The sequence below is a fragment of the Nicotiana tabacum genome, chromosome 4 (genome assembly GCF_000715075.1).
Source record: "Nicotiana tabacum cultivar K326 chromosome 4, ASM71507v2, whole genome shotgun sequence".
NCBI classification, from domain to species: domain Eukaryota; kingdom Viridiplantae; phylum Streptophyta; class Magnoliopsida; order Solanales; family Solanaceae; genus Nicotiana; species Nicotiana tabacum.
The window spans coordinates 2,450,682-2,594,860 of NC_134083.1; the positions used below are offsets into that span (position 1 = coordinate 2,450,682).

Consider the following 144,179-nt stretch of genomic DNA (forward strand, 5'->3'; position numbering starts at 1 on the left):
CTCTTCTTAGACAGCCTCTAGTATAATGGTCATAACTTTTTGTACAAAACTCCAAATGATGAATGGTTTGACTTTCTGAAAACTAGACTCCAAGGACTATAATTATAGTGTAGCAACAGAGATTTCCAAACTCTTCCCGAACAGCTTATAGTGTATCCACCATAACATTTTGTACACAACTCCAAATGACAAATGGTTTACATTTATAGACACAAAGGACTACAACTTTCATTTTTGGATCATCTCCAAATTTCTTATAGATTGCGAGATATGAGCCTCTAAAGTCAGACGGCGAACAATAAAATTCCCTTCTTCGCGAACGCGAGAACCTCTTCGCGAACGCAAAGAACAAAGTCCTAACAGCAAAATCCTTCTTCGCGAACACGAGAGGCTCCTCGCGAATGCGAAGAACAACACCAGAACCAGCAACCAGCAGCATCAAAACACCCAAACTTGGTCCGGAACCACCCCGAATCAAACCCGAGGCCCCCGGGACCCCGTCCAATCGTACCAACCAGTCCCAATACATAACACGAACCTGCCCGAAGCCTCAAATCACATCAAACAACATCAAAGCCACGAATCATACCCCAATTCAAGCCTAATAAATTTTGAAATTTCAAATTCTATATCTTGTGCTGAAACACATCAAATCAATCTGGAATGACTTCAAATTTTGCACAGAAGTCATAGTTGACATAACGAAGCTATTCAAATTTCCAGAATTGGATTTCGGCCCCGATATCAAAAAGTCAACCCCCCGGTCAAACTTTCCAAAAATTCATTTTCGCCATTTCAAGCCAAATTCCTCTACGGACCTCCAAATAATTTTCCGGACACGCTCCTAAGTCCATAATCACCATATTGAGCTATTGACATCATAAAAATTCCATTCCGGAGTCGTCTTCATATAGTTCCGACTACGGTAAAAAATCTAAGACTTAAGCTTCTGTTTTGGGGACCAAGTGTCCCAAATCACTCCAAATCATCCGGTAACTGAATTCAACTACGCACGTAAGTCAATACACATAATAAGAAGCTGCTCAGGGCCTTATGCCGCCAGGCGGGGCTTAATTTCTTAAAACGACAAATCAGATCGTTACAATATTCTTATTCCTGAATTAAACTTTCATCTTCCGAAACTAAGGAATATCCTTTTAAATTTGTGTGAAAATAATTGTTAGTATGTTTATGTTTTACAGATATAATAATTAAAGCACAAGGACAAACATCCTAAATATTAGACTATTTTATATTTTGCAATTATAATAAATAAAGTACAAGGACAAACATCCTAAATATTAGACTATATTTATCGCAATATGTTTTCTTACACAAACAACTATATGTTGCACTTTCAAGAGGGATATCAATATCGACAACAAGTATGAAACCTAATGCAGAGCAACCAAGCATTAGGAGGAAACATACACAAAAACATATTGTCCACAAAGAAGTGTTCATTAAGATACCATCACATTAAATATTTTTAAACTATAATACATAATTATCCAACTAACATGACAAAATTGATCATTAGTGTAAGTTTTGATGATGTCTTTTTATTTTAAATTTATGTATTATGCTAATGTAATAATACTTTTTGGCATTTAGACGATTGTTGTATTATTATACATAAAATTTTTCTCATTAATTAAATTGTATTATTCCTTCATTTAAATAAATATTTAAATCATCACGTGTCATTATTAACGTGCAACGCACGTTTATAGATACTAGTTATATTAAAATCACGAAGGCCCTTAGCGAAATGTCGTTCACCTTTTTTACCCTTTTAAAATGGAGTTCACGCTGGACAATATAGTAATTTAAATATTTTCCTAATATGTAGAAATTTCAAATAAAATAAAATATTATTTATTAAATCTTTCCTTATTTGAAATATTAAGACTCATAACTAAAATTTTGGTTATGAAATCTTTCTTTTTAAAATTAGCAGAAAGTTTAATATTTAGAATTTCAAAATAAATATAGTCTGGGAGAACTAGGAATATGTTTTCTTTTCTGTCACGACCCCAAATTCCCTCCGTAGGATGTCGTGATGGCACCTAATCTCTAAGACTAGGTAAGCCTATCAATGCGGAATAATAATAAATATCTGAAATAAATAAACTACAATTCAAACAATTTCAACTCCCAAAAATCGGTAGAAATAAGTCACAAGCTTCTAAGAATTTATTCTCAATGTCTCTAAATGTCAAAGTCTAAATAAAATATAAGGAAGCAACATAAAATGATAGAAGGGGACTCCGGAGTCTGCGGACGCTGACAGATATACCTCGAAGTCTCCGTGCGCAGGTAACTCACTGACGTCTAGGCTGGTAAAAATATACCTAGATCTGTACAAAAAGATGTGCAGAAGTGTAGTATGAGTACACCACAGCAGTACCCAGTAAGTGCCAAGCCTAACCTCGGTAGAGTAGTGACGAGGTCAGGTGAGGCCCTACTGGAAAATAATAATGGCATGGTAAAATATTTATCAATGTAGTAAAATAAAATGACATTGAAAATGAATCAAATAGTATGTCACATTTAATGACACCAAATAATTGCAAATAATATCTCGTGGAATCAAAACAGAATTTCCTTCAACTTTATGAAAATCACAACAATTAATCGAAAGCAACTATGGCCATAAATCAATATCAACAAGGGCACTACTGAGGTACCGCCTCATAGTCCCAAATTATAAATAATTTCACAATATCTCATTTCTTTATATCACAGCGGGAGCCTTCACAATTTATTTGAAGAAAACATTTTGAGAAAACGACCTGAACACTTGGTTCCTTAAGTTGGCCTTAAAGTGCTAAGTTTGACTTCGGTCAACATTTTGAGAAACCAACCTCGGAATAGAATTTTGATGATTCCAACAGCTCCGTATGGTGATTTTGGACTTAGGAGCGTGTTCGGAATTTTATTTGGAAGTCCGTAGTTAAATTAGGCTTGAAATGGCTAAAAATAAGAATTTAAATTTGGAAGTTTGACCGATGAGTTGACTTTTTGATACCGGAGTCGGAATCCAGTTCCGAAAATTTTTATAGCTCCGTTATGTAATTTATGACTTGTGTGTAAAAATTTGAGGTCAATCGGAGTTGATTTGATAGGTTCCGACATCGAATGTAGAAGTTGAAAACTCTTAGTTTTATTAAGCTTGAATTGGGGTATGATTCATGGTTTTAGCGTTGTTTGATGTGATTTAGAGGTTCGACTAAATTCGTATGATGTTTTAGGACTTGTTGGTATATTTGGTAGAGGTCCCGAGGGCCTCGGGTGAGTTTCGGATGGTTAACGGATCAAAAGTTGGACTTAAAAAGCTGCTGCAATTTTCCCTTCTGCTGTATATTCTGGGCTATGATCGAGCCCCAGATCGAACCCAGATATCGAGCCTATGATCGAGTCCTGAGTCGAAGTCAGGGACGAGGCTCAGTATTGAAGCTACGATCGAAGGCAAGGCTCGAGGGCCAGGATCAAGACCCAAGATCGAACTTGATCGAGGCCATGACCATGTCCCAGGCTCGAGGCCTGATCGAGGCCATGACCAGCTCCCATGATCGAGCTCCCAAGATCGAGCTCCCAATATCGAGCTCCCAGAGATCGAGCTCCCGAGATCGAGCTGTGAGACCCCAGGTGTTTCTCTCTTCTCTTACGTAATATACGTAATGTGGCGTGGTTATATTAGGTATATATGATTGGGTATAGCACATTGGGAGAATAAGACTGAAAATGTGTGGTAATATCAAGGAACTAAACTAAAGCTTTAAGTCAAAGGAATCCCTTAAACAAAGGTTCATGATTAAAGAAATGGCTCGGGTAGCACCCCGCGCGTTCGGAAGGTTTAATATGCTAAGAATAATGTGTTATGAGGTATTATAATATCACACTGGTCACATGTTAAGTTTTGGAGTCAAGCAAGTTGTGAAATAAAGGTCGGCAAAAGTTATCGTAAATTTCTCTAATAAATTTTCTAAACTTTGGGTCAAATGTATCAGATCATTTCTCCCAATATATAAAGAGTTATGGGACCCACAACCTACCAAATCGAAGGTCTACGAGTCTAGTTTGCAACCAAAGAAATCTCACATCAAACCGATATTGGAGTACAACGTTATGACTATTTTACCGCGGACTGTCCGGGTTGAAATCGGGTCGCGAACCGGGTCGGGTCAAACAAGTGGTATAAGTCGGAAAATCCGACTTTTAAGACCCCAAAACATTTCATCTTCATCCCAAAACAGTGAAAAATCTGAAGAGAGGGTTTCATGGTGTTCTTGAGTGATTAAGGTGCGTTTTTAACGATTTCTATCGTTAAAGTTTGCCCCCACGCCTAGAAGCACAATCTCTACACTTTGCAATCGTTTTCCCCTTCTATTAGCTGTGTTTGGAACTATTTTTGGAAGATAGGAAATTGTTGTTCTTTCTTGTTCTTCAGGATTTATATTTGGTTTGCCAAGGTAATCATCTTGGGACTCTTTTATGATCGTTTTTACAAAGTTCTACGGGCGTTTAGTCAAGTTAGGGTCATATGGCAAATCTGCCGATTTAAACTTATTTATGAACTGTTTATAGGTGCGTATAAGCTGCATATATATAGTGGTTTCGAAGCTTAGGACATAAGGAACAACTTTCGTGAAGGAACTATAGGCATTCGGACGTTCGTTGGAGAGGTATGTTAAGGCTAAGCTTCGTCCTTCCTTTTAGCATGAATTTTGGGAAATTCCTAAGACGCCAAATGTGATATTTTACTATTCTGTTGCTAGAAAGACCTTCTGTGAAAGGCATTGGTATCGTAGCTGAAGTATTTTCATGATGCTATTAGGTTGATATTCCACTCGTTCGGTTAAAAAGGGTATTCAACATCTATATATGTCATTTTGTCGGCTTTCTTAAATATATGTCCATATATATGAATTCTTATTCGTCTTTGGGTTGTGTGACTTAAAAATAAAGGCATTTAGTATTTGCGATCAGTCCTTCTTCCTTGTTAAAGTGTATTTTAAAATCTCTAAAGTGACACATCCATTTCAAAATTTTTAAATATAATGTTTTATGTTTAAACTACTAAAACATTTGATTTTTTTTGAAATACTTTCTTTTACTAATTATCAAGAAATCAGGTATAAGGACTAAGTGAAGCACCTTAAGCTTTTTATGAACATATTCAGAGTTAAGTTATCTTTCTAAAAGTCGAGTTAAGTTTTCAAACTTATTAAAAAAAATATGAGGTTCCACGAGACATTTGTATGCGATACGAAGGTGATTATGAGATTATGAGAATAAGAGTACCAATGAGCCAAGGTTGGCTAAGTTCTTGTTATGGCCTATTATGTGCATTCAAAGTTCATATCATACATGACATATTATGTATGGACTTCGAGCTATAATCGGAGGTAAGGGGCCTATTTGCCCGAAAGACTATATATATTGTACAGATGGCCACAGGTTGGCAATATGATACCGGTTAGCTACCGGGAGAGACCGCCATTGCTAGCATTTGGTTGGGTATGTCATGAATTTACATCAATATATATGTATTCACGACATACGATAACACGAGCATACCATGCATATTTTATTACTATGAGGTCGGATGTCGGCCATGGAGGCTATCAGAGTTTCAGTGTCAGGTGGTATCTTTATTACCTTTTTACATCAACTATGTATGATTCTACTTTCTACCTTACATACCAGTACATTTTTATTCGTACTGATGTCCCGTTACCTGGGGACACTGCATTTTTGTTTCGTGCGTGCAGGTCCAGGTAGGGACTCTGATCGACCCCTCCGCTAGGATTTCGGGGTTCAGCTGTGAGTTAGTAAGCTCCACCTCTTCCTGGAGCTTTCATAGGATGGTTACTTTTGTTGTACAGTTTGGGTATAGTTGGGGCCTTATCCCGACAGTGCTTATGACACTCTTAGAGGCTATTGTGGACACAATATTCTGGGTTTCTTTTTGCTGCTTTCAGTCTCCAGCCCATAGGCTTGGCATGTATATATAGGTGTGTAGGCATGTATGTCTTCAGTCGCGGCCTCGTCAGCCAGCTAGTATTTTATTATTTTGGCTTGTCTACCTATGTTTATATGGCTTATTGTTATTCATGTCATAACCTTACGGTCCAGGCTTAGTATTTCAGATGTTGTGCTGCCCGATCTGTTGGGCCCCCAGTCTAGTTAGCTAGTATGTTTAGTGGCTAACTCGATCGAATACAGTATCGAGTGCCAGTCGTGCCTCCCCTAGTTTGGGGCATGACAAACTTGGTATCAGAGCAGGTCGTATCCCAAGGAGTCCACAAGCCGTGTCTAGTAGAGTCTTGCTTATGGGTGTGTTGTGCACCACATTTATAATCAGGAGGCTATGAGGCATTTAGGAATGGTTACATTTCTTTCAATTAATAGATCGTGCTATAGAGCGAAGTTATAAGAACATATGAAATCTAAATCGTGCTTTATGTTTCCTATCTAACAGGCTACCTATGCTCAGGAGATGGCACAGCGAGAGATAGGTATGGATCTGGGAGAAGGTACCAGTCGTTCCCCACCGGGTCAGAGGGATAGATTTCCCTTAGAGGCTCACAGTGAGTCTCCAGTACCCCTAGTTTCAGCTTCCCCAGCACTTGTTGGAGCCCAGGGAGATGCAGTACCCCCAGCCTCACCAGTTCCATTGTTACTTGAGACAGCTAGAGACACAGGACCTCCAGCACCTATTGTTCCCCCATCAGAGACTGGGGAGCAGGGGATGAGGGAGGTTGTCCAGTTGCTGACTAGGATAGTTTCTATTCATGAGCGACAGCTAGAGTCAGGAGCAGATGCCCGGAGAGATCAGATAGGAAGCTCGACGGTACGAGAGATTCTTCACTTGGCCCCTCCATTATTTACAGGATCCAGTTCCACTGAGGATCCCCAGGACTTTATAGACCATATGTATAGAGTATTGAGGGTGATGCATGCCTCCGTCACCGAGGCTGTGGAGTTGGCTTCTTTTCGACTACGTGATGTAGCCGTCCTATGGTATGAGGCATGGGAGAGATCTAGAGGACTTGATGCTCCGCCAGCAGAGTGGGAGGACTTCTCTGAAGCTTTTTTAGCCCATTATTTGCCACGGGAGGTTTCGGGAGGCCCGTCTTGACCAGTTTCTTAGCCTAAAGCAGGGGGATATGAGTGTGAGGGATTATAGCCATAAGTTTAATTCTTTGGCAAGGTATGCACCAGATATAGTACGTACCATGAGGGCTAGAGTTCATCATTATGTGGATGGTTTGGGGGATCATCTGATTAGAGACTGTAGGGTTGCATCCCTATCGGATGATGTAGATATTTCCCGCATACAGGCTTTCGCTCAAACTACAGAGGACCTTTCCCGTCGGATTCGTGATACTCGCAGGGATAGGGAGCAGAGTAAGAGGGCTCATACTATGGGGTCTTATAGGGAGCCACGAGTTGATTTTAGGCCCCCACTCCATCGATATCCACCTCGGTCAGCAGGTAGTTTCCCACCACAGATGCAGGGCCAGCGGTTTGATCGTTATATTCATTCAGGACGGGGGCAGAGCTCAGGCCAACCTGAGGGCCGTCGACAGGAATGTTCTGCACAGATGAGACAGCTTACTCCTCCATGTACTCAGTGCGGTAAGCTGCACACCGGGCAATGTAGATAGGGTTCGAGTGCATGTTTTCATTGTGGGCAGACAGGACATTATATTAGCCGGTGCCCGGGGTTAGGCAGAGGTACACCAGCTCAGCCTTCAGGATTCACAGCAGCCTCTTCGCCCTCAGTCCGTGCTCCCCGACCAGGTCCACAGTCTACTCAGGGCCGTGGTAGGGGAAGAGGTGGAGGAGACACCTCAGGTTCTAGTGGTGGCCAGAACCGCTTTTATGCACTCACAGGTCGACAGGATTCAGAGGCATCCCCAGATGTTGTTACAGGTATATTGACAATACATTCTCATGCCATTTATGCATTGATGGATCCCGGCTCTACATTTTCATATATTACTCCATTTATTGCTGGTAAGCTTGACATGAGATCTGAGTTGTTGCCACAGCCAGTTGAGGTGTCTACTCAAGTTGGCGACTCTATTGTAGCTAATCATGTCTATCGAGATTGTACAGTGTTAATTAATGACCGTCCAACCTCTATTGATTTAGTTGAATTGGTTATGCTAGACTTCGATGTCATTATGGGTATGGATTGGTTGGCAGCTTGTTATGCTAATATTGATTGTCGTGCAAAGTTGGTCCGATTTCATTTTCCTGTGAGCCTATCCTTGAATGGAAAGGTAATGCAGCCACGCCCAAGGGTAAGTTTATTTCATACCTTAGGACTCGGAGGTTTATTGCTAAAGGTTGTATATACCATCTGGTTCATGTTAGGGATATAGATAAGGAGCCAGCGACTCTTCAGTCGGTTCCTATTGTGAATGAATTCCCGATGGTATTCCCTGACGAGCTTCCAGGAATTCCCCCCGAAAGAGAAATCGATTTCGCTATAGATTTGCTTTCTGATGCGCAGCCTATATCCATTCCTCCCTACAGAATGGCTCCTGCAGAGCTAAGGGAATTGAAGGAACAACTGAAGGACTTGCTCGATAAAGGCTTTATTAGGCCAAGTACATCCCCATGGGGTGCTCCGGTGCTCTTTGTTCGAAAGAAAGATGGGTCCTTGAGGATGTGCATTGACTACAGGCAACTAAATAGAGTCACTATCAAGAATAAGTATCCTCTTCCACGGATTGATGACTTGTTCGACCAGTTACAAGGTGCCAAATGCTTTTCGAAGATCGACTTGCAATCCGGTTATCATCAGCTACGAGTCAGGGATATTGATATCCCAAAAAACAGCATTTAGGATGAGGTATGGCCATTTTGAATTCCTTGTCATGTCTTTCGGGCTTACAAATGCCCCAGCAGCCTTTATGGATCTTATGAACCGGGTATTCAAACCATTCTTGGATGAATTTGTGATTGTGTTTATTGACGATATCCTGATATATTCATGATCGGAAGCCGAGCATGCGGACCACTTGCGAGCTGTATTGCAGACTCTCCAGGACTACAGGTTATATGCTAAATTCTCTAAATGTAAATTGTGGCTAACTTCTGTAGCTTTTCTTGGTCATGTTATTACCGGCGATGGTATCAAGGTTGATGGCCAAAAGATTGAAGCTGTGATGACTTGGCCGAGGCCCTTGAATCCGACAAAGGTTCGTAGCTTTTTAGGCTTGGCAGGGTATTACCGAAGGTTTGTGGAGGGATTTTCCTCTATCTCTGCACCATTGACGAAACTGACACATAAGGGAGCTAAGTTTCAGTGGACTGAGGCATGTGAACAAAGTTTTCAGGAACTAAAGAAAAGGCTTACTACGGTACATGTCTTGACTCTTCCGGATGGCACCGAGGGTTATGTTGTATATTGTGATGCCTCGAGAATTGGCCTAGGTTGTGTTCTTATGCAGCATGGTAAGGTTATCGCGTACGCCTCCAGGCAGTTGTGAAAACATGAACAGAACTATCCTACGCATGATCTTGAGTTAGCCGCAGTTGTATTTGCCCTAAAGATTTGGCGGCATTATCTATATGGGGTTCATATTGATGTTTTCACCGACCACCAGAGCCTTCAGTATTTATTTAAACAGAGGGAGTTGAACCTACGACAAAGAAGATGGCTAGAATTACTAAAGGACTATGATGTTGATATTTTATATCATCCCGGCAAAGCTAATATTGTTGCTGATGCCCTTAGCCGGAAGTCCATGGGCAGTCTAAGCCATGTTGAAGCTGATAAGGTCAAGATGACCAAATATCTATGCCAGCTAGCTAGTTTGCAGGTGCGTTTGGTAGATACAGAGGGTGGACGCATTCTCGTTCAGAATACGGCAAAATCTTCTTTTGTTACTGAAGTGAAAGAGCGACAACACGAGGATCCTGAGCTTATAAAACTGAGGGAAAGTATTCCACAGCAGCGACAACCTTTATTTGAGCTAACTAGAGATGGAGTCCTTAGATACCAGGGCCGCTTATGTGTATCGTCAGTAGGAGAGCTCCGTGCCAAGATTCTTTCGGAGGCCCATTATTCTAGATATGCAGTTCATCCCGGAGCGACAAAGATATATCGGGACCTTCGACAGATCTATTGGTGGAATGGAATGAAAAACGATATCGCGGAGATGGTAGCCCAATGTCCCAACTGCCAGCAAGTTAAAGCCGAACATCAGAGGCCTGGAGGCCTAACTCAGTGTATTGAGCTTCCATTATGGAAATGGGACATGATAAATATGGACTTCATCACTGGTTTGCCTCGCACTCCACGGAGGTATGATTCTATTTGGGTAATTATTGATAGGCTTACAAAATTTGCTCATTTCCTACCAGTCAGGACGACATATTCAGCCGAGGATTATGCCAAGCTTTACATTCGAGAGATTGTTCGCCTTCACGGAGTGCCATTATCTATTATCTCTGATCGAGGGGCTCAATTTACAGCATATTTTTGGAAATCTTTTCAGAAGGGTCTAGGCACGCAGGTAAATCTTAGCACCGCTTTTCATCCGCAAACTGATGGACAGGCAGAGCATTCTATTCAGACAGTTGAGGATATGTTACGTTCCTGCATGCTAGATTTTAAAGGAAGTTGGGATGATCATCTACCTCTTATTGAGTTCGCTTATAATAACAGCTTCCAAGCTAGTATTCAGATGGCTCCTTACGAAGCACTATACGGGCGGAAGTGTAGGTCGCCGATTGGTTGGTTCAGAAGCAGAGTTGCTAGGTCCTAACTTAGTCCAGCAAGCAATGGAAAAGGTAAAACTTATTAGAGACCGGCTGCGTACAGCACAAAGTCGGCAAAAGTCTTATGCAGATGTTCGACGACGAGACTTAGAGTTTGATGTAGAAGATTGGGTTTTCCTGAAAGTATCGCCTATGAAGGGCGTCATGTGATTTGGAAAGAAGGGGAAGCTCAGCCCCAGGTATGTTGGACCGTATAAGATTATTCGGAGGATTGGTAGGGTGGCGTACGAGCTTGATTTGCCTTTAGAATTGGAAGCAGTCCATCCTGTGTTTCATGTATCTATGTTGCGAAAGTGCATTGGAGATCCTTCACGTATTACGCCCATTGAGGATATTCACATTGCTGAAGACTTATCTTATGCAGAGGTACCAGTAGTTATTTTAGATCGGCAGGTAAGGAAGCTTCGAACTAAAGAAGTGGCTTCCGTGAAAGTGTTATGGCGAAATAACAACATCGAGGAAATGACCTGGGAAGCTGAGGAGGAAATGAGGAAGAGGTACCCCCACCTATTTACGACCTAAGGTGAGTCGCATTTAAATAATTGCCAATTATTTCTTTACAGCAACTTAATTGGATTTTAAATGACTTGAAAGTGCAATTTAAATTTCTTATTGCGAGATAGCTATACGAAGCCTAGTAGTTGGAATCTTCAGAATTTGATTTATGCTTTGCAAATGTAACAAATATAGCCTCGCAAATAACGTATTAGCGGACAAGAAATGAAACCAAAGAATTGACTTGACCCATTCGCGGACGAATGTTCTTAAGGGGGGAGACTGTGAGACCCCAGGTGTTTCTCTCTTCTCTTACATAATATACGTAACGTGGCATGGTTATATTAGGTATATATGATTGGGTATAGCACATTGGGAGAATAAGACTGAAAATGTGTGGTAATATCAAGGAACTAAACTAAAGCTTTAAGTCAAAGGAATCCCTTAAACAAAGGTTCATGGTTAAAGAAATGGCTCGGGTAGCACCCCGCGCGTTCGGAAGGTTTAAGTTAACTTGCACTTGTAGGATAAGACTAAGAGTGAATAATATGATAAGAATAATGTGTTATGAGGTATTATAATATCACACTAGTCACATGTTAAGTTTTGGAGTCAAGCAAGTTGCGAAATAAAGGTCGGCAAAAGTTATCGTAAATTTCTCTAATAAATTTTCTAAACTTTGGGTCCAATGTATCAGATCATTTCTCCCAATATATAAAGGGTTATGGTACCCACAACCTAACAAATCGAAGTTCTACGAGTCTAGTTTGCAATCAAAGAAATCTCACATCAAACCGACATTGGAGTAAAACGTTATGACTGTTTTACCGCGGACTATCTGGGCTGAAATCGGGTCGCGAACCGGGTCGGGTCAAACAAGTGGTATAAGTCGGAAAATCCGACTTTTAAGACCCCAAAACATTTCATCTTCATCCCAAAACAGTGAGAAAGCTTAAGAGAGGGTTTCATGGTGTTCTTGAGTGATTAAGGTGCGTTTTTAACGATTTCTATCGTTAAAGTTTGCCCCCGTGCCTAGAAGCGCAATCTCTACACTTTGCAATCATTTTCCCCTTCTATTAGCTGTGTTTGGAGCTATTTTTGGAAGATAGGAAATTGTTGTTCTTTCTTGTTCTTCAAGATTTATATTTGGTTTGCCAAGGTAATCATCTTGGGACTCTTTTATGATCGTTTTTACAAAGTTCTACGGGCGTTTAGTCAAGTTAAGGTCATATGGCAAATCTGCCGATTTAAACTCATTTATGAACTGTTTATAGGTGCGTATAAGCTACATATATATAGTCGTTTCGAAGCTTAGGACGTAAGGAACAACTTTCGTGAAGGAACTACAGGCATTCGGACGTTCGTTGGAGAGGTATGTTAAGGCTAAGCTTCGTCCTTCCTTTTAGCACGAATTTTGGGAAATTCCTAAGACGCCAAATGTGATATTTTACTATTCTGTTGCTAGAAAGACCTTCTTTGAAAGGAATTGGTATCGTAGCTGAAGTATTTTCATGATACTATTAGGTTGATATTCCACTCATTCGGTTAAAAAGGGTATTCAACATCTATATATGTCATTTTGTCGGCTTTCTTAAATATATGTCCATATATATGAATTCTTATTCGTCTTTGGGTTGTGTGACTTAAAAATAAAGGCATTTAGTATTTGCGATCAGTCCTTCTTCCTTGTTAAAGTGTATTTTAAAATCTCTAAAGTGACACGTCGATTTCAAAATTTTTAAATATAATTTTTTATGTTTAAACTACTAAAACATTTGATTTTTTTTGAAATACTTTCTTTTACTAATTATCAAGAAATCAGGTATAAGGACTAAGTGAAGCACCTTAAGCTTTTTATGAACATATTCAGAGTTAAGTTATCTTTTTAAAAGTCGAGTTAAGTTTTCAAACTTAATAAAAAAAAATGAGCTTCCACGAGACATTTGTATGCGATACGAAGGTGATTATGAGATTATGAGAATAAGAGTGCCAATGAGCCAAGGTTGGCTAAGTTCTTGTTATGGCCTATTATGTGCATTCAAAGTTCATATCATATATGACATATTATGCATGGACTTCGAGCTATAATCGGAGGTAAGGGGCCTATTTGCCCGAAAGACTATATATATTGTACAGATGGCCACAGGTTGGCAATATGATACCGGTTAGCTACCGGGAGAGACAGCCATTGCTAGCATTTGGTTGGGTATGTCATGTATTTACATCAATATATATGTATTCACGACATACGATTACACGAGCATACCATGCATATTTTATTACTATGAGGTCGGATGTCGGCCATGGAGGCTATCAGAGTTTCAGTATCAGGTGGTATCTTTATTACCTTTTTACATCAACTATATATGATTCTACTTTGTACCTTACATACCAGTACATTTTTATTCGTACTGATGTCCCGTTACCTGGGGACACTGCATTTTTGTTTCGTGCGTGCAGGTCCAGGTAGGGACTCTAATCGATCCCTCCGCTAGGATTTCGGGGTTCAGCTGTGAGTTAGTAAGCTCCACCTCTTCCTGGAGCTTTCATAGGATGGTTACTTTTGTTGTACAGTTTGGGTATAGTTGGGGCCTTATGCCGACAGTGCTTATGACACTCTTAGAGACTATTGTGGACACAATATTCTGGGTTTCTTTTTGCTGCTTTCAGTCTCCAGCCCATAGGCTTGGCATGTATATATAGGTATGTAGGCATGTATGTCTTCAGTCGCGGTCTCGTCAGCCAGCTAGTATTTTATTATTTTGGCTTGTCATCTTATAATAAATATACTCTCCTTCCGGAGGCACATAAGAAAATGTCCTCCTTTCTTGTGGAGCGGGTCGAACGCCTCGGCATGATAGATGCATCTATGGATTGCGCCGCACGTCCCTCGGCAATGTACACGACACTCTGGATCGGGTCGTACGTCCTCGGCAAAAATCGTACTGAATAATAATAATTACACGATACTTTAATAATTTATTTCAGCTTGTGAAGCTAATTAATAAATTGAAAAATCCTTGGAATTTAATGAATTATTATTCTTGCTTGTTAAGGAATTAATTGTTACTCCTATAAATGAGGTTTAATTGATAAATTGGAAATTATTTGAATTGAAGGAATTTAATTAATATATTGAGAATTGTTACATTTGAAGGAATTTGATTATTTCTGCTGATTAAATAAATTATTGTAAATTCTGTAAATCATGCTGATTTAAATATCCTAGTTTTATTTCAGTTATTATTATTGACCCATAGTGAGTGTCAAAGTCGGCCATCTCGTCTCTACCACTTCGAGATTAGGCTTGATACTTACTGGGTACACGTTGTTTACGTACTCATACTACACTTGCTGCACTTTTTGTGCAGGATCTGAGACAGGTACTAGTGGAGGACCTATCATCACATACCCACGTTATCCCGAGGCATAGTGGTGAGCTGCCTTTCTGAGCCGCTCTGCAGCTACCAGTGTCTCTTCTTATATTTATATTCTGTCTATTTCATTTCAGACAGTATTTGGAGTTTTGTATAATCTACTAGATGCTCATGCACTTGTGACATCGGGTCTTGGCACACACACATTGGTAGAAGTTGGTATTTTATTATTTTCTTGGAATAAAAGTTTAATTATGTACGTTTGACTTATTGGTTGGCTTGCCTAGCTGTAGTGTTGGGCGCCATCACGACCTATAGGTGAAATTAGGTCGTGACAATATGATATCAGAGCACTAGGTTCACGTAGGTCTCACAAGTTATGAGCAGACCTAATCGAGTCTTGCGGATCGGTATGGAGACGTCTGTACTTATCTTCGAGAGGCTATATGGTGTTAGGAAACTACCTTTCTTCATATTCCATCGTGCAATTGATGTAGTACTAAATATCCTTCTCTTATTCTCTCACAGATGGTGAGAACACGCTCTAATGAGATTCCAGACCAGGGAAGAGCTACTCCCCTAGTTGCTAGAGGCCGAGGCAGAGGCAGAGGGAAGGCTCCAGGCCGTGGTAGAGGGCGAGGACATCCCAGGACTGTTCCAGTTATGCCGCCAGTGAATCCAGCAGAGAATCCCATTATTGAGGAGCAGGGTGAGGTGCCTGTGGTAGAGCCAGCTCTGGTGGACTTCATATCTGCACAGGGATTTCCGGATGTTATGGGTCGTATGATGCGATTCATGGACAATATGACTCAGGCCGGTTTATTTCCGGCAGACCCAGCCACATCTCAGGCTGGCGGGGGGGGCACAGACCCCTACCGCGCAGGCTCATGGACAGGCAACTGCTGTATATCAGACCCAGGGTGCACTACCCGTGGGTGGAGTCCAGCCAGTGGCAGCAGCTACACCTGAGCCCAGGCCAGCTGTAGCCGCCGATCCTCAGAAACTATTGGACAGATGGACTAGACTACATCCTCCTGTCTTCGGGGGTGAGCGACATGAGGATCCACAGGATTTCATTGATCGTTGCAAGGATAGACTGTACAATATGAGGATATTGGAATCCTATGGGGTTGATTTCGCTACTTTTCAGCTAGAGGGTAGAGCCCGTAGATGGTGGCAATCTTATGCTCTTGGCAGACCAGCAGATTCTCCTCCCATGACTTGGGACAGGTTCACCCGTATCTTCTTGGACAGGTATATTCCACCCTCCTAGAGGGAAGAATTGCGGTTTCAGTTTGAGCAGCTCCAGCAGGGTTAGATGTCAGTGACTGATTATGAGGCGAGGTTTTCTGAATTATCTCGCCATGCACTAATGATACTCCCTACTGAGGTGGAGAGAGTGCGAAGGTTTGTAGCCGGTTTACATACTGCTATTCAGGCCACTATGGCTCGAGAGGTTGAGATGGGTACTTTTTATGAGTAAGTTGTGGAGATAGCCCGGAGGATTAAGGGTGTACGTCAGCGGAGCTGAGAGCAGATTATGAGAGATAAGTGGTTCAGGTACTCTGGAGAGTTCAGAGGTGCTCCGTCCGGGGGCAGAGGTCAGTTCGTGAGGGGGCAGTCCAGCAGACCCCCATATCCAGCACCACCACCTCCTCGAGGTGCTCCAGTATGACCTTATTTCAGTGCTATACCAGAGAGTTCTTATCACCCACCAGCTATTTAGGGTTCTTTCCGTGGGTATTCAGGTCCCCAGGGCCAGACACTTAGTCAGCAGCCCATCGCACTGAAGAGTTGTTACGAGTGCGGGGATCCCAGTCACATGCGGAGGTTTTGCCCCAGGCTTCGAGGTAGACCAGTACAGCAAGGTCAGTAGCCTATGCTTACCGGACCAGTTGCTCCACCAGTAGTCCGACCACTGAGAGGCGGAGGACAGGTGGGTAGGGGCCGTCCTAGAGGTGGAGGTCAGCCAGGCGGAGTCCAGACAGTTGGCGCTCCAGCTCGGTTCTATGCTTTTCCGGCTAGACCAGATGCAGAGGCCTCAGATGTCGTGATTACAGGTATTATTTCTATTTGTGACAAAGATGCCTCGGTATTATTTGATCCAGGATCTACGTATTCATATGTGTCATCTCTATTTGCTCCATTCCTGGGTGTTTCTCGTGAGTCCTTGAGTACTCATGTTTATGTGTCCACTCCTATGGGCGATTCTGTTGTTGTGAACTGGATCTACCGGTCCTGTATTATTACATTTTGTGGTTATGAAACTAGAGAAGATCTCCTATTGCTTGAGATGACCGATTTTGAAATTATTCTAGGCATGGACTGGTTATCTCCATATCATGCTATTCTAGATTGTCATGCCAAGACTGTTACCTTGGCTATTCCAGCATTGCCTAAGCTGGAGTGGAAGGGTTCGCCTGTTAATTCATTTAATCGAGTTATTTCTTTTATAAAGGCTCAACACATGGTTGAGAAGGGTTGTTTGGCTTATCTAGCCTATGTTCGGGATACTACTGCAGAGACTCCGGCTATTGATTCAGTGCCTGTAGTTCGGGAGTTCCCCGATGTATTTCCGTCAGATCTTCCAGGTATGCCACCTGATCGTGATATTGATTTTTGTATTGACTTGGCTTCAGATACCCAGCTTATATCTATCCCACCGTATCGCATGGCTCCGAAAGAATTGAAAGAATTGAAAAAACGACTTGAAGAGTTACTAGCCAAAGGGTTTGTCAGACCGAGTGTAACGCCTTGGGGTGCACCAGTATTATTTGTGAAAAAGAAGGATGGAACAATGCGGATGTGTATTGATTATCGCCAATTGAACAAAGTCGCTATTAAGAACAAGTACCTGTTGTCGTGTATTGATGATTTATTTGACCAGTTGCATGGTGCTAGGGTATTCTCTAAGATCGACTTGAGGTCGGGGTACCATCAGTTGAAGATTCGGGATTCGGATGTTCCGAAGACTGCTTTCCGGACTAGATATGGTCATTATGAGTTTCTGGTGATGTCCTTCGGTTTAACTAATGCCCCGGCAGCGTTTATGGATCTGATGAACATGGTATTCATGCCATATATTGATTCGTTTGTCATTGTCTTCATTGATGACATATTAATCTATTCGCGCAGTAAGGAGGAACATGAGCAACATATAAGAGTAGTGCTTCAGACATTGCGGGAACAAAAGCTATATGCTAAGTTCTCTAAATGTGAGTTTTGGCTAGAGTCTGTTGCATTTTTGGGACATATTGTATCGGGCGAAGGTATTAAAGTTGATCCCAAAAAGATTGAGGCAGTTCAGAATTGGCATCGTCCCACTTCGGCGACTGAGATCAGGAGTTTTCTGGGTTTAGCAGGTTATTATCGTCGATTCGTGGAAGGTTTTTCATCTATTGCAGCACCTTTGACCAAATTAACCCAGAAGGGTGTTCAGTTCCGATGGTCCGATGATTGTGAGTCAAGCTTTCAGAAGCTCAAGACAGCACTGACTACAGCACCCGTGTTAGTGTTACCATCTGGTTCGGGAATATATATAGTGTATTGCGACGCGTCACGCGTTGGCTTGGGTTATGTATTGATGCAGGAAAGGTGAGTTATTGCATATGCTTCACGTCAGCTGAATCCCCATGAGAAGAATTATCCAGTACATGATTTGGAGTTAGCTGCGATTGTTCACGCTCTAAAGATTTGGAGGCATTATCTTTATGGGGTGTCTTGTGAAGTTTACACTGATCATCACAGTTTGCAGCATTTGTTCAAGCAGAGGGATCTAAATTTGAGGCAGCGCAGATGGCTAGAGTTACTAAAAGATTATGATATTACTATCTTGTATCATCCGGGCAAAGCAAATGTGGTTGCAGATGCCTTGAGCAGGAAGGCGGAGAGTATGAGTAGTTTGGCTTTCATTTCAGCAGAGGAAAGGCCATTAGCCTCAGATATTCAATCCTTGGCTAACAAACTTGTGAGGTTGGATATTTCAGAGCCCAGCCGAGTTCTTGCATGTGTGGTGGCCCAATCTTCACTATTTGAGCAGATCAAGGCTCGCCAGTATGATGACCCATACTTGATGGTTCTTCGTGAAACGGTACTACGAGGTGGTGCCAAGGAAGTTACTATTAGAGCGGATAGTGTTCTGCGACTCCAGGATCATCTATGTGTTCCTAATGTGAATGGACTGAGGAAAAAGATCCTGGAAGAGGCACACAGTTCTCGGTATTCTATTCATCCAGGTGCTAATAAGATGTATCGTGACTTGAGGCAACATTATTGGTGGCGACGAATGAAAAAGAACATAGTTGAGTATGTATCTAGGTGTCTAAATTGCCAGCAAGTTAAATATGAGCACCAGAGGCCAGGTGGCCTACTTCAGCAGATGACTATACCAGAGTGGAAATGGGAACGAATTACTATGGACTTTGTAGTTGGGTTGCCGCGAACCTTGAGGAAGTTTGATGCAGTTTGGGTGATTGTTGACAGGTTGAATAAGTCGGCACATTTTATTCCTGTTGTGACTACGTATACTTCAGAGTGGTTGGCCCAGATTTATATTCAGGAGATAGTTCGGTTGCACGGTGTGCCAATTTTCATCATATCAGATAGAGGCCCTCAGTTTACTTCACATTTCTGGAGAGCAGTACAAAGTGAGTTGGGGACCCGTGTAGAGCTCAGCACAGCCTTTCATCCGCTGACCGATGGACAGTCAGAGAGGACAATTCAGATTTTGGAGGATATGCTTAGGGCATGTGTGATCGACTTTGGAGGTCAGTGGGATCATTTCCTGCCTTTGGCCGAGTGTGCTTATAATAACAGTTACCAATCCAGCATCGAGATGGCTCCATTTGAGGCTTTATATGGTCGGCGATGTCGTTCACCTATCGGATGGTTTGAGCCAGGTGAGGCTAAGTTATATGGTACAGATTTGGTAAGGGATGCCTTGGAAAAGGTAAAGTTGATTCAGGAGCGACTTCGTACAGCACAGTCCAGACAAAAGAGTTAAGCGGATCAGAAAGCGCGTGATATATCATTTATGGTAGGTGAAAAAGTTCTCTTGAAGGTTTCGCCGATGAAGGGAATTTTGAGATTCGGGAAGAAGGGCAAGTTGAGCCCAAGGTATATAGGACCATTTGAGGTGTTGAAACGAGTTGGGGAGGTTACTTATGAGCTTGCATTGCCTCCCAGCCTATCCGGAGTTCATCCGATTTTTCACGTATCTATGCTCCGGAAGTATCATGCCGACCTATCACATGTGTTAGACTTCAGCACTGTTCAACTAGATAATAGCTTGGGTTATGAAGAGGAGCCAATTGTCATTGTTGATAAACAGGTTCGCCAGTTGAGGTCCAAGAGCATTTCTGCAGTAAAAGTCCAATGGAGGGGCCAACCAGTCGAGGAAGCGACTTGGGAGGCTGAGGAAGACATGCGGAGCAGATATCCAAACTTATTCAACACTCCAGGTACAATTCTAAACCCGTTCGAGGACGAACGTTTGTTTAAGAGGTGGAGAATGTAATGACTCAACCGGTCATTTTAACTTTTAGAACCCCGTTCCCTAAAATAAAACCTCTCGTAGGTGCTTGTAATGATTTATGACTTGCGGAGATGGTTGGTTCGGGATTTGGAAGTGTTTGGGGTGAAACCGGAACACTTGGTTCCTTAAGTTGGCCTTAAAGTGCTAAGTTTGACTTCGGTCAATATTTTGAGAAAACGACCCCGGAATAGAATTTTGATGATTCCAACAACTCCGTATGGTGATTTTGGACTTAGGAGCGTGTTCAAAATTTTATTTGAAAGTCCGTAGTTAAATTAGGCTTGAAATGGCTAAAAATAAGAATTTAAGTTTAGAAGTTTGACCGATGAGTTGACTTTTTGATACCGGAGTCGGAATCTAGTTCCAAAAATTTTCATAGATCCGTTATGTAAAATTTGAGGTTAATCGGAGTTGATTTGATAGGTTCCGACATCGAATGTAGAAGTTGAAAACTCTTAGTTTCGTTAAGCTTGAATTGGGGTATGATTCATGGTTTTAGCGTTGTTTGATGTGATTTAGAGATTCGACTAAGTTCGTATGATGTTTTAGGACTTGTTGGTATATTTGGTTGAGGTCCCGAGGGCCTCGGGTGAGTTTCAGATGGTTAACGGATCAAAAGTTGGACTTAAAAAGCTGCTGCAATTTTCCCTTCTGCTGTATATTCTGGGCTATGATCGAGCCCCAGATCAAACCCAGATATCGAGCCCACGATCGAGGCCTGAGTCGAAGTTAGGGATGAGGATCAGTATCGAAGCCACGATCGAAGGCAAGGCTCGAGGGCCAGGATCAAGACCCAAGATTGAACTTGATCGAGGCCATGACCATGTCCCAGGCTTGAGGCCTGATCAAGGCCATGACCAGCTCCCAAGATCGAGCTCCTTGATCGAGCTCCCAAGATCGAGCTCCCTGAGATCGAGCTCCCTGAGATCGAGCTCCCCTGATCGAGCTCCTTGATCGAACTGGACAGAGCTGTAAGTTATAAAAACAGAGGACATTCGTCCCATTTGCCATTTTTGACGAACTTGAGCTTGAGCAGAGGCTACTTTTGTCAGATTTTCAAGGGAAAAATATTGGGGTAAGTGATTCTAACTCGGATTAGGTCTACATATACAATTATATCATTGTTTTCACCATAAATTAGTGTTTTGAGATTTAAATTTGGAAAATTTTTAGAAATCTCATAGAAATTAATTTTTGAGATTCCGGTATCGATTCGGAGTCGTATTTGAGTGAAAATAGTATGGTTGGACTCGTAATTGAATGGGTTGTCGGATTTCGTAACTTTTGCCGGATTCCGAGACGTGGGCCCCACAGACAAATTTTTAATTAATTTCGGGATTTTTATTTAAAATGTAGTATTTTCTTATAGAATTGATTCCTATAATTTTTAGTGATTGTATCGAATTATTTTGGATAGATTCGAGCCAGACAGAGTTGGATAATTGTGGAAAAGGACTTATAGTGGATTAATTGGAGTAAGACGAGGTAAGTCTCTTGTCATCTTGTGAAGGGGAAATTACCCCATATGGATTAAATTGAATAATTGTTGCTAATTGCGGGGGCTACATACGCACGAGGTGACGAGAGTCCGTGCGTAGCTACTATTAATGCTAAAGTCCGGGTAGTTTAAGACTCAAAGCATGAATTACTTGTGTGAATTGTATTCTTTATTAATTAAAATAATTGATGTATATATTGTGAATTGTTATGAAAAGTAGAAAAATATGATATTTTCGTATTCTTAATTTTTGTTTAAATCAATTAATTGATAAAAGAAATTGTTCTCCTCCCAAATTCATCTTATAATAAATATACTCTCCTTCCGGAGGCACATAAGAAAATATCCTCCTTTCTTGTGGAGCGGGCCGAACGCCTCGGCAGGATAGATGCATCTATGGATCGCGCCGCACGTCCCTCGGCAGTGTACACAACACTCTGGATCGGGCCGTACGTCCTCGGCAGAAATCGTGCTTAATAATAATAATTACACGATACTTTAATAATTTATTTCAGCTTGTGAAGCTAATTAATAAATTAGAAAATCCTTGGAATTTAATGAATTATTATTCTTGCTTGTTAAGGAATTAATTGTTACTCCTGTAAATGAGGTTTAATTGATAAATTGGAAATTATTTGAATTGAAGGAATTTAATTAATATATTGAGAATTGTTACATTTGAAGGAATTTGATTATTTCTGCTGATTAAATAAATTATTGTAAATTCTGTAAATCATCTTTATCTCACCGCATGCATTTCAACACCCAGACCTTATACCACCGCATGCGTATCAATATCACAATATATTATAATTTGCACCTCAAGTGCCCAATATTTCAATTTTTCCACAAAAAAATCAACAACAATAGTTTTTAATAATAAAGAGCTCACGGCTCATGCCAGAATAATCCAAAAAAAAAAACAATCTTACGAAAATATTCAAGAATAAATAATTCAGGAAAATAATATTTCAAATTTTTAATACGTTACTTCATTATCAAATTTAAAAATGTCAAATACTTCATATTAGTAATATTTAATTTAAAGAAAATCAACCTTCAAATAATGTACAGTATAAAAGAAACCAAGTTTCAATTAAAAAAAAATAATTAGCAGGAAAAGGTCGAGCAAATTTAAAAAATATAAACATTAAATCAATAATGAAGAATATAACAAAATGAAATAATTTAATTAATGCGCAACAATGATCTACACAATTTAAAACATAATCTTTCACATTTAGTCCGTATACACACTCGTCACCTCGTGTACACGACTTTTCACACATTACAATTATCAATCCTAGGGGAATTTCTCTCACACAAAGTTAGACAAGTCACTTACCTCGACTTGCTCTAATTTAACCAAGTATTTTGCTTTTTCCTCGATTTTTCCGACTCCGATCGACTCGTATCTAATCATAATTAATTCGATACAGTCAACAAAAATTATAGTAATCAATTTCATAAGAAAATATTATATTTTCATTAAAATCCGAAATTAGCTCAAAATTTGTCTTTGGGGCCCACATCTTGGAATCCGGCGAAACTTATAAAATTCGACAACCCATTCAATTACGAGTCCACCCATACTAATTTTACCAAAATCCGATAACAACTCGACCTCAAATCTTAAATTTTCGTTTTTGGAAGATTTTATAAAAATCTGATTTTTCTTCCATAAATTCATGGATTCATGATGTAAATGAGTATGGAATCATGAAATATAATCAATATAGGATAAGGAACACTTACCCCAATGTTTTTCCGTGAAAATCGCCCAAAAATCACCCAAGAACCGTGCTCCAAAAATCAAAAACGAAATGAATGAAATGACCATTTTTGGTCCTGAAATGACCATTTTTGGTCCTTAAGTTTCTGTCAATCTGTCACTAAAAGTCCATTTTTTGTCACTAAAAGTCCACCAGAAACTGCTCTATCAGCCTTCCTTCAATCGATCATAACTTTCTGTACAAATGTCCAAATGATGTAAAGTGTATCTTTATAGAAACTAGAATCAAACGACTACCACTTTCATGTTTTGCAAATTTTCTGATTCCTTATGAATTTCGAGACATAAGCTTCCAAAGTCGGCTCCACACATCAGAAATTTCTGAAATTTCTGGCAAAACTGCTCTACCAGCCTTCATTCAATCCAACATAACGTTCTGTACAAATGTCCAAATGATGAATGGTTTAACGTTTTGGAAACTAGAATCAAAGGGCTACAACTTTTATGTTTTGAAACTCTTCTGATGCCTTATAGATTGCGCTATATAAGCTTTCACATTTGGTTCCACGCACCAGAATTTTCTGGGGAAATTTCTGCAACAGAAATTTCCAGCAGCCTTCTTTGTACGAAATCTATTCCGTTTACCTTCCGAAATCCACGCGAGACCCTCGGGACCTTAACCAATTATACCAACATGTCCCAAAATACAATACAAACTTAGTCGAGGCTTCAAACCACATCAAACAACATCAAAACGACGAATCGCACCTCAAATCAAAATCTATGAACTTTGAACTTTCAAATTCTATATCTTGTGCCGAAACACATCAAATCAATTCGGAATGACTTCAAATTTTGCACACAAGTCATAAATAACATAACAGACCTATTCCAATTTCCAGAATCGGATTCCGACCTCGATATCAAAAAGTCAACCCCCGGTCAAACTTCCAAAAAAATTAACTTTTGGCATTTCAAGCCTAATTCCACTACGGACTTCCAAATAAAATTCTGATCATGCTCCTAAGTCCAAAATCACTATATGGAACTGTTGGAATCATTAAAATTCTATTCTGGGGTCGTTTGCACATAATTTGACATCTGGTCACTATTTGAACTTAAACTTTTAATTTTTCATCAAAATTTCATATCTCGGGCTAGGGACCTCTGAATTTGATTGCGGGCATACGCCAAAGTCCCAAATCACGATACGGACCTACCAAAACTATCAAAACATTGATTCGAGTCCGTTTGCTCAAAATGTTGACCAAAGTCAACTTAGTTGAGTTTTAAAACTCTAATTCACATTTTAATTCATTTTTCACCTGAAAACTTTCCGAAAAATTTTACGGAATACGTACGCAAGTCGAGGAATGATAAATAATGCTTTTCGAGGTCTTAGAATACAAAATTAATTATTAAATTTAAAGATGACATTTTGGGTCATCACATTCTCCACCTCTAAAACAAACGTTCGTCCTCGAACGGAGTTAGAAAAAGTACCTAAGCTGGTGAATAAGTGTGGATAACAACTGCGCATATCATGCTCGGTCTCCCAAGTCGCCTCCTCGACCGGATGACCCCTCCACTGAACCTTCACGGAAGCAATATTCTTTGACCTCAGCTTTCGAACATGCCTATCCAAAATAGCCATTGGTTCCTCAACATAAGATAGATTTTTGTCCAACTGAACCGAACTGAAGTCTAACACATGACACGGATCGCCGTGATATTTCCGAAGCATGGAAACATGGAATACCGGATGACTGGCACAGAGACTAGGTGGTAGTGCAAGTTTGTAAGCCACCTCTCCAACTATCTCAAGAATCTCAAAAGGCCCAATATACCTAGGGCTCAAATTACCCTTCTTCCCGAACCTCATCACACCCTTCATAGGCGAAACCCGGAGCAATACCCGCTCACCAACCATGAATGCAACATCACGAACCTTCCGATTCGCATAACTCTTCTGTCTAGATTGGGCTGTACAAAGTCAATCCTGAATCAACTTAACCTTTTTCCAAGGCATCCTGAACCAAGTATGTACCCAATAGCCTAGCCTCGCCCGGTTCGAACCAACCCACTGGGGACTGGCACCACCTACCATACAAGGCCTCATACGGAGCCATCTGAATGCTTGATTGACAACTGTTATTGTAAGCAAACTACGCAAGTGGTAAGAACTGATCCCAAGCACCCCCAAAATCTATCACACACGCACGAAGCATATCCTCCAGTATCTGAATAGTGCGTTCGGACTGTCCGTCCGTCTGAGGGTAAAATATTGTACTCAACTCTACCCGAGTACCCAACTCATGTTGTACTGCCCTCCAGAACTGTGATGTAAACTGCATACCCCGGTCAGAGATAATAGATATCGGTATGCCTTGAAATCTGATAATCTCGCGAATATAGATTCGAGCCAACTACTCGGAAGAGTAGGTAGTCATCATAGGATTGCAATGATCTGACTTGGTAAATCTATCCACAATCACCCAAGCTGCATTGAACTTCCTCTGAGTCCGTGAGAGCCCAACAATGAAATTCATAGTGATCCTCTCGCATTTCCATTCTGGAATCACTAACTTCTGAAGCAATCCACTCGGTCGTTGATGCTCATATTTCACTTGTTGACAATTTAGACACCGAGCTACATACTCCACTATGTCTTTCTTCATCTTCCTCCACCAATAATGTTGCCTCAAGTCCTGCTACATCTTCGCAGCACCCGGATATATGGAGTACCGTGAACTGTGAGCCTCATGGAGAATCAATTCACGAAAACCATCTACATTAGGCATACATAGCCTGCCCTGCATCCGTAATACATCATCATCTCCAATTGCGACTTCTTTGGCATCACTGTGCTGAACTGTATCCTTAAGGACAAGAAAATGGGGGGTCATCATACTGACACTCCCTGATACGATCATAAAGAGAAGACTGAGAAACCACAATAGCCAAAACTCGACTCGGTTCGGAAACATCCAATCTGACAAACTGGTTGGCCAAGGCCTGAATATCCAAGGCCAAAGGCCTCTCTGCTACCAGTAAATATGCTAAGCTGCCCAAACTCTCTGCCTTACGACTCAAGACATCGGCCACTACATTGGCCTTCCCAAGATGATAGAGAATGGTGATATCATAATCCTTAAGCAACTCCAACCATCTCCGCTGCCGCAAATTAAGATCCTTCTGTTTAAACAGATATTGTAGACTTCGGTGATCGATGTAGACCTCACAATGGACACCGTACAAATAATGCCGCCAAATTCTTCAAGGCACGAACAATAGCTGCTAACTCAAGGCCGTGGATCGAATTTTTTTTATTTTTTTTCTCATGTACCTTTAACTGTCTGGACGCGTAGGCAATCACCCTACCGTCTTGCATCAACATCGCGCCGAGACCAATACGCGACGCGTCACAATACACAGTATAAGACCTTGAACATGTAAGTAATACCAACGCTTGTGTCGGAGTCAAAGTGATCTTGAGCTTCTGAAAGCTTAACTCACACTCGTCTGACCCTGTAAATGGGGCACCCTTTTGGATCAATTTGGTCTTAATAGTTGTTCATAATCAATTACAGAATCGTCATTTAACCTCATGTTAACAAAACTCTCGTTGCAAACCTTCACAATACTGATAACTAGATGCGAGGCATGAAGACTTCATAATTATTTACCCGAATTAACGAGTCACATTTAACGCCACCTAGGCGGACACCTACCTCGTAGGTTAAAATTTAATAATTACAACACGAATTTGACAACTATGCCCAAAGAATTTCATATAAGAATTTTCAAATAAGCCTAACATGCATGACTCCCTATTAGTACTATAGTACAAATTTAATTTCACAAGGGAGAACTTAAACACAAGAATTTTCCTCACAAGGATCTCGTCCTTATATAACTTCCACCGCAGCTCGTAGCCCGGTTTAAACATATCAATTTACATAAAAATGTGAGGATCTCGTCCTCAGTTCTGAATCACAAGTAATATGCACATCGTGCCAATTGAAAATTTCCATTTTCTCCTTTTAAATAATTTCGGTTACACCAAATCACAACACATAATGAACCCCACACCGGTAGGGCATATAATTCACAATTTGCAATTAATTATTCGGAATTTACATCAAAAATTACCGAAATGAGTAACAGAAAGCCACATTTAGCCTCGCAGCTCTTATTAGTGACCAACACGAAATAATAGGCGTAGTTATCTCCATAAAATCTCCTAACAGGGGTAAACACATAAGTAGAGTATAGAATTATGAAGCTCACTCATAAGTGGAGCACAATAGGAGGACTCGTTTCGATATTGAGAACCGAATCAAGTTAAGGAAATTATTCCTTTATATTAAATTGAGGTCGTACCTGTAATGACACCATCTGATGTAGCAACCTCTGCCATACCGTAAAATAAATATATCAACGGCTGGGTCTCCACCTCTAGGACGCCTTCTACCCGTCTGTCCTCCACCCCTAACTGGTCGTGTGGGTGGTATAGTAACTGTAATGGGGCACGTAGCCTGAGTGCTTTGATAGAATAAGTCTCTCCCAAGTTTGGGACAATTTTCTCATGATGTGCCTAGTATCACCGTATTCATAACAACCCCTTTGCAGGTTAAGCTGCTCATATTGAGTGTGTGACAGATAACTGGAATAACCATTGTAGGAACTAATGTCGGTGGTGCATTAAAAGAACTTACTGGAGCACCCCGAGTAATCCGATGTGCGGACTGGGCTGGCCGACTGCCCGAGCCCCCTCCATAATGATTTATACTTGCAGAGTAGAATCCACTGAATCCCCCAGAACCTTGAGACGTCTTGGTCTCCTTAGTTTCCTTTTTTTTTTCCTCACCCCAAACACATTCTAATATCTTGGCAATTTGTACAACTAGCAGAAATGAAGTATCAGCTTGTAGCTCCCGAGTCGTACAAAATTTTACGATCATAATTGAGTCCTTTAATGAGTCTATGGACTCGCCCTCTGGCTGTAGGAAGCAAAGTAGGAGTATGACGGGTTAACTTATTGAACTTGATGGCATATTCTGACATCGTCAATGGTGACATGATGCAACCGTTCAAACCCTATGCGCCACGAATTACGGAGAGTCCAGAAAACAAACTCTTTCAAAAGCGTTTCTAAGAAATAAGCCAAGTGGGCGGTGTTGCATTGGCTGGTCTGCTCTCTTCATAGGCTTGCCATGAACACTGGTGGAGAATTATCTCTCCCAAGGCGAATTTCTTCTTTTGTTATACTGACTCTACAATGTTGAGCTGACCAATTTCTTAACATACTCTTCGACTCTTCTTAAGGGTAACCCTTACCCCTGTTTATACACAACGATCACAAAAGTAGAGCTCCATACATACAAATCTTGTCACGAACCACATAGTCTAGACTCTCGTCAACAAGTGTACTTACTCCGAAGCACCCTAAAATCCGCAACAGTGACGTCCACGCTGAGTAGACCTTCTACAAATTTAGAGTTGTTTCTATAACTCCTTTGGTATTGAAGTATATGATTATTAAGGAGGCGGACATACCGCAAGTCCCAACCTTATCCTCTACAAAATCTCAGGTCTTAAACATGTGTAAATTTTAGGGAACCTTTCAGTACCACATATATACATTTCAGGCCAAAACTGATATAATACATGACCCCGCAATCCACCCATTGGTAGTGGACTCCCCTACTCGGCGCGAAGTCTTAGGTCACAACGTCCGATGATCCACAATAATAACCTTCACAGCTTGTATAAATCAACTAGACGCCAACGTCCGTTGCACCCCCACATGATTCACTAGGTGATCTCTCAATACGCCCGCATCTTCAGCCGAAACCACACGTTGAGGCAATGTTTGAGCATCTCTGGCTCCCTTATAGTCCCATCTACGGCATCATGAACCGTCGACGTACAACTGATACCGAGTGCGCAATGTCATACACGAGTGGATACAAAGGAATATAAGATATATGTTTCAAGCTAAATCAATGCCGCACGATAAGGAGTCAAAGAAGTGAATATTTCCTAACAATTTCATAGCCTCTCGAAGATAAGTACAGACGTCTCCGTACCGATCTGCAAGACTCTACTAAACCTGTTTGTGACTCATGACACCTATGAACCTAGTGCTCCGATACCAACTTGTCACGACCCCAAATTCCCTCTGTAGGATGTCGTGATGGCACCTAGTCTCTAAGACTAGGTAAGCCTATCAATGCGGAATAATAATAAATATCTGAAATAAATAAACTACAATTCAAACAATTTCAACTCCCAAACCCCGGTAGAAATAAGTCACAAGCTTCTAAGAATTTATTCTCAATGTCTCTATATGTCAAGGTCTAAATAAAATATAAGGAAGCAACATAAAATGATAGAAGGGGACTCCGGAGTCTGCGGACGCTGGCAGATATACCTCGAAGTCTCCGTGCGCAGGTAACTCACTGACGTCTAGGCTGGTAAAAATGTACCTGGATCTGCACAAAAAGATGTGCAGAAGCGTAGTATGAGTACACCACAGCGGTGAGGCCCTACTGGAATATAATAATGGCATGATAAAATGTTTATCAATGTATTAAAATAAAATGACATTGAAAATGAATCAAATAGTATGTCACATTTAATGACATCAAATAATTGCAAATAATATCTCGTAGAATCAAAACAGAATTTTCTTCAACTTTATGAAAATCACAACAATTAATCGAAAGCAACTATGGCCATAAATTAATATCAACAAGGGCATTACCGAGGTACCGTCTCATAGTCCCAAGTTATAAATAATTTCACAATATCTCATTTTCTTATATCACCGCAGGAGCCTTCACAATTTATTTAAAGAAAATATTTTTTTCCGAAAGAGCATCCCGCGTTTTAGCCACCCTTATCACACCGCATGACTTCTAGTAGTCACCCCTACTAGCCACGAGTATCAAGCCACCCTTATCTCACCACATGTGTTTCAACACCAAGACCTTATACCACCGCATGCGTATCAATATCACAATATATCACAATTTACACCTCAAGTGCCAAATATTTCAATTTTTCCACAAAAAAATCAACAACAATAGTTTTCAATAATAAAGAGCTCACGGCTCATGCCAGAATAATTCAAAAAAAAAAAAACAATCTTACGAAAATATTCAAGAATAAATAATTCAGGAAAATAATATTTCAAATTTTTAATACGTTACTTCAATATCAAATTTAAAAATTTCAAATACTTCATATTAATAATATTTAATTTAAAGAAAATCAACCTTCAAATAATGCATAGTATAAAAGAAACCAAGTTTCAATTAAACAAAAAAAATAATTAGCAGGAAAAGGTCAAGCAAATTTAAAAAATATAAATATTAAATCAATAATGAAAAATATAACAAAATGAAATAATTTAATTAATGCGTAACAATGATCTACACAAGTTAAAACATAATCTTTCATATTTAGTCCGTGTACACACCTGTCACCTCGTGTACACGACTTTCCACACATTACAATTATCAATCCTAGGGGAATTTCCCACACACAAAGTTAGACAAGTCACTTACCTCGACTTGCTCCAATTTAACCAAGTATTATGCTTTTTCCTCGATTTTTCCGACTCCGATCGACTCGTATCTTGTCATAATTAATTCGATACAGTCAACAAAAATTATAGTAATCAATTTTATAAGAAAATACTACATTTTCATTAAAATCCGAAATTAGCTCAAAATTTGCTTGTGGGGCCCATATCTCGGAATCCGGAGAAACTTACAAAATCCGACAACCCATTCAATTACGAGTCCACCCATACCACTTTTACCAAAATCCGATAACAACTCGACCTCCAAATCTTAAATTTTCGTTTTTGGAAGATTTTGCAAAAAACTTGATTTTTCTTCCATAAATTCACGAATTCATGATGTAAATGAGTATGAAATCATGAAATATAATCAATATAGGATAAGGAACATTTACCCCAATGTTTTCCCGTGAAAATCGCCCAAAAATTGCCCAAGAATCGTGTTCCAAAATCCAAAACGAAATGAATGAAATGACCATTTTTGGTCCTTAAGTTTCTGCCAATCCGTCACTAAAAGTACATTTTCTGTCACTAAAAGTCCATTTTTCGTCACTAGAAGTCCACCAGAAACTACTCTACTAGCTTTCCTTCAATTGATCATAATTTTATGTACAAATGTCCAAATGATAAATGGTTTAACTCTCTGAAAACTAGAATCAATCGACTACAACTTTCATGTTTTGCAACTTTTCTGATTCCCTATGAATTGCGAGATATAAGCTTCCAAAGTCGGCTACACACATCAGAAATTTCTGGCGACATTTCTGGCAAAACTGCTCTACCAGCCTTCATTCAATCCATCATAACTTTCTTTACAAATGTCCAAATGATGAATGGTTTAACTTTCTGGAAACTAGAATCAAAGGGCTACAACTTTTAAGTTTTGAAACTTTTCTGATTCCTTATAGATTGCGCGATATAAGCTTTCAAATTTGGCTCCACGCAACAGAAAGTTCTGGCGAAATTTCTGCAACAGAAATTTCCAGCAGCCTTCTTTGTCCGAAATTCATTCCGTTTACCTTCCGAAATCCACCCGAGACCCTCGGGACCTTAACCAATTATACCAACATGTCCCAAAATATAATATGAACTTAGTTGAGGCTTCAAACCACATCAAACAATATCAAAACGATGAATCGCACCTCAAATCCAAATCTATGAACTTCGAACTTTCAAATTCTATATCTTGTGCCGAAACACATCAAATCAATTCGGAATGACTTCAAATTTTGCACACAAGTCATAAATAACATAACAGACCTATTTCAATTTTCAGAATCGGATTCCGACCTCGATATCAAAAAGTCAACCCCCCTCTCCCCCCGGTCAAACTTCCCAAAAATTCAACTTTTAACATTTTAAGCCCAATTCCACTACGGACTTCCAAATAAAATTTTGATCATGCTCCTAAGTCCAAAATCACCATACGGAGCTGTTGGAATCATCAAAATTCTATTCCGGGGTCGTTTGCACATAATTTGACATTCGGTCACTATTTGAACTTAAACTTTTAATTTTTTATCAAAATTTCATATCTCGGGCTAGGGACCTCGGAATTTGATTTCGGGCATACGCCTAAGTCCCAAATCACGATACGGACCTACTAAAACTATCAAAATACTAATCCGAATCCGTTTGCTCAAAATGTTGACCAAAGTCAACTCAGTTGAGTTTTAAAGCTCTAATTCACATTTTAATTCATTTTTCACCTGAAAACTTTACGGAATGCGCACGTAAGTCGAGGAATGATAAATAGTGCTTTTTGAGGTCTTAAAATATAAAATTAATTAATAAATTTAAAGATGACATTTTGGGTCATCACATTTTCCTTCTATTTTCTTACGAAAATTCCCTTCGAAATATGTTTAGGCATTCATTCTTTTTATAGGTAATAACTTAGAATTTTAAGGGATAGTGAGATGTTTATACTTAAGAAATATTTTAATTATTAAATATATTTTTTAAATATTACATAAGAATATAAAAAATTATCTATATTTTCTCTATTATTATAAAATTAAAAATTCCCAATGCAATAAATAAATAAATTATTCTTTTAATGTTAAGAATAAATAATCAACTCTTTGAATTAATTAATTAACAAAAGAATCCAATTTAATTCTTTTTCGAAATCTCATGTTAGTAAAGTTATTTTTCAAGTTGATCAAACTCTTAAGTTACACAAATTTGTTTCCATAAGAAGAGCACCAGCGGTGGCAGAAATTAAAAAGTTGAGCAAAATTAGTTATATTATAGTATTAATTTGTTACTTATTTTTAGTATTAGGTAACAAAATAATAATAATTTTCATAATATATTCCCAAAGTTCTCATAAATCATAATATGGCATAACAGACTTTTATTGGACAAGATTTCTTTATTTAGTGAACTAGCTAAATTGGATCAACATTCATTATTAAGAGCTAATATTTTTAAATTTTTGTTCAATAACTCAAATATTTTATTTAATAATAGTCATATTATTTTTTAAAATTATATATTCACTGAAATAGGGTGCACTCGACTAGTATAGGTAAATGTAATTTGATGATATTAAAAATTCTTTGCAAGACATGATGTATATTAAGTAGCCCATCATTAATTTATGCTTATCTTATTTTAATGTATATTAACTGACAACTCATAAAATAATACAGAACTCATAACAAGTGACTCGCTAATTTCTTTTTTCTTAAGTGATGTTCTGGCTCGCGAAATATCCAGAATCTTTTAATAACTCCTAATTCATTTATGAGTCAACCACATCAAATTTTGATAAATTTGGAATTTCTAGAACCTGCCAAATTTCCAATGTATGACTAAATTAACAAGTAATGAACCACAATATAATGATACTTTATGAATTTGCTATAAACTATACATCATTTTATTATATAAATAATTGATGATTTAATATTACTTGAATTAAGTATTTGAGTTCCCTTCCCCCTTCTGTTTACTTCCAATTTTTGCGACAGAGATATGATCTTAGGTTGCCATTAATGATATTACTTACTACGAGCACTTTTTTGTTACTTACTCGTTTGGATGGTTGTTATGTATCGTCTCATAATATATTGTATCGTATTGTATTGTACTATATCATTTTAATATATAAAATATCTGGATAGATTGTATTATTTTTCGTCGTTTCATGATGTCATTCACCAACAATATGAATAATAAACTTGCAATAGTGTGAGCACCTAAATTTTGACTATATTTAAATTTTTATCACCTTATACTATGTAAATATTTTCAGAAATTTAATATATATGTTTTTTAGCTTTGTTACATTTTTTTAGGGAAAAAATTAATAATAACTTAAAAAGTCAATTATTACTATTACTATTATTTTTATTTTTATTTTTATCTTTATTTTTAAATAAAATGAAATTAAAAACCCGAAAATAAATAAAAATTAATTAATTTTTTTTAAAATAAATTTCGGATGGAAATTAAAAAATAGAAAAAGTAGAAATATAAAATTAAAAAGTAAAAGTAAAAGTAGGTGGAAAGTGTTTAATAAAAAAAGTAAAAGAAAGTGGAAAATTAAAAAAAAAAGTAAAGTAAAAGAATGTGGAAATTTAAAAATAAAAAGTAAAAGAAAGTTGGAATTAAAAATAAAAGTAAGGGTAGCTGAAATATTTTTTTTTAAAAAGTAAAATTAATTGAAAATTAAAAAAAAAAGTAAAATAAGTGAAAAATTAAAAAAAAGTATAAAAGTGGGAATTTAAATATAATAAAAGTAAAAAAAGTAAGAAATAAAAAAAGTAAAGGAAAGTGGGGAATTATTTTTTATTTAAAAAAAATGAGAAATGGGAATTCTTTTTAATTAAAATAAAAATAAAATAAAATAAAATAAATCTGAAAAAAATTCAAAATGTTTTCTATAAATAGAAGAGAAATGTGAGGAGAAAAGGGGGGGAGAAGGAGAAAAAAAAGAGGGAGGAGGAAATTGAGAGAAATTTATTTTCTTCTTCTATGATAAGGGAATTTCTACTTGTGTTATTCTTTCAACGTCTTTCTTTTGAAAATCCAGCCTAAAATTCCAGCAAAAAAACACCTAACGCCTCATCTTCCTTCATGAACCACCAGCTGAAACTTACCCAAACATTAAAATAAAAAAGTTTCAATCGAGGTTCTCGATACCGTTTCCGGTTGTGGTTAGTTCATACAAAAGTTCATCAGAGCTTTATTCATGTTGTACCGAAGAATATTTAGCTATTGAAAGGTCCATTTCTTGTTCTCCGGTTTTCGGATTCCAATTCAGATTATGTTTGCTATAAGTTTGAATATTTTTTTATGTTTTGCTTAAAGATTGATTCACGATTGGTTTACTGTTTCTCTTGTTATTTTTTAAGGATATTTTAGTCTAATTGCTTAATGTTTTTAGTTTTAGTTAATTAGCATGCCTTGAAGTCCTTGGTTAATTTTTTTTGTGTTAAGACGTGAGTTTTGCTTCACCGGTGTCGTTATTTTAGAATGATTGTTAGTGCTAAGAATATGGGCTCAAAGCTTAATTGGTAAATGAATTATTTCCTAATTTGGCCATACACTAATATCTTGAAAGATGAGTTGGATATTAACATGAAATGATTGGGCTTTAGGAATTACTTTTTAATGATAAGAACGATTGGATTAATTAATATATTACTATCACTTGGGGCATATTCTATAGATTATAAGATGAATTGAAAGAGCCTTTTGGTCATCAAGTACTAATTGATCCATTAGCAATTAAGACATGTCATCCACAAATAAATTCCATAATCTATGGTCTTCACAATAATCTCAAATTAGTTTAGGAAGATAGACTTATAAACATTCGTAGCTTGCTTTAGGCGCGATTAATAAATCATCGTGACTATGGGTACGATTTCCGTGGCATAGTCACGATATGTAAACCCCAACTCAAGTGTGCGTTTCACGCGACTTGACTTCAACTTCGAATAATAATAAAAATAAGCATGTTGTAAATTGCGGGTGCGTTTCACGTGACGCGATTCGCAATATGTACAAAAACAAATAAGTGTGCGACATCGCGACTTGTTCAAATAAGTTCCATAAATAATTAAAAGCGATTAAAAGTTAAAAATGCACAATAGGTTTTAAGCATGTATTAAATCAGATAATTAGGCCAATCATTAATAGTTGAGCGACCGTGCTAAAATCACGGAACTCGGGAGTGCCTCACACCTTCTCCTGGTTAACAGAATTCCTTACTCGGTCTTCTGTGTTCGCAGACCACAAAAATAGAGTCAAATTTCCTCGATTTGGGATTTAAAATAAACTGGTGACTTGGGACACCATAAATTATTCCAAGTGGCGACTCTAACTGAAACAAATAATTTTATTTCGAATAATGTCACTTTAATTGGAAAAACTCCCCTACCCCTACCCCCTCGGGAAAAAGGAGGTGTGACAAATAGTACAAAGAAAAAGTAAGATACGGGGTAAAATTATTATATAAAAATGTAGGATAAAGGATAAAATAAAATAATTTAATAATAAGAAAGGACAAGATGAGAGAGAAAAATAAGGTAACGATACGATCACACCAAATCAGTCGTTACATAAAGTAGCACTTTTCGTTGTTACATAACCACCGATTTAACGATACGATACAATAAACTTTAAGTAATAACTAAAACAAAAATTGTATTTAAAGTAATACTACGATACAATACAATATGTAATAACTATCCAAACAAACGGTAAGATTCTTTCATTATTCAATTTTATTAATGAATTTATTTGATTACTCCTACTATTTACTAACTTCTTTATCGCCTTGTAGGGGTGTTCATGGTTTGGTTTGGATCGTTTTTTCCTTAAAAAGAAACCAAACCAAGTAAGTCGGTTCTTCAAGTATTGAAACCAAACCAAATCAATTAAGTCATTTTTTTATCGATTCGGTTTTTGTCAGTTTTGGTAGGTTTTCCGGTTATTTATCGTTTTTCCCTTAAATATGAGACATACACTACCAAACACATATTCTGGAGACTACATTTTCAACGTAACACTATCAAACCAATTGCTCTTTAAGAAATCTATCATTTACTAAGATATATTGACGATAATTGAATCAACAAGTGATGAATAATTTAAGTACTCAATTAAAAATCAATTATTTTTAATATGAAATAAATTCTTGTACTTAGCAAAAAAAAAAAACTACCAATCAAACTAGAATATAAAGGCAAAGAATTAGATTACTATCATAGCAAAAAACTAGACTAAAAATATAAACGACTAATATGTACCATAAAATATTAGAAACTTTATATAAAAATATACATATATATAGGCATAATAATGAATATAAATAGCTATTTCTACGGTCGGTTTGGTTCGGTTTATCTGGTTATTTTTTCATTAAAACCAAAACCAAATCAAATTTGATCAGTTTTTTAAAATTCAAAACCAAAGCCAAATCAAACTTAAAAAGTATCGGTTTTTTGATCTGTTTGGTTCGGTTTTCGATTTGGTTCGATTTTTTGGATTTTTATAAACACCCCTACCGCCTTGTATCACATTTGACCTGCTTTACAGGTGGTGAGTCCATTAGATTAAAAGGTGGAAAAAAGAACAAGTATCACGGTATTAAAAACTTACAAAGAGGTGGAGGTTGAATTTGATAAGCCAAACAGACACGGCATTAGTAAAATTAGATGTCAGTTTAAATATAAAGGGAAATTTCATGATCTATTGTTAGATTATTTTGGCCGAGTTTTAGGCTAATGTTTAAATGTTATCCCTATTATAAAAGATAGTGCTACAGCTGCAAAGTGTTTGGGTATTCTATGGCCTTGTTGCAGGAAAACCCATTAGCTGAGTAGCCCATTCATATAGCACGTACTCGTATACCTTTTTCCGTTGCTTTAAACCCAAAATTCGGCCCATATATGATTCCTCTAGTGGGTCGGGCCTTCTATTAATTTTCCCGTAAGATAGGCTATTTTTTAGGATTTTTTCGTTCCTATATACTATTTGAAACTTTATTACCAAAATTGTCCGCGTTTAGTTAATTACCCAACCTAAATAAGTTTTATCTACAAAATATATGCATTCCACCTTAAAAGACTCTCAATCTATTATTAGTGTCTTCAATCTAAAGGATTTAGTTACACTCTTTTCCTTTTTTTTCTCCTCTTCTCTTTCCTTATTTTTCTTCTGCCTTAATATACGGTAATCAATTACATGCATACACACAGATTACTGCAACAATGCTAGTGATGACAACGGCGAATGTTATCTTCCTGGTAAAGCGATTATTACCACCTTGTCCCTCAACAGACATGCCCCCAATTGCCATTTTCTCTTCTTAGCTACTTGAAGAGATCGAAAATAATATTTTACAGAGTTTAATTATATTTTCTATAGTCTACAGAGTGAGTAGCTTCACATATATACGAACACAAAGTTATCCACTAAAGTAAGATGTTGATAATTAATGAACCAGTTAGAAGTATCTTGACCTTTTAAACATTGTTAAAAATGGAAGCGATGAAGGAATTTTGGGTGAATTTTAGCTCTGTGCATTTCCTTTTCTGTTCGCTTCCTCTACTTCAATATACTATAGCTTGTATTTAATTAGTGCGCAGCAGTACTGCAAGAGAAGGGTAGGTAAGAGAAGTAAAGACTAATTTTAGCAATTTTTTTAATTCTTCTGGAAATATCTAGTGCTCTTGATCATGCTTAATAATTTATAACTTATCTACAACTTCATACAATATTTCTACATAGTTAAATACAACTACAATATCATACAGCTTAAATATAATTTTTATATAAATTTTATACAATATGTCTTTTGTATTTGTATCTGATTTATACATAGTAAAAACAAATTTCATACAATTAATTATATATTATACAACTTATCTTCAACTTTTATACATTATTTCTACCCGGTTATATACAACTACAATATCATACAACTTAAATATAATTTTTATACAAATTTTATACAATATTGTTCAACTTTCATACAATATTTAAATAAAATATATATATAAACAACATAATACAATTTATCTACAATTTTACTACAACTTTACTACAATTTCGTAAGTATAATGTATGTCATGTCTTCTTCTTCGAGTTTTAATATGAAATTCAACCAAAATCAAGTCTAATCTTCACCAAAACACCCTCAAAATTAAGATATAAACTCCAAACAATATTCCCAAATGATTGCAATAACACCCAATCCAAACAAATAATGGTTTTTGAAAACCCAAATTCGAATTCAAAGCTTCAAAGTTTTTTAATGGCTGTCAATGGTGGAGAGTCAAACAACTTCAAAATTTATTGATTAACAATTTTAATTTGAACATCAATTGTGCAACACCTTCAGTTCTACATTACTAGAAATTCAATAAGCATGGAATTGCTGCTTGTCATGACCCCAAATTCCCTCTGTAGGAGATTGTGATGGCACCTAGTCTCTAAGACTAGGTAAGGCTATCAATGCGGGAAAATCATAAATATCTAAAATAAATAAAGTACAATTCAAATAATTACAACTCCCAAAATTCGGTAGAAATAAGTCACAAGCTTCTAAAAAATTATTCTCAATGTTTCTATATATCAAGATCTAAAAAAAAATAAGGAAGCAACATAAAATGATAGAAGGGGACTCCGGAGTCTACGGACGCTGGCAAATATACCTCGAAGTCTCCGTGCGCAGGTAACTCACTGGCGTCTAGACTGGTAAGATGTACCTGGATCTACACAAAAAGATGTGCAGAAGCGTAGTATGAGTACACCACAGCGGTACCCAGTAAGTGCCAAGCCTAACCTCAATAAAGTAGTGACGAAGTCAGGTCAGGCCCTACTGGAGAATAGATAATGACATGAAAAAATATTTAAACAATTTAATAAGATAAAATGACTATGGAAATGAATCAAATAGTATGTCACCTTTAATGACACCAAATAATTACAAATAATATCTCGTGGAATCAAAACAGAATTTTCTTCAACTTTATGAAAATCACAACAATTAATCGAAAGCAACTATGGCCATAAATCAATATCAACAAGGGCACTCCCGAGGTACCGCCTCGTAGTCCCAAATCATAAATAAATTCACAATATCTCATTTTCTTATATCACCGCGGGAGCCTTCACAATTTATTTAAAGAAAATATTTTTTCCGAAATAGCATCCCGCGTTTTAGCCACCCTTATCACACCGCATGGCTTTTAGTAGTCACCCCTACTAGCCACACGTTTCAAGCCACCCTTATCTCACCGCATGCGTTTCAATACCCAGACCTTATACCACCGCATGCGTATCAATATCACAATATATCACAATTTGCACCTCAAGTGCCCAATATTTTGATTTTTCAAAAATAAATCAACAATAATATTTTTCAATAATAAAGAGCTCACGGCTCATGCCAAAATAATCCAACCATAATATTTTTCCACAATAAAGAGCTCACGGCTCCATCACAATGAATACCAAAAATCTTACGAAAATATTCAGGAATAAATAATTCAGTTAAATAATATTTCAAAATCTTTAATACGTTGCTTTAATATCAAATTACAAAAAACAAATGTCAAATACTTCATATTAATAATATTTAATTTAAAGAAAATCAACCTTCAAATAATGCACAGTATAAAAGAAACCAAGTTTCAATTAAACAGGTAAAACAATTAGCAGAAAAAAATCAAACAAATTTAAAGTATATATCTCAGATCAATGATGAAGAATATAACAAGATAAAATAATTTAATAAATGCGCAACAATGATCTACACAATTTAAAAATATAATCTTTCACATTTAGCTCGTGTACACACTCGTCACCTCGTATACACGACTTTCAACATATTTTAATAATCACATTAATATCAATTCTAGGGAAAATTTCCCCCACACAAGGTTAGACAAGTCACTTAAATAAAATCTCTTAAAACTCCCAAAACCGGTAGTACAAGTCATAAACTCTACAGAGTATTTGCTAGAAAACTTCTAAATACAACTGTCTAGAAATAAGAATAAACAGTGCAAAACGAAAAGTTGAAGGTGACTGTGAAGCCTGCAAACGCAGCAGCGGGTTTACCTTGAGTCTCCACATTAACAGTCCACACAGATAACTAACGAACAAGTACCTGGATCTGCACAACAAAAAAATATATAAAAGAGTAGCATGAGCACACCACAGCGGTGCCTAGTAAGTATCAAGACTAACCTCGGTGAAGTAGTGACGAGGACTAGTCAAGACACACACTGGTCTAATAAACTGAACAAGTATAAGTACAGGGATGACAGAACATGACATCTATCTAAGGACCCCGAGATATGGCTAACGACATAGCAACTGCAATAAGGAAGGAAAAACAGCAAGTAACAACGGAACACGAGAATAAGACACAGAAGAATGAACAAAAAACACAACCCAAATCGAGAAATTCACAATACAGTAAAGGCAAGTAGTAACTCAGCAGCTGCAATAGTTTTTACATCAGGTCTTAACCAACAACCCCAATAAATTAGTCAAAATCCTTCAAGTGTAAACTTTCACCCGTAAGTTTCTTTTTTAAATTGAAGTCTTTAGAATATAATCCTTTCCAATAAGAAATTATTTTTGAAATATACTTCCTTCAAACATAGTTCTTTCAAGATAAAACCTTTCAAATATAAACTTTTTGAAATAATTAGCCTTCAAACATAGTTCTTTCAAGATAAATACTTTTCAAGTATAACCCTTTCAAATAAATATCTTCAAATATAGTTCCTTCGAGATAAATACTTTTCAAATATAAACTTTTCAAATGATTAGCCTTCAAACATAGTTCTTTCAAGATAAATACTTTTCAAATCATATCCTTCGAGTATAAGTCACACTGTGACACCTGAGCATGGAAGATTTGCAGCCCCGAACACAGATATAACCACAGTGGGTAATCTACCGAAATACCGTCCCGTAATCCCAAAATAAATATGCAGTGCCGGGGATCTCCCGGAATACGTCCGTAGTCCCAAAGTAAATATGCAAGACAGGGGGATCTCTCGGAATACGTCCGTAGTCTCAATTTAAATATGCAATGCTGGGGGATCTCCCGGAATACGTCCGTAGTCCCAATTTAAATATGCAGTGCAGGGCGATCTCCCGGAATACGTCCGTAGTCCCAAAGTAAATATGCAAGACAGGGGGATCTCCCGGAATACGTCCGTAGTCCCAATTTAAATATGCAGTGCTGGGGGATCTCCCGGAATACGTCTGTAGTCCCAATTTAAATAAGCAACGCAAACAACAGAGATAACAACTATAACACGACAGAAACCTCGTAAATCACCACAACTAGTACAAAAGCAACAATGACAGAAATGCAAAGTACGACGAGTAAATCAACTCAAGAATTTAAATCACAAAAACGGTATAACTCATTCAGAAGAAATAACCACAGTAAAGAATGTTAGGCACAAGGAGAACAGCTTAACAAGGAAAAACAAAACAAAAATGTAGCAACGATTCCACAATATTCAAGTCAACAATAAGAAGCCAACACGAGTCAAATAGTTCCAATAATGGCAAGTCAACTAAGATATAGGTTATCTAAACTCCTTTTGAGGTTGAGCAATTACGAGGAAAATTCAACAATTCAAATAAGGATAAGCATCGGAAGATAATCATAACTCCAATTAAGACTAAACAATTATAGGGTGAGAAATTAATGATTTCAATTAAAGATAAGCAGTTATAAAAAAAAAAATATAACACGACGATAAAAGAGGAAAAATAATCTTTGGTTAAGTCGAATAAGGGTCAAATAGACAGTAAGCGTGAATCCTAAAATAATTATCTCTAGTCAAAGCATGTAGGGGTGAAACTAGCAAATAGGAATTCAAATGTATCAAAAACAACATCATACATAGTGAATATAAGGACATAAGAACCCTAAAAGGCCAACTTTCCACAAATAGGTTCGAGCACGCACTCGTCACCTCGCGTACATAAACTACAATTAACATATATAACTCAAATCCTAAGGGGTAGTTCCCCCACACAAGGTTAGGAAAGATACTTACCTCGAGTCAAGCTTAATAAATCCGTAAGAATGCCCTTTCCACGAATATCCGGCTCTGGATGGCCCAAATCTAGCCAAAAGAAATTACATATCATAATTACAACAATAATAGACTCATCTAATTTACGAAATCAACATTTTAACGAAAATTCCGAAATTAACTCAACATCGCCCGGGGGCCCCACTTCTCGGAATTGGGTAAAAATCACAGAATATGAACACACATTCACTCACGAGTCCAACCATATAAGAATTACTCAAATCCGACCACAAATCCCCTTTCAAAACTCGAAATCTTCATAGAAGAAGTTCTTCCAATTTTTCCCAATTTCAACCCCAAAAATCCGAAACTAAATGGAGAAAAACACTATAGATTAATGGAATACAACCAAAAACGAGTTAGGAATCATTACCCCAAAGTTTCCTCTGAAAATCCCTAAATCGCCAAATTCCGAGCTCTCAAGTCCAAAAACGAAGAATGAAACCAAACCCTCGGATTTCTCTTTTCTGCCCAGGCCTGACCGCACCTGCGCATAATTAGTCGCATCTGCGCGACCGCAGGTGCGCACGTCCAAGCCGCACCTGCGCTTCCTCTCACTTCTACGCGCCAAAATCCGCATCTGCGAGCATCGCAGATGCAGAATTTTCCTCGCACCTGTGACCCCTGGCGCTCCTCCACCCTTCCGCTTCTGCGCTTGCCTCTCCGCATATGCGCACTCGCACTTGTGGCCTCTTCACTGCAGGTGCAAAAATACCAGAAGCATAAAGACTTAGCAGCAACACAAATTAAACTTTTAATCCGTTAAGCACCCAAAACACCCGAGGCCCCCGGGACCTCAACCAAACATACCAACCAATCCTAAAACACCATACGAACTTAGTCGAGCCCTCAAATCACATCAACTAACGATGAAACTATGCATCACACCATGAATCGCACTTATAAATTTCAAATCTTTCAACTTCTAAAACCTGTGCCGAAACCTATCAAATCAACCTAGAATGACGTCAAAATTTGCAGGCAAGTCCCAAATAACATAACGAAGTTGTTCCAACTCTCAGAATCGCATTCCGACACCAATATCAACAAGTCCACATCCGGTCCAAATCTCCAAAAAATCGACTTTCTCCATTTCTAGCCTAAATCCGCTACAGACCTCAGATTTTCAGTCCGGACACGCTCCTAAGTCCAAAATCACCCAACGGAGCTAATGGAACACATGTAACTCTATTCCGAAGTCGTCTTCATATAGTTCCGACTACGGTCAAAATCCTAAGATAATATGAAGCTGCTCAGGGCCTTATGCCGCCGAACGAGACTTAAATTCTCAAAACGATCAGCCGAGTCGTTACACTCGTCACCCCATGTACACGACTTTCAACACATTTTAATAATCACATTAATATCAATTCTAGGGAAAATTTCTCCCGCACAAGGTTAGACAAGTCACTTGCCTCAACTTGCTCCAATTTAACCAAGTAGTGTGCTTTTTCCTCGATTTTTCCGATTCCGGTCGACTCGTATCTAGTCATAAATAATTCGATACCGTCAACAAAAATTATAGAATTAATTCTATAAGAAAATACTACATTTTTCAATAAAAATCCGAAATTAACTCAAAAATAGCCCGTGGGACCCACGTCTCGGAATCCGGCAAAAGTTATGAAATATGAACGCCCATTCAATCGCGAGTCTAACCATACCAAAATGACTAAATTCCAATAACAATTCGACCCTCAAATCCTCAAATCTATCCATGAGGATTTTTCAAAATTTTCCAACTTATATCACCAATTAAATGTTAAAACAGTGATGGATTCGGGTAATCTAATCAAGATTGAGTTAAGAACACTTATTCCGATGTTTTCTCTGAAAATCTCCCAAAACTCACCTCAATCCGAGCTCCAAATCGTTAAAAATAAAAAAAATTCTGAACTTAAACATTCTGTCCAGTGGTTTCTTCTTCGCGAACGTGACCCTTGCCTCGCGTTCGCGAAGCACAAAAATGTGCTGCCCAACTTTCCTCTTCGCGAACGCGACCAACACTTCGCGAACGCGAAGCTTTGCAAACTCAGACCTTCGCGAATGCGTCCCTTATCTCACGAACGCGTAGAACAAAAGACTGGGGTTCCCAGCTGCCTCACTCTCCTTCGTGAACGTGACGCCACTCATGCGTTCGCGATGCACACACAGACCATATATTCGTGTTTGCGTCCTCCCCTTCGCGAACGCGAAGATCAAAACCTCATACTCAGAAAACACTCTTCGCGAACGCGTCCTACTCCTCGCGTTCGCGATGCTTCCACTTACCACACCTTCGCGAATGCGAAGAACAAACTTCTGCAACAAAAAATAGAAAAATCTGCTACTTCTCTAAGTCCAAAAATGACCCGTTGAGCATCCGAAATACACCCGAGGTCCCCGGGACCTCCACCAAACATACCAACAAGTCCTAAAATACCATACGAACTTAGTCGAATCCTCAAATCACATCCAACAATGCTAAAACATGAATCACACATAGATTCAAGCCTAATGAACTTTAAAATTTCTAATTTCTATAAATGACTCTGGAACCTATCAAATCAAGTCCGATTTACCTAGAATTTTGCGCACAAGTCATAAATGACATAACGGAGGTACTCAAATTTTCAGAATCGGATTTCGACCCAGATATCAAAAAGTCAACCCCTCGGTCAAACTTCCTAAAACTAGAAGAAGATCGTTTCGGAGTCACTGTGGTGTGGCTAATTCAACTTTCGGCATTTCAAGCCTAATTCCACAACGGACTTCCAAATAAAATTTCGATCATGCTCCTAAGTCCAAAATCACCATACGTAGCTGTTGGAATCATCAAAATTCTATTCCGGGGTCGTTTGCACATAATTCGATATCCGGTCACTATTTGAACTTAAACTTTTAATTTTTCATCAAAATTTCATATCTCGGCCTAGGGACCTCAAAATTTGATTTCGGGCATACGCCCAATTCCCAGTTCACGATACGGACCTACCGGAACTGTCAAAACAGTGATCCGAGTCCGTTTGCTCAAAACGTTGACTAAAGTCAACTCACTTGAGTTTTAAAGCTCTAATTCATATTTTAATTCATTTTTCACATAAAAACTTTTTAGAAAATTTTACGGATTGCGCACGCAAGTCGAGGAATGATAAATAGTACTTTTTGAGGTATTAGAATATAGAATTAATTATTAAATTTAAAGATGATATTTTGAGTCATCACACTGCTTTCTTTCCTTTTGCTCTACATTACTGGAATTAGGAGAGAGAGAGATAGAGAGAGAGAGAGAGAGAGAGAGAGAGAGAGAGAGAGAGAGAGAGAGAGAGAGAGAGAGAGAGAGAGAGAGAGAGAGAGAGAATAAGGATGTGAAATAATTGATTCCTAATATAAAAGGATACTCATTTAATTCCTAAAGTATATATAATTGGTAAATTTATATATAAGATATAAATTAAATATGACTATGTAATTAAATTAAAACTTGAGTAGGGAGGGTAATAAAATTTCAAATAGTGTATAGGAATGTAAAAATCACTTTTTAAAAATTTCCGCATGCAAATGAGGGGAAGTACACAAATAGCCATTTTTAGGGCTGCTATTTGAGATTAGCTAATACTTATTTTACTTTAAAAATTTAAACTAAAAATCTTAACTTTAAGACTTTCTGTCCTGAAAAATTAAATTGGAAAAGTGAAATTGATGACACACTTTTCTAAATAGCAGCCATCTGAAATGGCTACCTGGTGTCATTTACATGGCAATTGACTAGCAAATAAGGAAAATAACAAATATAGTTAACATAGAAGTTTATTGCATATAGGTCCTCTATTAAATCAATGAAAATTTAGGGGTCGTTTGATTTTTAACCCTCCGAAAATTAAAAATCCTAAGAATTGTTTTGTATTATTAATATAAACGACACATATTTTAATATTAGTATAATACTTATAAATTATAACATGTTATAACCACGTTATTTATGTTTATGTGTATTGCAAAATCTATTAGATGGTATCTCACTTAATATTTCTTTATTAATGATATTATAGATGTATATTCCCTTGTGATTATGAATTAGTTTATTTTTATCAAAACTCTTATCATCACAGTTGACATCTCTCCTACTAGGGTAACTGTTAATTGCTCGTGTGAGGAAATATACTAAAACAAGTGCAATTCAATATTACAGATGCATGGTCATGTATTTTACTTATTGCTATTACAAATTATGAACTGAAAATTGTTGTTGCGTGAATAATTGTTCAAAAGGATATTCATCATTTTTTGTACACAGTCAAATTCGTAAGTAGGATATCACATAGTACGTTAATCCATCATAATTCATAAACATCTTCTTTTTTTTTAAATTCAACTTCCTGTTATTATATTGTAGTAAAATAATCCTGGAGAAGAAAATTGCGTAGACACAAATGTAGAAGAAATAGAATTTAATCTGAGCGTACTGAATTCACAGTATTTTCTTAAGGAACTTAATCCCCTCTTAGTATCCGATGTTGTGGGTTATTTTCTCCCAGGATAGAACGGATTACACACTCACTGGTATAGCGGTACTTCAAATCCCGATGTTTCAGCGAACACAATGAGCGGTAGTAAATCACACTTACTGTTGCTTTGTTCGTAGTTAAAACAATACAGAAAGATAGAGGAGAACTCAGAAATTTCGTAAGAAAAATCTGAGGGAATGGTCTGCTATTTATAGCCAACGGGTTGGGTTTAAATGAAGAGATGCAACTCTTCAGAGTGACCGTTTGTGTAAGAACGACTATTACGCAAATGGCTACTTACGTAAAACAAAACGGGAAATAAAAAATACGGACATTAATTTACCGTTACAAAAATGGCTAATTTGGATTAAAATAATATTACGTTAATCTTAACATTAACAAATAAATTTGGTCCAAAAAATTAATCAATCAATCATTTGACCAAAGCCGAAGCCGAGCGAGCAACGACGACGACGGTGCGAGGCTTGCCTTCTTCTTAACTCTTTAAGAGCTAGAAGAAGAGCAATTGTATATATATACTCATCAAAGGTCTTCCTCCTCCAATATGGGGCAATATCCATTTGTCAAGAAGGGAAAATCAAAATTTTATTTTTCCCTCCATTTTCCATTCACCCTCTTTTAAGCTAAAATAAGCTTAAAACCCCAATACTTCTAATATTGTGGTGTAGGAGTTAAGGCCTAACCCTTTACCTGTGTATAACCAAAACCCAAAAAGTGAACATATGTAGGAGGGGGACATGGTACTATCCAACTTAATTTGTCCATGAAACTTACACAATAGACATATATTACAAGTTCTACTGAAATCAGTTAGAGAATTAGAATAGGAACCAAGTTCTTGACCACAGTGTGCTCTAATAAACATAATTACAAAAATGATTACAAAATTAGTCATGATTAGGACGAGAGGATTTCCTCACTTGTCTGATTCTAAAGCATGGGAGCTGTGATCTCCATTCTAAATGCTCCTCTAGCCTCATGTGGAAGATCTTTAACCTCAGAATATACTTGAGCATTCAAAATGTCCTGTAGGCTAACTCCATGTTTGGATAATGCATCAACATACTCATTCCCCTATCTATAACAATGTTGGATAGCAATATTCTGAGACTGAATGATTTGCCTCATATATGTAATGCCATCTTCCAATTCCCAATTAGGTCTATATATGCCTTTAAGCATAAAGTATCTATGAACGTGCGTTGCACGTTAATAATGACACGTGATAATTTAAATATTTATTTATTTGAAAAAATAATAAAATTTAATTAATGAGAGAAATTTTATGTATAATAATACAAGAATAATCTAAATGTCGAAAAATATTATTACATTAGCATAATACATGAATTTAAAATAAAAGGATATCATCAAAACTTACATAAATGATCAATTTTTTCATGTTAGTTAGATTATTATGTATTATAGTTTAAAAATATTTAATGTGATGGTATATTAACGAACACTTCTTTATGGACAATATTATTTTGTGTATGTTTCCTCCTAATGCTTCGGTTGCTCTGCCCTAACCAACACTCTTGTTGTCGATCTTGATATCTCTCTTGAAAGTGCAACATACAGTTGTACGTGCGAGAAAATATATTGCGGTAAATATAGTCCAATATTTAGGATGTTTGTCCTTGTGTTTTATTTGTTATATTTGCAAAACATAAACACACTAAAAATTATTTTCACACAAATTTAAAAAGATATTCCTTGGTTTCGGAAGACGAAAGTTGAATTCAGGGATAAGAATATACTTAGAAGCACATTGACCAGTATCATAATTTTTGCATGTATGACGTTATTGTCAAAACTTCTATATACCATTTGTGTGCTATTACATAAGCTATTCGACGTATCTAAGTTTTTCAGTGGCATGAAAGACATATGTTTTTAAAAAAAATTAACCTATATAAAATTGAAGATCAATTTTAACTTAGTCTATTATATATACGGTGACGCTAACATACGTAAGAAATAATAAACTTGACAACAAATATGTATGGTAGAAGGTTATTTGGTATTAAAGTATTTAAGTATTCTTCTTGGTAGTAATTATTGGTATCATTTTCTGCTGAGTCAAAAACTGAAAAATAGTTTATTTTTATTATAAAATTTTGTAATCAACCTTTTATTTAGTTGATCAACATATGCATTTCTGCTAGCTAATTAAGATATATTTTTAATTCTATCCTGCGATTTGCACAAATTATATTTTAATCTAATGATAGAAATATTTCTCTTATTAAATGTACTACCATTACCATTGGGATTGATAATGAAGTGTTCAAGAAAAAACAAATCATCTTTTATTGGATGCTCTTCTTCATTTCCGACATGAAGTAAGAAGACACTGAATAATGGATCTGTTCTTACTTTATATTTCTTGTCAGTTGAATCTTTTTTCATCTGAGGCCAGAATTATAACTTTGGCAAGCTAGCTTTTACGGTCTCTACTTTTGTCAATTTTAGAACTACTGGTAGTATTTGATAGAAATCATCTCCCAAACCATTAATTTTCTACCAAACGGTTCATTAATAAGAACTCTCGGCAATTATTTCGATCGTTTGACACTTTGCCATAATTGCTTCATACAATATTATCAATTTTGCTTTCATGACAAATTTAGTATCATTGCTCTGTTTTGATATATTTGTGATGGTTATTTAAGTTTTTTGAAGAGGTATATCAAATCTAAAGTGGGTGGTCTCACAATAAAATCGTTGTTGGTGGTACACCACTTGCTATTATTGCTAACAGTGTCATGCCTCTTGATATGATATTTGCAAGTAATGCATGACATAGAAATATTATTTCGATTACGCCGGAGGCATCTACAAAGAATAATCTCGTTATACCAGAGTCAGATCTTAATAATATAGTCTTGAAAGCTTGTTCTTGATTATGATTTAGCTTTGATTGTGCTTCGTCACTCACTTGTATAATATTTTGATTCTTAATAATATACTAACATTTTTACTTTGTGTTCTAACGCTCTTTTTATGAAATAAATTTATGTATCCTAAGATATTTTTTTAACTTGAATAAGAATTTTACTCGTGTGATGAATTGAACAAATAATTGAATTGGACTCTCTTCCTAAATAATTAATTAAAGATTTAATTATTTAGTTTAAACATAAAAATTAATTTATTCTATGTTGATTCAGATCTTAATATTAGTTCATCTATTGTTTTGAATATTTAATTTTAATTATAATTTTATCCACTATAAATTTTATTTTCAAAGAGTAAAAGATTGATATGACATTTCAGTTTTAGATCATTATGTTTGTAGAATCATTAGTGGTATTGACTCTTACCAACCATTATTTTTTCTCCTTCTCACACATTTATATTCTTAAATATTCTTAAATATTCTTAGTTTCTTAGTTGATGTTTAATAATTGGGTATTTTTCAATATTACATGAAATATTTATAAAAAAATATTATTTGAGTAGGAAAATAGTTCAAATATAATATAAAAATATATTATCGTGGGGGTATTTTTTCTAAATTTCAACTCTTTATGCAGTCCATTTAATATTACTTTTATTATTTTTGGTATTGGACATTATGGAGTGGTAATGTATTGCCAATACGGAGGATTCTTATGAAATTAAATTTATTAAACCTTCCTACATATTTTTAATAAGAATTTAATAGATAAAATTTTATTAATTTTAAAAATTAGCAAATAAGGTATTGTAAATCCAAAAAATAAGTTATTGAAGTTATGTCCTTTCCCTATGAGTTATTCCGGTTAATATTTTAGGGCTATTTTGGTATATTAATATTGTATTTACGCTTTTATAATAAAATAGGCTCTCCTTTTTCTAAATGAATTTGAACAATATAATACATTTTCAAATTAAATTAGTAATAGGACATTATAATACGTTTTCGAATTAAATTAATAATAGGAATTTTTAAGAAGTATATACTAAAAGTAATAGGATTACATGACTAAAGATATTTACTTGTTCAATTTTTTATGAATTAGACCGACCGAAAATAATTATACTAATAGGATTCCTAAAGGTAATCATGTAGGATTTCTAACGTGTTGTATTATATCCTAAAATTAATAGGATTATAAGGTTAATATCTAGAATTCCGATTATGTCCTTTTATTATGAGTTATTATGTTTAATATTATAAGGTTATTTTAGTAAACCGACATTGTATTCATGCTTTTATAATAACTAGTCTCTATATATACGTGCGTTTATACCTGTTTAACGGGCCGGGCCGACCCATTTCCGGCTCGGTCCAGACCGGTTGTAACCCGGCCCGGCCCGATAGTTAGGGGCCCGGGCGGGCTGGGTTAGGGGGGTTGGTCCGTTTTAAAAAAAAATCGATTAACCGGATCGGTCAAAAAATACTGTTGAACCGGTTAACCGGCCCGGACCGGTTCAACGGCTATAAATCTTAATTTTTTTTAAGTGATATGACCATTGGCAACGGTCAACTTCAATTTGGCCGTTGCCCAACGGTTTGATTGCAAAAATAGCCCTTTTTTGGCAATTTTTTTAAAAAATAACACTTTTAGTAATTACAAATTTAGCCATTTGAAAAACTATAAATACCCCCCTCCCTTCTTCTTCATTTCTTCACTCATCTCTCATTTCTCAAACTCATATTCTCAATTATCATTCTCTCATTCTTCACCTAAAGTGCAATTAACTATTTGGCTCTCATTTTTTTTGGAATTTAATTTATCGTATTATTTATTATTTGAAGTTTGAACAATTGAACTTCAAACTTTGAACAATTGACGTTTCTTCGTGGTAACATTAGAGTTGCAAAATCATCAAGTGTTCAATTTATTGCCGAATTCGGTGCACTCCCTCCAACTCTTTCTCTTATTTACTATTTTATTTGCATATTTAATTTTTGCTAGTAGTTAAATTTTCACAATATGTTTAATGCTACAAAAAGAGTTTGTAATAAGGTTGATAATCGGGGTAATCGGGGAATGTCATGACCCGAAATTTCCCACCGACGGGACCGCGATGGCGCCTAACATTTTACTTGCCAGGCAAGCCAACGTTAGAAAATCATTAAACCAATTCCTTATTTCCATTCAGTAAATAACAATAATTAACTAAAATAAAATATAATAAGTGCGGAATATCATAAAACTTTATTAATTACTACCACCCGGATCTGGAGTCACAATTCACGAGCATTCTAGAATTTACTACAAGTAATAGTCTAAAAGAAATACAACTGTCTGAATGAAAGAAAACAGTAGGACATAAAAGATAGACAGGGACTTCAAGGTCTGTGAACGCCGACAGATCTACCTTGAGTCTCCGGACACTGGACCAGTAGCCAATCTCGATCAACCTGAACCGGTATCAAAATCTACACAGAAAGTGCAGAGTGCAGCATCAGTACAACCGACCCCATGTACTGGTAAGTGTCGAGCCTAACCTCGACGAAGTAGTGACGAGGCTAAGGCAAGGCACCTACAATTTAACCTGTACAATTTAACAATGTATATGCAAATAACAGAAATGAAGAACTAAACAGGAAATGTCGGGAGGGAAAACATACTAAGGGGAATACAAGATAAAGAACTACAACAGAATGATCACCGGAGCAGTCAATATACCATGAATCAACAGGAATAGTGAATACAGTAAGGAAAAATGCACAGTATCACACTTCGTGCTTTTACTCTCAACCTCACCATAAAATTAATAGAAACAGCATGACATCACCCTTCGTGATTTTACTCTCATATCATGGCACAACATCACCCTTCGTGCATTAACAATCACAATATGGCACGACATCACCCTTCGTGCATTAACACTTACAATATGGCATGACATCACCCTTCGTGCATTAACACTCACAATATGGCACGACATCACCCTTCGTGCATTAACACTCTCCCTTACCATAATGCAATGCATAAATAACAACAGGGAGATAGAATAATAAGTACAAACCTTACTTCAACATTTGGTTCCATAATATCAATCTCAACTTTGAAATAAAAACCTCAATTATCACTAGAAACTTCTGTAAACATGATAAGAACGATAATTTGGACAACACTAGTATAACACGTAGCAATTTGGCATAGGAATGAGACAATATCAGAAAAATAGAGAAACATGGAAAAACAGGTAAATTGGCGGCGCATAAGTACTCGTCACCTCACCTCACATATACGCCGCTCACATAAATTTAACTTAGCAAATAATCTAAGGTTCCTAATTCCCTCAAGTCAGGGTTAGACACAACACTTACCTCGCTGCGAAGGCCACTTAATTCTCAATCACAGCTTTTCCTTTGGAATTCACCCCTAAACCACTCGTATCTATTCAAAAATGACTTAATAATATCAAATATTGGTAAAGGAATCAATTATATTGCATAAATTAAATTTTCCAATTTTTCCTCCAAAAAGTCGAAAAATCGATCCCGGGCCCGCTTGGTCAAAACTCGAGGTTCGGACCAAAATCTTTTTACCCATTCACCCCCGAGCCCGAATATGTAATTAGTTTTGGAATCCGACCTCAAATTGAGGTTTAAATCCCCAAATTACCGAAATCCCTATTTTTTCTACTCTAACCCCTAATTCTACCATGAAAACTCTAGGTTTTAGGTTGAAAATTCATGAAATATAATGGGTAATTGAAATAAAATGGTTTAGAATCACTTACCAACAATTTGGGGAAGGAATGACTCTTGAAAAATCGCCCCTCACCGTTTGGTTTTTGAGAAAAAAATGAGTTTTTTGGTAAAAATCCCGTTTTGGATTCTGTTAAGTGCTGGGCGACAATGTTTATCGCGTTTGCGAGAGCACTGTCGCGTTCGCGAAGTGTATGGGCTGCCAAGCCTTCGCGTTCGCGAGGCAGTGCTCGCATTCACGTAGGCTACCCTTCCCTAGTCTTCGCGTTCGCGAGACATTGCTCGCGTTCGCGATGAAGAAAAGGCTAACTCCCCCTCCCCAGTGCCTGACACTACGCGTTCGCGATGGGCTTGTCACGTTCGTGAAGGGTAATGCCCCCATCGTTTCGCGTTCGCGAAGAAGAAATTCCGGCCTCATCATTTTACTATTCGCGTTCGCGAGAGGACCTTCGCGAACGCGAATAAGGACATGCCAGAACACAGATTCTGCAGAAAAACCAGACTTCCAAAGTCTAGAACATCCCGTGGCCTATCTGAAACTCACTCGAGCCCTCGGGGCTCCAAACCAAACATGCACACAAGTCTAAAAACATCATACGAACTTGCTCGCGTCGATCAAATCGCCAAAAATAACACCTAGAACTCTAAATTTAGTGCCAATTCAAATGAAATTCTCAAGAACACTGTAAAACTTCTAATTTCTCAACTGGACGTCCGAATCACGTCAAATCAACTCCATTTCTCACCAAATTTCACAAACATGTCTTAAATATCATAATGAACCTGTACCGGACTCCGGAACCAAAATACGGACCCGATACTAACAATGTCAAATATCAATCAATTCTTAAAAACAAATAATTTCCAAACTTTTAATTTTTCATCAAAAATTCATAACTCAAGCTAGAGACCTCCAAATTCGATTCCGGGCATACGCCTAGGTCCCATAATTCGATACGGACCTACCGATACCGTCAAAGCACAGATCTGGGCCCGTTTACCAACAATATTGATCAAAATCAACTAAAATTAACTTTTAAGGCAAATATTCTTATTTTCATTAGTTTTCAACATAAAAGCTTTCCGGAAACTTGCCCGGACTGCGCACGTAAATCGAGGAGGGTAAAAATGAGATTTTTATGGCTTAAGAGTGCAGATTCGAGTTCTAAAACATAAGATGACCTTTTGGATTATCACATTCTCCACCTCTAAAACAATCATTTGTCCTCGAACGGACATAGAAAAATACCTGGGCTGGTGAAAATGTGGGGATATCTACTCCGCATATCGGACTCGGACTCCTAAGTAGCTGCCTCAATAGGTTGACCTCTCCACTGCACTCGAATTGAAGGGTAACTCTTTGACCTCAACTGACGAACCTGCCAGTCTAGAATGCCCACCAGCTCCTCCTCATAAGTCAAATCCTTGTCCAACTGGACAGAGCTGAAATCTAACACGTGGGACGGGTCACCATGATATTTCCGGAGTATAGACACATGGAATACCGGATGAATTGAGGATAACCCTGGAGGCAACACAAGTCTATAAGCTACCTCCCCAATTCTCTCGAAGATCTCAAATGGCCCGATATACCTAGGGCTCAACTTGCCCTTCTTCCCAAATCTCATAACACCCTTCATGGGCATTACCCGAAGCAATATTCTTTCTCCAACCATGAGTGCAATATCACAAACTTTACAGTTAGCATAACTATTTTGCCTGGACTGAGCTGTACGAAGTCGATCCTGTATAATCTTGACCTTGTCCAAGGCCTCCTGAACTAAATCTGTACCCAATAACCAAGCCTCCCCCGGCTCGAACCACCCAACTAGCGACCTACACCGTCTACCATATAATGCCTTATAGGGAGCCATCTGAATGCTCGACTGGTAACTGTTATTGTAGGCAAACTCCGCTAACGGCAAAAACTGATCCCACGTACCTCCAAAGTCGATAACACAGGCGCAGATCATATCCTCTAAGATCTGAATAGTACGCTCGGACTGCCCGTCCATCTGAGGATGAAATGCTCTGCTCAACTCAACCCGCGTACCCAACTAACACTGAACTGCCCTCCAAAAGTGCGAGGTAAACTGCGTACCTCGATCAGAAATGATAGACACGGGCATACCGTGAAGACGGACGATCTCACGAATATAAATCTCTGCCAGCCACTCCGAGGAATAGGTAACTGCCACAGAAATGAAATGCGCAGACCTAGTCAGCCTATCCACAATGACCCAAACTGCATCAAACTTCCAGTGAGTTCATGGGAGTCCAACAACAAAGTCCTTAGTGATACGCTCCCACTTCTACTCAGGAATATCTAACCTCTAAAGTAAACCACCAGGTCTCTAATGCTCATATTTTACCTGCTGGAAATTTAGGCACCGAGCTACATAGGCAACTATGTCCTTCTTCATTCGCCTCCACCAATAATGATGCCTCAAGTCCTGATACATCTTGGCGACGCCCGAATGAATAGAATACCGGGAACTGTGGGACTCCTCGAGGATCAACTCACGAAGTCCATCCACATTAGGCACACAAATACGACTATGCATCCTCAAAACTCCGTCATCTCCAATAGTAACCTGCTTGGCACCACCGCGCTGCACTGTGTCTCTAAGGACAAGTAAATGAGGATCGTCATCCTTCCAATCTCTGATGTGCTCAAATAAAGAAGACCGAGCAACTGTACAAGCTAGAACACGGTTGGGCTCAGAAACATCTAACCTCACAAACTTGGTGGCCAAGGCCTGGACACCCAATGCAAGCAGTCTCTCACCAACTGGAATATATGCAAGGCTACCCATACTGACTGACTTTCTAATCAAAGCATTGGCCACCACATTGGCCTTCCCGGGATGATACAATATGGTGATATCATAGTCTTTCAATAGCTCCAGCCACCTCCTCTACCTCAAATTGAGTTCCTTCTACTTGAACAAATACTACAAGCTCCGATGATCAGTGAATACCTCACATGGCATGCCGTAAAGATAGTGCCTCCAAATCTTCAGCGCATAAACAATGACTGCAGCTCTAGATCATGAACATGGTAATTCTTCTCGTGAACCTTCAGCTGCCATGAAGCATATGCAATAACCTTGCCACCCTGCATCAATACCGCACCCAGACCAATACGAGATGCGTCACAATATACTGTATAAGATCTTGAACCTGTGGATAACACCAATACCGGTGCCGTAGTTAAAGCTGTCTTGAGCTTCTGAAAGCTCGCTTCACACTCGTCTGACCACCTGAACGGGGCACCCTTCTAGGTCAATCTGGTCAACGGGGCTGCTATGGATGAAAACCCCTCCACAAATCGACGGTAATAGCCCGCCAAACCCAGAAAACTACGGATCTCTGTAGCTGATGTGGGTCTAGGCCAATTCTGGACTACCTCAATCTTCTTAGGATCCACATGAATACCCTCTGCTGATACAACGTGACCCAAGAAAGCAACTGAACTCAACCAAAACTCGCATTTTGGAACTTAGCATATAATTGGCTGTCTTTTAGAGTCTGAAGAACGATCCGAAGGTGCTGCTCATGCTCCTTTCGACTGTGGGAGTAGATCAAGATATCATCAATAAACACAACCACAAAGGAATTCAGGTAGGGTTTGAACACCCGGTTCATCAAATCCATGAATGCTGCTAGGGCATTTGTCAGCCCAAATGACATCACTAGAAACTCATAATGCCCATACCGAGTCCAAAAAACTGTCTTAGGAACATTGGATGCCCTAATCCTCAACTGATGGTAGCCAGATATCAAATCAATCTTTGAAAATACCTTGGCACCCTGAAGCTGATCAAATAAATCATCAATCCTTGGCAATGGATTCTTGTTCTTGACAGTGACTTTATTCAACTGCCGATAATCTATACACATCCTCATCGATGCATCTTTCTTCTTCACAAACAACACAGGTGCACCCCAGAGCGAGACACTAGGTCTAATGAAGCCCTTATCCAGCAAATCTTACAACTGCTCCTTCAATTCTTTCAACTCTGCTGGGGCCATGCGATATGGCAGAATGGAAATAGGCTGAGTGCCCAAAGCCAAATCAATGCAGAAATCAATATCCCTGTCGGGTGGCATCCCCGACAGGTTTGTAGGAAACACCTCTGGAAACTCACGAACAACCGGCACCGAATCTCTGGAAGGAACATCCGCACTAGAATCGCGGACATAAGCCAAATAAGCTAGATACCCATTCTCGACCATATGCCGAGCCTTCACATAAGAGATAACCTTGCTGGCAGAATGGCCAAGATTCCCTCTCCACTCTAATCGAGGCAACCCCTGCAAGGCTAAGGTCACCATCTTGGCGTGACAATATAATATAGCATGATAAGGTGATAGCCAATCCATACCCAATATGACATCAAAATCAACCATGTCGAGAAGTAGAAGATCTACACGAGTCTCAAGACTCCCAATGGTGACCACACACGAACGGTAAACACGATCTAAAACAATAACATCTCCCACTGGTGTGGACACATACACAGGAGCACTCAAAGAATCACGGGGCAGAACCAAATAGGAAGCAAAATAGGATGACACATAGGAGTAAGTAGATCCCGGATCAAATAGAACTCAAGCATCTCTACTGCAAACTGAAATAGTACTTGTGATAACAACGTCAAATGACTCAGCCTCAGGCCTAGCTGGGAAAGCATAACATTGGGGCTGGGCCCCACCACCCTGAACTACGTCCCTGGGACGGCCTCTAGCTGGCTGGTCTCCACCTCTAACGGCCTGACCTCCACCTTTAACTGTCTGGCCCCTACCTCTGGCTGCCTGACCCTTGCTTCTGGCTGGTTGAGCAGGTGGTGCAGCAACTGGTGCCAGAACTATGGCACGAGAACTCTAATGCTGTGAGTTGCCCGTTGCCCGAGGGCAAAATCTGGCAATGTGCCTCGGATCACCACAAGTATAACATAACCTCGGCTGTTGTGACTGCTGACCCTGAAACTGACCATGTCGACCTGAATAACTACCCTGATAACTCTGGAGTGGAGGTGCACTAATAGGGGCTAGTGGTGCACTGTAGGCTAGCTGGTCGGAATAATGCATCTGAGGGCCACAACCACCTGATGCACCGTGGGATGATTGGAGCGCTGAATGAAACGGCATGGGAGGATGGCCTCTACCAAAAGTACTCCTGCCTCTAGATGAGGCACTACTGAACTCACCGGAATGACGAGGCCTCTTGTCAGACCCCTGACCTCCCTGAGTAAGAACCATCTCGACTCGTCTGGCGACATTAGCAGCCGCCTGAAAAGAAATCTCACTCCCAGTCTCCTTAGCCATCTGCAATCTGATAGGCTGAGCAAGTCCATAAATAAACCTCTTCACCCTCTCTCTCTCGGTAGGAAGCAGAAGAATAGCATGACGGGCCAAATCCACAAAACGGATCTCATACTGAGTAACCGTCATACCGCCCTGCTGGAGACGCTCAAACTGACGGTGACGCTCCTCTCTCAATGTGATAGGCAGAAACTTCTCTATGAAGAGTTGAGAGAACTGGTCCCAAGTAAGAGCAGGCGACCCAGCTGGTCTGGTCAACAAGTAATCTCTCCACCATTTATTGGCGGAACCAGTCATCTGAAATGCAGCAAAATTGACCCCATTGGTCTCAACTATACCCATGTTCCGCAGAACCTCGTGACATCTGTCAAGATACTCCTGGGGGTCCTCTAAAGGAGCACCACTGAAGTGAACAGTAAAGAGCTTGGTAAACCTGTCCAATCTCCATAAAGCCTCGGAAGACATAGCTGGCTCATCTCCGACCTGTGCCGTAATAACCAGCTGAACTAATCTGATTAACTAAGCTGCCGGAGCCTGATACTAGGGAGCTATCTGCTCCGAAGTGGGAGTGGTAGAAGTTTGGGCTCCTCCTCCAGCCTGAGAGACTGCTGGTGCCATGGGAAATGCGCCGGTCTGGGCCACACTCTCCATAAGTCCCACCAAATGGACCAAAGCGTCTTGAAGTATTGGTGTAGCAATGAACCCCTCCGGAACCTGAGCTGGTCCGACAGGAACAGTCTAGACTGGAACCTCCTCGTCAATCTCTATCTAAGGCTCCACTATTGGGGTTGCTGCTCGGGCCCTAGGCTGAGCCCTGCCCCTGCCTCGGCCTCTGGCACGGCCTCGGCCTCTGGCACGGCCTCGGCCTCGACCTCTACCCCGCGTAGGAGCTATCACTGGAGGCTCTGGTTGCTGCTCAGCTGAGGAAGCGGTACGTGTTCTCGCCATCTACGAGAAAATAAGAGTAGAAGAGTTCAATCAGTATCGAGGAAGCAAAATCGCACGACAAAGAAGAATAGAAGTGAAACTTGTTCCTAAACTTCATAGCCTCTAGAAGATAAGCACAGACGTCTCCGTACCGATCCTCTAGACTCTACTAAGTTTGCTCGTGAATCATGAGACCTATGTAACCTAGTGCTCTGATACCAACTGTCACGACCCGAAATTTCCCACCGACGGGACCGCGATGACGCCTAACATTTCACTTGCCAGGCAAGCCAATGTTAGAGAATCATTAAACCAATTCCTTATTTCCATTCAGTAAATAACAATAATTAACTAAAATAAAATATAATAAGTGCGGAATATCATAAAACTTTATTAATTACTACCACCCGGATCTGGAGTCACAATTCACAAGCATTCTAGAATTTACTACAAGTAATAGTCTGAAAGAAATACAATTGTCTGAATGAAAGAAAATAGTAGGACATAAAAGATAGACGTGGACTTCAAGGTATGTGAACGCTGACAGATCTACCTTGAGTCTCCGGACACCGGACCAGTAGCCAATCTCGATCAACCTGAACCGGTATCAAAAACTGCATAGAAAGTGTAGAGTGCAGCATCACTACAACCGACCCCATGTACTGGTAAGTGTCGAGCCTAACCTCGACGAAGTAGTGACGAGGCTAAGGCAAGGCACCTACAATTTAACCTGTACAATTTAACAATGTATATGCAAATAACAGAAATGAAGAACTAAACAGGAAATGTCGGGAGGGGAAATATACTAAGGGGAATACAAGATAAAGAACTACAACAGAATGATCATCGGAGCAGTCAATATACCATGAATCAACAGGAATAGTGAATACAGTAAGGAAAAATGCACAGCATCACACTTCGTGCTTTTACTCTCAATCTCACCATAAAATTAATAGAAACGACACGACATCACCCTTGGTGATTTTACTCTCATATCATGGCACAACATCACCCTTCGTGCATTAACACTCACAATATGGCACGACATCACCCTTCGTGCATTAACACTCACAATATGGCACGACATCACCCTTCGTGCATTAACACTCTCCCTTACCATAATGCAATGTATAAATAACAACAGGGAGATAGAATAACAAGTACAAACCTTACTTCAACATTTGGTTCCATAATATCAATCTCAACTTTGAAATAAAAAAAACTCAGTTATCACCAGAAAAATATGTAAACATGATAAGAACGATAATTTGGACAACACTAGTATAACACGTAGCAATTTGGCATAGGAATAAGACAATATCAGAAAAACAGAGAAACATGGAAAAACAGGTAAATTGGCGACGCATAGGTACTCATTACCTCACATATACGCCGCTCACATAAATTTAACTTAGCAAATAATCTAAGGTTCCTAATTCCCTCAAGTCAGGGTTAGACACAACACTTACCTCGCTGCGAAGGCCACTTAATTCTCAATCACAGCTTTTCCTTTGGAATTCACCCCCAAACCACTCGTATCTATTCAAAAATGACTCAATAATATCAAATATTGGTAAAGGAATCAATTATATTGCATAAATTAAATTTTCCAATTTTTCCTCCAAAAAGTTGAAAAATCGATCCCGGGCCCGCATGGTCAAAACCCGAGGTTCGGACCAAAATCTTTTTACCCATTCACCCCCGATCCCGAATATGTAATTAGTTTTGGAATCCGACCTCAAATTGAGGTTTAAATCCCCAAATTCCCGAAATCCCTATTTTATACTCTAACCCTTAATTCTACCATGAAAACTCTAGGTTTTAGGTTGAAAATTTATGAAATGTAATGGGTAATTGAAATAAAATAGTTTAGAATCACTTACCAACAATTTGGGGAAAGAATGACTCTTGAAAAATTGCCCCTCACCGTTTGGTTTTTGAGAAAAAAATGAGTTTTTTAGTAAAAATCCCGTTTTGGATTCTGTTAAGTGCTGGGCGACAGTGTTCATCGTGTTCGCGAGAGCACTGTCGCATTCGCGAAGTGTATGGGCTGCCAAGCCTTCGCATTCGCGAGGCATTGCTCGCGTTCGTGTAGGCTACCCTTCCCTAGTTTTCGCGTTCGTGATGAAGAAAAGGCAACCCCCCCCCCCAAGTGCCTGACACTACGCATTCGCGATGGGCTTGTCGCGTTCGTGAAGGGTAATGCCCCCATCGCTTCGCGTTCGCGACCAAACCTTCGCGTTCGCGAAGAAGAAATTTCGGCCTCATCATTTTACTCTTCGCGTTCGCGAGAGGATCTTCGCGAACGCGAAGAAGGACATGCCAGAACACAGATTCTGCAGAAAAACTAGATTTCCAAAGTCCAAAACATCCCGTGGCCTATGCCCTCGGGGCTCCAAACCAAACATGTACACAAGTCTAAAAATATCATACGAACTTGCTCGCGCTATCAAATCTCCAAAATAACACCTAGAACTCTAAATTTAGCGCTAATTCAAATGATATTCTCAAGAACACTTTAAAACTTCTAATTTCTCAACTGGACGTCCGAATCATGTCAAATCAACTCCATTTTTCACCAAATTTCACAGACATATTTTAAATATCATAATGAACCTGTACCGGGCTCCGAAACCAAAATACTGACCCGATACTAACAATGCCAAATATCAATCAATTCTTAAAAATAAATAATTTCCAAACTTTCATTTTTTCATCAAAAATTCATAACTCAAGCTAGAGACCTCCAAATTCGATTCTGGGCATACGCCCAGATCCCATAATTCTATACGGACCTACTGGGACCGTCAAAGCACGGATCCGGACCCGTTTACCATAAATATTGACCGAAGTCAACTAAAATTAACTTTTAAGGCAAAAATTCTTATTTTCATTAGTTTTCAACATAGAAGCTTTTCGGAAACTTGCCCGGACTACGTACGCAAATCGATGAGGGTAAAAATGAGATTTTTAAGGCTTAAGAGCGCAGATTCGAGTTCTAAAACATAAGATGACCTTTTGGGTCATCATAAAGAAATAGAAAAAGAGGTACTACTTCAACATCTGGTAGTAATTTAAATGACTCTACACTTGTTTCTGAAACATTATCTGATAATAATATAGATTATGAATAATTACAGAAAGATTTCGGTATAAAAGATAATGAATTATAAATTGAAGATGATACACCACTTACACTTAGTAGTGTTAGAGTTGGTAGCAGGGGTGGTGGTCGTGGTGCTAGTAGTAGACCACTTGTGGCCCCGACTACTAATCGGAGAAAAAGAAGCAAGGTTTGGAATTTTTTTGACGAAATAGAGAATACTGATAGAGTTAGATGCAAACTTTGTAAAGATAATTTTAAACATAAGACTGGAGGACAATTAGGGGGGACTGGGACACTTAGTAGATATATGAGAATTACTCATCCTATAGAATGGGGCTCTGATTTAGATGAAAATCAAGGAACTCTAAACCATAGTACTAGAGGAGTTAGCAAAAATGATTGTTTTGGATTGCCTACCTTTTTCTTTTGCTTCTTCATCATATCTTATTATGTATATTCAAAGGATTTATAATCCTTTATTTAAAGGTATCCCTATAAGTACTTGTAGATCTGATATCTTTTGTAATGACCCAATCGGTCATTTTAAGTTTTAGAATCCCGTTCCCTAAAAATAAAACGTCCAGTATGTGCTTGTAATGATTTATGATTTATGGGGATAGTTGTTTCGGGATTTAGAAGTGTTTGGGGTGAAACCGGAACACTTGGTTCCTTAAGTTGGCCTTAAAGTGTTAAGTTTGACTTTGGTCAACATTTTGAAAAAACGACCTCGGAATAGAATTTTAATGATTCCAACAGCTCCGTATGGTAATTTTGGACTTAGGAGCGTGTTCGAAATTTTATTTGAAAGTCCGTAGTTAAATTAGGCTTGAAATGGCTAAAAACAAGAATTTAAGTTTGGAAGTTTGACCGATGAGTTGACTTTTTGATATCGGAGTCGGAATCCAGTTTCGAAAATTTTTATAGCTCCGTTATATCATTTATGACTTGTGTGTAAAATTTGAGGTTAATCGGAGTTGATTTGATAGGTTCCTGCATCGAATGTACAAGTTGAAAACTCTTAGTTTCATTAAGCTTGAATTGAGGTATGATTCATGGTTTTAGAGTTGTTTGATGTGATTTAGAGGTTCGACTAAGTTCGTATGATATTTTAGGACTTGTTGGTATATTTGGTTGAGGTCCCGAGGGCCTCGGGTGAGTTTCGGATGGTTAACGGATCAACAATTGGACTTAAACAGTTGCTGCAATTTTTTTCTCTTCTGCTGGAAATTCTGGGCTGAGATCGAGCTCCCATGATCGAGCTCGCAAGATCGAGCTCGCAAGATCGAGCTCCCAAAAATCGAGCTCCCAAGATCGAGCTCCTGAGATCGAGCTCCCATGATCGAGCTCCCTGAGATCGAGCTCCCATGATCGAGCTCCCTGAGATCGAGCTCCCTTGATCGAGCTCCTTGATCGAACTGGACAGAGCTGTATGTTATAAAAACAAAGGGCATTCGTCCCATTCGCCATTTTTAACAAATTGGAGCTTGAGCAGAGGCCATTTTTGATAGATTTTCAAGGAAAAGACATTGGGGTAAGTGATTCTAACTTGGATTTGGTCTATAAACATAAATATATCATTTTTCTCATCATTTAATTAGTGTTTTGAGATTGAAATTTGGGAAATTTTAGAAATATCATAGAAACGAATTTTCGAGATTCCGGTATCGATTCGGAGTCAGATTTGAGTGAAACTGGTATGGTTGGACTCATAATTGAATGGGTCGTCGGATTTCATAATTTTTGTCGGATTTTGAGACGTGGGCTCCACGGATGAATTTTTAATTAATTTTGGGATTTTTATTAAAAATGTAGTATTTTCCTATAGAATTGATTCCTATAATTTTTAGTGATTGTATCGAATTATTTTGGCTAGATTCGAGTCAGACAGAGTTGGATAATCGTGGAAAAGGCCTTATAGTGGATTAAATTGGAGCAAGACGAGGTAAGTCTCTTGTCTAATCTTGTGAGGGGGAAATTACCTCATAGGTGATTAAAATTAAATAATTGTTGCTAATTGTGGGGGCTACGTACGCACGAGGTGACGAGAGTCCGTGCGTAGCTATTATTAATGCTAAAGTCCGGGTAGTTTAGGATTCAAAGAATGCATTACTTGTGTAAATAGTATTCTTTGATTAATTAATATTAATTGATATATATGAATATATTGTGAATTGTTAGATAAAGATATTAAAGGATGGAAATCTCACAGGCTTGATTTTCTGTTTAAATCAATTAATTGTTAAAAGAAATTGTTATCCTCCCGAATTTATCTTATAATAAATATACTCTCCTTCTAGAGGCACATAAGAAAATGTCCTCCTTTCTTGTGGAGCGGGCCGAACGCCTCGGCAGGATAGATGCATCTATGGATCGCGCCGCACGTCCCTCGGCAGTGTACACGACACTCTAGATCGGGCTGTACGTCCTCGGCAGAAATCGTGCTTAATAATAATAATTACATGATACTTTAATAATTTATTTCAGCTTGTGAAGCTAATTAATAAATTAAAAAATCTTTGAAATTTAATGAATTATTATTCTTGCTTGTTAAAGAATTAATTGTTGCTCCTGTAAATGAGATTTAATTGATAAATTAGAAATTATTTGAATTGAAGGAATTTAATTAATATATTGAGAATTGTTACATTTGAAGGAATTTGATTATTTACGCTGATTAAATAAATTATTGTAAATTCTGTAAATCATGCTGATTTAAATATCCTAGTTTTATTTCAGTTATTATTATTGAGTCATAGTGAGTGTCAGAGTCAGTCATCTCGTCTCTACCACTTCGAGATTAGGCTTGATACTTATTAGGTACACGTTGTATACGTACTCATACTACACTTGCTGTACTTTTTTGTGCAGGATCTGAGACAGGTACTAGTGGAGGACCTATCATCACATAACCACGTCATCCCGAGGCATAGTGGTGAGCTGCCTTTCTGAGCCGTTCTGCAGCTACCAGTATTTCTTCTTATATTTACATTCTGTCTATTTTATTTCAGACAGTATTTGGAGTTTTGTATAATCTACTAGATGCTCATGCACTTGTGACACCAGGTCTTGGCACACACACATTGCTAGAGTTTGGATTTATATTTTTTTGGTTTTAAATTTTATCAATGTATGCTTAATTTATTAGTTGGCTTGCCTAGCTGTAGTGTTGGGCGCCATCACGACCTACAGGTAAAATTGGGTCGTGACAACATGGTATCAAAGCACTAGGTTCACGTAGGTCTCACAAGTTATGAGCAGACCTAATAGAGTCTTGCGGATCGGTACAAAGACGTATGTACTTCTCTTCTAGAGGCTATAGGGTGTTAGGAAATTACCTTTCTTCACATTCCATCATGCAATTAATGTAGCACTAAAAATCCTTCTCTTATTTTCACACAGATGGTGAGAACACGCTCGAATGAAGTTTCAGACCAGGGAAGAGCTACTCCCCCAGTTACTAGAGGCCGAGGCCGAGGCCGAGGGAGGGCTCCAGCCCGTGGTAGAGGGCTAGGACGTCCCAGGACTATTTCGATTATGTCGCCAGTGGATCCAGCAGAGAATCCCATTATTGAGGAGCAGGGTGAGGTGCCTGTGGCAGAGCCAGCTCCGGTGGACTTCACATCTGCACCGGGATTTCAGGATGTCATGGGTCGTATGCTGCGATTCATGGACAATATGACTCAGGCCGGTTTATTTCCGGCAGACCCAGCCACATCTCAGGCGGGCGGGGGAGCACAAACCCCTACCGTGCAGGCTCATGGACAGGCAACTGCTATATATCAGACCCAGGGTGCACTACTCGTGGGTAGAGTCCAGCCAGTGGCAGCAGCTACACCTGAGCCCAGGCCAGCTGTAGCCGCCGATCCTTAGAAACTATTGGACAGATGAACTAGACTACATCCTCCTATCTTCGGGGGTGAGCGACATGAGGATCCACAAGATTTCATTGATCGTTGCAAGGATAGACTGTACAACATGAGGATATTGGAATCCCATGGGGTTGATTTCACTACTTTTCAGCTAGAGGGTAGAGCCCGTAGATGGTAGCAGTCTTATGCTCTTGGCAGACCAGCAGATTCTCCTCCCATGACTTGGGACAAGTTCACCCGTATCTTCTTGGATATGTATATTCCACCCTCCCAGAGGGAAGAGTTGCGATTTCAGTTTGAGCAGCTTTAGCAGGGTCAGATGTCAGTGACTGATTATGAGGTGAGGTTTTCTGAATTATCTCGCCATGCACTAATGATACTCCCTACTGAGGCGGAGAGAGTGCGAAGGTTTGTTGCCGGTTTACATACTGGTATTCAGGACACTATGACTCGAGAGGTTGAGATGGGTACTTCTTATGAGCGAGTTGTGGAGATAGCCCGGAGGATTGAGGGTATACGTCAGCGGAGTCGAGAGCAGATTATGAGAGATAAGCGGTTCAAGTACTCTGGAGAGTTCAGAGGTGCTCCGTCCGGGGGTATAGGTCAGTTCGTGAGGGGGCAGTCCAGCAGACCCCCATATCCAGCACCATCACCTCCTCGAGGTGCTCCAGTGCGACCTTATCTCAGTGCTATCCCAGAGAGTTCTTACCACCCACCAACTATTCAGGGTCCTCCTAGTGGGTATTCAGGTCCCCAGGGCCAGACACTTAGTCAGCAGCCCATCGCACCGAAGAGTTGTTACGAGTGCGGGGATCCCAGTCACATGCGGAGGTTTTGCCCCAGGCTTCGGGGTAGACTAGTACAACAGGGTCAGCAGCCTATGCTTACCGGACCAGTTGCTCCACCAGTAGTCCGACCACCCAAAGGTGGAGGACAGGTGGGTAGGGGTCGTCCTAGAGGTGGAGGTCAGCCAGGCGGAGGCCAGACAGTTGGCGCTCCAGCTCGGTTCTATGCGTTTCCAACTAGACGAGATGCAGAGGCCTCAGATGCCGTGATTACATGTATTATTTCTATTTGTGGCAAAGATGCCTCAGTATTATTTGATCCAGGATCTACGTATTCATATGTGTCATCTCTATTTGCTCCATTCCTGGGTGTTTCTCGTGAGTCCTTGAGTATTCCTGTTTATGTGTCCACTCCTGTGGGTGATTCTGTTGTTGTGAACTGGATCTACCGGTCCTGTATTATTACATTCTGTGTTTTTGAAACTAGAGCAGATCTCCTATTGCTTGATATGACCGATTTTGAAATTATTCTGGGCATGGACTGGTTATCTCCATATCATGTTATTCTAGATTGTCATGCCAAGAATGTTACTTTGGCTATTCCAGCATTACCTAAGGTGGAGTGGAAGGGTTCACATGTTAGTTCATTTAATCGAGTTATTTCTTTTATAAAGGCTCAACACATGGTTGAGAAGGGTTGTTTGGCTTATCTAGCCTATGTTCGGGATACTACTGCAGAGACTCCGGCTATTGATTCAGTGCTTGTAGTTCGGGAGTTCCCCGATGTATTTCCGTCAGATCTTCCAGGTATGCCACCTGATCGTGATATTGATTTCTGTATTGACTTGGCTTCAGATACCCAGCCTATATCTATCCCACTGTATCGTATGGCTCCGAAAGAATTGAAAGAATTGAAAGAACAACTTGAAGAGTTACTAGCCAAAGGGTTCGTCAGACCGAGTGTATCGCCTTGGGGTGCACCAGTATTATTTATGAAAAAGAAGGATGGAACAATGCGGATGTGTATTGATTATCGCCAATTGAACAAAGTCACTATTAAGAACAAGTACCCGTTGCCACGTATTGATGATCTATTTGACCAGTTGCAGGGTGCTAGGATATTCTCTAAGATCGACTTGAGGTCGGGGTACCATCAGTTGAAGATTCGGGATTCGAATGTTCCGAAGACTGCTTTTCGGACTAGATATGGTCATTATGGGTTTCTGGTGATGTCCTTCGGTTTAACTAATGCCCCGACAGCGTTTATGGATCTGATGAACAGAGTATTCATGCCATATATTGATTCATTTGTCATTGTCTTCATTGATGACATCTTAATCTATTCGCGCAGTAAGGAGGAACATGAGCAACATATGAGAGTGGTGCTTCAGACATTGCGGGAACAAAAGTTATATGCTAAGTTCTCTAAGTGTGAGCTTTGGCTAGAGTCTGTAGCATTTTTGGGACATATTGTATCGGGAGAAGGTATTAAAGTTGATCCCAAAAAGATTGAGGCAGTTCAGAATTGGCATCGTCCCACTTCGGCGACTGAGATCAGGAGTTTTCTAGGTTTAGCAGGTTATTATCGTCGGTTCGTGGAAGGTTTTTCATCTATTGCAGCACCTTTGACAAAATTAACCCAAAAGGGTATTCAGTTCCGATTGTCCGATGATTGTGAGTCAAACTTTCAGAAGCTCAAGACAGCACTGACTACAGCACCCGTGTTAGTGTCACCATCTGGTTCGGGAATATATACAGTGTATTGTGACGCGTCACGCATTGGCTTGGGTTGTGTATTGATACAGGAAAGGCGAGTTATTGCATATGCTTCACGTCAGCTGAAGCCCCACGAGAAGAATTATCCAGTACATGATTTGGAGTTAGCTGCGATTGTTCACGCTCTAAAGATTTGGAGGCATTATCTTTATGGGGTGTCTTGTGAAGTTTACACTGATCATCGCAGTTTGCAGCATTTGTTCAAGCAGAGGGATCTAAATTTGAGGCAGCGCAGATGGCTGGAGTTACTAAAAGATTATGATATTACTATCTTGTATCATCCGGGCAAAGCAAATATGGTTGCAGATGCCTTGAGCAGGAAGGCAGAGAGTATGTGTAGTTTGGCTTTCATTTCAGCAGAGGAAAGGCCATTAGCCTCGGATATTCAGTCCTTGGCTAACAAACTTGTGAGGCTGGATATTTCAGAGCCCAGCCGAGTTCTTGCATGTGTGGTGGCCCAATCTTCACTATTTGAGCATATCAAGGCTCGCCAGTATGATGACCCATACTTGATGGTTCTTCGTGAAACGGTACTATGAGGTGGTGCCAAGGAAGTTGCTATTAGAGCGGATGGTGTTCTGCGACTCCAGGATCGTCTATGTGTTCCTAATGTGGATGGACTGAGGAAAAAGATCTTGGAAGAGGCACACAGTTCTCGGTATTCTATTCATCCGGGTGCTACTAAGATGTATCGTGACTTGAGGCAACATTATTGGTGGCGACGAATGAAAAAGGACATAGTTGAGTATGTATCTAGATGTCTAAATTGCCAACAAGTTAAATATGAGCACCAGAGGCCAGGTGGCCTACTTCAGCAGATGACTATACTAGAGTGGAAATGGGAACGAATTACTATGGACTTTGTAGTTGGGTTGCCGCGGACCTTGAGGAAGTTTGATGTAGTTTGGGTGATTGTTGACAGGTTGACTAAGTCGGCACATTTTATTCCTGTTGTGACCACGTATACTTCAGGGAGGTTGGCCCAGATTTATATTCAGGAGATAGTTCGGTTGCACGGTGTGCCAATTTCCATCATATCAGATAGAGGCCCTCAGTTTACTTCACATTTCTGGAGAGCAGTACAGAGTGAGTTGGGGACCCGTGTAGAGCTCAGCACAGCCTTTCATTCGCAGACCGATAGACAGTGAGAGAGGACAATTCAGATTTTGAAAGATATGCTCAGGGCATGTGTGATCGACTTTGGAGGTCAGTGGGATCATTTCCTGCCTTTGGCCGAGTTTGCTTATAATAACAATTACCAATCCAGCATCGAGATGGCTCCATTTGAGGCTTTATATGGTCGGCGATGTCGTTCACCTATCAGATGGTTTGAGCCAGGTGAGGCTAAGTTATATGGTACTGATTTGGTAAGGGATGCCTTGGAAAAGGTCAAGTTGATTCAGGAGCGACTTCGTACAGCACAGTCCAGGCAAAAGAGTTATGCAGATCAGAAAGCGCGTGATATATCATTTATGGTAGGTGAAAAAGTTCTCTTGAAGGTTTCGCCGATGAAGGGAATTATGAGATGTTGAAACGAGTTGGGGAGGTTGCTTATGAGTTTGCATTGCCTCCCAGCCTATCAGGAGTTTATCCGGTTTTTCACGTATCTATGCTCCGGAAGTATCATGCCGACCTATCACATGTGTTAGACTTTAGCACAGTTCAGCTAGATAATTGCTTGGGTTATGAAGAGGAACCAATTGCCATTGCTGATAAACAGGTTCGCCAGTTGAGGTCCAAGAGGATTTCTGCAGTAAAAGTCTAGTGGAGGGGTCAACCAGTCGATGAAGCGACTTGGGAGGCCGAGGAAGACATGCGGAGCAGATATCCACACTTATTCAGCACTCCAGGTGCAATTCTAAACCCGTTCGAGGATGAACGTTTGTTTAAGAGGTGGAGAATGTAATGACCCAACCGATTATTTTAACTTTTAGAACCCCGTTACCTAAAAATAAAACTTATAGTATGTGCTTGTAATAATTTATGACTTGCGGGGATGGTTGGTTCGGGATTTAGAAGTGTTTGGGGTGAAACCAGAACACTTGGTTCCTTAAGTTGGCCTTAAAGTGCTAAGTTTGACTTCGGTCAACATTTTGAGAAAATGACCCCGGAATAGAATTTTGATGATTCCAACAGCTCCGTATGGTGATTTTGGACTTAGGAGCGTGTTCGAAATTTTATTTGGAAATCCGTAGTTAAATTAGGCTTGAAATGGCTAAAAACAAGAATTTAAGTTTGGAAGTTTGACCGATGAGTTGACTTTTTGATACCGGAGTCGGAATCCAGTTCCAAAAATTTTCATAGCTCCGTTATGTCATTTATGACTTGTGTGTAAAATTTGAGGTTAATCGGAGTTGATTTGATAGGTTCCTGCATCGAATGTACAAGTTGAAACTCTTAGTTTCATTAAGCTTGAATTGAGGTATGATTCATGGTTTTAGCGTTGTTTGATGTGATTTAGAGGTTCGACTAAGTTCGTATGATATTTTAGGACTTGTTGGTATATTTGGTTGAGGTCCCGAGGGCCTCGGGTGAGTTTTGGATGGTTAACGGATCAACAATTGGACATAAACAGTTGCTGCAATTTTTTTCTCTTCTGCTGGAAATTCTGGGCTGAGATCGAGCTCCCATGATCGAGCTCGCAAGATCGAGCTCGCAAGATCGAGCTCCCAAAAATCGAGCTCCCAAGATCGAGCTCCTGAGATCGAGCTCTTGAGATCGAGCTCCCATGATCGAGCTCCCTGAGATCGAGCTCCCATGATCGAGCTCCCTGAGATCGAGCTCCCTTGATCGAGCTCCTTGATCGAACTGGACAGAGTTGTATGTTATAAAAACAAAGGGCATTCGTCCCATTCGCCATTTTTAACAAATTGGAGCTTGAGCAGAGGCGGTTTTTGATAGATTTTCAAGGAAAAGACATTGGGGTAAGTGATTCTAACTTGGATTTGGTCTATAAACATAAATATATCATTGTTCTCATCATTTAATTGGTGTTTTGAGATTGAAATTTGAAAAAATTTAGAAATCTCATAGAAACGAATTTTCGAGATTTCGGTATCGATTCGGAGTCAGATTTGAGTGAAACTGGTATGGTTGGACTCATAATTGAATGGGTCATCGGATTTCATAATTTTTGCCGGATTTCGAGATGTGGGCCTCACATATGAATTTTTAATTAATTTCAGGGTTTTTTTAATTAAAAATATAGTATTTTCTTATAGAATTGATTCCTATAATTTTTAGTGATTGTATCGAATTATTTTGGCTAGATTCGAGTCATACAGAGTTGGATAATCGTGGAAAAGGCCTTATAGTGGATTAAATTGGAGCAAGACGAGGTAAGTCTCTTGTCTAATCTTGTGAGGGGGAAATTACCTCGTAGGTGATTAAAATTAAATAATTGTTGCTAATTGTGGGGGCTACGTACGCACGAGGTGACGAGAGTCCGTGCGTAGCTACTATTAATGCTAAAGTCCGGGTAGTTTAGGATTCAAAGCATGCATTACTTGTATAAATAGTATTCTTTGATTAATTAATATTAATTGATATATATGAATATATTGTGGAATTGTTAGATAAAGATATTAAAGGATGGAAATCTCATAGGCTTGATTTTCTGTTTAAATCAATTAATTGTTAAAAGAAATTGTTCTCCTCCCGAATTTATCTTATAATAAATATACTCTCCTTCCGGAGGCACATAAGAAAATGTCCTCCTTTCTTGTAGAGCGGGCCGAACGCCTCGGCAGGATAGATGCATCTATGGATCGCGCCGCACGTCCCTCGGTAGTGTACACGACACTCTGGATCGGGTTGTACGTCCTCGGCAGAAATCGTGCTTAATAATAATAATTACATGATACTTTAATAATTTATTTCAGCTTGTGAAGCTAATTAATAAATTAAAAAATCTTTGGAATTTAATGAATTATTATTCTTGCTTGTTAAGGAATTAATTGTTACTCATGTAAATGAGATTTAATTGATAAATTAGAAATTATTTGAATTGAAGGGATTTAATTAATATATTGAGAATTGTTACATTTGAAGGAATTTGATTATTTCCGCTGATTAAATAAATTATTGTAAATTCTGTAAATCATGTTGATTTAAATATCCTAGTTTTATTTCAGTTATTATTATTGACCCATAGTGAGTGCCAAAGTCGGCCATCTCGTCTCTACCACTTCGAGACTAGACTTGATACTTATTGGGTACACGTTGTATACGTACTCATACTACACTTGCTGCGCTTTTTGTACAGGATCTGAGACAGGTACTAGCGGAGAACCTATCATCATATACCCACGTCATCCCGAGGCATAGTGGTGAGCGCCGTTCTGCAGCTACCAGTGTCTCTTCTTATATTTACATTCTGTCTATTTCATTTCAGACAATATTTAGAGTTTTGTATAATATACTAGATGCTCATGCACTTGTGACACCGGGTCTTGGCACACACACATTGGTAGAGCATGGGTTTATATTTTCTTGGTTTTAAATTTTATCAATGTATGCTTAATTTATTAGTTGGCTTGCCTAGCTGTAGTGTTGGGCGTCATCACGACCTATAAGTGAAATTGGGTCGTGACATCTTTAGACTTCATGGACAATATCAAACATACATACGTTATTTGTTTGACCACCCTCCTTGTAGAGTTTCTCTAACTCCTGATATTAGCCATGCTGTTAATGGAAATGATTATTTGACAATTACATGTCGTTGGATAGATAATAATTATTATATGCAAAAACGTATTATCGCTTTTAAATATGATGAAGATCAAAGTCATACTGTTATGTTTATAAGTACTACTATTTGCGAAGTTGTTGAATTTTATAATCTTAAGAAAAAAATATTGTGTATATCTTTTGATAATGCTTCTAACAATAATGCAGCAATTTCAATATTAAGACTGCATTTGCAACCACCACTTGACGAAATTTTTCATGTTAGGTATGCATGTCATGTTTATAATTTAATTGTTAAAAGTGGCCTTGATTTATTTTCAACTGAGATTACTCATGTTAGAAGAGCAGCTGGTGTTATTTAAGGAAATAACAAACAATCTAGAATTAGGGAATTTAAGAATAAGTGTATTGAGCATAACCTTAACCCCAGATTCATGCCAGACGAAATTGTTACTAAATGGAATTATACATACTTATTTTTAAAATATTGCTACAAATATAGATTGCCAATAACTGAAGTTGCTAATGAGCATTGTACTGATCCAAACCGTATGTCAACAACTACTACCTGGGAGGTCATTAATGATGTTGTTAAATTTTTACATAAATTTTATACGGCAACTGTTGAGTTTTCTGGAGCATATTACCCTACTGTTACTATGGCTTTAGTACATATAGCTGAAATTTCTTTTCTACTCTTTGAATTTAAGAAGAAAGAAAAATATAAGGATGCTGTTGAAAAAATGCAAGCAAAATTCAAAAAACATTTCTTTCCAATTCCTCTGATTTACTTAATTGTTGTTATTTTAAATCTTTCTATTAAGATGTCTGATTGTCACCAATTAATCAATGCTTTATATACTTATATAGAGATTGGACCAACTGAAACCCCATATATATATATATATGTGTGTGTAACTGAATCCAAAGATATATATTATTGTATGAACAAGCTAAATGATTATTTACAATAATTATATAATTATTATGCAAATATAGTTGATGATGCTATTCTTAATGTAGGCAATGTTAATCCCACTATGCATTGTACCACTTCTACTACTATGGATGATGATGAAGGCCTTGATGGTTTTAATATTTGGTATACATTTTCTACCACTCAAACGAGTAACAGGAACATTGATGAACTTCAATTCTACTTGCAAAAGTAAAAAGAGTCTCGCACAAAGGAATTTTTACCGTTGGGATGGTGGCATGAGAATGAAAAGCAATTTCATGTTCTTTTCGCTATGGCTTGGGACGTGCTGAATGTGCCAATTTTAACTGTTGCATCAGAGAGTGCATTTAGTCAAGCAAGACAACAACTTGGAGACTCCCGTCACTCATTGGGAAGCAATGCTTTGGAAGTTTTAGTATGTTTCAGAGATTGGATTAGATCGGAACGAAGAAATCAGGGACGTGAAGATGTTGATAGACCAGAAGACGAGGAACTTGGAGATATATTAACACATGGTAACCCGTCTGAATTTAACACTCCAGAAGATGGTCAAGAAGTTCATATTGATTATGAAGAACTTACTAAGGCAATGCAAAACCTTTGAATTTACTCTTTTTCGTTAATTTACTTGTTGTTAAATGTAAACTTCAATTTGTAAGTTTGAAATAAAAAAAGCATTTGCAAATTATAAGTGCAATTTTTTTTCCATTTTCATTGTATTCTATTATCTTAAATTCTTAATGAAATATTCAAAATTTCAAATATAAAGATTTTAAAACCTTTGCATTCTTTTATTCAAACACTCTTTTTATAAGATTATTTTTTTGTTTTATATTTTTACTTTATATTAATATAAATTATGATAGTTATACAAAATACAAAAAAAAATTAACATTAACCCGGCCCGGCCCCTTGGACCCGTAACCGTCTCGGTTCATTTTTTACCCGGATGAACCCGGACCTGTTAAGCCCGGTATAAAAAAATCGGTAACCGGCCCGGATTGGAAACCGTCTGATCACTTTTTTTCTCACTCCGGCCCGGCCCGGCCCACCCGTTAAACACCTTTAGTCCATCTCCAATGTAATGTAATTGATGCCTTGAGTTTTACACTAGTTTAAAGTATAGTAGGCCGCTTGAGTTTCTGATTGATTGTTACTACAGAATTGTAGGGCTTTGGCAAAAATCGTAACAAGCTCTCCATCCTATTTCTAACAATCCCTCCTATTCCAGCTTTCTTGATGCTACTATTGCTGCTTCCATCAGTGTTGATCTTGAGCCATCCATAATGTAGTTTATCCCATGTTACTGCTCTGCTACACATGTTGGGTCTATATCCTTCTATCTTTTGGCACAATTAGCTCCATGACCATGTCATGTCCAGTTCAACACCATTCTTGTTCATAAATACCTTCAAATGAAGAAGAACAAAGTGTTTTAGTTTGGAAATTGAGGTTCTAAAATTACCATACCTGATTGAGCATCTATGTTTCATTAGCTCGCAGAAGATGAATATAGGCACAACTTGACAAAAAAATTTCAGCATATAATTTTTGATGTTATTGAGGTTCCACTGTATAAGAGTTAGAGCAATATAGTGAAGGTCATTCCTAATTCCCAAAGGACCTGCAAACAAATTTCAAATTAGAAAAGCAGTGTCACTTCTTGACATAATATGGGAAATAGTTTCCTCCAAGTTAGAAAAGCAGTCACTCCTTTATATTGTTATGGAAGATTTATGAAGATGGGTTTTATTAGTAGAGAGAAACGCCTTATAATGTTTAAGATATAGAGTATATACTTTCCTATTAATATAGCCATAATAATATGAATAATTAATTATCTTTATAAGATTGAATATTTACCTACATAACTCATTATATGATGTCAGCTTTATAAGAAAATTCTTCCTGTCCATCCTCGGTGCATTATGGCAATGTTCTAGTGTGCATTTTTTTTTTGAAACGATAGGATCACATCTCTTTATTTATTTGTTTATCATATGTATTTTTCTATTCTATTGTTATGATAGCATAAATGAATAATATATTTTTTAATTCATAAATTTCTTTTCTTATAGCGATTTACATGATTGGAAATTAATTGTACGCATATAGCAAGATATTCTGAACGTGCTGAAATCTTAATAATATTTTAGCTTTGTGATTAATCATTAATGTTGAAATATGAACACAATAACTAATGATTTAACTTCTTATACTATTGTAATTTCTTCCGTTCTCTAGAAAATTCAGTCATTTAATTTTTAGCAAAATCATTCATGTCTGCTAAAAGTTTGTTTGGAGTACACGTACCATACACTGTCACCTTCTTTACTTTTAATTTAATTAAGGACAATAGAATAGAAGAAATCTTATTGGAAGGGTAAAAGTAAATTTCCTAACTTTTAAACCATAATATATAATAATCGAAAAGTATAATTTACAAAACCAAAAATCAAATCCAATAATAATAAAAAAAAGGTAAGAGAAACGAGAGTTGATAGCCAAGTGAAAGGGAACTATATAAAGGAAGCTCTCACAAAAGCCTCCGTCCTCTCCTCCTTCTTCAATCTCTTAACCAAGTCCCAAAGACTACAGTCTCTGTTCTTACGCAGTCTTTTTTATATAAATTAAAAATTAGAAAAAAAATCACTTTCAGTTATTGATTTAGAAACCCTAGTTTTGGGCTGAATTTTTTTCCTCCATTGCTCATTCTAAAACCCTAGCTCTACATTCTCATTCTAATCATATCATATGAGGTAAGGCCTGAAATATCTTCTTTTTTTTCCTCAATAAATTATCGTTTTATAAGCTCTAATAGAATCTAATCAAATTCATTATTAAGTTATTACTCAGATTCAAAGGAAGAGTTGGATATTTTCATTCATAATCCTTGATCACCGTTGAGGTTTTATTTAGGGTTTATAGGGTTTAAAAACAGTAATGGATGATCTCGACAAGGCAATACTTATAAGTTTTGATGAATCTGGAGCAGTTGATTCTGCTCTTAAAGCACAAGCTGTTGCCTATTGCCAACAATTTAAAGAAAATCCATCAATTTGTAGTATATGTATTGAGCGTTTGTGTTTTTCTAAATTGGTTCAAGTTCAGTTCTGGTGTTTACAATGCTTACACGAGGTCCTCCGGGTCCGGTATTCGTCAATGGGTCCAGAGGAGAAATCCTTTATTCGAAAATCTGTTTTTTCGCTGGGTTGTTATGAGAGTATTGATGATAAGAACTTGGTTAGGCTTTTGGATGGTCCAGCTTTTATTAAAAATAAGCTTTCTCAGGTTATGGTTACTTTAGTTTATTTCGAGTATCCCATGATATGGCCCTCGGTGTTTGTTGATTTTTTGTCGAATCTTAGTAAAGGTGTTGTGGTTATTGATATGTTTTGTCGAGTTCTTAATGCCTTGGATGATGAAGTAATTAGCATGGACTATCCGAGAAGCCAAGAGGAGGTGGCTGTCTCGGGGCGAATTAAGGACGCAATGAGGCAGCAGTGTATTTCTCAGGTTGTTAGGGCTTGGTATGACATCCTGTTGATGTACAGAAATTCTGATCCCGATTTGTGTTGTAGTGTTTTAGATTCTATGAGGAGGTATGTTTCGTGGATCGACATAGGTTTGATAGCAAATGATACGTTTGTTGGGTTGTTATTTGAGCTGACATTGGCGAGTGGTTTTCGTGATCAACTCAGAGGTGCAGCTGCTGGTTGCATCCATGCTGTTGCTGCTAAGCGTATGGATCCGAAAGCAAAACTCACTCTTTTGCAGAGCCTTCAGATAAGAAGGGTTTTCAGTTTGGTAGCTGAGGATAATGACTCCGAGTTGGTATCAAGTGTTGCTTCTTTGCTTACTGGATATTCAACTGAGGTTTTGGAGTGTTTGAAGCGTTTGAACTCTGAGGATGGGAAAGCTGTCTCGACTGAACTATTGAATGAGGTTTTGCCCTCTGTTTTCTATGTAATGCAAAATTGTGAAATTGATGAAACCTTCAGTATTGTGCAGTTCCTCTCTGGGTATGTTGGCACATTGAAGAGTCTGGTTCCATTGACTGAGACACAGTCACATCATGTAGGTCAGATACTGGAAGTGATCCGTACTCAGATCCGATTTGATCCTGCTTATCGTAATAATCTCGATGTGTTGGACAAAATTGGGAGGGAAGAGGAAGATCGGATGGCTGAGTTTAGGAAAGAGTTGTTTGTTCTACTTCGGAGTGTGGGCCGTGTAGCACCTGATGCAACTCAGATTTTCATCAGGAACTCCTTAGCTAGTGCTGTTGCATCTAATGGGGATGTGGATGTTGAGGAGATAGAAGCTGCACTCTCTCTTCTATATGCCTTTGGGGAATCACTTACTGATGAAACCATGAAAACAGGAAATGGTCTCTTGGGAGAACTAATACCAATGCTTTTGTCGACAAAGTTTCCTTGCCACAACAACAGGCTTGTTGCACTTATCTACTTGGAAACAATAACAAGGTATATGAAATTTTTCCAGGAGAATACACAATACATTCCCTTGGTTTTAAGCGCCTTTCTTGATGAAAGAGGCATACATCACCCGAATAGCAATGTAAATCGAAGAGCAAGTTATCTTTTCATGAGGGTTGTGAAACTGCTCAAAGCAAAACTTGTACCCTACTTAGAGACTATTCTACAGGTATTGATTTTCCCATCCCCTTCCTCTGTTTCATCTCCCAAGTTCCACTGAATGGGGAATATTTCATTTTCTTTTATTTGAATTCTGTTTCTGAAACCCTCACTTTTTATGTTCATTCAGAGTCTGCAAGATACAGTTGCTCAATTCACAACAATATATGCTTCCTCCAAGGAGCTTTCTGGTTGTGAAGATGGTAGTCACATTTTTGAGGTGCATACATGGTTTGAGCATATGTGCTTCAGATTTTTTTTCCCAACTTGCTGCCTGACTTCTTTAACTCACCTTAATAGGAATGTTTTGTAGGCGATTGGCTTATTAATTGGAATGGAAGATGTACCACTTGAAAAACAATCCGAGTTCCTCTCTGCCTTGCTTACTCCTCTTTGTCAGCAGGTCATTTCATTAGTTAGAAAACTCTAAATTGAATATTCTTTTGATGTTCGATTAGCTGGATGTGTATGCACTCAAATGGAGGTTTTGGTGTTCATATTGTATGGTTGCATGTATAATGTGGAATGCAAGTATTTCCTGACAGATGCTTACATTAATTATATGAATTGACAGTAAATACTTTTCGCAGGTTGAGGCTTTGCTCTTAAATGCCAAAGCTCAGAATCCTGAAGAGTCTCCGGCAAAGATCGCAAATATCCAGCAGATAATTATGGCCATTAATGCTCTGAGCAAGGTTTTTACTTGTACTATCGAAATCACTACAGCTTTTTATAGTTTCCTTTCTGGTAAATCAAATTATTTCATCAATAGCACAACAAGGCGGTGTCAAAAGTATGTACAAAGTTGTTTGGGATTCTCTTTTTGCACCAAAAGTATGAAGGAAACAAAAAAAATGATCTTCTAATTACTGGTTACGTATGTTTCACTATTATGGACAACTGTATTTCTTTGTTCCAAATAAGCCACAAATGACATATTGGTGCGCTTCAAGCTGTGTTCCTTTCTACGCTAATCTTATATAACATGCTATTTGACAGTGCTTCACCGTCAGATTTTTTATAAATCCAGCGAAATGTTAAACAAAGATTAATCCAAGTTCCATATTTTTGATGTAAAGCTGCAATGCAACAAAATGTGGTTTCTGTACTGTCCTCTTCAAACTCCTTACATAAGCAACTCAAAATAATTCGTCTCGCCTTACTTTGTCTGCCATTAATATTGCATCCTTCATTGCTCCCCATCCAGAATTTGTAGAATTACTTAAGTAAGACTGTACCTGAGTCCGGTCTCTTGACAACAATAACTACGCCTCAGTCCCAACCAGTTGGGGTTTGCTATATGAATCCCACTAACCATATTTCTCCATTTAAATTCATCTTAGCCAACATTATGCAGAACAACAACAACTACTACTATGCCTCAGTCTCTAACAAGTTGAGGTTTAATAGATGAATCCTCAACATTGTACAGAATAAAAATAAAAAGTTCTAGAAGATCTCAATGTATTTTCAATAATACAATACCTGACTTTGAACAATTTTTCCCTTGGAATTTATACCTTCCTTCTCAGCTTACTGCCATGTTATGTTTCTAGCACTGGTGATTCAGCATTTGTAGCCTGTTCCTTCTACCCTCACCACAATGTTTCTGCATGCCAGGGGTTTAGCGAGCGTCTTGTAACTGCTAGTCGCCCTGCAATCGGTCTCATGTTCAAACAGGTTGGTTGATTGGTGCTTGAGTTTTTGTCTTACTCTTCTACATTGATTCCAAACTCCATTTTCTATTTTAGTCTATTTGAGCTTACTACTGGTGACAATACATTGTGGCGCACTTGACTATCAATAGGCATGTCAACTATTGTGCATTTTGTAATCCTGAATATTCTCCTTTTTAGTGTCACTATTTAAGGAGGCTGATATCTGTTTCAGGTGTATTACTTAATGGATTTTGGTTGTTGACTTGGTTCTCAGAAATAAGTTTGACTAATATCGGATTTTTGGTTCCCCTTTCGATTTTGTGTTGTTAATTTTTCTGGTGCACCTTTTGTATTAGACAGATATCTGTTTTTGTGGTCAAATAAAGCCCTAATCCAAGTACTACCTTTCTGTGTCAATACTTATCATGTTTATTTCTTTTTCGTCCAGACATTGGATGTCCTTCTACGTATTCTTATCATATTTCCAAAGATAGAACCTCTGCGGTGCAAGGTATGTATTTAGTTTCTTATTATTCTTGCTCAATCCAATGCACCTTTGGTGATGTAAATGTTAACTCCTCTAGGTCACATCATTCATTCACCGTATGGTGGACATACTAGGATCATCTGTATTTCCATATCTACCAAAGGCACTGGAGCAATTGTTAGCCGAAAGTGAGGTAAAGTCATTATAAATTTAAACCAATGTCCAAGCATATTTTCAAAAGTGTATTGCTATTTTAATATATTATGTGTCACCAATTGGACCTATGTGTTGTAATCTCTGAAATGCTAAACAACTCCTAGAAAAGTTATTGTGAAGATTCATCATGAAATTGGCTAATTTACGTTGTTTGCCAGCCTACCGCAACCCTCTTTCTTTATCCGGGATCAGAACCGTCAATGTGAGCAAGCTCACTCAAGCAGAGTTAACTATTCAAAGCAGCAACAACAACAACCCAGTATAATCCCACTAGTGGGGTCTGGGGAGGGTAGGTGTACGCAGACCTTACCCCTACCCTGGGGTAGAGAGGCTGTTTCCGATAGACCCTCGGCTCACTCCATCTAAGAATTCCCCACCTTGCTCTTGGGGTGACTTCGTTGGAAGTGGAGGGTGCTTACCACTAGAGCAACCCACTCTTGTCTTATTAGAATATTATTTGTAATTCCAATTATTATTAAACTTGTGTAAAATGGAATTTGCAGCAAGAAAACTATAGGTAACAAAATTTGTTTCATTTGAAAATGTTATGAACTCTAGCTTGAGTGCACAAACAATGCAATAAAAGTTTGAAACATTAGGATGTTACCAATGCAGGCCAAAGTTAATTTTTTTTTGGATGCTGGATATCCTAATTATATCGTAATTGAGCTGAATTCTACTTCCTGACAAATTTAGGGATACAAGAGACAAATGAAAAGAAATGGAGTAACATCTAAAATATAACATGAATTGACTCTTACCAAATAAACGTTCTATTTCATTTCTAATATTGTCTAATCTTGTATTGTCGCATCCAGCTTAACATTTAGATTTCTACAATAGTCATCTTGTGGATATAAGGCTCAATAGTCACTCCCATATAACATTACTGGTCTTAAAACTATTATGTAGGACTATCTTTCACTTCGGTGGGTGTCGCTGTATTACATAACTCTTTCTTAACATTGCATCCATTTTAACTATCTTATCTTAAATCTGTTTGTTACGTCTTCATCTATTATACCATCTTCCTGAAACACCGAGTAGATTAAATTTTTTTCATTTGGACATGACAGTCCCATTCAAGTTCACCTCAACTTCATTCTTTTTTTTTGATAAGGTAAATTGTATTAATCAAAAGGGAGAAAAAAACTCCCGCATACAAGAAGTATACCAAAAAGTAGAGAATTTACATCAGAACATGATTCTCTACAAAAGATGCCCAATCTTCTACACAAGTAGGGGCTATATGTGTGTACCAAAAAGCGATCAAAGACAAAAGACTATTCTTAAGATGTGAAAACGGAGACTCAATCCCCTTAAAAACTCTCCTATTTCTCTCTCCCCAGACTATCCACATGAGAGCTAACGGGGCGAACTTCCACGCCTTTTGCTTGCTTCTTCTACGGAAACCGGCACAGCTATATAGCATTTCCTATACAGTGTTTGGCATCACCCATTGAACACCAAAAAGATTCAAGATTTCCCTCCACAAACCCCAGGACACAGGGCAATGCAGCAGAAGATGATCAACTTCTTCCCCTGAGCTTTTACACATGTAGCACCAACTAATAAGTGTAATTCCTCTCTTTCGCAGATTTTCAGCTGTTAAGATCACTCCCTCGCTGCTAGCCATGCAAAAAAACACACCTTCGTGGGTGCCTTAGGAATCCAGATCGATGAGTATGGAAAAGTAGTCTCCTCTCTCGCCAACATACTCTGGTAAAATGACTTTACGGTGAACAAACCATCGCCACACAACCCCCATCTCCAAGAATCGCAAGATGGATGGGGCCTGTCTTGTCCGTATAGCAGTGCCAACAAATTTTGGAGCTCCGAAATCTCCCAATCTTGCATGTTACTTCTAAAAGAGAGGTCCCATACTACCCCCTTCATGCTCCTTGCGAATCTGTTGGACCATCAATTCCTTCTGGTTTGAAATTCTGAAGACGTGGGGGAAAGAGACCCTCAGAGTATCCTCTCCACACCACCTGTGATTCCAAAAGCTGATTCTCCTTCCATCTCCCACCCTGTAAGTGATGTTGCCATAGAAAGCTTCCCAGTTCTTCATGATGTTCCTCCACATGCCACACCCGAACGGTGCTGTGATTGCCTTAGTCCCCCAACCCCCTCCCGTGGAATCGTACTTTTCTATTATGACCTCCCTCCATAGAGCATGCTCTTCAATCCCGAATCTTCACAGCCACTTCCCCAGCAAAGCTCTGTTGAATACACTAAAATCTTTTACTCCAAGTCCACCCCACTTCTTTGGGGAAGTGACTGTCTGCCAATTCACTAGATGAAACTTTCTAGTTCCATCCGCTGCATCCCAAAGAAAATTCCTTTAAAGCCACTCCAGTTTTTCTGTGACGCTCACAGGAGCTTGCAACATGGACAAGTAATAGGTAGTGATACTCGACGAAGTGCTTTTGATAAGCACTTCCTTACCGCCTTTTGACAATTACCGTTTCTGCCAGCCTTTTAATCTTTTTTCAATCCTTTCAATGACTGGATTCCAAACCGTAGTATCCTTATGCAAAGCGCCCAATGGTAGACCCAGGTAAGTAGTGGGAAGAGAGCCCAACTTGCATCCGAGAACATGAGACAAAGCATCAATGTTAGCAACCTCACCCACCGGGAAAATCTCACACTTGCCGAGGTTGATTTTGAGTCCTGATACTATCTGAAACCACTGCAGTACCTGCTTCAGGCAGGTCAACTGATCCATATCGGCATCACAGAAAACCAGGGTGTCATCCGCAAAAAGCAAATGAGAGACTCTTCGGGCACTGGGCACCCCGATCGGAGCTGAGAATCCTCTCAAGAAGCCTCCACCCGCCGCACGATCCATCATTTTACTCAGAGCATCCATCACTAAAATGAATAGCATGGGGATATGGGGTCACCTTGCCCGAGACCCCTGGAGCTGCCAAAGAAACCACACGGGCTACCATTAACCAGGACAGAAAATTTGACTGAGGAAATGCAGAACTTGATCCATCCCCTCCATCTTTCCCCAAAACCCATCCGATTCATAATGAAGTCCAGGAACTCCCAATTGACATGGTCGAAAGTCTTCTCAAGGTCCAACTTGCACAGTAAGCCGGGTTCTCTATTTTTCCTTCTGGAGTCTACAAGTTCATTTGCCACCAGAGCAGCTCAACTTCATTCTTATGCTAGCTAAATTTGCAGTGCATATGTTCTTACTTCCATGTATCCTGAAATCGTTATTCTCTATAGTGCATCTCCGTAGTTCAAGCTTTTGGCTAACTCCCTCGCTAGTTTCGTTGATGTATGTAATACATCTACACATAGCAGAATACACCATGTGACCTTATTCATGATTAGGGTAAACAAGTATGTATGACTAAGGTAGATAAACGGTGTAAACCCACTATTATGGTAAACTCCTTTGTATCTCCTAGCACTTTCCTCGCATTGTGACATCTAATTCGTACTTATTGTTTATGGCATTTTACTATTTTGTAAGGTTTCCATTCTTCTCCGGCACACACACATGATGACTTTTTGTGGCACTTTAATATACAGTTTTTCTAGTTTAATGAGTATCATGTGTAGATCCTCCTTTAATTTATGGATAACATTTTACCTTATCAATTTTTTTATGGATAACATTTTCATTACTTTTCTTTGCAAGATAACATTTTTCTAGCATTTTAAGATAATGCAAGGTTTAAATTGGTAGACTTGCATAATTTCTTGGTTATGGTCAACTACGCTTTGTGGAATTTCTCAACCTAAATCAGAGGCAAGCATAGGAAATGTTGGGAAGTATAAAATCTCATAGATGGTTAGCATGGCATATAATCACCGAGTACAACATTATTGAGATGCATAAAGTTAAATTGATAAAAATTAACAGAAGTATTTTCGAAAAAACTTAAAAACTGATTTGGCTAAAACGTCAAACAATTGTACTGTTACAAATGTCATATAAATGATTTTGATATATTGAAGTAAAACTAAACCATGTTAACATGTTTAATATCGAGGTATTTAAGAGATTGTAACAGACTGTAAAATGGCTAAAGTAACTTTGTTCTGAGCAGCATTTGAAGTGTTCCTGTTCTCATTATCATGAGAATAACTTTCTTTTGTGTCTCAATGTAGCCGAAAGAACTGGCAGGCCTTTTGGTGTTGCTTAATCAGCTTATCTGCAAATTCAACACTGGAGTTCGAGACATTTTGGAGGAAGTTTACCCTGCTATTGCTAGTAGAGTATTTAATGTTCTCCCAAGAGATGCTTTCCCTACAGGTCCTGGTAGCAATACAGAAGTATGTGAAGTTTCTTTAGTGTAACATTTCTTGCTTTCCTGCATCGTCATGTGAGAGCTTACCTTTTGTTGAGGGCCCATGCATTCTCCAAGTTAAGACCTTCCTCCTTCCTATCTTTATTTTCGGTTGGGGTTATGAATCCATCCTTTGCATTTAGAAAATTACCAGCATAAATACCCAGAGAACAAAATGTGGTAACTCTTTCTGAAATCTTCTGTTTTAATTCATTCAGATGCTGCGGCTTCATGTTTCCATTTTCTTCAAAATGCTCAGTTGTTAATAGCTCATGCCATCCTTGCCCAATTGTGCATGGACTATATCTTTTCTATGGCTTGCACATAGCTATTCACTTCTCGTCCTGGGCATATTTTTTTGTGGTGGTTTGGAGGGGGGGGGGGGACCATTAGTAAGTTTTTTATCAAGAAACTCAAAGGCTAATCCATTGCTACCGACCCCGTGAGAACCCCCCAAAGTGCAGTTACTTTCTACCCCGTGAGAACCCCCAAAAGTGCAGTTACTTTCTACCAGGCGGATCTTAAGTGTGTATTTTCTCAAACATTTCACGACCATGTCCAAGACCAGAGTTATCGGCAGTCAAAAGAGAACTTTAACATGCATGGCCAGTCAGTTCCCAGTTCATTTACTATTTACAAATTTCACGCTTCATGCTGATTTTCAAGCGTGTTAGCCCATCACTTTTAAGAACTAGTACCAATTTATTTTTAAGAACTAGTACCAATTGTTCCTCCCTTGTTATGTCCCTATTTCCTATTGTACCAATTGTTTTGCCCTTGTTATGTCCCTGTTTTTAGTTCTCCTCATCTATTTTCAAGTCCTCCTAATCCCTCGCTTAAGTTCATGGTTAACCTCTGTAAGCTTCCTTATCTGTCCTGCTTCCATTTGGATTACCATTGATGACTGTTTGTGCGAATGAGCTCTATCAGATTCTTTGGCATTCTTCGTCCATGATTTCTTGCCATTGTTATCTTTCCTTCATTCAGACAGTGTATAGGAAATATCTGAAAGCTCAAAATTGTGCAGACCGTAATCCTGGTTGGGTTATTATCATCTAAATGTATATCCTGGATTTTATATTTGCTTTTCGAACTGAGGATGCTTCTTTTTATAGTCTTCTTTACTGTCATTTCATGATAGCTGTACTTCCTCTCAGGAAATCCGAGAGCTACAGGAGCTCCAGAGGACGTTTTACACTTTTCTTCACGTGATTGCTACGCATGATCTGTCATCAGCTTTTCTTTCCTCCAAAAGTAGGGTCTACTTGGATCCGATGATGCAGCTGGTTTTACATGCATCCTGTAATCACAAGGATATCGTTGTTCGTAAGGTTAGTTTAGCATTGATTTACTTGTGCTTATTTAGTGTTCAGGAACTTCACTAAAACATGTTATATCCCACTTGTCGGAACTTGATTCTTTACCATTTTCTTATTCAGGCATGTGTACAGATATTTATAAAACTAATCAAAGACTGGTGCGCGAGACCTTATGGCGAAGAAAAGGTGAACTGTCTTTGAGCTGTACTGCAACAATAAAGATTACTTGTGCTGACTGATATGTAAAATGTCTTCTCTGTTCCAGGTGCCTGGTTTCCAAAGTTTTGTGATTGAGGCCTTTGCAACGAACTGTTGTCTGTACAGCGTCCTCGACAAATCCTTTGAATTTCGTGATGCAAATACGGTAAGTTGGTGTGTTGACTAGTCTAAAAAATTCCTATTATCAGTTGTGGCACAATAATGTTAGCGCGTGGTGCTTTGATATGAATATTCTGCTTTTATTGTCAATCGGTTTGCTTTCATGTGGGCTGATATAATTTCAGCATGTTTGTGGCTTTTTCCTTCTGGAACTGGCATTTGGCAGCAAATTGAATATATCCTTCTGTTTCTTCCTGCTGTAGCAATTTAGTTCCTCTTTTGGCATTGCCGCATTACATAAAACTGCGAAATCCTACTTGCTGTTTGCTATAGTTATATGATTGCAAGAGTCTGATTTTCCTGGGTTGCATAGTTAATCTTCTTTTTCTTTTGGATTACCATGGCAGCTTGTTCTTTTTGGAGAGATTGTAATGGCTCAGAAGGTCATGTATGAGAAATTTGGCAATGATTTTCTTGTTCATTTTGTATCAAAAGGCTTCCCAAGTGCTCATTGCCCCCAAGATTTGGCTGAGCAGTACTGTCAGAAATTGCAGGTATTCTACTTTTTGTTTGACATTTTGAATTAAGTTTTAGAATTGATTTTTCCTGCATAGGACTGTCTTTTCGAAAAACATTGTTTAAGGAACTGGAAGAAGTAGAAAACATACAGTTTCCTTCCTCCAGTTTCACAATAAAATCTCTGTTGAAGTATCTACATGCAAACTGCAAGAATTATAATTGGATAATCCACTTTTACTGACTTTTCTTTCTATTGTTCTGTGCTTTTATTGCCAGGGTAACGATATCAAAGCGCTGAAATCATTTTACCAGTCGCTTATTGAAAATTTGAGACGTCAACAAAATGGAAGCTTGGTGTTTAGATAGCATTTCAGTAAACGATGAGATCAATCACTTTATTGTTGCCTATATGCTTCTTGTTATAACCAGTTGTCCTGGTTATAAATAATTTTGTCAACAGGTGTGTGTGCCAATGTATATGCCAAGCATATTATATAGAATCAGATTCTTGTTCTGCACAACATTTTATTATAATATTTGTTATTTTTGATTTTGCAGGGTTCGTTTCTGTAAATATTATTCGTTTAAGTCTTCATAGCAGCGAGGTATGGGCAAATAGAATGCTTTCATTGCTAATAGAATTCTATTCCTATTTTATTTTGTAATCTGTTTATTTTCTGATGTGGTAGGTGTAAATTTGCGGAAGCAGTTTCTTGATATGAAAATGTTAATTTATCACACAATTTTGCTGCTTACGACGGTGAAGGCTGCCGAAGTCATTTTTGTGTAAATGTATTTGTTTTTACAGCGCCTTGAGGGATTTTTTTCAGTGCCTTTGAGTTGCTTTCTTTTCCTGTCTTCTTCTAACATTTGAAGGATTTTCAGAATGTTCTGTGTATGCCATTAAAGCTGCAGGTGGTTATGAATGCTGTCATATATCTTCGGTTTAGACTATAGATGAAGCAAATAAATGATCCCTTACCTTCATCCTACAGATCCAATTTAAACATGGCTTTTGAATTTTGCCAGTTGCTTCAATCTAAAATACAAGATTTGAGTTGGATAACCAGACGATTTCATTACAAAATATGTAGAGCATTAGAGCAACCTTAGCGGATATGGCGATATGGCCCACCATTTAAAACAGAATAAACATTTCTTGAAGGAACACAAATAGTGCTAAATCAAGCAGAGTAAAGATTTGGTTCAAGTTTTGGCTCAATCACAGCAGCAAGTGGAATCTTTTTTGGTATGGAGAGGCAAAAAATTTCCTCCATGTTGAGGTCCTCAGGGGTCATATTATCGGGCAATGACCATTTAAATCCGTGTAGAAGATTAGCTAAGCTAGCTTGAATCACCTTAAGCCCTAAGTTGTATCCCGGACACATCCTTCTCCCAGCTCCAAATGGCAGTAGCTCAAAATTATGTCCTTTGACATCAATGGAATTTCCGAGAAACCTCTCAGGTTTGAACGCCTCAGGCTCGTCCCACAAAGTAGGGTCTCTTGCGATAGTCCATACGCTTACTAGGACCCTGGTTCCTTTCAGAATGTCGTAGCCGGCTACTTTACAGTCTTCTCCGCAGAGCCGTGGAGTTAACATTGGTGCCACGGGGTGAAGTCGCATAGTCTCTTTAACAATTGCCTCTATGTATGGAAAATTTGGGATGTCCTTTTCTTGTACCCATCTGTTCTGCCCAATCACTCGATCCAATTCCTCTGTTGCCTTGTTGAAAATCTCCGGCTTCTTTAGCAGCTCTGAGATTGCCCACTCCACGATCACTGCTGTACTCTCGGTTCCACCAGCCAGCAAGTCCTGATTGTGCAATACATATTTAAGTCTTATCATCAAGCGCCAAAAAAATAAAGAAATACTTGACCCGTACGTAGCCCTCCAACTTTCATAGAAAAAGTTCGATTTCGTTAATTATTATATGTTTTAACGTGCGGATAGACATTGGAACCAACTATATCTCGGTCAACCATAAAGTTCCAAACTTTTCTTAGCAAATTTTCCTTTAGTCCTAGTGAAGAAATCATCAGTAGTGGCACCCAAGTGGTAGAAGCAATAAAGGATCTAGTACGCGGTTAATAAGATTATTCATAAATACTAGAGTAGTACTTTAATTTTTGTGTGCTATTATTTTTCTTTTGTCTTAAATTGATAAGACACCACGAGTTGTGAATTAAAGTGATATGTACCTGGGTGAAAGCCTTGACTCCATGTCTCTCTAGTTTAACCTCCAGAGTGGGATCATCAGCAAACTGTAGTTAAACATCCACCATGTCTTTGGCAACGTAATTCTCCTCAGCGTTTCTCCTAGCGTTATGCTCGTCGAGAACATACTCCAAAAACCTGTCAAACTTGTTGCTTAATACCTTCATCCTCTTAACATAACCTTGCAAGTCCATGAAATCAATCCAGGGGATATAATCTCCAATATTAAGTACACCATTTAGCAAGAACAGCTCGTCTAACATCTTCTTAAATTCCTCAGGAGTCACGATCGAGTTCTTGGACTCGTCCAAATACCTCTTCCCAAGTACCATCCTGCTAATAACATTTAAACTCAGCGTCATCAAATAATCTTTCAGCAGAATTGGTTTTCCCGTTAAGTTATACAAATCATGGAGGAGAGATTGTAACTCCTCTGTCCTAATATACTCGAGTGACTCGAGCCGTTTTGCGGTGAACAATTCCATAAGGCACATCTTACGTGCCTGGCGCCAATAGGGTCCGTAGGCGGACCAAGTGATATTCGAATAGTTGTAGGTGGTGTACTTGCCAGCAGCCATTTTAGGCCTGTCTACAAAGTTGATATCCATTGATTTGAGGAAAACCTTAGCCATTTCGACTGAGGAGCCCACCACCACAGGAAAAGACCCGAAGCGGAGTTGCATAATGGGTCCATACTTGAGGGAGAGTTCGTGGACAGAGCGGTGAGCGAGGGGGGCGATGAGGTTAAAGTTTCCGACAATTGGCCATGGTTTTGGGCCGGGTGGTAAGTTGAGTTTCCTTTGGCGGAGAAATTTGGAAAGGAGAAAAAGAGACAGTGTAGCTAGACATGCAGCTGCATATGCAGTCCAGGTAGGAGTTTCCATTTGGAATTACTGATAGTGAATCAATTGTTGAGCTAAATTTATATTAATGTTGGAAAGAAAATATTGCTTGTAGTACGATGAGTCAATAGTTATATTGATCATTTTCTGTTGTTTCTCCTTGCTTTGTGATCTGTGATCTGTGATCTGTCATTTTTTATTATATTACTGCTAGAGGACAGATTCTCTAAATAAACATTCTTAATGAGAGCAGTTAGCACTTAGCACTCCTCATTTATCTTAAACATGATGTCAAACTATTAAGAATAATAGTATAAGGAGATCTACTTGAAAGTTGGAATACACTAATGAGTTAAAAACTCAAGCATAAGCACAGGCTTAAAACAATATTTTAATGAGAGATGGAGACAAAGGCTCCAAAAGAGACAAGAACAAGAGGAATCAGAATGGATCAGTATTTCTGAAGTGTGCATTTTTTATCCCTAAACCAACAAACTAAAACTAAACGGAAAACTTAACAAGATACAGATTTGAACTTCTTCCAAGGAACCTGGAAGAGAAAGAATTAAGACTGGAATGTAATTAAAGAACTTTAGCTAGTATTTATATCCTACTGATTATTATCTATGTTTCTTGATATTCCCCACCAGAAGAGGCGATGTTAAGAAGTCACATAGATCATCTGGCAGCCAACTATTGAAGATCCAGAAGAGAAACTAACAATAAGTTAGTCCAACATATTTTTGATTGTGAAACGGTTATTAGATGGAAGAATATTATTGTCTCTAAGCCATGTTTAATGGACAGGTTAGTCACAGTTTTGCAAAATACTAAATTTGTAGAGTTGATAAGTTTTCGTTTTATTCTGCTATGTCATTCCATATACAACAAGATAGACTATCGGCTATTTTATCACCAGATAAGTGTTTATAATACAAGCTCTCGCAGGTATATATATAGTGCCAAATTACAAAATTCATTTAAGACAAAAAAAAAAAAAAAAAAATTTAAAGCTTGACATTCAACATTGTTCATTCTTCAGAAGTAAGTTTATGGCTCCACGATGAGCTGTATTTATAGGGAGCATGTAATTTACACATGAAAAAACGTGATTAAGCAATCAATAAAAAGAAGACATGTGGCATCTAGGCCAAAATAGTTACTCCAATAAACTTGTGACAGGAAAGAAACAACAGGATTTTCCAGAATAGGATGAGGTCAGATGAAGCAAGTACTAGAATGATAACGCAGGAGGTCTACTAAAGAGTACTTATTTTTCCTAAATTAGCAGCGCATCTCTATAAGCTGAATGTGAATTCTTACCCTGTCTAGTTTGCTAGTGTTTGATTAGTAGTTTGCTAGTGTGAGAGGAGGTTATCCTTCGGCAAAAGGTTATCTACACTCTATAGCAATATGACAGCATCAGAAAAATCACAAGGCTCTAATGTTATTATTTCTGAAGATATAACTGCATTATGACATACATACATACATACTTTTGTGTTCACTACTAAAATCACTTTCAAGCAAAATAAAAGATACAAGATTTAAGTTGGATAAGTAGACGATACCATTACAAAAGATTTAAAGCACGAGTTCAAACATAACAAAGAGTCTATCTTGATGGAACCACAGAAGTGCTGAATCAAACAGAGTAAAGTTTAGGTGAAAGTCTTGGCTCAATCACAGTAGCAAGTGGAAACTTTTTAGGTGTGGAGAGCCCAAAAATCTCATCCATGTCGAGGTCCTCAGGAGTCATATTATCAGGCAATGACCAGTTAAATCCATGTATAAGATTAGCTAAGCTAGCTTGAATCACCTTAAGCCCCAAGTTATAACCCGGGCACATCCTTCTCCCAGCTCCAAATGGCAAAAGCTCAAAATCATGTCCTTTAACATCAATGGACTTTTCGTGGAACCTCTCCGGCTTGAACGCCTCAGGCTCGTCCCACAATGTAGGGTCTCTTCCAATAGTCCATACGCTCACAAGGACCCTGGTTCCTTTCTTAACGTCGTAGCCTGCTACCTTACAGTCTTCTCGACACTCCCGTGGCACCAACATTGGTGCCACGGGGTGCAGTCGCATAGTCTCTTTGACTATTGCCTCTATGTAAGGAAGATTTGGAATGTCTTTTTCTTGTACCCATCTATTCTGCCCAATTACTCGATCCAATTCTTCTGTAGCCTTTTTGAAAATCTCTGGCTTCTTTAGCAGCTCTGAAATTGCCCACTCCACTGTCACTGCTGAACTCTCGGTTCCACCAGCAAGCATATCCTGATTGTGCAATTATACATTTTACTCTTGTCGTCAACTACAACAAAGCATCGAAAACAAATACAAATATCCTGACCAACTTGACTTTCTATTTCCTAATTTTTTCTTGTAATTTATCTACTGTTGGATTCACTCCATTGTCCGTTCTACTTCGACAGAAAAGTGGGCCAGATATCATTTCAGTAACATTATCAACAGGTCAATTATTACGGGCATATTATTTTTCTTGTTTTTTTCAATACGACAGACCCGTACATAGCCAACTAAATTTCGGGTTCCACAATGTCTTGTCAATGTCCAGTAACTCCAATTGGGTGGAGGAAGTCATAAGTACTGTCCACCCGAGTGGAGCAGAGCAATAGGGATCTAGTCTGTGGTTAATTAAAATTATTCTTAACTATAATCTATGTACCTTTTAAGTTTTCCGTGCTATTAAGCAGACGTGAATCCCTCATTTTTAGAGGATACGACTTTAATCTATTACTACGAACCCACTACGGCTTTCATTGGACAAACACATTTTGGAAAAAGAAAATTCGAAAAAAAGGAAAACTTTTTTACGGACAAACGGGTCCCAAGTATTACTCCTATTATTTTCTATAGTCCTAACTTAAAGAGATTATGAGAAATATGAATTGATATCATTTCTTTATTACAATACCTGAGTGAATGCTTTGACTCCATGTCTCTCCAGCTTAACTTCCAACGTCGGATCATCAGCAAGCTGCAACAGAACATCAACCATGTCCTTAGCAATGTAATTCTCCACTCCATTTCTCCTAACGTTATGCTCATCGATAACATGCTCCAAAAACTTGTCGAATTTCTTGCTCACAAATTTCATCCTCTTAACATAACCTTGTAAGTCCATGAAATCAATCCAGGGAATTGAATCTCCAATATTAAGTACACCATTTAGCAAGAACAGCTCGTCCAACATCTTCTTAAATTCCTCAGGAGTCACAATCGAGTTCTCGGATTCGTCCAAATACCTCTTCCCCAGTACCATCCTGCTAATAACATTTAAACTCAACGTCGTCAAATAATCTTTCAGCACAATTGGTTTCCCTGATATTTTATTCAAATTATGGAGCAGAGAATGCAACTCCTCAGCCCGAATATACTCGTATGAATCGAGACGTTTCGGGCTGAATAATTCCATTAGGCACATTCTACGTGCCTGGCGCCAATATGGTCCATAAGGAGACCATGTAATATCTGAATAATTGTAAGTTGTGTACTTCCCGGCGGCCGTTTTAGGCCTGCCTACAAAGTTAATATCCATTGATTTGAGGAAAACCTTGGCCATTTCGACGGAAGAGCCAACAACAACGGGGAAAGTCCCGAATTGGAGTTGCATAATTGGCCCGTACTTGAGTGAAAGTTCGTGGATTGAGCGATGAGGAAGATTGCCGATAAGGTTTAAGTTTCCGATGATCGGCCATGGTTTTGGGCCTGGAGGTAAGTTGAGTTTTCTTTGGCGAAGAAATTTGGAAAGGAGCAAAAGAAACAGAGTACCAAGAAATACTGCTGCATATGCAGTCAAGTTTGTACCTTCCATTGAATTATTGGTACTTTTGTTGGTGAGTCAGTGATTTGTAAGAAGACAGAATGTGTTTGTAAGTTGATTTAATGGTGGAGTATATGGTTCCCCGAATAAACTGTATTTATAGTGTTGGAGAGAAGCTTGAATAGTACTACAAGTATATATTTTAAGTAGTATTTTTCAATTATTTTTCCTTACTTTAAAATCTGTGATCCTCATTTTCTGTTATTCTAATCTAATGGGGAGAGTGAACTTCTGTAAAGAAACAATCTAGTATATTTTTCCTCGAAACTTTGTTTCAGTTGCCTTTGGTTTTCCAGGAAAGTATTTTTAAGTTCTTCAGTACCTTTAGCAGGGTGTGAAAATACTACTACTTTGACTAAAATAATAAGGTACCCCACAAAAGAAAGGAACAATTTTTATATTTTAAAAAAGAAGGTTCCCCACAAACCACTAATTGGAAATAATTCAGTGAAGTTTCACCAATTAAAATATAATATAAGTCAGAGCATTTGAAGTTCATATATTTGTGATTTTAATTTTTCTAAATTATTGGATTTTAAATTTATAATTTATATATATTTAATAATTTTTTAAGTCGAACTCGTAGTTAGCTCAGTCCTTGGTTTATAGTTTATGAAACTTCTAATGAACCAAACAGAAAAAACGACTGAAGAGTTGCAAAGTTTCTTCGTTTTTCCATAATGTGGAAAAGACATTTTTGTCGTTCCATGTTTGTTACATGAGAAACGAAACTTTGTAAGAGTTGGCACGAAATTACCTAGACTTTGAGACTTGCCTTGAGACCGTTGACTTTAAATATATTTTGACGTACACCGTACTCTTAAATAATACTCTACTACATAAATCGGAATACTTAAATTATTCGCTACAGTCGTATTATATTTTTCTAATTTGTAGAGTGTTCGATTTCATACTATAGCAACGAAATAAAGCACTCTTGAAATATGAAACAAACCGTGTCAAGTGTCAACAACAATAAGGGCCTTTTTCTGGCGCGAACACGGCATTCAGCCGAACCCAGTAACTTTTATCTTTACCATATATTTGTCTTAAAAAATTTATTAAATATGTATAATTTATTATTTAGAACCCAGTAATTTAAACAAATTAGATTCTCGAACTTATAAATTTTAAATCCAGGCTCCGCCTCTACCTTTTTCTTTATTTTTTTTCTCTTAATAAGCAAAGAAATTTCATTGGTTTGGCCCTTTAACCACTCTAAGTATGAATTTATTATCATCAAACAGTGGAGGGCTGCTACCCTAACAACCATCCAACCGAGAAAGAAAATTAAAAATTGCTTGTAATATAGAGTATATCAAAAGTGCAAGAAGCTGATGAAATTTTATGGAAAGTGAGAAGTCAATCGTATTGGTTATAGACTTATAGTCCAAGTCTGTAAAGATGTGGGGTCACTTAGATATATTAGTTAGTGGAAGATCCCAAACCAAGAAGGCATTTCGCCAGCAGCCATGGAGAAATTCTCGTATTGCGACCCGATTAATCCGGTTAAGACTCATTTAAGGGAAGGCATTCACTAATTTTTTTATTAATACCTAAGACTCGAACTTGAAGGGTATGATTAATGTTGTGTGGTCAGTAATATTGAATCACAAGCCATGAAACAAGGATGACTCTAGACGGCATCGATCAATGGGATGACGAATTATAAGACATCATTATTTGTTATGAAAACGGACCTTAACTTTAATCCAAGCGCAAAAGCTAATTCACGAGGTGAAAAATTATTCAAAATTATATAAGAATATCTATTCCTTCAATTAGAGGTGTGCAAACCGAATCGGAAAATCGCATCAAATCGTAAATTCAAACCAAATCAATTAAAAACCCTAATTAGGTTTGGTTTGGTATTGAGTAAAAAAAAATCCGAACCAAACCGACATATAAATATATAATTTTTATATATACTTTTAAGACTTTTCATAGAATATTTCTTTTAAAAATATCTAGAAATATTTGCGATTCTCTTATTGTGATGACCCAAAAGGTCATCTTATGTTTTAGAACTCGAATCTGCGCTCTTAAGCCTTAAAAATCTCATTTTTACCCTTTTCGATTTGCGTGCGCAGTCCGGACAGGTTTTCGGAAAGCTTTTATGTTGAAAACTAATGAAAATAAAAATATTTGCCTTAAAAGTTAATTTTAGTTGACTTCGATCAATATTTTTGGTAAACGGGTCCGGATCCGTGCGTTGACGGTCCCAGTAGGTACATATCGAATTATGGGACCTGGGCGCATGCCCGAAATCGAATTCGGAGGTCCCTAACTTGAGTTATGAATTTTTGATAAAAATTAAAAGTTTAAAATTATTTATTTTTAAGAATTGATTGATATTTGGCATTGTTAGTATCGGGTCCGTATTTTGGTTCCGAAGCCCGGTACAGATTCATTATGATATTTAAGACCTGTTTGTGAAATTTGGTGAGAAACAGAGTTGATTTGATGTGATTCAGACGTCCAATTGAGAAAATAGAAAATTTAAAGTGTTCTTGAAAATTTCGTTTGATTTGGTACTAAATTCATAGTTCTAGGTATTATTTTGGCTATTTGATCGCGCAGGCAAGTTCGTATGATATTTTTAGACTTGTGTGCATGTTTGGTTTGGAGCGCGAGGGCTCGGGTGAGTTTCAGATAGGCTACAGAGTGAGATTTAGCTTGGAAAACACTACTGGGCATCTGATATTATTGCAGGCCTCTGATCTCGCATTTGCGAGATCAAGCATCGCAATTGCGACCTCTGAGAGGTTCGTATTTGCGAGCTTCTCATCGCAAATGCGAAGAGAAGCTGGGCCAATAGTTTTCGCATTTGCGAGTTTTCTTTCGCATTTGCGAAGGGAGTCGGGGAAGGGCAGTGATCGCAAATGCGATTATTTAGTCGCATTTGCGAAGATTCAAGGTTGCATTTGCAAACTTATCTTCGCATCTGCGAAGGCAGCAGAAGTGTGAAGCGCTTCACATTTGCGATGACTCCTTCACATTTGGGAGCTTCGCATTTGCGAAGCTCAGGTCGCAAATGCGCCATCTGCAGCTGATCAAAATGACTTTTGGACGGGAATTTTCATTCATTTACCAAATTTTCAAGACCTAAAACACAAGAGGCGATTTTTCCAAAGACCATTTCTTCCCCAAATCATAGGTAAGTGATTCTAAACTTGTTTCTTTCAATCTTTCACTACATTTTATAAGATTTCAACCTAAAATCTAAGGTTTCATGGTAGAATTAGGGGTTTTAGGTAGAAACTAGGGATTTCAAAAATTTGGGTATTTAGACCTCAATTTGAGGTTGGATTCCAAAACTAATTATATATTTGGGCTCGGGGGTGAATGGGTAAATGGATTTTGGTCCAAACCTCGGGCTTTGACCAAGCGGGCCCGGGGTCGGTTTTTGACTTTTGTTAGGAAAACTTAGGAAAACTGTAATTATGCATTAAAGTTGATTCCTTTAGCAATAATTGATGATATTAAACTAATTATGATTAGATAGAGTGGGTTAGAGTTGAATTCTAAAGGGAAAGCGATACTTGAGCAGTGAATGGCTTGCGAAATTGAGGTAAGTATCGTGTCTAACTTTGGCTTGAGGGAATAGGTATTGTGTGAGTATTTGCTATGTGTTTTGTTGTTGAATACGATGTATAGTTGAGGTGACGAGCATCTATGCGTTGTGGTCGAGTTATAGCATGCGAGTGAAATTCCATTCTTGCAAATTTGTAGTCTTAAATCTTGTTATCCATACTTATTGTTATTGTTGAAATGTTGGGAGACTTGTATTCGGTTCTACCAAGGTTGATAATATTGTGAATATTGATTCGATGTTGAGATGTTAAATTGTGAAAGTAATCATTGATGAAATATTGATTTCTTTGTGAAACTTCTCTCTATCCGTTGTTATTGATTCTGTGATTGGTGAGGAGGAGTGTAAAGCACGAAGGGTGATGCACTGCATGCATTATTTATATTGTGAGGAAGAGTGTAAAGCACGAAGGATGATGCCGTGTATATTATGAGAGGTTTAAAGCACGAAGGGTGATGTCGTGTATATTATGAGAGGTTTAAAACACGAAGGGTGATGCCGTGTATATTATGAGAGGTTTATTGCACGAAGGGTGATGCCATGTCGTTCTATTTATTTATTTGGTGAGGTTGAGAGTAAAAGCACGAAGGGTGATGCCGTGCAGTTCTCCTTGCTATTTTAATTGCTCAATTCGTTTAAGGATTTTTAGTTTAATTCTGTCTTTTCATTGTTCTCACTCTTTATGTTGTATTCCCCCACTGTATGTTCCCTTCCCATTATTTTTGCGTTATTTCTTTATTTACTGTTGTTGCCACTAGCATGATTATACTGTTCAGGTTATATGTGGGTATCTTATCCTAGCCTCGTCACTACTTCGCCGAGGTTAGGCTCGACACTTACCAGTACATGGGGTTGGTTGTACTGATGCTGCACTCTGCACTTTCTGTGCATACTTTGATACCGGGTCAGGTTGATCAAGATTTTGCTATTAGTCCGTTGTCCGGAGACTCAAGGTAGATCTGTCGACGTTTACAGACCTTGAAGTCCCCGTCTACTTTTTATGTCACTGTTGTTTTCTTTCATTCAGATAGTTGTATTTCTTCCAGACTATTACTTATAGTAAATTCTAGAATGCTCGTGAATTGTGACTCCAGATCCGAGTGATAGTAATTAATACAGTTTTATAAAATTTCGCACCTCTTATATTTCACCTTAGTTAATTTTTGTTATTTACTGAATAGAAATAAGGAATTGGTTTAACGTTTTCTAACGTTGGCTTGCCTAGCAAGTGAAATGTTAGGCGCCATCACGGTCCCGTCGATGGGAGATTTTGCGTCATGACAGTTGGTATCAGAGCACTAGGTTACATAGGTCTCACGAGTCACGAGCAAACTTAGTAGAGTCTGAAGGATCGGTACGGAGACGTCTGTACTTATCTCTCAGAGGCTATGAAGTTTAGGAACAATATCACTTCTTTCTTATTCTGTCGTGCGATTCTATTCTATCATCGATGATTGAATCTCGTATTCCTTTGTATCCATTCGTGTATGACATTGCACACTTGGTATCAGTTGTGTGTCGACGATTCGTGATGCTGCAGATGAACTACGAGGGAGCTAGAGATGCTCAAACATTGCCTCAACATGTGATTCCGACTGAAGATGCAGACGTATTAAGAGATCACCCAGTGAATCAGGTGGGGGATGCAACGGACCTTGGCATCTGGTTGATTTATACAAGCTCTAAAGGTTAATATTGTGGACCATCGGACGTGGTGAACTATGACTTCGTGCCGGGGGGGGAGTCCACTATCAATGGATGGATTGCAGGGTCATGTGTTATATCAGTTTTGGCCTGAAATGTATATATGTGGTACTGAAAGGTTCCCCAAAAATTTACACATGTTTAAGGCCTGAAATTTTGTAGAGGATAAGGTTGGTACTTGCGGTATGTCCGCCTACTTAATAATCCTATACTTCAGTACAAAAGGAGTTAGAGAAACAACTTTAAATTTGCAGAAGATCTACTCAGCGTGGACGTCATGGTTGCGGATTTTGGGATGCTTCGGAGGAAGTACAGTGGTTGACGAGATTCTAGACTATGTGGTTTGCGCCAAGATTTGTCTGTATGGAGCTCTACTTTTGTGATCGTTGTGTATAAATAGGGGTAAGGGTTACCTTTGAGAAGAATCGAAGAGTATGTTAAGAAATGGGTCAGCTCAATAGTGTTGAATCAGCATAACAAAAGAAGAAATTGGCCTTGGGAGAGATAATTCTCCACAGGTGTTCGTGGCAAGCCTATGAAGAGGGCAGACCAGTCAATACAACACCGCCCACTTGGCTCGGTTCTCATAAATGATTTTGAAAGAGTTTGTTTCCCGGACTCTCCGTAATGCATGGCGCATAGGGTTTGAACGATTGCGTCAGGTCACCATGACGGTCGACTCATAAATATTAAGTGATTTCATAGTAATTGTAACTGCGAAAGGGTATAACAAGATACCAATTTGAGGCTAAGCAGGTGGGTTATCCCCTGCAGAGTAATCTACGTAGGTATGTTTCTTATATGTGAATGGAGAGTTTCTTTGCTACCAACGGGGCGTATGTGTTGAGATATGAATTTGAATGTGGTCGAGAAAGTTGACTCGAGTGTTGAGATAATGAATGCGAACTTAGCAGATGATTGAGGTATTTTATGTTTGGTGTTGCATGAGCTTGAAAAGAAAATTTGTTGGACCGACTGCAGTATTATGGCAGTAACAAAGTATCGGTATTGTGAGTTATTGAATGTTTAAATCTATGGCTTTGAGCCAAGTGTGTGAGTCTACTATGGACAAATCAATTCATGGGTGTGTGTCAAATGTTGTTTTGATCTGAAGTATGCTTGGGAATCAGTGATGACTTGCAGAAGTTGAGATCGAGGATGACTCGAATAAGGAAAATTCCTGGATACGGGTTATATTGCACTTATGAGTATATAAAAATAGTGGGATGAGTGAGTTGTTATATGTGAATGATGTAGTGCGCACGGAGTATGAATTTGATAGGTGGTGTTAAAGTAGAGTTACTTCTTGAGTGTTGTTGTGCTAATGAGGCACGAGGGTTTTGGCCCATTTGGGTGGTGTAATTTGGATTTGAACAAAGTGGGTGACTCTCAAGAAAGTTCCAATACGTTCGAGGTTTATATATAGCAATTGAGAATTTCACCGGACTTGTGTATGGATTCTAAATTTTAGTATATGGAGGCTAAGAAGAACAATTTAAAATTCACATAAGGTATTCTTAGAGTAAGTGTTATAGTGGTGGTATTTTTGAAGGTGCTTAAGAAGAATACAGTTGCTTGTGGGCCGCAGTACATTGTGGTTCTATGCTAGGGTTTGTGGGGTAAGTTGTGGTTAAAGATCGTGGTGTTTTAGCAAGGAGAAGTATCAATTTGAAGACAAATTCGGAAGGGACTCGGAGAAATAGGACAAGTTGGTGGTAGGTTGGATCAGTATGGTAATGGATATGATCAGTTCTGTGGGTGCTTATGATGTGGGGGTTTTCTACAGGTGCTTTGTGGCAATACACCTGGGTTTGGAGACCTGCGTGGCTTGGTTGATCTAGGGAGATTCACTCTGATGGCTTGATCATGTGCAAATGCATTCCAAAGCATTCTCGAGGATTTCTACCACGGTTTGAGATGGGTATTTTCCTACTGGCCTGAGGAGCATGTTGAGCATTGTGATTTTCTACCGGATGGGATCAAATGGAAGGCTTCTGGCTGATCGGATATGTATTCTACTTGTTACTCCAAATGATTATGAGGCTCTCGTATTTTTCAAATGATGGCATGATAGATGCGGTGTGTTATGTGGGATTAAGCTTGACGTGTGCAAGGTCACAATTTAGCTTTGAAAGGGAGGTCATAGATTCTTAGAGGGCATGAACAATTTTCGATGTTTAGATGAATGCTATAACTATTTGGTATTGCGTGAGTAGAGTGTACATTTCAGAAGGCACACTATGTTTTGAATTATGGATATTTCATAGGTATTGCATCATTTTCCTGGTTGATTGACTGCTAATTTTAAGACGTTTCTATGTGGCATGAAAGAATGGGATAAATATTCCTCGTGGGATGATCGTGTATGAGAGATGTGTTAGACATTCAAGCGGTGGAGATGGAATCGGAAATGGTGAATCGGGTGTTCTATGGATTTGGAGACTGGGAGTTTTCAGGAACAGATTGTTTCATGGTTGTGAACTGTGAAGTTGTGGCCGAAGCTAGCCAGATAATAGAATGTGTTATGATTCAGTCGTTGTGGATTTTTGGATGGTTATTTGTCTATTTGTGGGTGACCAGAGTTGATTTGGGGGTCCATTGGTAGGCCCAATTATGAGGTGTATTCTACACCAAGTCAGACTGGTTGGCTCCATACTACTATTGTCGAAGAATGTGCCATTTGGTTGATGTTGAACTTATTCGTGTTCTGAAATGATCTGTGAGTTACTCCTTTATGCTACGAGGAGTTGTGATTCATTGGCTATGTGCACACATGGTGCGCTTCTATTGGGGGCATTATGGCGGAATTTGAACAAGATGAGCATTTAGGTATTGCATGATTGATGGCGTATTGATTATGTTCTTTAGGGTTTGTGTGGCATTGTGTCATTTGCTTCTACATGGTTATGGTAATGCACTTTGAGTACTTGATGACAGATTACGCGTGGTTATTGATTTTGAGCATGGTGGCTGAGGTATTTCACGTGGATTAATGTTTGGATAGGGTCACGCATTGCAGCGGAGTTATGTTAAGGTATGAACCTTGTGATATAATAGTGTAATGGTTCTACGGTGTGTGATGGATTTTTAGCATTTCTTTGTGTCGGTACTTGTTAATCTGGAGGGGCAGTTCTCTCATTTGAGTCATTTTCCATGACTGAGTACATTTGAATTGTTGCGTATTGGTACACGAATGGCACGGGTTGTGGCTCTGAGTTATATTGGCGCGGCATATCTGTGGAATAGTTGTGTTTAGTGATATAAGGTCATTGGACCTAGAATGGGTATTATCAGGTTTGATTACGATATGTTCGGAAGGATAATATTGAAAGTCGACTCAGAAGGCGATTAAGGTTCTGGTTGGGGCGAGAGAACTCCGTGACTTGTTGATCTAGTAAGTGGTCATGAAATTTCGCATGTTTCTTTTATTATCAACAGTGTATGAAGGTTTTGGGATGAGGTTTGGTCGATATGAGTTTAATATTAGTATTTGGTTAGTTTTGGAGTAGTCACTGTGATCAGGAATACTGCTACGAGCGTGCGAGTTGTGTAATATGTTAGGTGATTATGTCTGCGGTTATGGTTATGGTTATGGCTTGATACAACTTGTTCAAACTCATACAGTGTGTAAATGTAAGATTTGTGTCTTGAAAGAAATTCTAAAGGTTGGAAATTAAATTCCAAGGTTTATGGGCTAAAGTTAAATTAATGATTTCAGTTGTATTGTGTTTTCAAGCTTATATGCAATAGGGTGACATAGGTTCACCCCCGGATATGTGGGTGGTAAGATGGAACAATGATTTGATGGCTTGGAAACAACTCTTGGCACATTCGAGGACGAACGTATGTTTAAGTGAGGGACAATGTAACGATCCAGCCGATTTTTTTGAGTATTACAACCCCGTTTCTCCATTTACTGCTCAAATTATACTTTACAGTTGTTGTGTGAATTGCCGGGATAAATGGTTCGGGTCCGGTTAGGTTTTGGAATGAATTAGAACACTTAGTTCCAAGGTTTAAAGCTTAAGTAAAAATAGTGACCGAATGTTGACTTATGTGTAAACGATCCCGAAATGGAGTTTTGATGATTCCAATAGCTCCGTATGGTGATTTTAGAATTAGGAGCGTATCCGGAAATCTTATTTGAGGTCCGTAGTGGAATTAGGCTTGAAATGGCGAAAGTTAAATTTTTGGAAAGTTTGACCTGGGGGTTGACTTTTTGATATCGGCGTCGGAATCCGATTCTGGAAATTGGAATAGGCCCGTAATGTGAAATGTAACTTGTGTGTAAACTTAGAGGCCAATCAGACGTGATTTGATAGATTTCCGCGTCGTTTGTAGAATTTGGAAATTTCAAAATTCATTAGGCTTGAATCCGCGTGTAGTTTGTATTTTTGAAGTTGTTTGGGGGTGATTTGAGAGTTCAAGTAGGTTCGTATTGGGATATAAGACTTGTTGGTATGTTTGGTTGAGATCCCGGGGACCTCAGATTGAGTTCGGGTGGTTAACGGACCAAGGTTCGAAGTTGAAGAATTTCTGGAGGTATGCTGGTTCTGGTGTTTTCGCACCTGCGGAAATGGACGCACAGGTGCGATGGTCGCAGGTGCGACGACTTAGGCGCATAAGTGAGACGGCTGGAAGCTGAGGATTTTCGGATCTGCGATGTCTTTCCCGTAGATGCGGTCTCGCAAATGCGATGGTGCCCTCGCAGATGCGCAAACTGGGCAGGCGAGTGAAGTCCGCAAATGCGACATTTTGCTCGCACAAGCGGAGGCGCAAGTGCGCGAATACTGTCCGCAGATGCGGATTAACTGGACAGATCCCTTTAAGTTCGAGGGTTCGCGATTTTTCACCCGTTTTTCGGATTTTGGAGCTCGGTTTGGGCGATTTTGGAGAGGAATTTTCCCACACATCTTGGGGTAAGTGTTCTTGACTTCATTGTGATTATATTTTATGAATTAATCTTCATTTTTGGTGTAAGATTATCGAATCTTCAAGAGAAATCGAAGGAAATTTCTATAATGTCACAAAACAAATTTTTCGAGTTTTGAATACCGATTCGGAGTCGGATTTGAGTGAAATTAGTATGGTTGAACTTGTAATTGGATGGGTTGTCGTATTTACTGAGTTTTGTTGGATTCCGAGACGTGAGCCCCACAGGTGATTTTTGGGGCGTAATTTAGGATTTTGTGGAAAAGTATTAGTATTTTGATATGGAATAAATTCCTATAATTTGGGTTGACTGAATCAAATTAATTGTGACTAGATTTGAGCTGTTCGGAAGTTGTTACGCACAGAATGGAATTTCTGGAGCATTGTTTAGCTTGCTCGACATTAGATTTGGCTTGTTCGAGGTAAGTAACTCTTCTAATCTTAGAGCTGACGGTATGAAACCTGAATATATATATTATGTGAATTGTTGGGAGGTAACGCACATGCTAGGTGACGGGCGTGTGGGCGTGCACTATAGAAATTGTGACATAATTATTTATGTGGAATTTTTGTAGTTAAATAATCTTGGCATTTTCCATGCAGTTTTATGTGTTAAAAAAATTGAGCTGAGAATCATATTAAAAATTATGTTGAGGCTATGTGCCAGTATTATTGGGACTCACAGAGGTCATATTGTTGTGAATTATTTGTTTTAAATTGAAAAATTTATACTCAGTCATATTCATGTACATGTCATATCTCAGTCTCTGTTGTTATTTATTGATAAATCATGTCATCATAGTCGGGCTATTTTCATGACATTGTGAGCCCATGAGAGAGAGAGACTGGAGAGATTGATGACTGAGTGAGGCCGAGGGCCTGATTGTAAGGATTATTATATGGATCGCAACGACGCTAATGAAACCAACGAAACTCCATTCTCGAGTCGTCTTCTCACAGTTCCAACTACGGTCAAAATCCTAAGACTTAAGCTTCCGTTTTAGGAACTAAGTGTCCCAAAACACTATGAAACCACAAATTAAACCTCCCGGCAAGTCACATTAGCAGAAAAAAGATACGGGGAAAACAGTAAATAGGGAATCGGGGCTATTACTCTCAAAACGACCGGCCGGGTCGTTACTCCCAAGTCGCCTCCTCGACTGGCTGACCCCTCCACTAAACCTTCACAGAAGCAATTTTCTTTGACCTCAGCTTTCGAACCTGCCTGTCCAAAATAGCCACTGGCTCCTCAACATAAGATAGATCCTTGTCCAACTGGATTGAGCTGAAATCCAACACATGAAACGGATCACCGTGATACTTCCGGAGCATAAAAACATGGAATACCGGATGAACTCCTGCTAGACTAGGAGGTAAGTCAAGCTCATAAGGAACCTCGCCAACGCGTCGCAACACCTCGAATGGGCCGATAAACCTTAGGCTCAGCTTTCCCTTCTTCCCGAACCTCATAACGCCCTTTATAGGCGAAACCCCGAGCAAGACCCGCTCTCCAACCATGAATGTAACATCGCGAACCTTCCGATCCGCATAACTCTTCTTTCTGGACTGGGCTGTGCGAATTCGATCCTGAATTACCTTCACCTTATCCAGGGCATCCTGAACCAAGTTTGTACCCAATAATCTCGCCTCGCCCGGTTCGAACCAACCCACTAGAGACCGGCACCGCCTATCGTACATGGACTCATACGGTGCCATTTGAATGCTCGATTGATAACTGTTGTTGTAGGAAAAATCCGCAAATGGCAAGAATTGATCCCAAGAACCTCCAAAATCTATCACATACGCGCGGAGCATATTCTCTAATATCTGAGGGTGAAATATTGTGCTCAGCTCCACTCGAGTACCCAACTCATATTGTTCGGCCCTCCAGAACCGTGATGTAAACTGCGTACCCCGATCAGAGATGATAGATACCGGTACGCCATGAAGCCTGACAATCTCACGGATATAAATTCGAGCCAACTGCTCGGAGGAATAGGTGGTCATAACAGGAATGAAATGAGATGACTTGGTCAGCCTATCCACAATCACCCAAACTGCATCAAGCCTCCGCTGAGTCTATGGGAGTTCAACAATGAAATCCATAGTGATTCGCTCCCATTTCCACTCTGGAATCGCTAACTTTAAAAGCAATCCACCTAGCCGATGATGCTCATACTTTACATGCTGGCAATTCAGACACCAAGATACATATTCCACTATGTCCTTCATTCTTCCCCACTAGTAATGCTGCCTCAAGTCCTGATACATATTCGCGGCACCCGAATGAATGGAGTACCGCAAGCTGTGAGCCTCCTGAAGAATCAACTCTTACAAACCATCTACATTGGGCACACATAACATGCCCTGCATCCTCAATGCACCATCATCCCCAATAGTGACCTCCTTAGCATCACCATGCTGTACCGTGTCCTTAAGGACACTTATATGGGGGTCATCATACTGACGCTCCCTGATAAGATCATAAAGAGAAGACCGAGAAACCACACAAGCCAATACTCGACTCGACTCAGAAGTATCCAATCTAACAAGCTGGCTGGCTAAGGCCTGAACATCCAACACTAATGGCCTCTCTGCTGCTGGTAGATATACTAAGCTCCCCAAACTATCCTCCCGGCGACTCAAAGCATCGACCACCACATTGGCCTTCCCGTGATGGTACAAAATGGTGATATCACAATCCTTAAGAAACTCCAACCACCTCAGCTGACGCAAGTTAAGATCTTTCTGTTTGAGCAAATGCTGCAAACTCCGGTGATAGGTGTAAGTCTCACAAGGAACACCGTACAAATAGTGCCACCATATCTTCAAGGCATGAACAATAGCTGCTAGCTCAAGGTTGTGGACAAGATAGTTCTTTTCATGCACCTTCAGCTATCTGGACGCGTAGGCAATCAGCCTACGGCCCTGCATCAACACCGCGTCGAGACCAACCTGCGATGCATCACAATATAGAGTATAAGACCCCAAACCTGTAGGCAATACTAATACTGGGGTTGTAGTCAAAGCTGTCTTGAGCTTCTGAAAGCTCTCCTCATACTCCTCTGTCCACCTGAACTAGGGTTGTTCATTTGGATCGGATATCCAAAATCCGAACTGATCCGTTTAATTTCGGATTTTGAATTTCGGATATTTTGATCGGATTTCGGATTATGTTTCTTAAAATTTCGGATATTCGGATCGGATTGGATTGATATAATTGTACTCGATCCGATCCAAAATCTGAAATTATTAGGGCATGTATAAACATTAAACTTTAATTTCTGATAGTTAGTACTTCCTTTACATCTTCCTAAGTTATTACCTTTACAATTGGTGGATTTAGCTATATTGGCACCATAGTACTCTCATAATTGCAAAACATGAATTTTTCTTACTGTATTGCCTCTTTTACAAAGAAAATATACATATGAGTTTGCAACTTTAAGGCATAATAATCCGATCCGAAATCAGAAAATCCGATCCGATCCAAATTTTAAAATCCGATCCGATCCGATATTAATTCGGAACGGATTCGGATTGCATTTTATAGAATCAAAAATCAAAAATCTAAATTCAAAATGTGCTAAATCCGATCCGATCCATGCACAACCCTAACCTGAACGGAGCACCCGACGGTAATACCCTGCCAAACCCAGGAAACTCCGGATCTCTGTGGCTGAGGACGGTCTGGGCCAACTTTGCACTGCTTCAATCTTCTTCGGATCCACCTGGACCCCATCACTCGATATTATATGGCCCAATAATGCCACTGAGTCTAGCCAAAACTCACAGTTTGAAAATTTTGCATATAACTTCTTTTCTCTCAGGGTCTGAAGCACAGTCATCAGGTGCTCCTCATGATCCTCTCGAATCCGGGAGTACACTAGAATGTCGTCAATAAATACAAAGATGAATGAGTCAAGATAGGGTCGGAACACACTGTGCATCAAGTGCATAAATGCTGCTGGGGCATTGGTTTGCCCAAATGATATCACAAGAAACTCGTAGTGACCATACCGAGTCCTGAAAGCAAGTTACGGGATATTTAGCGCTCGAATCTTCAACTGATGATAGCCTGAACATAAGTCAATCTTGGAAAATACTCTGGCACACTGTAACTGATCAAATAAATTATCAATACGAGGCAATGGATACCTGTTCTTCACTGTAACTTTGTTCAGGTGGCGATAATCAATGCATATATGCATAGAGCCATCCTTTTTTTTTCACAAACAAGATAGGATCACCCCAAGGTGACACACTGGGCCGAATGAAGCCCTTATCAAGAAAATTCTGTAGCTGCTCCTTCGACTAAGGAGGAGCCATACGATACGGAGGAATAGAGATGGGCTGAGTGCCTGGCAATAAATCAATGCCAAAATCAATATCTCTATCGGGCGGCATGCCCGGAAGATCTGCTGGAAACACATCTGGAAAATCCCTCACTACTGGGACTGACTCAACTGTAGGGGTATCAATACTAACATCTCTCACATAAGCTAGATACACGTCACACCCTTTCTCAACCATTCATTGATCTTTAAGAAATGAAATAACTCTTCTGGGAGTATACTCTAAGGTACCTCTCCACTCTAATCGCGATAATCATGGCATAGGCATCACGGTCTTAGCGTGAAAATCAAGAATAGCATAATGGGGTGACAACCAATCTATGCCCAAGATAACATCAAAGTCTACCATACTAAGCAATAATAAATCGGCTCTGGTCTCAAAACCACTAAGAGCAATCAAACACGACCAGTGCACACAGTCCACAATAAGAGAATCTCCCAATGGAGTACGCACATAAATAGGGGAACTCAAAGAGTCCCGAGATACACCCAAATACGGGGTAAAATAAGAGGACACATAGGAATATGTAAAGCACGGGCCAAATAATACCGACGCATCTTTATGACAGATCGGAACAACACCTGTAATGATAGAGTCAGAAGCAACTGCCTCTGTATGAGTAGGAAGAGCATAATATCTGGTCTGGCCTCCCCATCTAGGGCAACCTCGACCTCTCCGACCTCCACCTCTAGCTGGCTGAGCAGGTGGGGCGGTAGCTGGTGCTGGAAGCATAGCCTAAGGACCCGGTGGAGCACACTGTGCCTGAGAAGTCTGTGGAGGTGCACTCCTCCTAAGTCTGGGGCAATCTATCACCATATGGCGAGTGTCGCCACACTCAAAACAAGATCTCGGAGAGTGTGGCTGATGTGATTGGCTCGGGCCAGGTATGCTGGACTGACCTAAAATCACCACGTGCAGGAGGTACACTAGATACCGGCGGTGCATAATAAGCCTCCTGGGGCCTAGAAGGGACCGGAATACCACTAGCGGCTGGAAGAGATGAATGGAAGGGGCGACTCACATAACCCCCTATCATGGCGAGCTGTTGGGGCACGAGCACCAGAATAGGAACCAGTCTCTCGAGACCTCTTGGCGTCTCTCTCCTTTCTATCCCGGGCAAGCATGACCTCCAATCTTCTGGCGATACTCACAACCTGCTGATATGAAATATCCATTTCCAACTCCCTAGCCATACTAATCTAGATACTGGGGTGGGGTCCCTCAATAAACCGACGAACCCTCTCTCAAACTGTGGCAACCAAGGCCGGTGCATGGCGGGCCAAATCACTGAAGTGAACTACACACTCTGACACAGTCATAGCACCCTGGTGCAACTGCTCAAATTCCGCGCGCCATGAGTTCCTGAAGCTCAGAGGGACATACTCTCTCAAAAACATGTCCGAGAACTGAGTCCATGTAAGTGAAGATGCCTCATCCGGACTACTCAACACATAAGCATGTAAGCACGTAATTTCTGACCCGCACATTAGAATTATCTTTTGTAGTCTTAGTATTTTTAGAATATTTATTTAAGTTTGTTTCTATAGGATTTCACTCTATTATTAATTTTAATTCTAGTTTTTAAAGCACAAATATTGATAAATACAAAAATAGTTTCATTTTTTCTATTTAATTCAGGTATTAGGTATTTTTAGAAAGATACTATTTTTAACCCATTTCTATTTTAGTATAATCCTTGAAAATAACAAAAAATAGTTTCATATCATAATATAGTTGTTTTAATTAATTAGGATTGATTTTATATTTTTATGGTATGATAGTTTAGAAAAAGAAATTAATATTTTAGCTTTGTAGAATTAAAGGGCCACTTTTAAAGGCAAATTTGGCCCAAACCTGAGCCCAAATTCTGGTAGCCCACTCCTCCCTTCAGCCCATTTACCTATTCCCTAACCCACAACCCTTTTATAATCAAAATTAAACCTAAATTCCGACACCTCTAAGTATCAACCATAGCTCCCCACCCATTTTTCTTCCATTCGCCCCAGCTCACTACCCGCTGGCCCAATATCCCCTTTATCTCTAAAATACACCCTGATTTCCCTCTCCAGAAGATCAGAAATAGAGAACAGATCCCCTCCCTCAAGGAAAACCTAGCAGTCGATGACCTCTTCTTCTCCATTCCCTCCAAGCCGCCTTCTCCCTCCTCTTCTCACATCACACACCATTATACTGCATTCCTCTCAAAAAGACAGTTACAAAAGGTTTCTGAGAATTAAAAGAAGTTTGCAAATTTAAGTTGGAGAGTTGAGCCTTTTAGCTTTAGGATTTGAGAGAAAGCGCGCACACACAAAACAAATATATAATTTAGACTGATTTTACAGTCATAAAAAGAGCATCTATCTCAAAGTGATTCAAAGAGTTTTTCTTCAGTGTTTATCTAGGTTTTGGGTTTGAATATAACTTAAGAAGATGGAGCTGTCTGGTTGCTGTTACTCCCCTGTTGCTAGCTGAGCTCCAATCTTCCTTTTCTAACCTTTATTTGGTTTCTTTGCCTGCTATAATTTCGATTGTTGTATGGCAACATCAGTAGATTAATCCCTTCTTATTTAACTTTTAACGTTATGAATCAAATATGACAATGCCATCTATGTTGTTTCATTATCTTATTAGTAGATTTGAAATAGTGTTGACTTAAATGTATAATTTTAGTAATAGATTATAATAACAACAATGAGCAATAGCTTTAAGCAGAATGCCAAATTAGTTGAAGTAGAGATATGCTCAACTTCACAGTAGTTCAAAAACAACCAAACCTTCGCCTATCAATTTATTTTCTCACAAATCCATGACCTTTTTATTCCAAATTAGAATAAACAAAACGTTCATAGTTTCTTCTAAGCACGACTAATAATAAGTCATCGTGACTATGTGTACGGTTCTCGTGGAATAGTCATGATACGTAAACCCCAATTTGAGTGTGCGTTTCACGTGACTCGACCCTACAACTTCAAATAATAATAAAATAAATATGTTGTAAATCGTGGGTGCGTTTCACGTGGCGCGATTCGCAATGTGTACAAAAACAATTGAGCGCGCGATATCGCGACTTTTTCAAATAATTTCCATAAATATTAAAAGCGGTTAAAAGATAAAAATGCACAATAGGTTTCAAATATGTATAAATCAGATAATTAGGCCAATTATTAATAGTTATGCGACCGTGCTAAAATCACGGAATCCGAAAGTACCTCACACCTTTTTCCGGATTAACAGAATTCCTTACCCGGTCTTCTGTGTTCGCAGACCAAAAAATAGAGTCAATTTTTCTCGATTTGGGATTCTAAAATGAACCGGTGACTTGGGACACCGTAAATTATCCCAAGTGGCGACTCTGAAATAAATAAATAATCCCATTTCGATTAATGTCACTTAAATTGGAAAAATTCCCTTATCCCCCTCGGGAAAAAAAGAGGTGTGACAGCTCTGGCGACTCTGCTGGGGATCAAACCCAGAATCTATGGTTCAGGGTTCAGAATTCGAGCTTAGATGACTGTTATACTTGGCTTTTGTTGATTGTCTGATATTGCATGTTTGAGCCTAATGTGCTAATTGTCGCTCTTTACTGCTTTGATATTGCCGTGAACTATATATAAAACTATTACGACACCCTTCTTCTCTCCGAGTCTTCTAAATCTTCTGGGAACGTGCGCTTCGCGTGGCTTCTTTTCTGTTAGTGTCATACCCTAATTTTAGAACGAGGATCGGACAAGTTGCAAAGCCGGTGAATCTTCTGTATTCCCAATACACTGCCCCCCTCCCCCAGCTTGAGTTGTCCGCTCGGGTAAGTCAGGTCTAGAACAATACACCCCAGGGTTCAAACCTAGAATAACATAACCTCATGCCGAATCCTTAGTAGGTACGTTTGTTTGCATCATATGCATTTTGACTTTGTAGACTCAACACAGGGGTTGGGTCCGTGTAGGACAGGTGTACCCAAATTAAAAAGACCATCCCGATGCATCTTACGTGCTACTTGCGTAGTTATTTGTTTCGGCTTGCATGTTGACTGGCTTCTAGAATAGAGAAAGAAAATAAAAAAAAACAACGAAAAAAAGAGTGAGAGGTAGGTGTTTGAAATCCGATACTCAGCCAAAATTTTGAGGAAAAAAAGAGAAAACAAAATAAGCAAATGTTTTCAAAAAGTCATGTTCCCATGTTCCGTCAAAACTGGTAGAACTACGCGGGTCTGATTCTCACCTGATGTGAGATACGTAGGCAAACCTCATCGGTTCCGGCCCCATTTTTTAAAAATCCAAAAATATTTTCCTTTAATTCCTTCTTTAGGAGTCTTTTTTTTTAGAAAATCCTAAACAAATAAAAAACAAGAAAAGTTTTAAACCAAAAAATATTTTATTTGTAGGAGTCTTTCATTAGAAAAAGAAAACAAATGAAATCAAAATCCAAAAAAATATTTTCTACCTTATTTTTAGAAGTGTTTTTCCAAAAATTCAAAAAACAAAATTAAAAATACAAAAAATATTTTCTTTATTCTTTAGAAATGTTTCTTTCAAAAATTTCAAAAAAAAAAATAATAAAAAAACCATAAAACCAAAACCAAAAATTCAAAAATATTTTCTTTCCTCTTTAAAAGCCTTTCTTTCAAAAATTTAACAAAAACAAATTGCAAAAAAAGTACATATTCTTTTTCTAAATGCTTTCATTGTTTGAGTTTTTTTTCAAAAGTAAAAAAAAAAGTGTTAGCTTATATACCTATTCATAATCCTCCCGAACTACGCAAGATCTGATTCATGTTCCCACATGATACGTTGGCAACCCACATCAGGTTCGATCGAATGGTTAAAAAAACAAAAAAAGAGAAAAGAAAGAAAGAAAAAAGAAAGAAAAAAAAAGGAAAAAAAGGAAAAAAAGTAAGAGAGTGTTTATTCTAACATCCTTGTTGTTTGAAAACAACTCTATTTAAAGGTGGTCGGTTTGTTGGTTTGCAATGACGAGTCACAAAAACAATCCATGATCCCACAGAAATGAAAGCACCTTCTCAACCAAAGGAACAAGAACCACTATTTTTGATCCAACTAAGGTCACGAAAAGATAAGTAGACAAGCTGGTGACAAAAATGGGGGCAAATATTGGCTGACTTCTACCAGGTTTGAGCAATAGGACATGTCCTGCTCGGGATGATTTAATAATAGGGAGACATGAGATTTTTTTCCAAGTGTTTTGGCAAATTGGTTGCTATAAAAGTTCCCATGTCGTTAGTCCTGAAATTTGATAGCCAATATTGGGACGGTTTGATCAAAAAATCAAAATATGAGTGTTGAATAAGAAGCAATCAAAATGGTTAAATGCCATAGTAATGCTGATGTGCGAATGTGTGGCTAAGATGTCACTTAGTAACTGGAAAGTCACTTCTCTTTTAGCCATGATAGATTATTTTATCGTCTTTTCTTCTTCGTTTTGTGTTATCGGACCCTGCTATCCTTTATTCAATAAAAAGCAGTCAGTTATTTTGTGTCCATTTTGTGCATAGTTCTTTTCACGCTAGTTCTAGTGATATGACATGCATGCGGAACTTTTGGCCAGATCTTAAAAAATTGATTTAGTCTTGAATTGGATAAGTGAGAAAGAGACACTTTTGAAGATTAATAAAGACATGATACATTTCGAAAATAAGCATAAGCCAAGTGAAACACTGCCCAGGCTTCTCGCTTCTGCGGCACCGCTTTTGCGGTCCGGCCCTCGCATCTGCGGAGGCCACTAAGCCACCCAACCGCTTCTGCGGTCATAACCCCGATTCTACTGGCGCGCTTATGCGCATCAGAACCAGCTTCTGCGAACCAGCCTCAAACTCCCGCATCTGCTTCTGTGATCCTCCAAGTGCAGGTGTGAGTTCGCACCTGCGGAACACCCTCCGCATCTGCCCTCCACAGCCTAAGCTTGACCAAACTGCACATGCGCTCCTCATTCCGCACGTGCGAGTCCACACCTGCGATCTTCCCTCTAAGGCCCCCAGGACCTCAACCAAACATACCAAAAAGTTATAAAATACCATAAGAACTTAGTCGAGCTCTCAAATCACATCAAACAACGCTGAAAACACGAATCACCCTCCGATTCAAACGTAATGAACTTGAAACTTTCAATTTCTACAACCAATGTCGAAACCTATCAAACCACGTCCGATTGACCCCAAATTTTGCACACAAGTCATATTCAATATTATGGACCTACTCCAACTTCCGTAATCGGATTCCGACCCCGATATCAAAAAGTTCACTACCGGTCAAAATCTCCAAAAATTAGACTTTTGCCATTTTAAGCCTAAATAAGATACAGACCTCCAAAACACAATCCGAACACGTCCCTAAGTCCAAAAATTACCCAATGGAGCTAACGGAACTGACGAAACTCTATTCCAGAGTCATCTCCACACAGTTCCAACTACGGTCAAAATCCTATGACTTGAGCTTCCGTTTTAGGAGCTAAGTGTCCCAAAACACTCCGAAACCACAAAAAAAACCTCCTGGCAAGTCACATGAGCATGAAAAAGATACGGGGAAAATAATAAATAGGAAATCGGGGCTATTACTCTCAAAACGACCGGCCGGGTCATTACAAGTTACCTTTACTACATTTCAATTGTTAAGAGCAGTGTATCGATAATGGCAAGCTTATGAAGAGGGCACGCCAGCCGATGCAACACCACTAACTTGGGCTCAATTTTCGAAAATATTTTTGAAAGAGTTTGTTCCCCATACTCTAAGGGATGTATGGCGCACAAAGTTTGAACGGTTGCGCCAGAGCACCATGACGGTGTCAGAATATGCTATCAGGTTCAGTGAGTTAGCCCGACACGCACCTATCTTAGTTCCTACAGTCAGAGAGCGAGTCCGCAGATTCATTGAAGGGCTCAAATATGATTTTAAAATAAGCATGGCTCGAGAATTGCAAACTAACATTCCATTTCAGCAAGTAGTAGAGATTACCAGGATGTTAGAACGTGTTCGAAGTGAGGAAAATGATTCTAAAGAGACCAAAAGATCTCGAAGCTCTAGAGGGTTCATTGGATTTTACTTTTCAGCTATGACCCATTATGGCGAAGTCTCGAGCAGTCGCCTAGCTCAACCCGTACATCAGATTACTCGGGGTGATCCAGTAAGTTCTTATAGTACACCACCAGCACGAGGTTCTTATAGTGGTTATTCCAGTTATCCGATACAAACTCGGTACGAGTAGTCACGACCTCAGAGGGGTTGTTATGAGTGTGCTGATACTAGGAACATCATGAGAGATTGTCCCAGACTAACATCCTTGTTGTTTGAAAAATAATATCTATTTAAAGGTGGTCGGTTTTTTGGTTTGCAATGATGAGTCACAAAAACAATCCATGATATCACATAAATAAAAGCACTTTCTCATCCGAAGGAACAAGAACCACTATTTTTGATCCAACTAAGGTCACGAAAAGACAAGTAGACAAGCTGGTGACAAAAATGGCGGCAAATATTGGCCGACTTCTACCAGGTTTGAGCAATAGGACATGCGCTGCTCGGGATGATTTAATGATAGGGAGACATGAGAATTGTTTCCAAGTGTTTTGGCAAATTGGTTGCTATAAAAGTTCCCATGCCTTCAGTCCTGAAATTTGATAGCCAATATTGGGACAGTTTGATCAAAAAGTTAAAATTTGAGTGTTGAATAAGAAGCAATCAAAATGGTTAAATGCCGTAGTAATGCTGATGTGCGAATGTGTGGCTAAGATGTCGCTTAGTAACTGAAAAGTCACTCCTCTTTTAGCCATGGTAGCTTATTTTATCGTCTTTTCTTCTTCTTTTTGTGTTATCTCACCCTACTATCCTTTATTCAATAAAAAGCAGTCAGTTATTTTGTGTCCATTTTGTGCATAGTTTTTTTCACGCTAGTTCTAGTGACATGACATGCATGCGAAATTTTTGGCCAGATCTTAGAAAATTGATTTAGTCTTGAATTGGATAAGTGAGAAAGAGACATTTTTGAAGATGAATAAAGACATGAAACATTTCAAAAATAAGCATGAGCCAAGTTTACATGGAACCAAAGCAGTCATGCTCATGGAAGTTAAGGATCTCTACCTTTTGAATCATTGAGAAAATCGGGCTTAAGGATGATCAGACAGGTTGAAGTCTGTTTTGCACTAAGAGATAGAAAGTGTATTTCAAAATAAGGTGTATTCCAGACAACATGAAATGGTTCAGTTTAGTGGGAAAATGCATCTTCTACATCAAGACAAAATCCAAAAAAAAGTCACACAGATTGACAAGGGTCATTCACTACGAGGAAAGTATTGCGCATACAACTTTACACTAAAAAAGACCTAGAAAGCAACATGTCCATCAATGTCATGATTTTGAAGGGCTAACATGATTGGCATTCTCGAGGCTAGGAGGCCCTTTTTCTGCTATCTAAATACTTTATACCCTTCTATACCCCTTTTGAGCATGTGTTATTTTCTTTGACCACCCTCTTTTGGAATCAAGTTTAGAGTCAAAAGTAAAAAAAATGAAACAAAATGAAAAGAAAAGTCCTTGCTCCCAGAGTACAAACTGGGTCATCTCATTGAAAGTTCAAGTGAAAAAACAAATAGAGAACAGTCAAAGGTCCATGCCCCCAGAAAATAAAGGCTGGGGCAGTTTGTTTTGAAAAAAAAAAGGAAGAAAGAAAAAAAATGAGAAAAGAAAAAAAATAGGAAAAAGATAGAGAAAAAAAAATAGTTAGGTCAGATGTATGAACTACGTTTGACCTGATTCCTTTAAAAAAGGATACGTAGGCAGCCTTACACGGTTCGGTCCAACCTAATAAGAATTCAGAAGAAAGAGAAAAAAAAATCCAAAAATCCAAAACTCCCAGTATCTAAACTGGGGCATGAGTTTGCTTTAGTTTTTTTTAAAGAGTCGATTCCAAGAGTTGTAAGTGTACAACCTATCATATTGAGTCTACTTGGAGCGTTCATGCCATCCTTTCTTTCCAACCCTATCCAAAAACCTTCGTAATAAGACCTCCCGATAAGTCTTCAAGAATGTCAAAAGAAGCATGCAATGAGCAATGGTTGTCACGTGACATAGAACACTGTCAATTTGCTCACACAAGAAAGCAAAAGCAAAAGAAAAATATAAAAAAATGAGAGAGTCTTACTAATGAAAACCCTCACGGGCACTGTAAGGCGACGGTAAGCAGAGATAAATAAAAGATAGAGACTTATTAGTGAAAACCCCTCGGGGCACCATTAGTCGATAGTGAGTCGTGAAGCTGATGCAAAGGATTGGCACGAACAAATCCGACTTCAAAGTCATAAGAATGGTAAAAGGGAAGATTTGGTCAGTTTGATAGATCAGACCGTTAAGTCCAAAATGCATGTCATGATCATTAAGGCTAGTTACCGCAAAATAAAAAGAAAAAAAAAAGAAAAAAAAACTCTTCCTTCTATCCTTCCGACAGGGGCATTTCTTGTTAATACTTGTTTCTTTGCATCATTGTGTCCTTCACTCTGAGTCAGTCCTTGTTAAAACAAGCAAGAAAAGATTTCAAAATCTGCTACCAGCTTTTCAGTTGCACAAAGTAAATTTGGCCAGCACACTCAGTTTTTACAGTCAACATACATTGAGGATTCATGCAAAGGCTTCCCCCCAAAAGACTCTTGTCAGCCTATTCGGGTAAAGCAAGCAAAGATAACCTCAAGGTTAATCAGAAATTCTATGTAGTACCGAACAATGACTATGAAGTGTGCACATCGTGCAAAAGGCTCTTACCAGTTGTGATTCTCTCTGACAAACAAATTGCTCCAAAAGCAAATCCATTAAAGATATCAGAAAAGGTTATCCAAGAAAAGAAATCTTTTTTTTGAGATAAGGTTGACTGAGTCACAAATACAAATGGTACTGGGTGTGAAATAATTAGGGTTGATGCAGAGCAAAAAGTCTCTTGAAACTGACTCAAGCTGATTGAGAAAAAGCCAAGTTGCCCAAGACTCAAGGCCGCAAACCGACCACCACTTTTAAAATTGACAAATTTTTTTTTGTTTGAAACAGGAACAAAGAAGTGCAAAGAAGTTGGTTCAAAAACAAAAAAAGAAGTGAGAAGAAAAGAAAGAAAAAGAAAAAAATAAGAGAAGAGCCGACAAAGAGAAGTTTCTCAAATCTTTGCCTTTATCTGTCTTGCTAGTGTGCATAAAATGTTGCCATTGCTCTTCATATTTTTCCTCCTAGGATAAAAAGTCCTAGTCTGATGAATTTTGTCCCAATAAAATTCTTAGACTGATGAATCTTTCTCCTAAGATAGAAAACCTAGTATGATGAATTTTCTTCTAGGATAAATGTCTTAGTCTAATGAATCTTTCTCCTAAGATAACAAAAAAAAAAAAGAACCTAGTTTGATCCTAGGATAAAAATCTTAGTCTGATGAATCTTTCTCCTAAGATAACCAAAAAAAAAAAAAAAACAAACCTAGTCTGATGAACTTTCTCCTAAGATAGAAATCTTAGTCTGATGAATCTTTCTCCTAAGATAGAAAACCTAGTAAGATAAGAAAACCTAGTCTGATGAATCTTTCTCCTAGGATAAACGTCTTAGTCTGATGAATCTTTCTCCTAAGATAAAAAACCTAGTTTGATGAATTTTCTCCTAGGATAGAAATCTTAGTCTGATGAATCTTTCTTCTAAGATACCAAAAAAATAAAAAAAATAACAAAAAAAGGATCTAGTCTGATGAACTTTTCCTATGATCGAAATCTTAGTCTGATAAATCTTTCTCCTAAGATAGAAGATCTAGTCTGATGAACTTTCTCCTAGGATAGAAATCTTAGTCTGATGAACATTTCTCCTAAGATAACAAATAAGGACCTAGTTCGATGAATTTTCTCCTAGGATACAAAGTCTTAGTCTGATGAATTTTCTCCTAGGATCGAAGTCTTAGTCTGATGAACTTTTTCCTAGGATAGACGTCTTAGTCTGATGAATATTTCTCCTAAGATTAAAACATAGTCTGATAAATTTTCTCCTAGGATAATAATTTTTAAAAAAAAGGGAAGTATGGATTTAAAAAAAAAGGGTCACTTTTTAGTTTTCTTAAGTTATCAATCTTTAGTTTTCTTGAAATCAAGGGCACCGCTTGGAGAATAGGGTCAGTTTTTAGTTTAGTCAAGCTTAGTTTACAGTTTTCCGCAAGCTCAATCTCAAATCTAGGAGACGCACTTCCTAGTTTGGGTTTTTCAGATTTTTATTTCTTTAGGAGACGCACTTCCTAATTTTAGGTTAAAGGTTTCACCCCTAGGACACGCACTTCCTTGTCTGGGTCTTTCAGGATATACTTTTAGGAGACGCCCTAAATTGAGATTTCACCCCTAGGAGACGCACTTCCTAAATTGAGATTTCACCCCTAGGAGATACACTTTCTAATTTGGTTCATTCAAGTTTCACCCCTAGGAGATGCACTTCCTAGTCTAGGTCATTCTGTTTTTTTTTTTGTTGGCAGACGCATTTGCTAGTCGAAATTTTCTTGGTTTTACTCACATGAGACGCACATCCTAGTCGAGTCTTCAATTTTACTCTCATCATTGCATCCTTCATCAATAGCATAAGTGATTTATAGTTCTGCTAATAACTCATAAAACTTCCTAGTGTAGACTGTCGCAGAAAAAGTTTCTTTTGTTGTTTTCGTTTTGCTGTAGTAGCAGGCGCCCACCTGGAGAACGAGGGATTTCATTTCAAATTTCAAGTCAGCAGGATGCCCACCTGAAGAATAGGGTGAATTTTCAGTTTCATGTTGAAGGATCAAGTGGAGATTCAAGGAAAATTCAAGACAAGAAATAGATAGGATCTTGTATGTTTCTTTTATTTTTGCTGTAATTTCTTTTTTGTTTTCAATTCATAATGTAATGGTAGGGACCGCGGACCGGTGCCTGAACGGTACCTCACTCGACTCTCTCATCCTATCCACACACTCCAACACTTCATTCACTTTTGAACTACACGTGGCCTGATTCCTTTATAGCCAAAGATATGTAGGCAGCTCAGATACCGGGGCTCGGTCACAATCTTTTGTCTATCTTTATTTTTTTTTGAATAAGTGTCGGGTCAGAAATCAATTACGTCGCTTACTTGTTCTTTGCTCAAAAATACTTCATATTTCCGAGCAAAGAGGGGCAGCTGTAAGCACGTAATATTTGACCCGCACATTAGAATTATATTTTGTAGTCTTAGTATTTTTAGAATATTTATTTAAGTTTGTTTCTATAGGATTTCACTCTATTATGAATTTTAATTCTAGTTTTTAAAGCACAAAAATTGAAAAATACAAAAATAGTTTCATTTTTTCTATTTAATTCAGGTATTAGGTATTTTTAGAAAGATATTATTTTTAACCCATTTCTATTTTAGTATAATCCTTGAAAATACCAAAAAATAGTGTCATGTCATAATATAGTTGTTTTAATTACTTAGGATTGATTTTACATTTTTATGGTATGATATTTTAGGAAAAGAAATTAATATTTTAGCTTTGTAGAATTAAAGGGCCACTTTTAAAGATAAATTTGGCCCAAACTTGAGTCCAAATTCGGGCAGCCCACTCCTCCCTTCAGCCCATTTACTCATTCTCTAACCCACAATCCTTTTATAATCAAAATTAAACCTAAATTCTGACACCTCTAAGTATCAGCCATGGCTCCCTACCCATTTTCCTTTCATTCGCCCCAGCGCACTATCCGCCGGTCTAATATCCCCTTTATCTCTAAAATACACCCTAATTTCCCTCTCCAGAAGATCAGAAATAGAGAACAGATCCCCTCCCTCAAGGAAAACCTAGTAGCCGCTGACCTCTTCTTCTCCATTCCCTCCAAGCCGCCTTCTCCCTCCTCTTCTCTCATCACACACCATTACACTGCATTCCTCTCAAAAAGACAGTGACAAAAGGTTTCTGAGAATTAAAAGAAATTTGCAAATTCAAGTTGGAGAGTTGAGCCTTTTAGCTTTAGGATTTGAGAGAAAGCACACACACAAAAAAAAAAAAAAAAACAATATAATTTAGACTGATTTTACAGTCATGAAAAGAGCATCTATCTCTGAGTGATTCAAAGAGTTTTTCTTCAGTGTTTATCTGGGTTTTGGGTTTGGATATAACTTGAAAAGATGGAGCTGTCTCGTTGCTGTTACTCCCCTGTTGCTAGCTGAGCTCCAATCTTCCTTTTCTAACCTTTATTTGGTTTCTTTTCCTTCTATATCTCGGCCTTGTTAATTAGGTACGTTCTCCTCAAGCTATTGTAAGATTTGTCTTAATGTGAAGCTATGATTGTTCTCTGATTCATTTGCTGTCTACTGTGAATTTATCGATTTTGGTTTAGTTTTAGCATGAAATAACTGCCATCTGTGCTAAGATGAAATCATGGTAGTTCTATGACACACATGCTGCTATAATTTCGATTGTTGTATGGCTGCATCAGTAGATTAATCCCTTCTTATTTAACTTTTAACGTTATGAATCAAATATGACAATGCCATCTATGTTGTTTCATTATCTTATTAGTAGATTTGAAATAGTGTTGACTTAAATGTATAATATTAGTAATAGATTATAATAACAACAATGAGCAATAGCTTTAAGAAGAATTCCAAATTAGTTGAAGTAGAGATACGCTCAACTTCACAGCAGTTCAGAAACAACCAAACCTTCGCCTATCAATTTCTTTTCTCACAAATCCATGACCTTTTTATTCCAAATTAGAATAAACAAAACATACATAGTTTCTTTTATTTTTGCTGTAATTTTTTTTAATTTTCAATTCATAATGTAATGGCAGGGACCGCGGACCGGAACCTCAAACGGTACCTCACTCGACTCTCTCATCCTCTCCACACACTCCATCACTTTATTCACTTTTGAACTACACATGGCCTGATTCCTTTATAGCCAAGGATATGTAGGCAGCTCAGATACCAGGGCTCGGTCATAATCTTCGGTCCATCTTTGTTTTGTTTTGAATAAGTGTCGGGTCAAAAATCAATTACGTCGCTTACTTGTTCTTTTCTCAAAAATACTTCGTGTTTCCGAGCAAAGAGGGGCAGCTGTAAGCACGTAATTTTTAACCCGCACATTAGAATTATATTTTGTAGTCTTAGTATTTTTAGAATATTTATTTAAGTTTGTTTCTATAGGATTTCACTCTATTATGAATTTTAATTCTAGTTTTTAAAGCACAAAAATTGAAAAATACAAAAATAGTTTCATTTTTTCTATTTAATTCAGGTATTAGGTATTTTTAGAAAGATATTATTTTTAACCCATTTCTATTTTAGTATAATCCTTGAAAATACCAAAAAATAGTTTCATGTCATAATATAGTTGTTTTAATTAATTAGGATTGATTTTATATTTTTATGGTATGATATTTTAGGAAAAGAAATTAATATTTTAGCTTTGTAGAATTAAAGGGCCACTTTTAAAGGCAAATTTGTCATAAACTTGAGCCCAAATTCTGGCAGCCCACTCCTCCCTTTAGCTCATTTACCCATTCCCTAACCCACAACCCTTTTATAATCAAAATTAAACCAAAATTTCGACACCTCTAAGTATCAGCCATAGCTCCCCACCCATTTTCCTTCCATTCGCCCCAGCCCACTATCCGTCGGTCCAATATCCCTCCTTCATCTCTAAAATACACCCTAATTCCCCTCTCCAGAAGATCAGAGATAGAGAACAGATCCCCTCTCTCAAGGAAAACCTAGCAGCCGCTGACCTCTTATTCTCCATTCCCTCCAAGCCGCCTTCTCCCTCCTCTTCTCTCACCACACACCATTACACTACATTCCTCTCAAAAAGACAGTGACAAAAGGTTTCTGAGAATTAAAAGAAATTTGCAAATTCAAGTTGGAGAGTTGAGCCTTTTAGCTTTAGGATTTTAGAGAAAGCACACACACACAAAAAAACAATATAATTTAGACTAATTTTACAGTCATGAAAAGAGCATCTATCTCTGAGTGATTCAAAGAGTTTTTCTTCAGTGTTTATCTAGGTTTTGGGTTTGAATATAACTTGAAAAAATGGAGCTGTCTGGTTGCTGTTACTCCTCTGTTGCTAGCTGAGCTCCAATCTTCCTTTTTCTAACCTTTAATTTGGTTTCTTTGCCTTCTAAATCTCGGCCTTGTTAATTAGGTACGTTCTCCTTAAGCTATTGTAAGATTTGTCTTAATGTGAAGCTATGCTTGTTCTCTGATTCATCTGCTGTCTACTGTGGATTTATCGATTTTGGTTTAGTTTTAGTATGAAATAACTGCCATCTGTGCTAAGATGAAATCATGGTCTTTCTATGACACACATGCTTCTATAATTTCGATTGTTGTATGGCAGCATCAGTAGATTAATCCCTTCTTATTTAACTTTTAACGTTATGAATCAATTCTGACAATGCCATCTATGTTATTTCATTATCTTATTAGTAGATTTCAAATAGTGTTGACTTAAATGTATAATTTTAGTAATAGATTATAATAACAACAATGAGAAATAGCTTTAAGCAGAATGCCAAATTAGATGAAGTAGAGATACGCTCAACTTCACAGCAGTTCAGAAACAACCAAACCTTCGCCTATCAATTTCTTTTCCCACAAATCCATGACCTTTTTATTCCAAATTAGAATAAACAAAACGTTCATAGTTTCTTTTATTTTTTCTGTATTTTCTTTTTATTTTCAATTCATAATGTAATGGCAGGGACTGCGGACCGGAGCCTCAAACGGTACCTCACTCGACTCTCTCATCCTCTCCACACACTCCATCACTTTATTCACTTTTGAACTACACGTGGCCTGATTCCTTTATAGCCAAGGATATGTAGGCAGCTCAGATACCAGGGCTCGGTCATAATCTTTTGTCCATCTTTGTTTTGTTTTGAATAAGTGTCGGGTCAGAAATCAATTACGCTGCTTACTTGTTCTTTGCTCAAAAGCACTTCGTATTTCCGAGCAAAGAGGGGCAGCTATAAGCACGTAATTTTTGACCCGTACATTAAAATTATCTTTTGTAGTCTTAGTATTTTTAGAATATTTATTTAAGTTTGTTTCTATAGGAATTCACTCTATTATTAATTTTAATTCTAGTTTTTAAAGCAAAAAAATTGAAAAATACAAAAAATGTTTTATTTTTTCTATTTAATTCAGGTATTAGGTATTTTTAGAAAGATATTATTTTTAACCCATTTCTATTTTAGTACAATCCTTGAAATACCAAAAAATAGTTTCATGTCATAATATAGTTGTTTTAATTAATTAGGATTTATTTTACATTTTTATGGTATGATATTTTAGGAAAAGAAATTAATATTTTAACTTTATAGAATTAAAGGGCCACTTTTAAACGCAAATTTGGCCCAAACTTGAGCCCAGATTCTGGCAGCCCACTCCTCCTTTCAGCCCATTTACCCATTCCCTAACCCACAACCCTTTTATAATCAAAATTAAACCTAAATTCCGACACCTCTAAGTATCAGCCATAGCTCCCCACCCATTTTCCTTCAATTCGTCCCAGCCCACTATCCGCCGGCCCAATATCCCCTCTTTATTTGGTTTCTTTGCCTTTATTTAGTTTCTTTACCTTCTAAATCTCGGCCTTGTTAATTAGGTACGTTCTCCTCAAGCTATTGTAAGATTTGTCTTAATGTGAATCTATGATTGTTCTCTGATTCATCTCCCGCCTACTGTGAATTTATCGATTTTGGTTTAGTTTTAGCATGAAATAACTATCATCTGTGTTAAGATGAAATCATGGTTGTTCTATGACATACATGCTGCTATAATTTCGATTGTTGTATGGTAGCATCAGTAGATTAATCCCTTCTTATTTAACTTTTAACGTTATGAATCAAATCTGATAATGCCATCTATGTTATTTCATTATCTTATTAGTAGATTTGAAATAGTGTTGACTTAAATATATAATTGTAATGACGCGGCCGGTTGTTTTGAGAATTAGAGCCCCAATCCCTTAATATCTGCTTTCCCCATTTTTTTTCTACTTTTGGGATTTGCCAGAGTGTTTGGTTATAGAATTCGGAGAGTTTTGGGACACTTAGTCCCTAGTTGTGAGTTTAAGCCTTAGAGTTTGGACCGCAGTCGGAACTGTGTGAAGACGGATCCGGAATAGAATTTCATCGACTCCTAGCTCCGTTGAGTGATTTTGGGGTTAGGAGCGCATCCGCAATGTATTTTGGAGGTCTGTAGTAGATTTGGACTTGAATTGGCGAAGGTAGTCTTTCGGCGATTTCGGCCGATAGTGGAAATTTTGATATCGAGCTCGGAATGGAATTTCGAAAGTGGCTGTAGGTTCGTAGTGTCATTTGTGACCTGTGTGCAAGGTTTGAGGTCATTCGGACTAGATTTGATTTGTTCGGCGTCGTTTGTAGAATTTGAAAACTTTTAAATTCTTAGGCTTGAATCCGTGCTTAATTCATGATTTTGGTGTTGTTTGACGTGGTTTAAAGGCCCGACTAAGTTCGTAGGGTATTTTAGGAGTGGTTGGTATGTTTGGTTGAGGTCCCGAGGGCCTCGGGTGTGTTTCAGATACTTAACGGGAAGAAATTTGAACTTAGGTAAAATCTGGTGCCTTTGCTGGTTCTGGTGTTTCGCACCTGCGGAAAAAAGACCGCAGGTGCGCGAGCCGCACATGCAAAGATGGAGGCGCAGGTGCGAGAAGAGCTGGACTTGGCAGTTTCCACAGGTGCGGAGAATTTGTGCGCATCAGCAGACTCGCACATGCGGAGATAGAAGCGCAGATGCGAGAAGTCGAGAGTTGGCCTGGGGTCGCAGCTGCAAGGAAGTTCCGCATCTGCGATGCCCGCAAATGCGCAAGGCTATTCGCAAATGCGCAAGATGCGCAGAAGCGGAAGGGATGTCCGCAGGCGCGCGCGCGCAGGTGCGGCCCTTTCATCGCTGGTGCGAAGGCAGAGGGGGGCAAGTGAATTGCGCAGATGTGCACGTTTTCCGTACAAGCGTACCTACAGGTGCGAGCCCAGGTTCCGCTGGTGCGGAAATACCTGGGAAGTGATTAAAACCGAAGGGCCTCACAATTTTTATCATTTTTGGCTTTGGAAACTCTAGTTAGGGCGATTTTTGAGAGCATTTTCGAGGTATTTCTTGAGGTAAGTTTCTTGTGCTTATTTTTGGTCAATAATCTTGCCTTGCCATGTATTTTCCCACCTAGTTAATGTGTATTTAAGGTGAAAATTAAAAGTTGGAGGCTAGGGATTTGGAAGTTTGAATTGTGGATTGGAGGACCATTTGGTGTCGGATTTTAGTAAATTTGATATGGTTAGACTTGTAAGTGAATGAGCTTTGTAGTTTCATGAATTTTGTTGGGTTTCGAGACGTGGGCCTGGGGCCCGGGTTTGAGCCAATTTTGGGTTTTGGCCTAATTTTGTAGTTTTTCTTGTGGGATTCATTCCATTAGCGCGTATTGATGGTATTGTACTGTTTTGAATAGATTCGGGCCATTTGGAGTCGGATACTCGTGTCAAGAACGAGATATAGAGTTGATTTGAGCGGTTTGAGGTAAGTGACTTGCCTAATCTTGTGTTGGGGACTTCCCCCTTAGGATATCTTGATATTATTTGGTGTGTGGGCGCCGTGTACGTGAGGTGACGAGTACGTACACGGGCTATTATTGTAAAAATCATGTTTATCCTTTTTAAATCATAAATTGCTTCTCTTATTAAATTGTACTAATATGTTTAATTGTGTAGTTTAGACTAGAAAAGCATGCTTACGTGTTTTAACTGCCTATTTGACATTCCGTATGCCATGCGTAGTTAAATCCCTATTTTCCTTATCTGTGTTCAGTATAAACTATATAACTCGATGCCATACCTGCCATTTCATCTTGCGTTGCATATTTAAATTGGGACTACAGACGTATTCCGGGAGATCCCCCTGTCTTGCATATTTATTTTGGGACTACGGACGTCTTTCAGGAGATCCTCCAGCACTGCATATTTACTTTGGGACTACGGATGTATTCCGGGAGATCCCCCAGCACTGCATATTTACTTTGGGACTACGGACGTATTTCGGGAGACCCCTCTTGTACTGTATATTTATTCGGAACTACGGGACGGCATCCCGGGAGATTTTCCACTGTGTTTACCTTATTTTGAGCCGAGGGCTCCCTTAACTATTGAATTTTCGAAATCTCTTTAACTGTGTCACCATAAAGTTTACTTATATCTTTTACTGTTTAATTTATTATATCTACTCCGGTAGGGCCTTGACCTGACCTCGTCACTACTCGTCCGAGGTAAGGCTTGACACTTATTGGGTACCATTGTGGTGTACTCATGCCCTTCTCTGCACATGTTTTCGTGTGCAGATCCAGGTGCGAGCTATCAGCCTCGGGGGTTAGTACGTGCTGCTGATTCTAGGAGACTTCAAGGTACTTTTGCTTGCGTCCGCAGATCCTCGGAGTTTCCTTCTACTCCCTCGTCTAGAGACTTTCTTTATTATCTTCAGACTTTTGTATAGAGCTCCATAGATTATAGCAGCTTGTGACTTAGTGATATCCCGGGTCTTGGGAAATTATTTTTTATATGCCGATTGGTGTTACTCTTGGCTATTCATAATATGTTGTTTATCTTTAAAATATTGTGTTTTCTTTATATTTTTGCAATATTAGGCTTACCTAGTCGTAAAGGCTAGGTGCCATCACGATACCTTACAGAGGGATAATTTAGGTCGTGACAAGTTGGTATCAGAGCATTAGGTTCATAGGAGTCGCGAGTCACAAGCCAGTTTATTAGAGTCTCGCGGATCGGTGCGGAGACGTCCGTACTTATCTTCGCGAGGCTATGTAACTGTTAAGAACAATCATATTTCTTTGATTTCCTTGTCGTGCGAGTTATTGACACCAAAAAAATTCTAAGCTTTTATTCTATTCTTTCTCACAGATGGTGAGGACCCGCAATGGGAGGACCGATGATCAGGCACCCGAGCCCCCTGCCAGAGCCGCCAGAGGCCGGGGTCGGGGTAGAGGACGACCACGCGGTGCAGCCCGAGCACCTGCGAGAGCTGCGTTAGAGGAGCCCCCAGCAGCTTCAGTTGGAGGGCTAGCACTGGAGATCCATATTGCTACTCCAGCCCTCCAGGAGATTTTAGCTCAGTTCTTGAGCATGTTCAGCACTCTGGCTCAGGCTGGACTATTCCCGATAGCTCCTGCTACATCTAAGGCCGGGGGAGGGGCACACTCCCGCAGCCCGCACTCCGGAGCAGAGGGTCCAGGTTGATCAGGCCCCAGAGTATATCCCTATGCCCTCAGTGGCTCCGGTTCAGCATGAGATCAGGGTAGCTGCTTCTGAGGCAGAGCAGCTCAGACTTGAGAGGTACAAGAAGTACCACCTACCTACTTTCAGCGGACTAGCTTCAGATGATGCTCTGGGTTTTCTTGAGGAGTGTCATCGTATTTTCGCACTATGGGCATTGTGGAGACGAGTGGGGTTTCTTTTATCGCTTTCCAGCTGAGGGATGTAGCATATCAGTGGTGGCGTGCCTATGAGCTGAGTAGTCCGGACGAGGCAGCCTCACTCACTTGGACTTAGTTTTCAGAGATGTTCTTGCGTGAGTATGTTCCTCAGAGCCTCAAGGATGCTTGGCGCATAGAGTTTGAGCAGTTGCGTCAGGGTGCTATGACTGTGTTGGAGTATGCAGTCCGTTTCAGTGAGTTAGCTCGCCATGCACCGGCTCTGGTTGCTACAGTCAGAGAGAGGGTTCTTCGCTTCATTGAGGGACTCCACCCCAGTATTCGGACCAGTATGGCTAGGGAGTTGGAGATGGACATCACTTATCAGTAGGCAGTGAGCATTACTAGGAGAGTGGAGGGCATGTTTTCCCGAGAAAGAGAGGAGAGAGAGGCCAAGAGGTCTCGAGAGACTAGTCATTATTCAGGAGCTCGTGCACCAGCAGCATGCTATGGTAGGGGTTTTGTGAGTCGCCCTGTTCATTCAGCTCTTCCAGCAGCCAGCGGTGTCCCAGCTCCTCCTAGACCTCAGGAGCCCTATTATGCACCGCTAGTATCCAGTATACCTCCTACACGAGGTGCTATTACCGGCCAGTCTAGCAGGCCAGGTCCGAGTCAGTCTCAGCCGCCGCATCCTCTGAGAGGTTGTTTTGAGTGTGGTGACACTCATCACCTAGTTAGAGATTGCCCCAGAGCCAGAAGGGGTACACCTCCACAGACTTATCAGCCTCCACGTGCTCCACCGGGTCCTCCGACCATTCTTCCAGCATCAGCTGCCACCCCACCTCCTCAGCCAGCTCGAGGTGGAGGTTGGGGAGGTCGAGGTCGCCCTAGAGGGGGAGGCCAGGCAAGGTAATATGCCCTTCCAGCCCATTCAGAGGCCATTGCTTCAGATTCAGTCATCATAGGTATCGTCCTGTCTGTCATAGGGATGCATCAGTATTATTTGACCCAGGCTCTACGTATTCATATGTGTCTTCTTAATTTGCTCCACATTTGGGGATATCTTGGGATTCTTTGAGTTCCCCTATTTATGTATATACTCATGTGGGAGATTCTCTCATTGTGGACAGCGTATATCGGTCATGTTTGATTGATCTTAGTGGTTTTGAGACTGGAGCCGATTTGTTATTACTCAGTATGGTAGATTTTGATATTATCTTGGACTGGTTGTCACCTCATTATGCTATTCTTGATTGTCACGCTAAGACCGTGACGCTGGCTATGCCAGGCTTGCCGAGATTAGAGTAGAGAGGTACCTTAGAGTATACTCTCCGCAGGGTAATTTTTTTTCTTAAGGCTCAACGAATGGTTGAGAAGGGGTGTGATGCGTATTTGGCCTATGTGAGAGATGTTAGTATTGATACCCCTCCAGTTGAGTTAGTTCCAGTAGTGAGGAACTTCTCAGATGTGTTTCCAGCTGATCTTCCGGGCATGCCGCCCGACAGAGATATTGATTTGTTGCCGGGCACTCAGCCCATCTCTATTCCTCCATATCGTATGGCTCTCCTGAATTAAAGGAGTTGAAGGAGCAGTTGCAGGAGTTGCTTGATAAGGGCTTCATTCGGCCCAGTGTGTTACCTTTGTGTGCTCCTATCTTATTTGTGAAGAAGAACGATGGTTCTATGCATATGTGTATTGATTATCGGCAGTTGAACAACGTTACGGTGAAGAACAGGTATCCATTGCCTCATATTGATAACTTATTTGACCAGTTACAGGGTGTCAGGGTATTTTCCAAGATTGACTTGCGTTCTGGCTATCATTAGTTGAAAATTCGGGAGCCGAATATCCCAAAAGACTGCTTTCAGGACAAGATATGGTCACTATGAGTTTCTTATCATGTCATTTGGGCTGACCAATGCCCCAGCAGCCTTTATGCATTTGACGCACAGTGTATTCTAGCCTTATATTGATTCCTTCATCATTTTGTTTATTGACGACATCTTGGTATATTCCCGGTCTCGGGAAGATCATGAGCAGCACCTGAGGACCGTGTTTCACACTTTGAGGGAGAAGAAATTGTATGCAAACTTTTTTAAGTGTGAATTCTGGCTTGATTCAGTGGCATTCTTGGGCCACATAGTGTCTTGTGATGGGATCAAGGTAGATCCGAAGAAGGTGGAGGCAGTGCAGAGTTGGCCTAGACCGTCATCAGCTACGGAGATCCGCAGTTTCCTTGGTTTGGCGGGGTATTACCGTCGCTTTGTGGGGGAATTTTCATCCATTGCAGCACCTATGACCAGGCTGACCCAGAAGGGTGCTCCGTTCAGGTGGACCGAGGAGTGTGAGGAGAGCTTTCAGAAGCTCAAGACAGCTTTGACTACAGCCCCAGTATTATTATTGCCTACAGGTTCGGGGTCCTACACTGTCTATTGTGATGCCTCGAGGATTGGCCTTGGAGCGATATTGATGCAGGACGGTAGGGTGATTGCCTATGCGTCTAGACAGTTGAAGGTGCATTAGAAGAATTATCCAGTTCATGATCTCGAGTTAGCAGCTATTGTTCACGCCCTGAAGATCTGGCATCATTATTTGTATGGTGTTCCCTGTGAGATTTACACTGATCACCAGAGTTTGCAGTACTTGTCCAGGCAAAAAGACCTTAATTTGCGTCAGCGAAGGTGGTTGGAGCTACTTAAAGACTATGATATCACTATATTGTACCCCCGGGGAAGGCTAATGTTGTGGCCGATGCCTTGAGTCGCCGAGCAGAAAGTTTGGGGAGTTTGGCATACCTTCCGGCAGCTAAGAGGCCCTTAGCCTTGGATGTTCAGGCCTTAGCCAGCCAGTTCGTGAGATTGGATATTTCATAGCCTAGCCGGGTATTAGCTTGTGTGGTTTCTCGGTCTTCTCTTTATGATCATATCGGGGAGCGCCAATATGATGATCCTCATCTTCTAGTTCTTCAGGAGAGGGTTCGGCGAGGTGATGCCAGAGATGTGACTATTGGTGATGACGGTGTGATGAGGATGCAGGGCTGAATCTGTGTGCCCAATGTAGATGAGCTTCAGGAGTTGATTCTTGAGGAGGCCCATAGCTCGCGGTACTCCATTCATCCGGGTGCCGCGAAGATGTACCAGGACTTGAGGCAGCACTATTGGTGGAGAAGAATGAAAAAGGACATAGTTGGGTTTGTGGCCAAGTGTCTCAACTGTCAACAGGTTAAATATGAGCATCAGAGACCGGGTGGATTACTTCAGAGGTTTGAGATCCCAGAGTGGAAGTGGGAGCGGATCACTATGGACTTTGTGGTTGGACTTCCTCGGACTTTGAGAAAGTTCGATGCTATTTGGGTGATCGTGGATCAGCTGACCAAGTCAGCCCATTTCATTCCAGTGTTGACTACATACTCTTCAGAGAGATTGGCTGAGATTTATATCAGAGAGATTGTCCGCCTTCATGGTATTCCAGTATCCATCATTTCAGACAGAGGTACACAGTTCACATCCCGATTTTGGAGAGCCGTACAACAGGAGTTGGGTACTAGGGTGGATTTGAGCACGGCCTTTCACCCTCAGACGGACGGGCAGTCCGAGCGCACGATTCAGATTCTTGAGGATATTCTCTGTGCCTGTGTGATGGAGTTCGGAGGGTCATAGGACCAATACTTGCCACTTCCAGAGTTTGCCTACAACAAAAGTTACCAGTCCAGCATTCAGATGGCACCGTATAAGGCTTTGTACGGTAGGCGGTGCCGGTCCCCAGTGGGATGGTTTGAGCCGGTGAGGCCCGATTATTGGGTACGGATTTGGTCCAGGATGCCCTGGATAAGGTGAAGGTTATTCAGGAGAGACTTCGCACAACCCAGTCCAGGCAGAAGAGTTATGCGGACCGGAAGGTTCGTGATTTGGCATTTATGGTTGGTGAGCGGGTCTTGCTTTGAGTATCTCCTATGAAGGGCGTCATGAGGTTCGGGAAGAAGGGCGTTATGCACTTGCCTTGCCTCCCAGCCTAGTAGGAGTTCACCCGGTATTCCATATGTCTATGCTCCGGAAGTATCACGGTGATCCAACTCATGTATTGGATTTTAGCTCAGTCCAGTTCGACAAAGATCTATCTTAAGTTAAGGAACCAATAGCCATTTTGGACAGGAAGGTCAGAAAGCTCAGGTCAAAGAATATTGCTTCAGTAAAGGTCTAGTGGAGAGGTCAGCCGGTCGAGGAGGCGACATGGGAGACCGAGCAGGATATGCACAGCCAGTACCCTCATCTTTTCAAAGTTTTAGGTATGTCTTTATGCTCGTTCGAGGACGAACGATTGTTTTAAGAGAAGGAGGATGTAACGACTCGGGCGGTCATTTTGAGAATTAGAGCCCCGATCCCCTAATATCTGCTTTTCCCATATTTGTTTCTACTTTTGGGATTTTCCGGAGTGTTTGGTTATGGAATTCGGGGAGTTTTGGGACACTTAGTCCCTAGTTGTGAGTTTAAGCCTTAGAGTTTGGACCGTAGTCGGAACTATGTAAAGACGGATCCGAAATGGAATTTCGTCGACTTTGCTAGCTCCGTTGAGTGATTTTGGGGTTAGGAGCGCATCCATAATGTGTTTTGGAGGTCTGTAGTAGATTTAGACTTGAATTGGCAAAAGTTAGTTATTTGGCGATTTTGGCCGATAGTGGAAATTTTGATATGGAGCTCGGAACGGAATTCGGAAAGTGGCTGTAAGTTCGTAGTGTCATTTGTGACCTGTGTGTAAGATTTGAGGTCATTCGGACTAGATTTGATTTGTTCGGCGTCGTTTGTAGAATTTGGAAAATTTTAAATTCTTAGGCTTGAATCCGTGCTTAATTCATGATTTTGGTGTTGTTCGACGTGGTTTAAAGGCTCGACTAAGTTCGTAGGGTGTTTTAGGAGTGGTTGGTATGTTTGGTTGAGGTCCCGGGGGCCTCGGGTGTGTTTCGGATGCTTAACGGGAAGAAATTTGGACTTAGGTAAAATCTTGTGCCTTTGCTGGTTCTGGTGTTTCGCACCTGCGGAAAAGAGACTGTAGGTGCGCGAGCCGCACATGCGAAGATGGAGGTGCAGGTGTGAAAAGAGATGGACTTGGCAGTCTCCGCAGGTGCGGAGAATTTGTGCACATCAGCGGACTCGCACATGCGGAGATGGAAGCGCAGATGCGAGAAGTCGAGAGTTGGCCTGGGGTCGCAGGTGCGAGGAAGTTCCACATCTGTGATGCCCGCAAATGCGCAAGGCTGTTCGCAAATGCGCAAGATGCGCAGAAGCGGATGGGATGTCCGCAGGCGCGCACGCAGGTGCGAAGGCCGAGGGGGGCAAGTGAATTGCGTAGATGCGCACGTTTTTTGCACAAGCGCACCCGCAGGTGCGAGCCCAGGTTCTGCAGGTGCGGAAATACCTGGGCAGTGATTAAAACCGAAGGTCTTTGCAATTTTTATCGTTTTTGGCTTTGCAAACTCGGGTTAGGGCGATTTTTGAGAGCATTTTCGAGGCATTTCTTGAGGTAAGTTCCTTGTGCTTATTTTTGGTCAATAATCTTGCCTTGCCATGTATTTTCCCACCTAGTTAATGTGTATTTAAGGTGGAAATTAGAAGTTGGAGGCTAGGGATTTAGAAGTTTGAATTGTGGATTGGAGGACCATATGGTGTCGGATTTTAGTAAATTTGATATGGTTAGACTCGTGAGTGAATGAGCTTTCTAGTTTCGTGAATTTTGTTGGGTTTCGAGATGTGGGCTCGAGGGCCGGGTTTGAGCCAATTTCGGATTTTGGCCTAATTTTGTAGTTTTTCTTGTGGGATTCATTCCATTAGCGCGTATTGATGGTATTGTACTGTTTTGAATAGATTCGGGCCATTTGGAGTCGGATACTCGTGGTGAGAACATGATATCGAGTTGATTTGAGCGGTTCGAGGTAAGTGGCTTGCCTAACCTTGTGTTGGGGACTTCCCCCTTAGGATATCTTGATATTATTTGGTGTGTGGGCGCCGTGTACGTGAGGTGACGAGTACGTACATGGGCTATTGTTGCAAAAATCATGTTTATCCTTTTTAAATCATAAATTGCTTCTCTTATCAAATTGTACTAATATATTTAATTGTGTAGTTTAGACTAGAAAAGCATGCTTACGTGTTTTAAGCCTATTTGACATTCTGTGCACCATGCTTAGTTAAATCTCTATTTTCCTTATCTGTGTTCAGTATAAGCTGTATAACTCGATGCCATACCTGCCATTTCATCTTGCGTTGCATATTTAAATTGGGACTACGGACGTATTTCGGGAGATCCCCCTGTCTTGCATATTTATTTTGGGACTACAAACGTATTCCGGGAGATCCCCCAACACTGCATATTTACTTTGGGACTACGGACGTATTCCGGGAGATCTCCCACCACTGCATATTTACTTTGGGACTGCGGACGTATTCCGGGAGATCCCCCCTGTACTGCATATTTATTCGGAACTACGGGACGGCATCCCGGAATATTTCCCACTATGTTTACCTTGTTTTGAGCCGAGGGCTCCCTTAACTGTTAAATTTTCGAAAATCTCTTTAACTGTGCCACCATAAATTTTACTTATATCTTTTACTATTTAATTTATTATATCTACTCCGGTAGGGCCTTTAGCTGACCTCGTCACTACTCGACCGAGGTTAGGCTTGGCACTTACTGGGTACCATTGTGGTGTACTCATGTCCTTCCGTGCACTTATTTTCGTGTGCTATATGTAATAATATTTTATAGAAAATAAGCAGTTGTTGGAACGACCTCATACAACTATATACCATGTTAGTATAGCTATATACTATATTGGTATCAGTTGGTTGTCACGGCCCCATTTTCCCCTCCGTAGGATGTCGTGATGACACCTAGTCTCTAAGACTAGGTAAGCCTAATAATTTGCGGAATAACTAAATAATAAAACTGAAGCTCAAATCTAAACATGTAATATAAATATAAAACTGTCATTCAATAATTACAACTCCCAAAACCCGCTGAAAATAAGTCACAAGCTTCTAATAGAAATACTAAGTGCCTCTATACATCAAGTCTAAAGAGAATCAGGGAATTAACATAATAAGGAAAGAGGGGGACTCCGAGGTCTGCGGACGCTAGCAGATATACTTTGAAGTCTCCACGTGCGGTCCAACTCACTGGTATCTAGTTTGGTGGGAAGAACCTGGATCTGCACAAAAAGATGTGCAGAGTGTAGTATGAGTACGCCATAACGGTACCCAATAAGTGCCAAGCCTAACCTCGGTAGATTAGTGACGAGGTCAAGTCAGGGCTCTATTAGTTTAAAAGAAAAGTAAGGCAGAAGATATAATAATTTTTGAAATGACTGAGAATTTAAACAATAAGAAGTTTAAGAAAATATCAACACAGTAAATAGAGGTAAACAACAGGGGCACTCCTGAGGTACCGCCTTATAGTCCCAAATGTAAATATGCATGATAGGGGGATCTCCCAAGTAAACGCCTCGTAGTCCAAAGTAAATATGCAGTACATGGGAATCTCCCAAGTAAACGCCTCGTAGTCCCAAAGTAAATATGCAGTACAGGGGGATCTCCCAAGTAAACGCCACGTAGTCCCAAAGTAAATATGCAGTACAGGGAGATCTCCCGAGGAACCTGTAACGACCCGACTTATTGTTTTAAGAATTTACACCTCGTTCAATGACTTAAGGTCTCGAGCAGTTTCGCAAAATGTATAATGACCCGCGGGTGTGGTCGAGTTTGATTTACTGAAGATTCAGAATTAAATTAAAAGAATAATTCTTATTTAGAAGCTTAAATGAAAAGAGTTGACCGGAGAGTTGACTTTGAGTAAACGACTCCGGAAAGGAATTTTGATGATGTCAATAGCTCCGTATGGTGATTTTGGACATAGGAGCGTGTCCGAAAAATTATTTGGAGGTCCGTAGTGGAAGTAAGCTTGAAATGGCGAAAGTCAAATTTTCGAAAAGTTTGACCGGAGGTTGACTTTTTGATATCGAGGTCGGAATCTAGTTCTGAAAATTTTCATAGGTCCGTTATGTCATTTATGACTTATGTGCAAAATTTGAGGTCAATCGGACTTGATTTGATAGGTTTCGGCGTCGAATGTAGAAGTTGAAATTTCTTAGTTTCATTAAGCTTGAATTGGGATATGATTCGTGGTTTTAGCATTGTTTGATGTAATTTGAGGTTTCGACTAAGTCTATAATAGGTTTTGAGACTTGTTGGTATGCTCAGACGGGGTACTGAGTGGCTCGGGTGAGTTTCGGGGTGGTTTCGGACCATTTCTAGGCCATTTTTAGTTGCTGGTTTTTGGCCACAGAGGTATGCATCGCGATCGCGGATAAACGCTCGCGATCGCGAAAGAGCAATTATGCTGTTTCGACACTGTGAATTGCGATCGCGGAAGACTTTTTGCGATCGCGTAGAGGAAACTCCTGCCGCACTAACCCGACTTTGGAAGCTCATATCTCGTAATCTATAAGGACTTTGGAGATGATCCAAAAACGAATATTGTAGCCCTGTGTATCTAGCTTTCAGAAAAGTTAACCATTTGTCATTTGGAAGTGTGTACAAAAAGTTATAGTAGATACACTACAAGTTATCCGGGAAGAGTTTGGAAATCTCTGTTGCATAGGGCTGATTTTAGAAACTTATATCTTGAAATATAAAAAGAATTAGGAGATGAAAAACAAATTAAAATTATAGTCCTTGGAGTCTAGTTTTCAGAAAGTTAAACCATTCATCATTTGGAGTTTTGTTTAAAACGTTATGACCATTAAACTAGAGGCTGTCTGGAAGAGTTGGGGAGTTTGTTCTTCGCGATCGCGATTTGTTTTCCGCGATCGCGAAGAGCAATTTTGGGGCTGAAAAATTTTGTGCTTCACGATCGCGAAGAGTAAATACTTGGGCAGTAGCTATATTTCGAGGTTTCAGCCATTTTTAACATATTTAGAACTATGGAGCTCGGATTGAAGCGATTTTTGAGGCGATTTTTACCATATGGATTGGGGTAAGTATTCTATATCCTAAAGTAATTATATTTCATGAATCTATGATTATATTCATCGTTTAATTCGGATTTTAATGGAAGAAATTAAGACTTTTGTAAAAATCTTCCAAAAATGAAAATTTAAGATTGACGCCCTTATATATTAAGTTGGAAATTATTGGTACTTATTAAATCCTCTATTTGTCATGCCTAGATCCTTGTTTGTTGAAATTGGTTTTATATGATGATTTGGTGTGATTGCCACCTTGAATTTATGTGAAATATTATTTTGTTGAGTTGTTCACTCCCGGATATTTTTGTTAAGAGTTTTGTGCACATTATGGTCGAGCCATGGGCTTCTTATTGTGAAAAATGATGTATTGTTGATTTCTATGGCAAGTTGAAATAATTAAGCACTCGATGTGCAATTTGTGATATGTTGTAATAATTGAGCACTTGATGAGCCATTTGTTATATGTGATCACTTGATGTGCAGTTGTTGAAATCATATTTACTTTGGGACTACAGAACGGTATTTCGGGAGATCCCCCTGCCCTGCATATTTACTTTGGGACTACGAAACGGTATTCTGGGAGATCCCTCTGCCCTGCATATTTACTTTGGGACTACGAAACGGTATTCCGAGAGATCCTCCTGCCCTGCATATTTACTTTGGGACTACGGAACGGTATTTCGGGATATCCCCATGTCTTGCATATTTACTTTTGGGACTACGAGGTGGTACCTCGGGAGATCCCCTCCTGTCTTACATATTTAATTTTGGGACTACGAGGCAGTACCTCGGGAGTACCCTTTTGTTGATATTTTTCTATGGATGCACTTGTCTTTGGTTATTTTATTTTTCCGTGATATGTAAATTCTTGTGTTCTTCCGTGATGTATTATTTGATTTTATTATATGTTTTGTATTCCTTATTGTATTGTTTTGGCTTTGGCTCTTTGTACAAGACTCTGCAGATTCGTGTTTATGGTTTTTACTGGTTTTCGAGAATTGAGTTGTTTTGAATAAAAGAAATTGCTATTATGTATTAGTTTAATAAATTTTACATCCAAATTAGTAGTCATCGGATGCTTCCCTTTAATTGAAATGTCATTTTCTTCACCCAAATGATTTCTAAAATAAATTCATTCCTTTGTTGATTTCTTACTTGATTTAAAGATTTTAACCTTACTTTAGTGAAAATAAATTGATCCTGCGTATCTTATATACATTGATATTTTGACACGTGAGTTGTCCGTGTGATGGTGATAGAAATATGGGCACGAGGTGCTGTGAAAAAATATGAAAGTGGGCTGAGACCCGTAATTTTTATGATTGTGAAATGAAGTGTCACATGGTCACTTTTACTTGAAAATATATTTATTGGAAAGTATTATATCCTGAAGATTATTATTTGAAAAACATATAGGCGAAAGAATTTATATTTGAAGGACTTGATTAATTGGTTGTACTTGTGTTCCTTATTCGTCTGAGCAATAATTATGATGTTCTTGATGCATTGTTGTTATATCACTGGTTGATTTTATTGTTATCATTGCTAGTTATTTTCCAGTATTATTTTGTATACTATATTGCACAAGTTATTAGACTAGTGAGTGTCTTGACTGTACCTCGTCTCTACTCCACTGAGGTTAGTCTTGATACTTACAGGGTGCTGACCGTGGTGTACTCATACTACACTTCTGCACATTTTTGTGCAGAACCAGGTATTGGAGGTATCGGACCCGGAAAGAGTTAGAGTGTGATCGCAAGGATTCAAGGTAGAGCTGTTTGGTCGTCCCAGCCCCTTGGAGTCTGTTCATTTCATTGTACTGTTAATTTTTAATCAAACAGTATTGTATACTTGGTCCTCGTGATCATTCCATATATTCAGCTAGAGTTCGTGACTCAGTACTACCAGTCTTGGAAGGTTGTATATTCTTATTTGTTTCGCTGTTAGTTTTGATTACTTATTTAATTTTAAAAAAATGGCTTCAAAAATGTAATTGAAATCGGCTTACCTAGTATTAGAGACTAGGTTCCATCACGACGCCTGTGGTGGGATTTTGGGTCGTGACAAGTTGGTATCAGAGCTTTGGGTTCATAGGTTCTACGAGTCACGAACGAGTTTAGTAAAGTCTTGCGGATCTGTACAGAGATATCTGCACTTATCTTCGAGAGGCTACATAACTGTTAGGAAATCTCACTTCTTTCATTCCTTATCGTGCAATATTTATTCAGCTTGAAGCATATATCTTATGTCCTTTTGCATCCACTCGTGTATGAAATTGCGCACTTGGTATAAACTATGCACCAACGGTTCGTGATACTATAGAGGGGTTATAAGGGAGCTAGGGTTGCTCAACCATTATTACAACGTGCCGTCCAGATCGAGGATGCGGAAGTATTGAGAGAACATTCAGTTGTGTACATTGAGGTGCAGCAGGTTCTGACATCTGGTTGATAAGTAAGATATTAAGAAGGTTTAATTAATTACCTAATCATCATAATTGTGGTAGGGTCACGAGGTAGATGTAGATCTGAAATAGTTGGTGGTATTAGGGACTATGTAGTTCGTATGAGATTTCTATTTAGCGAAGGGTACATACGCAACCAAGGCACTGGAGGAAACGAGTTTAACTGTCACCAGGATGACATGCGCCAAATAAATGGCTTGAGGTGTCTTATGACCGGTTTCCTATGAGCGATGAAGGTTAGCATTGTGGATCATTAGAATGTGTCCTATGGCTTCGCGCCAAGTGAGGGGATGTCCACTATTAACGATCAGATTACGGGGTCATGTGCTATATCAGTTTGGACCTGAGATGTATTTATGTGGTATTGAAAGGTACTCTGAAACTTGTATATGATTAAGAGGTAAGATTTGTATGGGATGATGCTGGGGCTTGTGGTATTTTCGCGTCCTTAATAATTCTACATGTTAGTACCAGCGGGATCACAAAAACAATTTCAAAATATTCGGGGTGCTACAGTAAGTTCTTACAATGCACCACCGGTACGGGATTCCTATAATGGTTATTCCAGTTATCCGGCGGAGACTCAGTATGAACAGCCGAACAGACTCAGTATGCACTTGGTCATACTGAGTCTGTTCATACTGTTCATACTGAGTCAGTATGAACAGACTCAGTATGCACCACCGGTACGGGATTCCAGTTATTCCAGTTTCGGATTTTATAAAAATTATGTTGGGTTCCGAGGGGCGGATCTCGCGTTGACTTTTGTTAATTTTTGGAATAAATTTTTAAGTCGACGTATTATTATCCGGAATTGTTTCCGATGAATTTTATTAAAGTTATACAATTAATTTGGATAGATTTGAGCGGTCCGGAGGTCAATTCAAGCAAGAAGGCGATTTTGAAATATCGGCATAATTTTAAAAAGGTAAGTGTCTTGCTTAACCTCGAGTGGGGGAAATACCCCTTAGGCATTGAGTATTATGTGCAAATTATGTAATTGAAAATCACGTACGCGAGGTGACGAGTACGTACTTAGTTTATATGTGCAAATTTTGTTGATTAAAATTCTTAGACGCCCTTATGTATTAAGTTGAAAATTATTGGCACTTATTAAATCCTCTATTTGTCATGCCTAGATCCTTGTTTGTTGAAATTATTTTTATATGATGATTTGGTGTGATTGCCACCTTGAATTTATGTGAAATATTATTTTGTTGAGTTGTTCACTCCCAGATATTTTTGTTAAGATTTTTGTGCACATTATGGTAGAGCCATGGGCTCCTTATTGTGGAAAATGATGTATTGTTGATTTCTATGGCAAGTTGAAATATTTGAGCACTCGATGTGCAATTTGTGATATGTTGTACTCCCTCCGTTTCAATTTATGTGAATCCATTTGACTAGGCACGAAGTTTAAGAAAAGAGAGAAGACTTTTAAACTCGTGGTGTAAAATGAGGCACATATATTTTGTGTGACTATAAATCATTGCATAAAGGCAAATTGTTTCCAAATAGGGAAATATGTCATTCTTTTTGGCACAGACTAAA

The 144,179-nt window shown here is 38.9% G+C and overlaps 3 protein-coding genes and 1 pseudogene across 5 annotated transcripts; 2 read left to right on the forward strand and 2 right to left on the reverse strand.

The window, feature by feature from the left end:
* The first annotated feature begins 7,175 nt into the window (after positions 1-7,175).
* LOC142180393 (uncharacterized) lies at positions 7,176-77,023 on the forward strand. The gene is made up of 6 exons (XM_075252610.1): positions 7,176-7,647; positions 7,711-8,124; positions 9,736-10,330; positions 11,025-11,199; positions 18,829-19,565; positions 76,963-77,023. The coding sequence occupies exons 1-6, from the start codon at positions 7,176-7,178 to the stop codon at positions 77,021-77,023; spliced, it is 2,454 nt and encodes an 817-aa protein (XP_075108711.1).
* Positions 77,024-78,225: 1,202 nt separating this feature from the next.
* Positions 78,226-90,170, forward strand: LOC107823193 (exportin-T-like). Of its 3 annotated transcripts, XM_075251226.1 has the most exons (16): positions 78,290-79,333; positions 79,433-80,399; positions 80,520-80,609; positions 80,703-80,792; positions 80,980-81,084; positions 82,010-82,069; positions 82,496-82,558; positions 82,632-82,727; positions 86,882-87,046; positions 88,218-88,391; positions 88,500-88,565; positions 88,645-88,743; positions 89,105-89,251; positions 89,493-89,676; positions 89,775-89,821; positions 89,906-90,170. In XM_075251226.1, exons 1-14 carry the CDS (start codon positions 78,675-78,677, stop codon positions 89,580-89,582), a joined length of 2,871 nt encoding a protein of 956 aa, XP_075107327.1. In that variant the 5' UTR covers positions 78,290-78,674; the 3' UTR covers positions 89,583-89,676; positions 89,775-89,821; positions 89,906-90,170. The 3 variants fall into 3 exon arrangements, with proteins under 3 accessions (XP_016505275.2, XP_075107328.1, XP_075107327.1); XM_016649789.2 differs by having other exon boundaries at positions 78,226-80,399; XM_075251227.1 differs by lacking the exon at positions 86,882-87,046 and having other exon boundaries at positions 78,226-80,399.
* Positions 90,171-90,277: 107 nt separating this feature from the next.
* LOC107823194 (trimethyltridecatetraene synthase-like) lies at positions 90,278-92,427 on the reverse strand (annotated as a pseudogene).
* Positions 92,428-93,919: 1,492 nt separating this feature from the next.
* Positions 93,920-96,110, reverse strand: LOC107823192 (cytochrome P450 71A1-like). Its single transcript, NM_001326115.1, is given in 2 exon segments — positions 93,920-94,549; positions 95,211-96,110. Coding segments are annotated over 2 exon segments (1,530 nt in total).
* Between the last annotated feature and the right edge of the window lie 48,069 nt (positions 96,111-144,179).

What these genes read in the sequence shown, in the direction of transcription:
- LOC142180393 (XM_075252610.1), top strand. Translation starts at nt 7,176, where the DNA reads ATGAGTGTGAGGGATTATAGCCATAAGTTTAATTCTTTGGCAAGGTAT. An exon ending in TCCTCCATGTACTCAGTGCG is followed by an intron (nt 7,648 to 7,710) that starts GTAAGCTGCACA and finishes GTGGGCAGACAG; the next exon opens with GACATTATATTAGCCGGTGC. An exon ending in TGTCGTTCACCTATCGGATG is followed by an intron (nt 19,566 to 76,962) that starts GTTTGAGCCAGG and finishes CTCCTATTCCAG; the next exon opens with CTTTCTTGATGCTACTATTG.
- LOC107823193 (XM_016649789.2), top strand. Translation starts at nt 78,675, where the DNA reads ATGGATGATCTCGACAAGGCAATACTTATAAGTTTTGATGAATCTGGA. An exon ending in AATTGTTAGCCGAAAGTGAG is followed by an intron (nt 82,728 to 86,881) that starts GTAAAGTCATTA and finishes GTCTCAATGTAG; the next exon opens with CCGAAAGAACTGGCAGGCCT. An exon ending in AGGATATCGTTGTTCGTAAG is followed by an intron (nt 88,392 to 88,499) that starts GTTAGTTTAGCA and finishes TTTCTTATTCAG; the next exon opens with GCATGTGTACAGATATTTAT.